Raw genomic sequence first — 119,389 nt, 5'->3', positions numbered from 1 at the left:
ACGCCCTCCCTTCAGATGTGAAGGAAATAAGCAGCTATCCTATCTTTAAAAGACATCTGAAGGCAGCCCTGTTTAGGGAAGTTTTTAATATTTAATGCTGTATTGTTTTTAACACTTGATTGGGAGCTGCCCAGAGTGGCTGGAGAAACTCAGCCAGATGGGCAGGGTATAAATAATATATTATTATTATTATTATTATTATTATTATTATTATTATTATTAGCACCCCCAGAGTCCTCAACTGTGCAGAGGAGCCAGTCTGTTTTCTAGGGCGGCCATGTCCTTCCTCTGAACTGCCTTGGGCAATGCAGATGGCTTTGCTGTTGTGAACCACAATGAAAGACTCCTGCAGCCGCTTTGAATGCCAGAAACCATCAACATTGCTTTTGTAATCTGTTTTTATTTACAATGATATTGACAACAGAGTGCTTTTCATCCAATTAATACTTATTGCAAGTCACGGAGAACTTGTGGATGTGTGCCACTCAAACTGAGCAAAGGAACTTATTTTGAAATCTAGGACTCTTGAAGTCAACCCTCGGTGTCTCAACCCCTCCCCACTCCCCCCCAGAGAGCGTTTTTTTTGCAATCACTTCCCCCCTCTCTGTAATCGTGATTCATCAAGGTCAATATCACAAACACTTTGAAAGTCATTACACAGATATAAGCCTTTCCCATAAAATGGTGTGGTTTGTTTCTTTCTTTAAAAAATAAAAAAATAAAAAATGCAAACAAAATGTGGTTCTGAAAAGCCCCAAACCCCAAAGAGAAATACATTTTTTTATCAAAAAAACCACCCCTCAATAAATGATTGACCAAGTACATGACAAAATTATACATAAAACAAAATTGTACTTACAATGTTTACATGAAAAATGTACTTTGACTGCATTCTGAGCATGAGAGGACCATATCTGCAAGAAGTCAGAGCTTACTTGGCAGTAGTGGGTTTGTCAGTAGAAATCTGCAGCCCAAGGATGTGTTGAGGAGAGGGAAAGTAGCTCAGGGAAAGACTATTGCATGGTAGAATGAGATGGCAGAATAGTAAACAGGCATGAAAGCACCAGGAAGATCTGCCCCATTGGGCATTCATGGTCTCTAGTGTGCCTTGTCTAGTGCAGTCAGTTTACAGCAGATGGCCCAGGAACTAGTTTTCCTGAAAGGCAGGTGGGGAGAAAGGAAGGAAAGAAGGGAAAATACAGATCTGCTGGAATCCAACCACAGAAGCCACTCTGAGTGCATTTATGCGGCAAGGCGATTCATGAAACCCAGGTCAGGAGTTAAGAAAAATCCAAAATCTTGCTCAAATAACCCACTTGTTGAAATGGTAAGTGAAATCTGACACAGAAGCAACTCTCCCCGTATTTACGTGCTAGCTTCAAGGGGAGATTTTGCAAGCCCAGATATAATGGGGGGTCGGGCAGGCATATTTGGTATCTCAAAGGGAACCTGCTAAGGAATTGGCAGTCTGGGTTCCTGGTCAAGAGTTTCTTTGCATTTGCTGCTGAAGGAAGAATCGGCAGGGGCGAAGGAACGAAGTGGACTACCCCCGCCGAAAAACCATCGCTAACCCCCTAAAGCAAAATTAAAACTGAAAGGTTGCCCAGGAGGAAACCTGCTATGCAAAGCATGTGATGGCCAGACTGGTCATGGGGTCCAATGCACATCGTACCCCGTACCTCAGTGTTGTTAAGCCGTCATAATTCAAACTTGGAACTCATCAAACTCCAACCACTAGGCAATGCTGTCACAGATGAGAGGCCTCCCCAAAGGCATTGAATCCTTAAAACCCTCAAAACAAGCACCCGAGAAAGGGATCCACACAGAGAGGGATCCATACAAAAGATTTGATCTGGTCACACGCGGGGGCACACTGTAGCTGGTCCAGTTCAGCGGAAAGGGTCAAGTGCCACAACTGGGGGAATCCGTATTTCTCCAGACACCCACCACATCTTACAACATGCAGTCCTTGCCAAGCAGAAGCCACAAAGGCCACCCCACCCCTCCCCAACAAACGAAAGCTATGGCTTGCGAGAAAATACAAAACAGCTGCGCTTCCGGCAAAGCGTGGAGGCTGCAAGCTCGGAAGCACAGGTGCGGCTAGCGCTGAAGAGCACACGACATCCCGCCCCCTGTCCTCTCGAAGCCCCCCGCACCATCTCAGAGTAGCAGGGAGAGGCAGGAACAGCCCAGAGGTCCATCGGTGTGGGGCAGGGGGCGGAGGGAGAGCCACAGGCCGCCTCCTCACTCCCCTTCCTCCTTGATGCGCTGTTGCTTGTTGCGGCGGGCATCCAGGTCGAAGTTGAAGTCGCTCCACTCGTCGCGGGGAGGGAAGGAGATGGTCTGGCGGAGGGTGAAGCGCACGGCGTCGATGACACGCTCCCCGCGGGTCTCGCTGGGGCCCACGCTGACTGCGGAGGCGGCCCCGGGGGTACGCAGGAGGTGGGGGGCAGAGGAGAAGTCGTGGATCTGCCGGTGGTCCATGATGCCTTTCCAAATGGCATGGCGGAACTGCTCTGGGATTTTGAGGCTCACCAGATCCTGGAAGGCGAGGAGAGGAGAGAGAGAGAATCAGCCACTCTTGCCAAAAGAAGCTACACAGGCTTCTACAGTTTTCAACGGGGGGTGAGTGGGGTTTTTGGTGACTATCTCAAGGGTTCTTCGGGTCTTGCTTGGCGGCGCTTAGCTTCAGAAGCGAAGATTCAGTAAGAAAATGGAGAGACCCTCAGCCCAACAGACCAAACCCCAAGCAAGCAACACCAAAATCCCAGCAAAGCAAGAAGGCTTCCGGCGGGAGGGAGGAGGCGCAGAAGGAACCCCAGGAGACTTCAGGACAACCATGTCTGTTTCAGACCTGTGGCTTGCAAACAGTACAAGGCTCTTCCAGCTGGGCCTACCCACCTCCCTTTCATGCAAAACCCCCCGCTTTTACTGCCACACCACTGTTTTGTACCCATTTATGTGGTCTGGAACAGCGAGAGGCCTAAAAGAAGATGGTTGAAAGGGAGAAAGTTCAGCAGGAAAAGAGTCAGCAGGGGAAAGGATTGGGTCCTCCGTTCTCTGACGCCACTTCGCCAACTGCAGTTCCCCTCTCTCCCGGGGGCACTATTGCAATGGCGAAGGGGCTGCCAAAGTTGGGTCACAGGCTGGCGAGCTGCAGTGTAACATGTAGCTCGCCCCTAAATCCGAAGCGTAGCTTTGCCCTCTCCCCTCCAGCGCAGAGTGCCGAGTTCAAGAAGAAAGGCCCCTTTCCCCCACCATGCAGCGAAAGGGCGAGGCAGTTACTTACATCCATGGAGTAGTGTTCAATCTGATAGATGGTGGTCAGCCCTTGCGCCGTGAAATAATCCACGCAGGAGGAACAGCCCAGCCTTGCTAAGAAACTGCAGGAGGAGGAGGAGGAAAGAGGAAAGGAGGAAAGAGGAAGAGAGAAAGAGAGAAAAAGAGAGAGGTTGAGATAAGAAGGTCACCCACACCAGGCGCTCTGCTACGCAAAAGCCTTGATTTGTGGGAGCAGGAAGGAACCCCCCTCGCCACCCACCCCAAACTCGGTCACCGGGAGGAAGAAGGTGATATCCCCTGAGTGGGACACAGAAGTCAGCTATCCCAAGCCTTGTGGAAGGAAGAGGCAACAGCTCCCTCTCCATGCAGCACGTAGTTAATCTGTGGAACTTGCTGCCGCAGGAGGCAGTGAAGGCTACCAACCTGGAGGGCTTTAAAAGATGATTGGACAAATTCGTAGAGATGAGGAGAGGGCTATCGATGGCCATGCTCTGCCTCCACTGCTGGAAGCAACCATGTGAGAAGAGGATTCTGGGCAAGATGGGCCACTGGCCTGATCTAGCGGACTCTTCCTATGTTATGCTTCTGATGCTGGAAACCACAGGAGCAGAGATGGGCCCTGTGCTCAAATCCTGCATGCTGGTTTCCCACAGCAAGTGTGGCTGGCAACTGTGAGACCCGGATGCTGAACTAGATGGGCAACTGCCCTGATCTTCTGACGTTCTTAGGCTATGCCATGGGGAGAGGGGCACCACATACTATGGCACCTTGGCCAACAGGGCACCTTGGGAGGGACCTGGAAGCGAAGAGGCAGCTAGCGCAGGTGCTGCTTGAGTGCTTAGTGTGGTCCTCCTGATGTTCACCAGGAGCTAAGCAGCAACATCCTGCAGTAGATGCAGCTTCTGATCCATCTTCAAAGGCAGCCGTGCATTTAGAGAGCCACAGCAGCCAGCCCTGGAGATAAAAATAGCAGGGTTCAATGCTGTGATGTATCTTGGACCCGCCTTCGTGGGAGGTTGTAAAGCCATGGTTGGGTGGCCATCTGCCAGGGATTCCCACGTTGCCCTTGGGATCCCTTCCAACTCTACAATTCTATGATTCTGCGACCTCAGAAGGTGGTGGACTCCCCTTCCTTGGATGTTTTTAAGCAGAGGTAGGACGGTTATCTGTCAGGGATTCTTCAGCTGTGATTCCTGAGTTGCAGGAAGGTGGAGGAGATGCCCTTGGCCTCCCTTCTATAATTCTATCATTCTATTATCTCCCTTCATGGGAGGTTTTTAGGTAGAGGTTGGTCCTCTTCCAGGGATTCTTCAGCTGTAATTTCTGCATTGACAGGGCGTTGGGCGAGATGACCTGTGGAGTCCCCTCTAATTCTACAACTCTAATTCTTTTCTCCTGAAACCAGGGCAACAAATGCAGTTGATGTGAGTTACCCTTGGCTACTATTCCAGGGTTCTCCAGATGGAGAGATCGCCACCCTATCCGATTCCATCACATGCAACAATGGGATTCTTCACCGGAATCCCCTCTGCCTCATTTCCTTCTTGTGTGCATGGTAGGAGAAGGTCTGGGGGCAACGGCAAGGGGAGGCAAAGGCAGCGCGGCAAGCCAGCTGAAGTAGCTCGGCAGGTCTAACATGACCTGCAAACTGCTTCTTGAACACAGCAGCCCCAGATGAAGGACCCCACAGAACAGAGAAGCATGCTGCTGTCACCCATGGGGGGTGGAAAGCCTGCACAGCTACAGCTCACTCACCTGACAATGCTGCAGTCTGTTGGGTAGGGAGGTGGTGGGGTGCAGTGGGATGTCGATGGCATGGAGAGGGTGGGGGGCAACGTCTGGGTCGGGCTGAGCCCGTTCATGTCGCCGGCCATTGCCATGTGGGCCCCCATCATTGGAACTGGAACAAGGAAAGAGAGACCAGAGTTACAAAAACGGAGGCACCAATAGCTGGAACCTGTCCTCCACACCCCTGAGCTAGCCCATCTCCTTTCTTATACAGCCCGATCTCACCTTGCTCTCATTTAAATGACTAAGGCGGTTTCAACCATATGCAGTTGAGGTCTGGCTGGTTGAAAGTGTGCAAGTTAAATCTGAGCAAGGTAGAGATTTTAAGCTCTCCATCTCGCTTGGTGGGAGGCCAAGGCCTGCTTGGTGCGCCAGCTCTGGGATGCTCTCGTGAGATTTTGTGGGGCCATCTGAGACCCCACACGAGCCTCCAGAGCCTATGTGCTGAGTGGGCCTTGCCCCCAAGAGCGAGGCAGAGGGGTTAAAAGCTCTTTAGGCACCAGCTCCGCTTTCGGAGAACTGGATTGCAAAATTCAAGTAAGTGCAGGTTTTGCAGGAGTGCTGTTTCGGTTTTTCTATCACTTTGGATGCCACAAATTAGGTAGGTTCACCTTCAAATGAGAAGCGACTTGAATTCCCCCCTCCCCAGCTAGTCACTCCTTCCCAAATTTCAGGTAGGGAGGCCTGGTCTGTCAACTCACAAGCTCCTCTTCCGGTGGTTCCAAAATTGATTAATTAAATTAAACAGTTCTAACTGGGTTTGGGTTTTGTTTTTGTTTTTTTGAGATATTCCAGATAAGGATTTCTGCAGGGTAGGGTAGCAGGCACTGGAGATGGCTTGTTTGAACCAAGGGGGCAGTGGCTCAAAAGAGTTTGGGAGGTTCTGCTCTGGCCACTATTCTGCCACCCCACTCATCCTAAGCTCCAGCTCCAGGAGGGTCATGGGGGGGGGGAGAAGCCTCTTACTGTTGGCTCCCATGCTGTCGGGCATCGAGGTGGGGGTCAGAGCGTTTCGCTGCTGTGGGTTGATGAGCTGGCTGACAGAGGGCAGCTTGTTCATGCTGTTCATCTTGCCGAGTGGAGGAGAGGTGGACCCATAGGAAGACTGGGACTGGATGGAGTTCCTGAGAGAGGGTTGGAAAACAAGGGCGGAGAAGTCAGGCCCACACGGAGAGGGAAAGGGCCAACCTTACAACCTTAGCGCTTTTAATTAAATTTACTAGTTGCCATTTTTTGGCCACAGTGACTCAAAGCGACAATATTCCAAGCAGAAAATTAGCATGTGCATCCATTAAAACGTAAGAAGAACATCAGAACGGAAGAAGAGGAGGAGTGCAGGATCAGATCAGTGGTCCTTCCAGTCCAGCCTCCTGTTCTTACAGTGGACAATCAGTATCCCATCATTTGAAAGGACTGCAGCACGAGAGCCCTCTTTCATCCTGGCATTCCCAGCATCTGATGTTCAGAAGCATTTACTGTCAATTCGCATTTCTTAGGGCAGAAAGTATTGATCTGATGCGTAGAGATCTTTCATGTCCTAATTAATTCAAGAGGGTTCTGGAAGCTTCTCTGCATAAAAGAAAGAAGCAGGAGGTTCATGATGTTTGGGTTATTCCTTCAGAGAAGCTGAGTACAGCTGGCTTAACCTGGTCCTGTTATCTCTTCTGTCAAGGTCATGATGACTATAATAGTGAGGCCAGAAGGAGTCGGGGTCTCTCTTTCTATCTCTCTCTTCTGATGTGGTGTTCTGCACATAGTGTTAAAGTTTTGTCTTATTATAAGTTATTGTAAGTTTACGTTAAGCCTGCTGCATCTGGATTTCTTATGGACAGGGCCAATCCTGAATGTTTTGGATTTGTGACCATTATGCTCATTTGCCTTCAGTAGCAGTAAAGCTCTGCTGGATGAAACACAATGGCCTCTGGTCTATTTTTGGGGAAATCCTGCAACGTGTTTTTTACTCTGCTAACTATATGTTGGAATAATAATAATAATAATAATAATAATAATAATTTATTTATATCCCACCCTCCCCAGCCGAAGCCGGGCTCAGAGCGGCTAACAACAGTAAAATAATACAGCATTCTAAAATCAATTCATTATAAAATCAGTTCAAATCAAATTGATGGCAACCATTGGGTTGGAGTTCTGTGAAGGATTACCAAAGAAGGGGGTCAGGCTGTGCCCTGGCCAAAGACCTGGTGGAACAGCTCTGTCTTGCAGGCCCTGCAGAAAGATATCAAGTCCCACAGGGCTCTAGTCTCTTGGGACAGAGCGTTCCACCAGATCGGAGCTGCAGCTGAAAAAGCCCTGGCTCTGGTTGAGGCCAGCCTAACCTCCCTGTGGCCCGGGACCTCCAAGATGTTTTTGTTTGAAGACCGTAAGGTCCTCCGTGGGATACAAGGAGAGGTAGTCCCGTAGGTACGAGGGTCCTAGGTCGTATAGGGCTTTAAAGGTTAAAACCAGCACATTGAACCTGATCCTGTACTCTGCCAGGAGCCAGAGCAGCTGATATAGCACCAGGTGAATGTGATCTCGCAGCGAGGACCCCATAAGGAGCCTCGCCGTGGCATTCTGCACCCGCTGGAGTTTCTGGGTCAATCTCAAGGGCAGCCCCACGTAGAGTGAGTTACAATAATCCAGTCTGGAGGTGACTGTCGCGTGGATCACAGTGGCTAAGTCAGGGCGAGAGAGATAAGGGGCCAACTGCTCAGCTTGGCGGAGATGAAAAAATGCCGCCTTTGTTATAGCTGCAATCTGCGCCTCCATGGAGAGGGAGGTGTCGAAGATTACGCCCAAACACTTAACGGACGGTGCTGGCACTAATTGCGCCCCCGCAAGAGATCGGAGTTGCCCCCCCCCCAATCCCATATCGTCCCAACCCAGCCAGAGGACCTCTGCTCTGGATCAACATCGAGTAGAATTTCAGTGACATTTACTGCCCCTGATTGTGGGGGCAGAGCATGGCCATTGCGGCCAGTAGCCATTGATACCTCTCTCCTCCTCCATGAATTTTACTGATCCTCTTTTATAGCCACCCAGGTTGGTGACCCTCACTGCCTCCTGTGGGACCGACTCTGTGCTGCTTGAAGAAGGACTTTGTTTTATCTGTCCAGACTCTTCCAACATCCTGCTCCATTGGATGTCCCGTGAAATGCACAGCAGAGGACAGGCCTGCTGCTCAGCCCATTTTCCTACTTGGTGGGAGGGCAACTATGTTCCCTTGTGACCCGTAGGCATTGTTGCTCTAGCCTCAGAGAGTGAATCACAGGTGATTTGCTTGCTTTGGGCTCAGAAGTGCATTGGCCCTTGTTGTGGGGATCCCTCCATGCCCATTACCTCCAGTGCACCCTGCATTCTCCTGCCACCCATCCCCCATGTGTGCATGTGCACATACAGACACATCAGCTGCACAGACCATCTGGCTGTAGATGCACAGAGACCCACAGAAAGGCTGAAGGCAAGACAGAGTCCTTGCTATGAAACGACCGCATAGGACTGGTCGAATGAGCAAGAGCTCTGCTAAAGGTAAAGGTAAAGGGACCCCTGACAATTAAGTCCAGTTGCGAACAACTCTGGGGTTGTGGCGCTCATCTCATTTTAGGGAGCCGGCGTTTGTCCGCTTCTGTAGACAGTTTTTGTGGGTCATGTGGCCAGCAGGACTAAGCCGCTTCTGGTGAACCAGAGCAGTGCATGGAAACGCCGTTTACCTTCCTGTCAGAGTGGTACCTATTTATCTACTTGCACTTGGACGTGCTTTTGAACTGCTAGCTTAGCAGGAGCTGGGGCCGAGCAACGGGAGCTCACTCCGTTGCGGGGATTCAAATCGCCAACCTTTTGATCGGCAAGTCCAAGTGGCACAGTGGTTTAACCCACAGCGCCACCCGTGTCCCTAAGAGCTCTGCTACCTGAGACCATTGGAGATGTCAGGAAGTGACTATGGTAACTTCTGAAAGCAAAGCATGTCTTTAAAGAAGCACAGGGCCACAAATCCTTCTCAGTTGTTCGACAGGGCAACTGTGGTTGGGATCTTTAGGACAGGTGAAAGAAAGGACAGAAAGAAGAGTCAAACTGTGGAACTCACTCCTGCACGAGTGATGGCCACCAACCTAGATGACTTTGAAAGAGGATTAGGCAAATTTGTGGAGGCATTGGATTTCTACTAGCCATCCTGGCTCTGCTCTGCTTCCCCAGTCAGGGACAGCAATGCTTCTGAATCCCAGTTGCTGGAAACTGCAGGAAGGGAGAGGACTTGTGTTCAAATCCTGCTTGCGGGTTTCCCTTTGGGACATCTGCTTGGCCCTGGTGAGAACATGATGCTAGACTAGACGGGACACTGGCCTCATCCAGCAGGCTCTTCTCATGCTCTTAATGCTGTATTCACAGAGACTCTGGAGGTGCTTTCCTCTGTGTATTTGCTTAAGAAGAACAGAGGAATCCAACATTCACAGCGGAGAGGAGCAGTCAGATTGCTCACAAGATTACATTCCTTGCTCCATCCCCACCCTGGAATCTACAGAAGGGCTTCCCAGAATCCTGTCCTCTAAGATCATTCAGAAGGCTGGACGACAGAACGGTCATCTGGCGTATTTTGCCCCATGCTCCTTTCTGCCATGGGGGTCCTCCATCTCCCCTAAGGGTGTGAGGAAGAAACTTGAAACATGTGAGCTATATAATAATAATTATTATTTATTATTTATACCGCGCCCTTCTGGCTGGGTTTCCCCAGCCACTCTGGGCAGCTTCCAACAGAATATTAAAATACAATAGTGCGTCAAACATTAAAAGCTTCCCTAAACAGGTCTGCCTTCAGATGTCTTCTAAAAGTCTGGTAGATGTTGTTCTATTTGACATCTTGTGGGAGGGTGTTCCACAGGGCAGGTGCCACTGCCGAGAAGGCCCTCTGCCTGGTTCCCTGTAACTTGGCTTCTCGCAGGGAGGGAACTGCCAGAAGGCCCTCGGTGCTGGACCTCAGTGTCCGGGCAGAACGACAGGGGTGAAGACGCTCTTTCAGATATACTGGACTGAGGCCGTTTAGGGCTTTAAAGGTCAACACCAGCACTTTGAATTGTGCTTTGAAACGTACTGGGAGCCAGTGTATCTGACACGACTCCCCCTTTTCCAAATTCCCAGAAGTTTGCCTCAGGGTATGGTAAGGAGGCAGAGTCAGTAGGCCCTCCCCAGCTCTCACTGGAGAACATTTTCCCTAACAGGAACTGGGACTAGAGAAGGAACCCAGAGTCATTAGTAAGAAACTGATTCTGCCTGTCTCCAAACCAGCGGAGTGTGAGAGTCCTTTGATACCCTCCATGGAAGACTCCTTGGAAATGATGGATGCAGTAAGCATTTCCCACCAGAGATTAAGGGTTTGGCAGTCCCTTTCCAAGAGAAGTTCCACTGGGGTCTAGGGTGCACCCATCACCTCCTCCCACTATTTGTCCAGGTAGGTTTCTGGGTCCTCAAGTCAAGGTGCGCACTGAACGCATGCAAAACCCTTGCTTGAGCCTGTTTGCAAAGGCTTGACCCCCTTCTGGGGTGAAGAGCGAGGCTGTGTTTGTGTGTTTGTGACTAGTGAGCACGTCCATTCCTGATTTTCTTTCTTTTTTTGCAATCTTAAATTCAGGTTCACATCATTTTGTGCATTATTGTTATTTTAAACGCTGTCATGAAAATTCGCCAGCCTTTTAACGCACTGCAAAATTCAGAGAAATGTACGTTTCAAAGGATAACTGTGCTTCGGTTTGCATATTGTTTCAGAAAATTCAAGCTAGGTAAAATCACCTGTAAATGGAAATTGAATTGCACCTCCCCAATCCCTATTAGCATTTCCTCCTGACTAAGTCCTTCTCTATCTTCACGCTACCCATAATGAGAGGGAAAACGAACCGATATGGAATTGTTTGCACAAACCTGGTCTAAAACTTGGCAAGACACAAAAGTTGCTTTTGGGAGCTGGTAAAGTCAAACGAGGGCATGTTTAAAGGAGAGGAGAGTGAGTGATGAGAGCAGGAAGGACAGCACATCCATTTGTTGTGAGAGGAGAAGGAAAAGAAAAAAAGAGAGACAGGAGGCCACTCCAGTTAAAATCAAGATGCAAAAGTTTATTGAAAACCAGCACCACAAATTAAGAAGAGTAAGATGGTAAGAGTGAAAGGAAGATTGCTCAGGGTGAAACCTTTTTCAGGGCTGACCAGAGGATGTGTGTGGTTTCCCAGTGAATGTAGCTCATAGAACTGTAGCTGGGAGGGACCCCCGGGGTCATCCAGTCCAACCCCCCACAATGCAGGAATCATGGCTAAAGCATCCAGGACAGATGACCACCCAACCTCTGCTTTCAAATCTCCAAGGAAGGAGAGTCCACCACCTCCCGAGGGAGCCTGTTCCACCGTCAAACAGCTCACACCGAGAGAAAGTTCTTCCCAGAGTTCCCTTCCCAAAACATCATTTGGAACGCAGAACCCAAGCCACATCAAATGATGCTTAATGAATCCCAAGGAAGATTACGCCTTGGAATCACTTTGAACCCCGAGCCAACTCATTGCACTTTCCCATTCCTAGGGCTTAATGAGGTCAATTAACCAACTGCAGATGTCTTGCCTCTTGGAACTGCTGGCTGGAAGAAGCAGGAGGGTCTGTGGAGTGGGCTGGGGGTGCCTGGGAGGTGGCTCCAGGATGAGGCGGGCATGCCAGGGGCACGAGGAGTGGTGGGCAGGAAGAGCCCTCAGAAGGAGGCTCTCCTCACCTCCACAGAACAGGCCGACTTCGCACAGCACAGAGCCATTTCTTGTAAACAGAGGCAGAAGCCAAGTGACCTACTTCTACTTTCTGGGTTCCATGCCAGGCTGTGCCCACATGGCACTTTCCCACACTCTGTTGTCACAAGATTTGGGTGCAAACCAGAAGGGCAGGAAGCACAAAGCAGAAAAAGGAGGAGGCCCCAAGATCTTCTGCAGCTTGCTCATCCAACCCCACCCAAAGCTTCTCACTAGGACGTGCCACCTGGCCCCCTTCCGCTTCAGTTTTACGAGAGTTTCCTGCTCTTCCTCACAAAGCAGACATGGCGCTCCTTTGGGTTTGCTAGTCACGTCCTTAGCTGCTTAGCTCCAGCTGGGCTACCTGACTGCACTCCCAATGCACCAACAGGGTCAGCATGGTGACCACCACAATCCCTGCAAGGCTTGTTGAGGTGGACCGCATTGAATCAGCATAACTGATAACACACACACACACACACCTGGAAGAAACCACAACACACTGAGGTTTGGACTGATTGATTATGGAGAAAACATGAGGTGTCGCTTGTGTTTCTACAAAAATCTAATGTATGCATTAAGCACATAGACAATTGCGCCCACCAGCATGACTCATGTACTTCACTGGCTATTTAAGCACATGGTCTGAATCGCAGGTGAACCTGTAGCTGGCCTTTGCCAACCTGGTGCCCACCAGATCTTTTGGACTATGCTGGCTGGGGCTGATGGAACATCTGGAACTCAAGTTCATGTTATGTATTTGTGTAACTGTGCAAAACTCAGAAATGACTCCCTTGATTATGATGATGATGATGATGATTATATCGCAAGTCAACATCCAGTTTGCACCAGGAGATATCCATGGGGCAAATTTTTGTTCTTTCCTCTGAAATCTAGTGGAGAAAATAACCACAATTTCTATTATGGGGTTCTGGTCCCTGAAGAGAATGGGTAGTATCTTAAGACTATTGGTTTCAGCAGGTCTACTCTGCGAATTAGTTGGATATCAACCAGTGAGTACTGATAGCCAGTCTCAATACTCAGTAATGTTTGCATCTCTGCCTGGATGCTGACAAAATTTTCGCCGTCCAGATTTCAGGATCCTAAAATACCTGAACTTGTTTGTTTCATGAGTGGCACCAATCTGCTAAGGGTTCGCTCCTCTGTTTTGCTCTGTTTTAACTCCAGACAGTTCAAATGGGCATTGATTAAATCACAGAGCAAAAGAAAAAAGAAAAAGGGGAAAAACAGAATCTCAATGAGGCTGCATAGTCTTTTTTTTAAAATATGGAAGAACAGCAGATCCCAAAGCGATGTCTCAATACCCAAATGCCCCTTCCCTCCACAAAAGGTTAACCAATGAAATGCATCTGCCCCTCTTGATTTCTGGGCTGGCCACCCACCAGCAGCATCATAAGGCTGCTGGATTTGCTGGACTGTGAATAACTGCAGGTAAGGCTGTGTTCCATCATTTGCTACAAACTTGAGGCAATTCCTTGCAGTGAAGACAAAATTGGAACAAAACAGGAACTTTGGAGCTGAGCGCCTGATTTACAGCAGCAAAAGCCAAGCAATTCCCCCACTCACTTAAGAGGTTCCTGTGTGATCTCTTTTGCAAACAAAGGTAGAAATGTTGTGAGTGGCGGCGTACAAATGCAACACCAACTCTGTAGGAAATAAACAGTTTCATCTGATCCACAATGTGCTCGTGTCGTCCGTCTGCCCAGCAGGGACAGGCCATCTCAAATCTATACACATTACTAGTCTCTGACCAGCATTAAAAGCACTTTACAAGATTTACAATCAAAAGTTCTCAAGGCTGTAAGTTGCGCTTCTGTCTTAGCAAGTAAACACACATCTTTAAGATATGCTTGTAGACTGAGACCTGCTCAAAAGAAATCATCCGAAGGCTGAGGGGTGAAAACAGAAGCACCACATTTTACAATGCAGCAAGAAGACAAGGTGGTGCCAGACCTGGAAATGGCTAAGTCTACAGCTAGGGTAGCTGCTGTTCCTGCAATAGCTTGATCCCTTTGCAGCGGTTTGCTGCCTGCTCAGTTTCAATCAAGCCATTTTGCTCAGTTAAAGCCCCCCCCCTTTTCCTCCCACTCCCCCCTTGCAACAAGGGAGCTGGACAAAACCTCTGCACACACACAAAAACAGCCTCCCCGCTTTGGTCTATGAGTAGACGGAAGAAGGGTTTGTGGGGCTGGAATGTCTGAGAATGGCGTCGCTTCTTTTGGGGGGCTCCCTCCTCGTTTCTGAAAGCTCGCTCCTGAAGCACGCTGAGAGGAGGCTGTGGGGAAGGAACCAGAGAGAGGAGAGGAGATAAAGGAACCATCACCAAGTCTGAGCAGCCACAAAGAGAAATACCTTCATGATCAGAACCCGGAGGAACAGGAGGAGGAAAGAAAAGACTGTGGCAGAACATGGGATCAGAGAGAAAGAGCAGATCTTAGGAGCATAGGAATCAGTCTTATTCCAAGTCAGATCACTGGTCCATCCAGGTCAGTATTGGTTACTCTGACCAGTGCCAGATTTACATATAAGCTAAACAAGCTATAGCTTAGGGCCCCACTAACTTAGGGGCCACCCAAAATTTAAAGGAAATAAAACCTGGATGTACATTTCCAAAATATAAGATAAAAAAACAAAATAAAACCTACATACAGCAACAGTGTTTTGTGTTGTGTAGGCTCCTATGATGTAAGTCATGGCCCCCGCATGCTAGCCTGCTCCCTAAAATATCCCTGCTTTGCTCCTTTCTATATATAGGGTGCCTACATTCTGCATGGAGTGGTTGCACGGCAACATGGGCAAATGGCTTTAGTCACCTATGAGGTCCATAAATCACCATCTAGAATATATTCAACACAAAAAAGTGACAATTTGTTGCTGACAAAGGACAGCTAGACATATGAAGGGCCCCATTACCTTCAGTAGCTTAGGGCCTCATCAAACCGAAATCTGGCCCTGACTCTGACTCTGACTGGGAGTGGCTCTCTGGGATTTCAGATTGGGGGGGGGGAGGACAATCACCAGACCCACCCGGAGGGGCCATTCTGGGACATTCTGCATGCAGTGTAGAAGCTCTATCACCTCAATCTGAAACCACAGGGGGATGTTTCCGAAAGGACTCCTGCAGAGCAAAGGCCAGGTTGCTGTGAGAGCCAGAAACCCCTTTTGTTCTGTGGCTATCAGGGGATATAGCTGATTAATTTATGCATAAATTCCTGTCCACATGCAACCCGCATGTGAAACATGGATCAAGTGTCGGATCAATCAAAACAGAACATTCTGAGACTTGAGGTGGGGAAATTCTAGAATAGAGGTGTTATCCCAGCTGTGGGAGATGCTGGCAGAAATCTGGTTTGTAAGTCCACCTCAATACAGCAAATCTATTTGTTTCAATTACCGTATTTTTTGCACCATAACACTCACTTTTTTCCTCCTAAAAAGTAAGGGGAAATGTCTGTGCGTGTTATGGAGGGAATGCCTACGGATTTTCCTCCTCTAAAAACTACGTGCGTGTTATGGTCGGGTGCGTGTTATAGAGTGAAAAATACGGTATGTCCAAAGTCACTACTGAGCAGGTCTGGCACAGCTTGGGAGTATTTATTTAGCGATGTCCCTCGTGCCTTGCAATATTTAACAAGGGATGCACAGTTCCTTGTTGATGGTGTGATTTTCCAAGGGGTGGGGTGGCTTTAAGACTTAAAGACTCTTGTAAAGATAGTGTCTACCAAGATACTAGCCCAGCCCAGTTTTGCTGCTTGCCTGGGACTTGCAAAATGGTGGGTGGGGTCATATTGGGGTCAAAGCACTTGGCAGACTGCAATGCCAAACTAAACGGTTTGGGGTGGCAGCGGGCTCTGAATGGCGAAGACCCAGTGGGACATTCTGGCCTATTCTGGCAGATCAGAAGGCTTTGAAAGCAGCTCAGTGGCACAAGCAGAGTGCAGACCTGGGACTCTTGCAGACATCTGGGTTTGCAATGTAAGCCTGCAAGGCCTTTGCAGTTCCTTCAAGGCTCTTTTTTTCTATTGCACCAGCTGAAACCATCCCTAATGGACTGAACGTGAGCAAAGTGGGGAGGGGGGAGAATTGGCTGCATATTAAAGGAAGCCCAGTGTTGTTGGTGGGCTGTTTTAAAAGGCCGTATAAGTCTCCCCTCGCTGAGCACCTGCAGGGCAATGGCAGAATTCCAGAGAGAATCCTCTGCAACTTCAGCTGGCTTCAAATGGCAGCGTCTGAAAAAGCTTTCAAGGTTTGATGGGAAGCCACCGATCTTTAACTAAAGGCATCGGGATGGTAGTAGCACCCGGGTTTGTCCTCCTTGCCCTCCCCTGAACATTTGTGTTGCAGGAGCTCAGTCCTGTGCATTCAGATGAGGAAAATAGTCCAGTTCAAAGAGTCACCAAGATCATGAAGGTATTTGAGGCAAAGAGAAGTCAGAAAACCATGCACAGAAGGAAAAGCAGGCAACAGAAAAGGCAGGCAAAATCCACTCTACTGGGCAAGACACAGGTGCAACACTCACTTCCCAAAATTTTGAAACCTGACATGCAGCGTTCGAAACTCCCATTGTTCTAGGCACATTTTGAGACAGAGAATTTAATTAGCGCGAGCAGTTTCTGAGCTTTGGGGGCAGTACGGCACCTAATATTTTAGATTAAAACTTCAGGAAAGGAGGACCTTTTTTCTGCCTCCCCACTTCCGGCTACTCTCTGAAGACTGTAGAAGAGACCCTCTTAAGAATATTAGGGGGGTGGGCAGGGGAAGGACCAGACCATGCGAAAAATGAACATAATATTTTAGTTACAGATAGGTAGCCGTGTTGGTCTGTCATAGTCAAAACAAAAAAAATTCCTTCCAGTAGCACCTTAAAGACCAACTAAGTTAGTTCTTGGTATGAGCTTTCGTGTGCATGCACACTTCTTCAGATACACTGAAACAGAAGTTTCCAGACCCTTGCTTTTTCCTGTAAGACTTATTGCAGTCGTTAAGAGTCGTCAACAGGCTCATCACAGCTATCTGCCAATCACCCATTCCCACCACCCTTCTGAGTAACACCCCTCCCCACCTTCTCACTATATAGAAGGGTCTGGAAACTTCTGTTTCAGTGTATCTGAAGAAGTGTGCATGCACACGAAAGCTCATACCAAGAACTAACTTAGTTGGTCTTTAAGGTGCTACTGGAAGGAATTTTTTTTGTTATAATATTTTAGCTGCAGTTCATTCCTTTTCAGCTTTGTATTCTTGTTATAAAAAAAAAAAAAGCATGCCTAGAAATTCCGTTGTTGCACCCATAACCTAGGCTTAATGTACCATTAAGCTCCTAGCTTTCATATCTTGGTTTCTAACCCTGCTGACAAGCAGTGACATTTGCACAGAGCAGGCAGCCTGTGATGGCCTGGGATTCGGATTCAGATGCTGAACCTGAGGGATCCCAGCCTGCACAGGATTCCCAGCCTCCAGAACCAGCTGAGCCGGGGCTGGGGCTTGAGCCTGAAGGGTCCTCACCTGTGCTGGATCCTCAGGTGCAGGCACCAGCTGAGTCTTCTCTGGCTCCGGAGGTGATGGAGGACCCATTGCCTGCAGGTGCTCCACTCTCAGCCCCATCAGAGGAAGCTGAGGTTGCCTCTGGGTCTGGTAACCCTCCAGCCTCTCCTGAGCTGCAGAGGCTCAGGGCAGAGAGGGGGAGGGAACTAAGTTCGCGCAGGAGGAGTGCTCACCTCCAGGCCAGGAAAGGCGAGTCACCTGAGGATCGGGGCCGCCCTATGCCTCGGGGCAGATAAAAGCCAGCCAGCCCCAGTCCCAAGTTGCGGGAGCAACGTTGCTGGTTGTCAGCTCCTGCCTGAACCCTGTCCTGCTTTCCTGACAGAGCTCCAGACCTCAACCGCCTCCCTGCCCTGGACCCAGTTTCAGCTTCTACAGACTGCCTCCATGCTGCACCTTCGACCTCGGACTGGACTCAGACCTCACCTCTCAGTTAGCCCATGGGACCAGCACACAGCCACACTGTCCTCCTGAGGCAACGTCCCCTGGGCAGGACTAAGGGCTCGGCCACACTCCCATTTGTCCCATGCCTAGGAAGCACGGGCCCAAGTGGTTTTGCCTTTGCCCCAGAAAACCCACTCTCTAGTGCTAAATTGGAACAGACATCCACAGAAAACCCAATTGCTGTTTGTTCCGATTCAGCACCGGAGATTAGGTTTCCCTGGAGGGAAGCAGTGGGGCAGCTGGAAGTGCGGATAAGCCATAACATTTCCTGTGCAATGTGAGTTGCAAAAATGAATACATATAATTCAAACTCCCTTAATGGGGATTGAAGGAAGGGAGAGCTGCTCTCGTGCTGATGTCCTGCTTGCAGGCCATCCCACAGGCAACAGGATGCTGGACTAGATGGGCCATTGGCCTGATCCAGTAGGCTCTTCTTATGTCCTGATAAGAGACCTTGGAAGAACCTTGAAGGCTTTAGCATCCAGAAAACACTAGTTTGTTTGTTGTTGTTGTTTTAAAAAGGGGAAATTAGGGGAAGTACTTGGAAAGAACTTCAGGAAAGTATAACTACTGAGTGCACAGGTGTGTGTTTGTGTTCACACACAGCTCTCCGTTGCATTCATTCCAGCTTTCTACAAGAGTCTTGGTCTCTGCGTTATTCAAAGAGAGAGGATTCACAGCTTCACATTTCTGAAATCCCGTAGAAGCCTAGCGGTGCCATCAATGGAGCCCCAAATATAGCAGGTACTTGCAAGCAAAGAAGCAACACACATTATCATCTGTAGAAGAGAACCCAGTGAGACCACTGAATCCAGAGCCTAGAATTACCTAACTGCACGACTAGTCTAGTTTTGCTATGTGCCTACTGCAATTGGATGCCTGCAAAGAGATTTTGGGGGAAAGGGGGAGGTTTGTTAACTAAGTGGATGGGTTGCTGGTGGTTGGTTTGTTTGTTTGCTTTTAAAGCAAACAGCCTTAAAAATGCTAGCTTTGCCTACCCGAAGAGCCAAAAACAATAATTATCACAAAGCAATTTTGTCAGCAGCAGCAAGTGGAAAAATGTTCATATATTTCAATGCATCTTCTTCCGAGGAGACTTCTCCCTCCCCTGTTGGAAAACCCCTGTGCTTCAAGGGGAATCTTCCAAACCACCTGAAAAGATGCATACGGAGGCCCTGAACAAACTTGCAGAACTCTTGTTCAGAAGGTACCAAGAGAGGGCTGGCTTCTGGAAAGTCTCTCGAGGGACTGAGAAAGATAAAACTCCCCGGGTGGTTCACAGTTTCCCAAATACAAATATCCTCTTAACGAATTCCAGCAGAAACAAGTGTGAGTGCCTGGAGGTGGTTGGAGGATGGATGGCGGCTAACAGATTGAGGTTGAATCCTGACAAGGCAGAAGTGCTATTCTTGAGGGACAGGGGGTGAGTGGGTGTCGGGAACTCCCTGGTCCTGAATGGGGTAACTGTGCCCCTGAAGGACCAGGTGCGCAGCCTGGGAGTCATTTTGGACTCACAGCTGTCCATGGATGCGCAGGTCAATTCTGTGTCCAGGGCAGCTGTTTACCAGCTCCATCTGGTACGCAGGATGAGACCCTCCCTGCCTGCAGACTGTCTGGCCAGAGTGGTGCATACTCTGGTTATCTCTCGCTTGGACTACTGCAATGCGCTCTACGTGGGGCTACCTTTGAAGGTGACCCGGAAACTGCAATTAATCCAGAATGCAGCAGCTAGACTGGTGAATGGGAGCGGCTGCCGAGACCACATAACACCGGTCTTGAAAGACCTACATTGGCTCCCAGTACATTTCTGAGCACAATTCAAAGTGTTGGTGCTGACCTATAAAGCCCTAAACGGCCTCGGTCTAGTATACCTGAAGGAGCATCTCCACCCCTGTCATTCTGCCTGGACACTGAAGTCCAGCGCCGAGGGCCTTCTGGCGGTTCCTTCCCTGCGAGAAGCCAAGTTACAGGGAACCAGGCAGAGGGCCTTCTTGGTGGTGGCACCCGCCCTGTGGAACGTCCTCCCATCAGATGTCAAGGAAATAAACAACTATCTGACTTTTAGAAGACATCTGAAGGCAGCCCTGTTTAGGGAAGTTTTTTATGTCTGGTGTTTTATAGCTTTATTATTATTATTATTAATAATAATAATAATAATAATAATCTGTTGGGATCCACCCAGAGTGTCTGGGGAAACCCAGTCAGATGAGTGGGGTATAAATATATTATTATTATTATTATTATTATTATTATTATTGGCATTATTATTATTATTATTATTATTATTAGCATTAGTATTATTATTATTAGTATTAGTATTAGTATTATTATTCCACCTCTCTCTGCTAGCCACAGTCAGAGATAGCAATGCTTCTGAAACCAGCTCCTGGGAATCACACAAAGAGAGAGGACTCTTGTGCTCAGCTATCTGGTTGGTCCCAGAATCCCGCCCACCCACCCAAAACACACTTCTACACAAAACAACAAGCAAATCCGAGCAGCCATGCTCATCAACCGACCATGTTAATAAAGCCAAAGGGATGCTGTCCTGGGTCAGGGATGCGTTAGCGGCAGGCAGCGGACCAAGAGCGACGCTCTTCATGCGCGTGGAGAGCCCCCTGGCCTCTCTCCCCCTCTCCATTGCTCTCAAGCCCCCCCGGCCCAGGTGCTTTTGGGGCAATCTGCAAATTGGCTTCTGAATACTCACTGTTTCTGCAGCAGGTGCTGGTGTTGCTGTTGTTGTTGCTGCTGCTGCCGGTACGTCTCAATGGTGTGCTGGGGGAGGTACTGCATCAGCTCCAGAGACTCCTTAATCTTCAGTAACATCTCATAAGTCTCCCGGCCTCGCACCTGAGCACAGACGAGAGGGAGGGAGAGACTTAACAGATGCTCAGGGCTGCTGGACCAGACCAGTCGCCCATCTTGTCCAATGCTTTACATATGCCTCTGTCCACCCTTCCGTCATGAAGAGTTTGTTATCTCTGCTGGCTTGCGTGCTCAGCTTCTGAAAAGCTTCTGAAGCTCTGAGTCTCAGTTTTGATGCAGAGCTGAGGACTGGAGTTCGACTGGCTGCTGGGTTGGAGCATTTTGTCCCCCTTCTCAGTGGTGACACCCAGGGTGACCCGCCCCCACCGCACTCCCCTTTCTCCTCCCCTTCTCCCGCCAGGAAATGGTTCGGCACAAATGAGGCAAATGGTTTCTGCAAGGACAGGGGGGCAGGCATGCCACACTTACTGGAAGGTATAGCAGCTCATCATCGGGGGTGCGCCGTTTTTTGACCGAAGTCATCTGAATGCCATGTGTACTCTGCCGGAAGGCTGCCAAAGGGAGGGGGGGAGAGAATGGCAGCTGTCAAGCTAAGTCCAACAACCTATCAGGTGGCTCACAGCCACAAGGAACACGTTTCCTCTCCATTCTGTTCTGCAGTGCGCATGCTGCACAGTGAGTCCGCCCCATGCTCCTATTTTTTGTAGTAAGGGTACAGTGCGAAAAGTCACATCACAAAATAATAATTAAAAATATGCCTCAAACTGTCTCAAGACCATTGGTCTATTTTGCCCAGTGCATTGGTACCTTGGAAGACGAACGGAACCCGTTCCATAAGTCCAAAACATTTGGAAACCAAGGCGCTGCTTCTGATTGGCTGAAAGAAGCTCCTGCAGCCAATCAGAAGCCTCGTTGGACGTTTGGGTTCCAAAGAATGTTTGCAAACTGGAACAGTCACTTCTGGGTTTGGGGCGTTCGGGAGCCAAAAGGTTCGACTCGCAAGGCGTTCAGGATCCAAGGTACTGGCTTCTCAGAGTGGTTACTTAAGAGTTTTCCAGTCCACTGGTTCTCAAAGGGTGTGGCAGGAGACAATGGCAAATGTGGCAGAGACACTCAAGAGCAATCTAAGACACATTTAAACATTTCAATGTACTATAGTACAGTAGAGCATCAAAGTATTATTATTATTATTATTGCAGAATATGGACAGATATGTTTTTGAAATAAGAGCAAGAGCACTAATCCGCCCTTAGATCTTGCGATCAAGGAGGTGGGGTATATAAATTTAATAAATGAATATATATATATATATTAAAAGAGCATTGAGTGATGCTGAAGGCAATATATTCGTGAACAAGGATTTTCAATTCTGAGGTTTCTTTGTGCTGTTGAGGAGAGGAGCGTTGGTTTGTCTCAAATGAGACCTCATCTAAATAAAATTATCCAACAAAAGCAAGCTCACGCCTCTCCTTGTCATTGTATACATACTTAAGATACATACATAAGAGTTTAGAATTATAATTTGGGAATGGTTCCTGCTCTTTTGTGGCTGCGTTGTTTTGCACTTTCTGGATGCCCCGTGATTTTTGCAGTTGTGTTCTATGTTATGAATCAAGCGCTGCTGGAATGTGTTTCCTTTTGTTTCCCAGTGTATTTCTTATCAAAAGAAAACTTGGTGTGGCACGAGCAAATTGTTATTCTGAAAATGTGGGCAGAGAAAAAACTTTGAGAACCGCTGGAGATTTCCCTGGAGATTAAACCTGGAGACTTTAGCCTGCTCCATGGCCAAGCTAAGCATACGCCCCGCTTTGAATCTGGGGTTCAGTGCTGACAGAGCAGGTGTCATGGAAGACCCAGTGCTTCCTTTAAAAGGTAAAGGGACCCCTGACCATTAGGTCCAGTCACGGACGACTCTGGGATTGCGGCGCTCATCTCGCTTTATTGGCCAAGGGAGCCGGCGTCCGGGTCATTTGGCCAGCATGAATAAGCCGCTTCTGGCAAATCAGAGCAGCGCACGGAAACGCCGTTTACCTTCCCACCGGAGCGGTACCTATTTATCTACTTGCACTTTGTCGTGCTTTTGAACTGCTAGGTGGACAGGAGCAGGGACCAAGCAACGGGAGCTCACCCCGTTGCGGGGATTCGAACCGCCGACCTTCTGATTGGCAAGTCCTAGACTCTGTGGTTTAACCCACAGTGCCACCCGTGTGCTTCCTTTACTTCCTTTACTTTTACACAAACCAGGGGCATCTGGTGGGCCACTGAGACAACAAGGTGATGGGCTGGATCAGGGGTCAGCAAACTTTTTCAGCTGGGGGCCAGCCACTGTCCCTCAGACCTTGTGGGGGGCCAGACTATATTTTGAAAAAATAATGAACGAATTGCTATGCCCCACAAGTAACCCAGAGATGCATTTTAAATAAAAGCACACGTTCTACTCATGTAAAAACACCAGGCAGGCCCCACAAATAACCCAGAGATGCATTTTAAATAAAAGGGCACATTCCACTCATGTAAAAACACGCTGATTCCTGGACCATCCGTGGGCTGGATTGAGAAGGCGATTGGGCCAGATCCAGCCCCCGGGCCTTAGGTTGCCTACTCATGGGGTGGTCCACTGGCCTGGTCTAGCAGGCTCTTCTTATGTTCAATCCGTGCCAAAGGGTTCTGTGTGAACCGCAAAGCTTGCACATTCCTAAAGCACTGCCTCCACAAAGCCCCCTCCCCTCTGATGGTTCTCTGAGCCCCCCAGCTGTGCCCCCCCAGCCACAGCCTTGAGCGCCCCCTTCTGGCCTACTTACGCCTCTTCGTACCATCACCATTCTTTGTGCTGTCGGAGACCTGCTGCTTCCGAATGCTGTCCTCGTCGGCCTTGCGGTCCCTGCCCGGGCAAGCACAGATCCGAGCCTCGAAGCACCGGCGCCCCAGGACTTGCCCGCTGGAGGATGGAGAAAACGGGGGGTCTGTTAGCTCACAGCCACGGGGAGGGCTGGCACTAAAATAAACACAGCGGGCAAGCATTTTATGCACGGAAACAGCAACCCGTGATGAACCCACATATCTGGGAGCCAAGCTCCGGGTTCGCAAACCACTGGACCCAACCGATGCCCTCCGTGAGCCTTAAACCTTGCCTACAGCTGGAGTCTGCCCCAAACACCAGCACATGAATGCATCTGTGTGCATGGCTCCTCTTTAAGATGCCAGCCTATGTGCTTGGACCAATCCAAGGGCCTAGTCCACATTCTGGAGTCTTACTAACCAAAACTGATTTATATATATTATCATAGAATCATGGAATTGTAGAGTTAGAAGGAATCACGGGGGCCATCCAGCCCAACCCCCCTGGAATGCAGGAAACTTTTGCCCAACACAGGACTCGAACCCACAACCTTAAGACTACCAATGGAGCAATCCCAGCCTTGGACCATCCCCCATAAGTTAGTAGCTTTGTATTCATGCAATCTTTTTATATGTAACTGTATTTTTGTAATATCTAGTTTAATATCTTTTTTGCAGACCACTTAGTGAAATGGCTAATATAGTAAGGGGTATAGAAATTAAATAATCAACCCTGCGCTGGTGGAACCTGCCATATTTTGCAGCAATTATGGGGCAGGACCTCCGGGCACGATTCTCTACTATCCTATGATTGTATGACTACACGTCCCTGTTTGTGAATTGGGAATTGCTGTGTTTGTGCGCAATGAAAACAAAAGCCCCTTCTGCTTCTAGATCAAGGTGTGTGGTTTTTTTTGCTTGGGACTCATTTTTTTGATCTCCCATCAAGTTGCAGTGGCGTCCAAGCCAGGGTCAGGCCATCGCTTGCCACTCCGAGCTCCTGCTAATGGTACTTACTCTCTGGTTTCAAGTGTCACGATGATAAGAATCGGACGCCTGTTCATGCCCCCGACGCAACTGCTGTTGCACATGAAATTGTACAAGACGGTGGTGAATTCTGTGCCGACCTGGACAGAAGAAAAAAGTGGGAGTTATACTGAGTCAGCTCTGAGTCAAGCAGGAAGTGATCGGTTTGCTGAAGGCTGATGCAAGACACACACGCAGCCTCCAAAAAGGATTCCTTCCCTTCCCCTCTCCAAAGTCTCCGAGAGAAACTCGTCTGCTTCAGATCTAACGTTAATTCTGACACAGGAACTTTTTTTGTACCAAGTTGGGCTGCAGATCTCCTGAAGCCCAGTCTTGTCTTTTTTGACTGGCAGCAGATTTCCAGGTCTTTTAAGTGCGGCAGGTGCCTCCTCTTATACCCTTTCAGCACTCAGATGCTTCAAAAGTTGCCACAAGTTTTAATCTGTTTTTAGTTTATTGATCACAGAATTGTACTGGTAAAGTAAAAGGTAGAGGACCCCTGGACGGTTAAGTCCAACCAAAGGCGACTATGGGGTTGCGGCGCTCATCTCGCTTTCAGGCCAAGGGAGCCAGCGTTTGTCCACAGACAGCTTTCCAGGTCATGTGGCCAGCAGGACTAAACTGCTTCTGGCGCAACAGGACACCGTGATGGAAACCAGAGTGCACAGAAACGCCGTTTACCTTCCCACCGCAGTGGTACTTATTTATTTACTCTCCCTGGCGTGCTTTCGAACTGCTAGGTTGGCAGGAGCAGGGACTGAGCAACGGGAGCTCACCCCGTGGCGGGGATTCGAACCGCCAACCATCCGATCGGCAAGCCCAAGAGGCTCAGTGGCTTAGACCACAGCACCACCCACATCCCTAGAATTGTATAGGGACCCCCAAGGCTCATCAGTCCAGCCCCCTACAATGCAGGAATCTCAGCTAAAGCATTTTAACTTTCCAAGGGTCTTAGATTATTATTTTTCTCATTGATTACTGCATTGTTTTCTCTTTTCTGTAGACCACTTTGAGGTTGGTTTACTTTGTTTCTTACAGTCAAGCAGTGAATAGATTTTATGAAACAGATAAATGCCACAGCACTTGGTAGCATGTACAGAGGTTGGTTGCTTCTGCTTGCTGAAAGGAAAGAGCAAGGGGCAGCAGTGAAACATTAACAATGGTTTAGTGTGACGTGTGAACGGGCTTATTCTGTTGCATCTGAAGGGACGAAATGACAGTCCTGCTTAGAAGACCCCAGCCTCCCAACTTGTGGGATGTGATACATAAGTAGCAGTCAAGTACAACATTCCTTGTTTTCCTAGAGTGGACATGCAGGTGGATGTTTGCTCCAGCAGGTCGGAACTTCCTGTTTCCTCCTGGACTGGGACATACCTCCTCTTGCATGTGACTAGAGGTGGGCATGGCCTTACCTATGCAGGTAACAAAAGAACAAGGCACACAGCCCTCCTCCCCTTCTTTTCCATCTTCCTTTCGTCATGTGAACTACAGTGACGGCCAGCCTGCAATCACTGGGATTAATGCCCCATATGGGGTAGATCCGTATGTACATATTTGTAACTAAGTCTGCCTTCTGGGATCCAGCTGTGAACAGAATGTGACTAAACTACTTTTATATGCTCTAAACAAGATTGTGGCATGTTTATTCGTTTAAGAGGGATATAAGGGGACTTACCAGGATGCAGGTGGCGCTGTGGGTTAAAGCCTCAGCGCCTAGGGCTTGCCGATCGAAAGGTCGGCGGTTCGAATCCCTGCGGTGGGGTGCGCTCCCGCTGCTCGGTCCCAGCGCCTGCCAACCTAGCAGTTCGAAAGCACCTCCGGGTGCAAGTAGATAAATAGGGACCGCTTACCAGCGGGAAGGTAAACGGCGTTTCCGTGTGCGGCTCTGGCTCGCCAGAGCAGCGATGTCACGCTGGCCACGTGACCCGGAAGTGTCTCCGGACAGCGCTGGCCCCTGGCCTCTTAAGTGAGATGGGCGCACAACCCCAGAGTCTGTCAAGACTGGCCCGTACGGGCAGGGGTACCTTTACCTTTACCTTTTTACCAGGAACCAAATAGTGAGAGGCTTAAACAAGCCTGCAACCAGCTACCTGTTGTGCGTTTTAAGGGGGAATGTAAAATTCTGCTAAGTTATAGAACTTGCTAGCGCAAGTTAGGAAGGATATCAATAAGCAATATGTCCTCTCCTGCCTCCCTGAACATTCCCACACAACTCACCTGTGGTGGTTCGTAAGGAACCAGGACACTCTGCCTGCCTGTGATGGGGTCTTCCACATACTGAGCATGGCTGTTTCCTTCCACTCTGATCAGGTGGCTGGGAGGAGCTATTTGACCTGCAGAAGCGTACGGGAAAGGAACAAGGTCAGCAAAAGAAGCAGCGTTTCGGAGAGAGTTAACCCGAGGAAAGCAAGCGAATTTCCACGGTCCAGGGCTCACGTCTTGCTGTAAAATCCCTGCACAAATTGGCGTGCCTCAACTCCCCCTTGAAGAGCTTCCCTAGTGACAGTGACTGAAACGGACCTGTGTTGTGCTCGCTGCTGTCAACTGGCCACTCTATAGCTATGCTTCATATTGTTACATAAGTGGGGTGCCTGCCCCTCTCTCTGCCAAGTGATGACGAGAGTACACCAGGTCTGTGGTTCCTCTGGAAAATGGAGGCACGGTGGAGACTGTCGTAGCTTTAGGAAATATGGTTCATTAGACTATTTACACCTTCAGTCTTCATGGAGGGAGTCCAGCATGGCCATTTCAAGAGGGGCTTGTCCCTTACAGCAGTGGTGTCAGGGAGTCCAAAGGCATCTCTCCCAGCCAGCCTTCAGCCAGCCTGCCCAAGATGGATCCCAGTCTTTCCTCTCCTCTTCTTCTTCTTCTTCTTCCCAGAACACCCTGCTGAAAACTCTTTTCCTGTCACTTCAAACCCACAGCCCATCACCATGGCAACCTCTGTCTGCCTAGACTCTCAGATGTGCCATCAATCCATTTTGTCTTATTCATGCCTCTATTCCAGGTGAGGCCCTGGCTTGGAAAGGAATCTTAGCCTGTACTTTTCCACTGACCCCCCCCCCCAATCTTCTCTTCAATACTCCAAATAATTAAAATTTGTTCTTTGTTCTTTCTTTCTTTTGTTTCATTTTCTCTCTAGGTATATAAAATTTGTATATAATTTTTGTATACACGTTGGAAATTATATTATAGTAAGTCCTGTAATGTAATATAACAACGTTTACCGATGTAATATAAGAATGTTAACAAATAAATAAAATGCAAATTAAAAAACAATTACATAAAATCTTACCATTTATTAATTTCTAGGGTTTGGGAGGGGGTTGCCCCCAAATCTATACAATATGATAAGGATATTGACAAGCTGGGAGGTGTGCAGAGGAGGGTGACCGAGACATGGAAACCAAGACCTATGAGGTTCGGTGCATGGATGTTTAGCTTGGTTGGACAGTGTTCTCAAAGCTACAAATATGATGGTGGGACAGTGTTCTCAAAGCTACAAACATGAGTCTGACCAAACTGCGGGATGCAGTGGAAGACAGAAGTGCCTGGCATGCTCTGGTCCATGGGGTCACGAAGAGTCAGACACGACTAAACGACTAAACAACAACAACAGCTTGGAGGAGATGAGACTGAGAGGAGATACGAGAGCCGTCTTCCAAGATCTGGAGGTGCCGAACTCACCTTCGTTGAATTCCCGGCTGAGCTCGTGGTTGGGGCAGCGCTTCACCACCTCGGTGACGTGCTCTGCTTTCTTATAGACGGGCATTGCACGGATGACGGCGCCCTGGGGAGGGGGGGTCATCACCTTGATCTGAATGGGACATGTCTTGGCGATCTGGCAGTACAGCTTCTTCAGTTCGGTGGAGTACTGGTGGGAGGACAAAGGGGAAGGGAGGCAAAGTCAGGAGAGCAGACGAGGAAGACCCGTTTTGCATGGGTAAGAATACTATCTTTTGGCAGCAACAAAACTCTGGAACTCCCTGCCTATTGACAAGAGGCAGGCGCCTTCCCTGCAGTCCTTCGGCAGCTGCTAAAAGTGTTGTGTTATGTGTAGCTGACTTTGTAATATTTCATTTTAAAATCTTTAAGATATTATTTTAGATTCCTGTTAATTAAGTTGCTTTGAACAGATGCTTTATATTTTACTTTCTTCAGCAATGTTTTATTTAATGTCTTAACTGCTCTGAGAGTTTTTTCCTTAAAAAATATAGAGTGGTATGGTAATGAAAAACAACAACAAAACATAGGCAAGCATGCCCAGATGCTTAGAAAGTTAACATGAGTTAACTCTTGTTCTTTTAACTTTTCAAAAGTTTTAAATTATTGCTGTTATTGATACTGTTGTTTTAAAATCTTTTTTGGCAAACCACTTTGAGGCTTGAGTTTGTTTGGGGGTTTTTTGACAGTCAAGAAATGTATACATTTTATGAAATTAAATAAAAGTGAAGTCACGAGCCACAGCCCCTTATCCTTCCCTCTGGGCTGCACCAATCCTGCTGAGGTCTCTTCGCAATACATGGGCACCAGGGCAGTCAACACACACTTAATATAAAATATGGAGAAGAGAAGACTGAGAGGGGATGTGAGAGCCATCACAGACATCTCAAGGTCTGTCACATGGAAGAGGGAACAAACTAGTTTTCTCCTGCTCCGGAGGGCAGGACCAGAACCAAGGGATTCAAGTCACAAGACAGGAGATTCCAACTAAACTTCAGGAAGGACTTTCTGACAGTGAGAGCTGTTTGGCAGTTGAAGGGTCTCCTTTTGAAGGTGGTGGACTCTCCTTACTTGGAGGTTCTTAAGCAGAGGCTGGAGGGCCATCTGCCACGGACTCTTCAGTTGTGATTCCTGCATTGCAGGGGTTGAACTGGATGACTCTTGGGGTCCCTTCCAGCGCCGTGATTCTGTGACTCCACCCCAGTGTGCAAAAGATGTCAAGTCTTTTAGTCCCAAGTAGGACTAATTTGAAGGGACGCAGGTGGCGCTGTGGGTTAAACCAAAGAGCCTAGGACTTGCCGATCAGAAGGTCGGCGGTTCGAATCCCCGCGACGGGGTGAGCTCCCGTTGCTCGGTCCCTGCTCCTGCCAACCTAGCAGTTTGAAAGGACGTCAAAGTGCAAGTAGATAAATAGGTACCGCTCCGGCAGGAAGGTAAATGGTGTTTCCGTGCGCTGCTCTGGTTCGCCAGAAGCGGCTTAGTCATGCTGGCCACATGACCTGGAAGCTGTATGCCGGCTCCCTCGGCCAATAAAGCGAGATGAGCGCCACAACCCCAGAGTCATCCACGACTGGACCTAATGGTCAGGGGTCCCTTTGCCTTTACCTTTAGGACTAATTCAGCCAGCTAGCCCTGGTGATCTAATATTTATTAGATGGATTTCCCCTAAATTGATTTCTGAACTTTGAATTTTATTGTTATTCATGTTTTCATACTGTATTTTATGCTGCTTTTACAATTAAGTGTTTTAAATTCGTTGTTAGCCACCTTGAGCCCGGTTTTTGAACCGGGAAGGGCGGGGTATAAATACAAATTTATTATTATCTATTGTAAGTGCCTGGAAGGCTGCAGGAGCTTGTCTGTTGCTTCCACGCGGCATGGAAACCCCCTGGCTGCGGCAACCACAGAAAACTGCTGGCATTTCCTCCCTTCCCAGTTCTTGATGCCTTTGCACGGGGCTGGCGGGAAGAGTGCGCAGCAAGCTGTTTGCTTTCAGAGCGTCCCTTGAAAGGCTGCGTGCTCCCCGGCACGGTCCCAAATGCGCAAACAAAAGGGCCCGACAGGAACGCACACGTTAAACTGCAGCAAAACTCGCCCTTTGCATCCTGTCCGGATAATAGGCTCCTGGCAAGGGTGGCTGGTTAGGCAGGTGGGTGGCAGTGTGGCAATGGAGGGGATTAGCGATGGATATTCAAGGAGGCGGGTGGGAGGGATTTTATTCTGTTACAGGTTGCTCAGGTGAGAAAACATGAATCTGGGGGGAAATTCGAAGAACTGGCCAATTATTTTCAAGCATGAACTGCGGCTCTCCTCTCTGCTACACCCCACCCCTTCTCACATCGCTGCCCAAAGGGTTTAGGTCATCGCAGCGAAAGGCACTGCTGCGAATACCTCGCGGTTTAAAGCCCTCTCTCGAACGCGACAATGTCGGGTTGTGCAATCGCTTCTCTTTCTCGTGCCCGCAGGCTAAGGATTACGCACACAAAGGATTTACACAGCCTGCGGAAACGGGAGCGTGCCAAGCGAGGCAATATATTGTTTGAGAAAGAAGAAGAAGAAGAAGAAGAAAAAGGAGAGGAAAGAAAACCAGATTATTGCAACACTCAAAGCAAATTGTTGGAGGCGCGCGGGGGGGTTGTCTTTAAAATAAAATAAAAAGTATTCCCAGAAATCTCTCATTGGAAAGTTCTCTTAATTAAAATGAACGCTGTTAATAAGGGCACAAGACTGAAGTTTTAAGGAACTGGGCAGAGCGAAAGGAGACGGTTTTTGTTTTGTTTTGTTTTTTTTGTTTCTCTGCTAAGCACATCATGCCAGCCTGGTCTCGAGACAAGAGATTCAAGATTAGGATCTTTGGCGACTTTAAGAAAGGAGAAATTGGAAGGGGAGGAGAGGAGAGGGACTGCACTGGGACCACAGTATCAGGCCAAGGGGTTTAAAGTTTTTCCTCCTGGCCATTTTCAGAAATGGCCCCACTTTCAGTTGTCTGTGTGATCCCTTTCCGTTTTCCCCTGCATGGACCTTAGAAGCTGGAGAGTGAGGAATTTAACATCAAGAAAAAAGTGGTGTCGAGATACAGGACTAACCCCCTTCCCATACTGCTCCCCTCGCAATCCTATCTGTTTCCCTATCGATTATATATATATATCATGGGAGATAGTAAGCACAGATTCCCCCACATCGCTGCTAGTTGCACCCATGAGAACGAAGCCAAATAGGAGGAGATCAAGGGGCTCCATTGCCCTGTCCATTGTTGTGGCCAGGTGTGTGCTTTGAACTGGGCCAGAGCGTTTCTCCATTTATCCTTGTTCTGCTTACTCTGACTGGCAGCTGCGCTCCAGGGTCTGAGCTCCGAGGTATCTCCCAGCCAGACCCAGCTATCTCGAGATCCTTTTAAATGGAGATGTCGCAGGAGCAGAGGATGTCAACCAGAGACAGGCAAACCGATCAGGATAACGAAGAAGTTGATCCTTGTTCTGTGCAACAGGCCAAGATCTTATTTTATTTTATTGCAATTCATTCTCCCAAGCCACTGGGCTAGCTTGCAGAATCTTACCATAACCGGCAGGTGAAGACTTTCTTATTCCAACAAGAATTGACCGCCTTTAGTAAAAGGGCTGGCGCTCTGCTGCTTTTATTTTAATCATCGGTATGTTTTAAACGGATTTTGCATATGTATATAGTTTTAACTCTATCAAGGTTTAATTGGTTTTTTAATGGTTGATTTCTGTATGTTTTTAGCAACAGAGAGCAGGAAGGAGCTGTACTCCAGGGCAGCTAGTCCTCCCCCTGGAGACAGTTTCTCTCCCTTGAGATTACAGCTTGGCTCGCTTACTTGAGCGGCCTGCCATTTTACTCCACAAGCGACATTTTACGGGGCTTCTGTCCACCATCTGTGGCCTCCCACGGTGGTATGGATCGTCTTCAGGAAGGGCCAAAAAAAGCTTGGCATGCGAAGGATTTGGGGGTTTCTAACAACTTCAGTGCCTTACAGGGACGAAGTCTCATCAAAATGGGCAGGGAGGAGGCTGCAAAGAGATGTTGCCACAAGGAACAAACGGCATCAAGAAGACCCAGCATGGGCTAAACATCCTTGGATGCTTCAAAATGAAATAGAGGGGATTTCTGAGGATATCAGCACACTGGCCCGTTTTTACCTAAAAATACGACTTGCAAGGAACACGGGCGGGGGGGGGGGAGCATTCCAATGCCTGCCCCCCTGCCCTCGCCACCTGCCCATGGCAGCAGGCTCTGTTACATACTGCTGGCACCCCGGCGGGTAATCCAGTCTCTCTCTGCGCACGCCCCACGCGCACGCCCCACCATCCGCCAACACCTGCCTGGTTTCTCAGCACGACGCTCCCCCCCCCCTTCCTTCCACCCACCCTTCTCCTGAAGGAGTGTTGACAAAGGTTTTCAAAGACCCACACGTACAGCCATTGTTTGGGAGTGTCTATTTCACTCTTAACAAAGGAGAAGTCTGCCAGCGGAACACTTTCCTGCGCTCAAAGCGCAAGGAGTGAAAAAGGGGCACCGGGAAGGAAAGGGGTCTTGGTTTTTGCAACGGGAATCACCCGAGCTCACCTCGCAGGGGGAGTTTTCGTCGGCCGTGCACAAATGTGGAGCACGGGAAGAACCACACACAGAGACACACAAATGCACAAACACGCCGCCTCCTTGAATCTTGCAGATTCCTGTGCCAGCGAAGAAACTTAAGGACCATTTATTCTCCTTCCTTGGAGATCATTAAGCAGAGCTTAGATGGCCCTCTGTCATGGAGGCATTAGTTGAGATTCCTGAATCGCAGGGGGTTGGACTAGATGACCCCAGGGGTCCCTTCCAACTCTACCATTCTAGGATTTTAGGATTCATTTTGGATATTTCACAGCAGCGTCTTCAGTTCTCATTGGCCGGAATCATGGAGGGGTTTGTAGAGCTTCTAGTCCGACCCCACTTTCCCACTTCGGGCAATCCAGAGGTCTAGAGTGGGGGTTGGGGGCCTGGAATTCCCCAGGGGGGCACTAAGAGGCAAGAGGGGTGCAAGTGACTATCAGACTTTGAAAAGTGGGATCCCTAGATTAAGTTCCTCAGTGGTGCGCTCAAAAATAGAACCATACATAATAAAGCAGGCTTAACTTAGAACTATTTAAACCAATTCATGAGCCAAGAACTTATACATTCACCACTAATAATGAATCATATTTTGTGGATTTTACTCCACATTTATTATGCTATTTTTGTGATATACAAACATGAGAAAACACGGTACACTTATTTGTAGAACATTATTCTTGTTTATAAAACCCAATAAAAAGTTATTTTTTAAAAAAAGAATAGTGGGAACATTGGTGAACGAGGTGAGAGAGCCCTTATCACAGAAAGGGGCCCCCGGTCTGGTGAACCCCGAGTAACTGAGCTGCAGTTAAAAGCCCCCTTGCTGTGAAAAGTCCATCGGGCCATTTCCAAGTCGAAGACTCTTCCAGGTCAGACCGAACATTCAAGGTTTCCCATGCAAAGACACAACAGATGCTTTTGGATTATGGAAGTGTGCTTAGGAAGCCCTCCCACAGCATAATGTAAGATCAGGCCAGGGGGCCATCTAGTCCAGCATCCTGTTCTCACGGGGGCAACCAGGGGCCCCAACAGGAAACCAGGAAGCAGGACCCAAGTTTGAGAGCCCTCTCCCCTCCTGCAGCTTCCAGCAACTGGACTGCAGAAGCATTGCTGCAGAGGCAGAGCAATAGCCACCCTGGCTAGTGGCCACCCAATACCCTTTTATAGCCACCTAGGTTGGTGGCACATCATTGCCTCCTTTGGGATTAAGTTCCACTGATCTGTGCAGGGACTCCTCTGTGGTGGCTCCCTGTTTACAGAGACCCTTCACTAGTGAACTGCACTTAATCCTCAAGTTATCTTAGTTATTTTATTTATCTGTTCCATCGCTCAGCTTTGTGCTGCTTGAGGAAGTACTTTATTTCACCTGCCTGAAATCTCCTAGCATTCTGCTTCATTCATCCCTCCTAGTGTTAGGAGAAAGATGTGAGGGGAGGGGACTTTCCATTATCGAGTTTCACCCTGCCATGAATAATTTTATAAACCTCTATCATGTCACTTTGCCTTTTTTTTCTAAAGCAAAATTCCCAAATGTTTCAACCTTTCCTCACAGGAGATTCACTTCATCCCTTGGATCATGCTGGCTGCCCTTTTCTGAACATTTTCAAAATCTGCCATGTCCTTTTTTGGGGCGAGGCGACCAATAGCTAGACCAGATGTCTAGAACCCATCGATAGCCGCACCCTCCATGATCCTAATCCCCGTTTATAGTTAAAGCTCTGGTTTTCCCAGTATGTATGGAAGTGAGAGCTGGACCATAAAGAAGGCTGATTGCCAAAGAACTGATGCTTTTGAATTCTGGTGCTGGAGGAGACTCTTGAGAGTCCTGTGGACTGCAAGAAGATCAAACCTCTCCATTCTGAAGGAAATCAGCCCTGAGTGCTCACTGGAAGGACAGATCCTGAAGCTGAGGCTCCAAGACTTTGGCCACCTTATGAAAAGAGAAGACTCCCTGGAAAAGACCCTGATGTTGGGAAAGATGATGTTGGGCACAAGGAGAAGGGGACGACAGAGGACGAGATGGTTGGACAGTGTTCTCGAAGCTACCAGCATGAGTTTGACCAAACTGTGGGAGGCAGTGGAAGACAGGAGGGCCTGGTGTGCTCTGGTCCAGGGGGTCACGAAGAGGCGGACACGACTAAACGACTAAACAACAAAGGATGTTGGCCATAGCTGCCTCCTACAGAGGCGAGTCCCGCAGTTTCACAATGCGCTGCGTAATCCGCATCCGGCTTCCTCTCGCCCCCTTCTCCCTTTCCAGAGGGCTCCTCGTTCCAAGGAACCCCCGGAGACCACAAGCTCCGAGCACCCTTTCTTGCGGGCGAGACGGAGCACCCCAGCCAAGGGCCGCCTGTTGCCACCTGTCAGTTGCGGGGATTAATTGCCGGAGCAAGAGCTGGGAGCGGCGCATTCCTCCCCCTGCCGCGCCCACAGGAGATGTTGACACCAGGCATGTCGCCACCCCCTCCCCGTGTACCTGAGCCGGTGTGAACCGCAGAAAGGGGAGGCGCAGAGGGGAGAGAAAGATCTCCGCGGTGGAAGTTTGGGAAGGGAGAGCGTTGACGCTGCAAAAACCACAAGGGGCAGAGGCAAGGAATTGTCACACTGGTTCCCTTTGTTCCCTCTGGGTAAGGGGGGGGCGGGCTATGCACAATGCCGGGCCGGACTCAGGAGGCAGCTGGCTGTGCCCTTCCGGGAGGGGGGGGGCACTCCCCGAACATGAAAAGCTGGGTTGCTTTGGTAAACTGGCCAGGGAGGGGTGGCGATGGAGGCAGCCAGGCAGGAATTTGGGAGAAGAGAGCAGGCTGGATTCTTCTGCACCACCTCCTCCAACTTCCACCCTCACCTGAGCATAGTTGGCAGCACATTCATAGGCTCTTCTTCTTCTTTTTGGCGATCCCTCCTAGCCGAGTAAGATTGTCTTCCATGAACACAGTTTTAAAAGTGAGTCCATAAGTGACTGTGGAGGCCAATTCTGGATCCACAGTGGGGACACAGGTTTCCGGGCAGGAGTTGATCACGGTGTGATTTGCCAACCCTGGTTTCCAGGATCCAAGTGTGACATTCAAACCACTTCTTCTTTGGTGATCCCTCGTAGCCAAGTAAGATTGTCTTCCATAAACACGGTTTTTAAAGTGAGTCCATAAGTGACTGTGGAGGCCAATTCTGGATCCACAGTGGGGACACAGGTTTCCGGGCGGGAGTTGATCACGGTGTGATTTGCCAACCCTGGTTTCCAGGATCCAAGTGTGACATTCAAACCACTTCTTCTTTGGTGATCCCTCGTAGCCAAGTAAGATTGTCTTCCATAAACACGGTTTTTAAAGTGAGTCCATAAGTGACTGTGGAGGCCAATTCTGGACCCACACGTCCTTCCAGATGTGGGGACATAGGTTTCTGGGCGGGAATTGATCATGGTGTGGATTTGCCAAGTGTGCCTTCCTCTTAGCACGTTTCTCCTTTGCGTCCTGAGTTCGAGTGTCTTCAAAGCCCATGACACCTTTGCTAAAAGCTGTTCTTCAAGTGGAGTGCTCGCAGGCCAGTGTTTCCCAGTTGTCAGTGTTTATACTACAGTGGTACCTCAGGTTAAGTACTTGATTCATTCTGGAGGTCCGTCTTAACCTTAAACTGTTCTTAACCTGAAGCACCACTTTAGCTAATGGGGCCTCCTGCTGCCACCGTGCCGCCGGAGCACGATTTCTGTTCTCATCCTGAAGCAAAGTTCTTCACCTTGAAGCACTATTTCTAGGTTAGCGGAGTCTGTAACCTGAAGAGTATGTAACCTGAAGCGTATGTAACCCAAGGTACCACTGTACATTAATTTTAAGATTTGCCTTGAGACAGCCTTTAAACCTCTTTTGTTGTCCACCAGCATTACGCTTTCCATTTTTAAGTTTGGAATGGAGTAGTTGCTTTGGAAGATGATAATCAACATGACCAGTCCAATGAAGTCGATACTGAAGAATCATTGCTTCAACACGGGTGATCTTTGCTTCTGCCATTCTTAGGTTACAGCTAGGGTTGCCATATTTCAAAAAAGTGAACATTCGGATGCAAAAGGTGTTGAGCTTTTTTTTTGGGGGGGGGGCAAAGTTGTTGAGCTTCCCAGATGCGTCTGGGAAATTCCAGCTGTATGGCAGCTCTATTACTGGAATAATTTTCATTTTTTATATATATATACAAAAAATGGATTATGCTAACCACCTATGATTTCAGCAGCCATCACCTGGAAAAGCAAAGAGCTGGGGGGAGCAGGGTAGAAGCATAAGAACGTAAGGAGAGCCTGCTGGATTGGGCCCATGGCCCATCTAGTCCAGCATCCTGTTCTCTCATTGTCCAACCAGATGTCCCAATGGGAAACCTGCAAGCAGGATTCGAACACAAGCCCACTCTCCCCTCCCATAGTTTCCAGCACCTGGGAGTCAGAAGCTTTGCTTCCTCCAGCTCAGGAGGCAGAGCACAGCTATTCGGCCCCCTTTCTTTCTTTCTTTCTTTCTTTCTTTCTTTCTTTTCTCTCTCTCTCTCTCTCTCTCTCTCTCTCTCTCTCTCTCTCTCTGACAAAACAAAAATTGGTGAGAATCAGACTTGGAGAGCTGGGATACATTGGCCCTAACACGTCAGAAATTACACTCAGTAGCAGAGATTGGGAACGGCAAGGGGAGGAATTTTATGTAAACCGATCTCATTTGCACATCCTGGAAAGAAAATGTGGTCTGAAGTGGAGCTATCCTTCGAAATCCACACCTCTCCAGATTCTGAGATGCCAAATAACATGACCAAAAATGAGTATATTTATTGGTGGCAGCATTCAAAAATGGATTATGGTAGTGAAAACCCCTTGCAAAGGTGTGCAAATCAGGAGGGGTGGGCACTCAAAGGCTGGCAAATTTTCGCAGGTTGGTGTGGAAATGTTGTGTGGTGAAAATCAAAAACCCAACACACAGACACACACACACACACACACACACACACACGGATGTATAAAAATATAGGGTGGGAGAAAACACAGTACAAGTTCTTTTTGGGGTACTAGCCTCACCACTGTGAATACCATGGGAATCTGAACCCATTCTCCCCAGTTTTTAAGCAAGCTCTGAGAATTATTATTATTATTATTATTATTATTATTATTATTATTTCACAGGGCTTTTATGGATGATTTTCCTGTCTGTTTTTGTGTTTTTATGCTGATGTGCTTTTAACCTGCAATCTTATTTCTTTTCTTTTTTAATTGCCCTGGAAACAAAAACAGAAACTTTTTAAACGAAAAACAAACAAGGTGGGTCTCGGTGTTTTTAAAACACTGTAGAACGATCAACCTCTTTAAGGAGAGAATTGACACAGTATGGGTGGTATCTGTCTGCTGATGAATCTGGAGGTAGATTGGAGGAGGGTATGTGTGCAATTTTTGGCAAAAACAAACCAGCCAACCCTGCAGGCCCCCTCCAATCCATCCCAACTCTTTGAAGATTTCAGGGAGGCAAAGAAGGCATTGGGGAAATAGACAAAAAATGCCCCCCTCCAACATTTTCCTGGCAAATTCCTTCCATTAGCACATACTAAGACCCCTGTTTTCTCGCCAAAGTGGTGCATGCTCTGGTTATCTCCTGCTTGGACTACTGCAATGAGCTCTGTGTGGGGATACCTTTGAAGGTGACCCAGAAACTACAACTAGTCCGGCAGCCAGGACCACATAACACCGGTCCTGAGAGATCTGCATTGGCTCCCAGTATGTTTCCGAGCACAATTCAAAGCGTTGGTGCTGATCTTTAAAGCCCTAAACAGCCTTGGTCCAGTATACCTGAAGGAGCATCTCCACCTCCATTGTTCAGCCTGGACACTGAGGTCCAGCTCCGAGAGCCTTCTGGCGGTTCCCTCCCTGTGAGAAGTGAAGTTACAGGGAACCAGGCAGAGGGCCTTCTCGGTGGTGGCACCTGCCCTGTGGAATGCCCTCTCAGCAGATGTCAAGGCAATAAACAACTATCTCAATTTTAGAAGATCTGAAGGCAGCCCTGTTTAGGGAAGTTTTTTAATGTCTGATGTTTTAATGTATTTTTAATATTTTGTTGGAAGCCGCCTAGAGTGGCCGGGGAAACCCAGCCAGATGGGAGGGGTATAAATAATATATTATTATTATTATTATTATTATTATTATTATTATTATTATTATTATTGGATCAGGCCACTGTTCAATCTAGTCCAGCATCCTGTTCTCACAGTGGCCAACCAGATGACTGTGGGAAACCAGCAAGCAGAATTCGAACACAAGAGCAACTCTTGCTTCCTGTGGTTTCTGAAGCACTTTGACTGTGAAGGCAGAGCAGAGCCACCCTAACTAGTAGTCATCAGTGCCATCTCTTCCATGCAGTTGTCTAATCCTCTTTTAAAGCCATCCAAGTTGGTCGACATCATTGCTTCCTGTGGCAGGGAGTTCCCTTGGTTTATTCATCAGCAAGGACTTCTCTGTGGTGGCTCCCTGTTTGTGGAGACCCTTTGCTGGTGAACTGCACCCAACCCATAGGTAAAGGTAAAGGGACCCCTGACCATTAGGTGCAGTCGTGGCCGACTCTGGGGTTGCAGTGCTCATCTCACTTTATTGGCTGAGGGAGCCGGCGTGCAGCTTCCGGATCATGTGGCCAGCATGACTAAGCTGCTTCTGGTGAACCAGAGCAGCGCACGGAAACGCCGTTTACCTTCCCGCTGGAGCGGTACCTATTTATCTACTTGCACTTTGACGTGCTTTTGAACTGCTAGGTTGGCAGGAACAGGGACCAAGCAATGGGAGCTCACCCCGTCACAGGGATTCAAACCGCCGACCTTCTGATCGGCAAGTCCTAGGCTCTGTGGTTTAACCCACAGCGCCACCCGTGTCCCTGCACCCAACCCATAAGTTGTCATAATTATTTTATTCATCTGCTTCACGAAACCGGCCTCCTGCTTCATTGCAGAAGAAAACCTCAAAGCGGTTTGCAAGAAAGATAAATAAAAAAAAATCACTGGATTTTTTCTTTTCTTTTACAGCTGTGATTTAAAACATATGAGAATTCAGACGCAATGTGAAGACGTCTGTGTTCACTCCGGCATTTAGCACTGGAAACGGCAGCCCAGAAAGGTGTTTTATCTGTTTTGAGGTTTTTAATTAAGATGTTTTATGGATGCTGATGATGTATGGCTGCCCTGGGCTCCCGTGGGAGGAAGGGTGGGATAAAACCTGAATGAATAATCTGCAGCAGCAGACAGATGCAACCCACTGGACGCACACACATTTATATAAACCAAACCGCGATCGTCAGAGCAAAAACTGCAGAGCTGGAATGGGTGAGTTTTGCCTTTCTGTACCAAGTGCAAGAGCAAAGCTGTTCTCTGCACACAGCAGTAACAAGGGAGATTCCTCCTTCATGTCACACAGCCTTCTTTAAGGCAGCAGAACAAAGTATTATTATTATTATTTTCAAATCCTCCTTTTTGCAAAATTAAATTAAAAATCTTCTTCACATGTAATAAACTAGCACATCACATTTAAGCAGAGGTGGCCATCTGTCTGGGATTCTTTAGTTGTGTTCCCCGCATTCCAACTCTACGATTCTATGATACTATAACGGACGTGGTTTCATACAACCCTCTTTAATATCACATTTTCTAGCTACCAACCCAGTTGCAAAATGGTTGTTATTTGCATGAAAACTGCAAGACATAGAAATGGCTATCCTTTCATAATATGCTTGCCTCCTGACATTGTCTGACGGGTAGTTGGCGAGGGCAGGCAACATGTTGTTTTGCTGTCCTTGGGCTGAGGAACTCCCTGCCACAGGAGCAGCAGTGCACACTGCCAAGTATCTAAAAACACTTTGGGGCTCCGTTCTAACGAACAGCAGGGGAAGTGGTACATCCGTCTTCCCCACTGCACCCCTTCAGACAAGTCTCACCTGAGAAAACACTCCACCCCCCAAAAAAGCTTCCTGGCACACAGAAAGGTCAGGGGAAAGATTAAGTGTGAAGGACCTTTCTCCCTGACATGCTTGCTTTCCGTCCGAGTGCAGGGTTTCTATTTCATTTGGTATTGAGGAAACTTCAATATTGAGAGCCTGAAACGTGGTAGGGCAGAGCAGGAGCGAAGGAAGGTGTTGTGACACCCAGGGCGGGAGTCGCTACGTAGGGCGCATGTGTGGCATCGCTACGTACAACGCATGCGCCGTATGTAGTGACGCCGCACATGCGCTGTACATAGCGGTTTGCTGGCGGCGCTGCTCCAGCGCCATATGGACGGTGCTGGGATCCTCTGCTCATGGCTGTAGCTCTGGAGCGCCAGTGGCAGCAAACCTCTATGCAGCGCATGTGTGGCGTCGCTACAGTGCATGCGTGTGACGCCACACATGCGCTGTACTTAGCTGCAGCCGCAAACGGAGGATCCTCTACATGTGGCTGCGCCGCCACGAGCCCCATGGGGTGACTTCTTGTCACCCCCCCAGACATGGAACCCGGGGCGAACTGCCACCCTGCACCCCCCATTGTGATGCCACTGGGGCAGAGGAACTCATAGACCACATCTGTGTCTTGAGAACTAGGCCCTAAGGCAGCTTCCCCACATCTGGTTCTTTCCAGATGTTTTGGGATGCCAAGCTCCAAAGCGACTCTCCAAAGGTGATAGGATAGCTGTTTTCAAATATCAGAAGGGCTGTCAATCGTAAAATGGAGCAAGCTCACTTCCTGCTGCTCCAGAGGGCAAGACCCAAACCAACAGATCCAAATAACGAGAAAAGGGGATTCTGAAGAGCTTTTATGATGATACTACTTCTACTGCCTATGCTGCTACTAATTTTATTAATTCTATACCACCCATCTGACTGGGTTGCCTCAGCCACTCTGGGAAGCTCCCAACAAAATATTGAAAACACCATAAAACCTCAAACATTAAGAACTTTCCTGTACAGGGCTGCCTTCCAAAATAATAGTAATAGTAGTAGTAGTAATAATAATAATAATAATAATAATAATAATAATAATACTTAATAATACTTTCTGACAGTAAGAGCTGCTTGACAGTGGGACAGACTCCCTCGGAAGGTGGAGGACTCTCCTTCCTTGGAGATTTTTAAGCAGAGGCTGGATGCTTCTGTTGAGATTCCTGCATTGCAGGGGGCTGGACTAGATGGCCTTTGGGTTCCCTCCCAGCTCTAAAATTCTGTGATGCTACTATTCTCATCAGCCTTGGTGAGTAGGACAGTTTGGGCAAGGTTGCTTTGATGCACATCTCAAAGAAGCGCAATGCGTGCAAAGGCCACTTGGAGCAATAAGGTACCGTATTTTTTGCTCTATAAGACTCACTTTTTCCCTCCTAAAAAGTAAGGGGAAATGTGTGTGTGCGTCTTATGGAGCGAGTGCAGGCTGCGCAGCTCTCCCAGAAGCCAGAACAGCAAGAGGGATTGCTGCTTTCACTGCGCAGCGATCCCTCTTGCTGTTCTGGCTTCTGAGATTCAGAATAATTTTTTTCTTGTTTTCCTCCTCCAAAAATTAGCTGCGTCTTGTGGTCTGGTGCATCTTATAGAGCGAAAAATACGGTAACTCCAAAAGAAACTGGAAAAGCTGAGCTGTCCAGGAGTCCTTCTGCTCCTGCCTGCAGACCCCTCGGCCTGGAATGGATGTCTGCAAATTGCACCACTCAGCCAGTAAATTTCCTGTCGACTTCAAACGCATTAACCCTTCCTTCCCCCTCTCCTTCTCTCTCTCTCTCCCCCCTCTTTGCATCTCCGCTTTCCACCCCCAACTAAGACGCAGGGCAGGTCCTGTCAGGTTTGGGTTTGGAGCGAGCAGCAGCAGCAAGCCACCTCCCCTCCCCCCCCCCATTTCCTCAGAAGCCCTGCAGGCTACAGTGCAGAGGCAAGTCCCAACCCAGCACACACCAGCTTTCAAGCACTCGGCGCCTCTGGTCTTGTCTCCGCGCATAGTTTGCAAGTAGCATCACGCCTCTCTTCCTCCGGCCCATTTCATGCGCTGTGCATGCACGCCAGACGCCTTGAAATTCTGCTTTGATTTCACAAAAATAAACCCAAGCTGGGGCGGAGGGGAAGGCAGAGGCCTACGAGCTGCAGAGGCAAGAGTGCTGCTCCCCCCTTTGTTCTTGGTTCAGGGTCCGAAGCCTTCTTAATTCACATCTGGGATCGTGGACCATAGCCAGGGACCAGTGGCCAAGGTTCTCAGCATGCCATAACCAGACCCAGAGACAGGCCACAGCAAGCCATCTCCTCGATAAGGCAGGCACTCTCTAGTTCAGTCATGCCCTGTTTCCCGAATTTGCTCTAAAAAAAAATCCACTCCCCTCACAGCTGCTCCAGATGTTCCTTTTCCACTTAGCCAGATGTTGGTGTGATGGCCTGGGACTCGGGCTCGGACTCAGAACCAGAGGAGACTCAGTCTGCACTGGATCCTTTGCCTCAGGCATCATCTGAACCAAGTCTGGGGCCTGATCCTGCAGGTTCCCCTGCAGCAAACACCAGTTGGTCCGAGTCAGGGGCCTGAGCCTACCCTGGCTCCAGATGCGGGGATGACATTGTTGCCTTCAGCTGGGCCATCACTTACAGCTGCTCCACTACCATTTTGGTGGTCTAGTAACCCAACGACGTCTCCCGCGTTGCAGAAACTGAGGTCTGAGAGAAGGAGAGATCTGAGTACTCGCAGGAGGAGTGCTCGCCTTCGGGCGAGACAGGGAGGTGAGTCACTGGGGGATCAGGACCGGCCGCTACCCCAACAAAGATAAAAGGCTGTCGGACCCCGTCCCAGGTTGCGGGAGCAACATTGCTGTATGCTAGATCCTGCCCCTGTCCTTGCCTGGTTTCCTGCCTTGGCCCTGTTGGACTGACTCCCAGTAGAACCTTCGGATCCTGGACTGGTCCTGGACTGTGTTTCACGGGTTACCCCCCAGGCCCAACAGAGTTGGTAAAACAAGAGCTCCGTTGGAAGGCGGCAGGCAGGGACAGATGCAAGGGGTCTGGTCCTTTGACCTCATGGAGAAGATCTGCACTTTGGGTCTACGAGCCAGTGGCATGCTGTGAAGTTTTTCATAGGAGAACAGTTAGGGCTAGAGGCACACGCTTGCGAGGGCACTGGGGATGCTGTGACAACTCGCACACGAGAATCATGCCTCCCCCCCCCCCTAAGCTGGGCAGAAGCTTCCCAGGGTTTGGGAAGGAGGTGCCGTGGGAACATTTGTTGACCAGGCTAGTCTTTTTAGTCCACTGACCAAACATCGCTGCCATGAACCCAATTGAGTTCAACGCCAAGGTGGCTGGCTCTAGGTTCAGATCCAAGTTTTGAGGTGGGCTCCAAGTGAGTTCGGACAAAAAGCCGCCTAGTGGTAGGAACTCAATTCCACACCTCAGTTACCTCTGCACTTTCCAGGCACGGTCCGCACTTTAAAGCTCTGTGCCAGAGCGCTTGTGGTTGCTGTTTGTCTTTGCGCATTCCCACGAAAATTCACTCTTTATTGCTGAATCGGAGCAAACAGCAATCCATGGAAGACCCCAGTTGCCATTTGATGCATTTCAGCTGTGAAGAGTGGGCTTTTCTTTGGGGGGGGGGTTAAGCTCCGGGGCAAATGAAAGGGTGCCCCTGTGTCTAGAAAAAGCAGTGCGGATAAACACTCAGGCACAGCTTCGCAATGTGTGTAGCACAATAGATAGGAAGTCTTCAGACTTCTTAACTATTGTGCTATAAGCTATAGGTCTGTGGGTGAATTGTAGAATTACAGAGTTGGAAAATACCCTGAGGATCCTCTAGTCCAATACATAGCTGCCCCACACAGGGATCGAACATGCAACCTTGGAATTATCTAACCAACTGAGCTAGCCAACTGAATAAAAGTTCTCAGAGTGCATAGGAAACTCTCCCACAGTTTGTGGGAAGCTCAGAAAAGAAAATTCTCAAGGTCAGATATTTATTCCCTTGCTTTTTTATTCAACTTTCTTCTGTTTCTATCCTGCCTTTCTTTCCTCGTGGAACCCAAAACGGCATGAGCGTGAGTCCCAGACAGCCACCTCTTTGACCAGGTGCAGACCTGCTTAGATTCAGCCAGGTGATGGTCTTATGTGCCTTCAACCCATCTACAGAGGAGCTACAGTTCTTCCCAGAAGTCTACAGCTCCAAGCTTGACTCATACATCCTCTGCAGCAACGCGGTTGCTGTTCCAACTCTGTTTTGCATGGTTGGGAGCTGGGACGTCACGTGGTCATGGGAACTTCTGAATCAGCTTCTCCATGAGGTTGGTCAGATCACATCAAAGAGTAGCCTAGCAGCTTCCAGGAGAAGCTGGCACTTGGCCTGAACCTTGCAATCCTTCTGAAGCTTTAGGGAAGCGGATTCAGGATGTTCCTGCATGTTCCATGTTGAGAATTACACTTTCCAGTACAGGCCAAGAAGAAACCAATGTTAAGTCTGCCATGGGCATATCCCATGGGTAGACAAACTAAGGTCCAGGGGCCGGATCCAGCCCAATCACTTTCTAAATCCAGCCCACAGACGGTCCAGGAATCAACGTGTTTTTACATGAGTAGAATGTGCCGTTTTATTTAAAATGCATCTCTGGGTTATTTGTGGGGCACAGGAATTTGTTCATTTCCTCCCCAAAAAATATAGTCCGGTCCCCCACAAGGTCTGAGGGACAGTGGACCAGCCCCCTGCTGAAAAAGTTTGCTGACCCTTGGCATCCCATCCCCTCAAAACGGCATCCATGCTCCAACATCTCAAGGATGTACAATGCAATGTCTGCATGGAAAGAGTTGGGAAAGTCTTGGGTCCCCAGACTGTTTTTGCTCTGTGATTTGCTGGTTCACACACCCATGACTGTGAAATAATTAAGTTTTCAGATGAGGACAAAGACAAAGGCCTGTAAATCTTTACAAACAAACCAACATGGCCACACCTCTCTACGGGATTAGGAAACAAAACAAAAACAATCTCTCTCTCTCTCTCTCTAGTGAAGGAAAAGGATCAGGCAAAACAAGCACCTCTCTTGGCAGTCCCAATGCTAGCAGCACATCTGGTGCAAAGGGCTTGGTAGATTGGTTACCCAGTTTGCAACATCTTAAAGACTCTGGCTGTTGATGCGAAGGAGGAAGGGCCTCCAGAAGACCGAGAAAAGAAGACTTTGGTGAATGGCTTGTTTTGCTATTTAGGCCATCAGTGTCACCACAGGTCAGCTGGGTATAGAATCATAGAGGTGTAGAGTTGGAGAATAAGGCAAGAGTTATTTAGTCCACCTCCCCCCACCCTGCAATGCAGGTAATTTTTTCCAGGCGAGTAACTGGGTGTACAGTGGTACCTTGGTTCTCAAACGCCTTGGTTCTCAAACAACTTGGAACCCAAACACTACAAACCCGGAAGTAAGTGTTCTGGTTTGCAAACTTTTTTGGAAGCCGAATGTGCTCCATTTCGAGTGTCACGCTTACGATTTGAGTGTTACGCTGAGGTCTGTCTGTTTTTGCTATTTATTTTGCTGTTTTGTGGCTCTCTCTTTTTGTTTTTGTGACTGTGTGGAACCCAGTTCAGCTACTGATGGATTGATTGTGTGACTGCAGTACATTGTTTGTTGCTTTCATTTTATGGATCAGTGGCCTCGTTAGATGGTAAAATTCATGTTCAATTGCTGTTTTAGGGGTTGTTTTTAAAAGTATGGAACGGATTAACCTGTTTTGCATGACTCTCTATGGGAAAGAGCACCTTGGTTTTGGAATGCTTTGGTTTTGGAACAGACTTCCGGAACGGATTAAGTTTGAGAACCAAGGTACCACTGTATATGAAATTCCTCATTGACGCCTTCCCCCTTAGCTTTGAGCTCTGCCCCAAACTCATTTCTTTCCTGAAAAATTGACCCAACTGTAGGCTCGGCATGCCATTCCTTTCTCACATTGTTGTCTCCAGGTCCTCAACCCCCTTTTCTTCTCGGTCTTCAGTCCTCCCTTACCTCCTAGACTTCCATCCCCTCCAACATTTCCCCGATGAAAATAGGGACATCCTATCCATATTTGCTATTAAGTTTCCAAAGTTTAACATAGACATTTCAATGCACAGTAATTGTTTCTTTGGTTTTCTCGACTTCCCACGCCATTTCCCACAGTGTTTTTATTCCTCTCCCTTTGCCGTACGCTGTCTTCTATCTTTCATATCACAACAACATTGCTATACTCTCTAATTTATTCTCTGGCTCGTAGTTCAAATCCTGCTCATCATGTTAGAACGCTTTTTAAAGTGATACAGAAAAAGGCTTCCCTTCTTCCAATCTTATCTTGAAGCCATCCAAGTTGGTGGCCACCTCTGCCTCTTGTGGAGCCTGCTTTGCAGGTAGCCAGGCAAGTCGCAGACTACAGGCACCTGAAGGAACTTTTCATGGCAGTGGGTTGGACTAGAGCAGGGGTCAGCAAACTTACCGCGCCTTGGGCCGGTGTCTCCAGCACCAATTACGTGGTGGGCCGGAGGGCGGGGGGAGCGCGTGCCCATACAAGTGCGCACATGCTATTTCTGGCACACTTCCGGGTCAGAGGAGCACTGGAAATAATGTTTGCACATGCGCACAAGCTACCGTATTTTTTGCTCTATAAGACTCACTTTTTCCCTCCTAAAAAGTAAGAGCGAATGTGTGTATGTCTTATGGAGCGAATGCAGGCTGCGCAGCTATCCCAGAAGCTGGAACAGTGATCCCTCTTGCTGTTCTGGCTTCTGAGATTCAGAATATTTTTTTCTTGTTTTCCTCCTCCAAAAACTAGATGCGTCTTGTGGTCTGGTGCGTCTTATAGAGCGAAAAATACGGTATTTCCGGTGCTCCTCCGACCTGGAAGTTGGAGCTCTGTGGGCTGGATAAATGAGTCCCTCAGGCCTTATCTGGCCCACAGGCCTTAGTTTGGGGACCCCTGGACTAGAGGGACCCCCTTTGGGTCCCTTCTGACTCTCCAATTCTATGACTGACGTCAGCTTTGCATCTCCTAACTGTTTGTCCTCCAGACTCTCTGCCACATTTCCCTGTGCAAACTGGATACGCCCTCTTTGAACCAGGGACATTCTTCCCAAGGCTTGGTGGTTAGGAATACAAGACACAATCTGAAAATCAATGATGTTCCAAGTTTTTTCCCCTCCCCCAAACCCAAACCCTTCCACTGAACAACAACTGTGAGGGCAGGCCAGCCACTCCCTCAGGAATACACAATCTGATCTGATCTTCCAATTAGGCACCTCCCAAATTATGTGCCATCATTAGGGATGGTTATCACAGCCCTCTGGCTCTTCAATCTCCGTTGATGTTGGTTCTTCCTCCCTCCCTCTCTCTCTCTCCCAACCCACAGGAGAGTTAACATCTTTTTGACTGGAAGGTACGGGGAATCTGACAAGGCGCACCTGCAGAAACCAAGATGCAAAAACACTGCCATGTCGTAGGCGACTCCTCTGCCCACGCTGCCTTGCGCACAACGCAGGGGACGTCTTGCGCCCGGGGCACTTGTGGGAAGACTCGTGCCAACACAAACACTCTTGCAAAGCTTGAACCCAAGACCCTAAAGCCACCTCGTACAGGACCAGATTTAGGTTTGATGAGGCCCTCAGCTCCTGAAGGTCATGGGGCCCTTTATATGTCCAGCTGTCCTTTGTCAACAACAAATTGTCGCTGTTTTTTGTGCTGAATATATGCTATATGGTTATTTATTGGCCTCATAGTTATCTAAAGCCATTCGCACATAACAAAATATCTATTTTATCAAAGTGATTGTTGAACTGAAATACAATTAAGAAGTATATTAATAGTGATAGTGATATTTTAGGGAGCAGGCTAGCAGGCGGGGCCCATGACTTACATCATAGGAGCCTACACAACACAAAACACTGTTGCTGCATGTAGGGTTTATTGTGTTTGTTTTTTATCTTATATTTTGGAAATGTACACCCGGTGTTTGTTTTTTCCCTTTAATTTTTTTGGGGGGCCCCCAAGAGAGTGGGGCCCTAAGCTAGAGCTTGTTTAGCTTATACATAAATCTGGCACTGATCTCGTACACATGGTAGGGAGTCGGGAAGGAGGAGAGCATGATGTTCAAGGGAGAAGAACTAGGGATTCATTAGGTCTCCTATACATCCAGATTTTCCCCCGAACATCACTGGGCTTTCAAAGGCAGAATTGATCTTAGGCAAGTCAATTGAAAAACTTTGGGGTTTTCCTGAAAAAAGCTCAACAACTTTTTGGGGGTGTCCCTTGTTGTTTTAATATGGCAACCCTACATCATTCATGGCAGGCCTGTGGCTGCTGCTGAAAATGGTGCCCCAATTTCTAGTCCTCCCCCCCCCAAAAAAAACCCCAACTTCCTGCAGTTTTTGGCATGAGGTTCCTACACTGTCCCAGTCTGCTCCACGCTTATGTATTTGCTTATTGCATTTCTACACCCCCAATATGGTGGTTCTCTTCTCCTCATTTTATCCTTCCAACAGCCCTGTGAGGTAGGTTCGGTTGGGAGAGAGTGGAAATGCAGAAAATGATTGAGAAAACGAGAACCTGAGAGAAAACATTTTTTAATTGTTGCAAGCTGGCCTGGGAACCACTGGTGAAGGGATAATAATAATAATGTTTATTTAACAAAATTTATATGCAATTTGATTGTAGCATAACCTCCAAGTGGTTTAGAGGGGAAATTAAAATGAAAGAAAGAAAGAAAGAAAGAAAGAAAACAACATATCAACATCTACACGTCTAGATAGAGTTGCCTAAACAAAAAAGTTTTAAACGTGTGCCAAAAAGAGAATGCCAAAGGCTGTTTGCCTGATTTCAATAAAATAGCCGATTAAACTCGTGCTGCAGAAGCAGGCGGGTTGCCTGATCTCTGCACCTTGAGCTTCTTGGAGGGAGGGTAAAAACCAAGTCTAGAACATTCCTAATTTCTGGTTATGTTCAGCACTGAGCATCTCTTTGCCCGAGTCCACAAATTTGCAGAGAATGGAAGTGGGGTCCGGATGGTTAATTCTAAGGCTCTTGTGGTTTTGAAAATATTCTTCTTAATTTTATTTTTCGGTTTCCAAAAATACATGTAACAAGCAACCCCCAGATACCTCCGCTCCCTGCAAGAAACATTCCATGCATATACAATGTAGATGACACAGTCAACATTAAGCTGCTCTCCATCCTAACAGGTTATACCAGAGTGAGTCCTGGGTAGCTGATTTTGAGGGTGCAACGCTGTCTTTCGCAGAGTAAGAATGAGCAACACACTTTTCAAAATTGCCTTTGGTCATTTGGCATTGCAGGGGTCTCTTGGGGTCCCTCCCACCTCTGCAGTTCTATGATTCTATTATTGCCTTCCTGAGCATCCAAGATGTTTCATGAAGTTTCTCCACAAGGGCAATATTCCATTGTCTATCCCATTGTCTATCTCGGTGGTGGCACCCACCCTGTAAAACGTCCTCCCACCAGATGTCAAAGAGAAAAATAACTACCAGACTTTTAGAAGACATCTGAAGGCAGCCCTGTTTAGGGAAGCTTTTAATGTTTAATAGACTACTGTACTTTAATATTCTGTTGGAAACTGCCCAGAGTGGCTGAGGAAACCCAGCCAGATGGGCAGGGTATAAATAAATTGTTGTTGTTGTTGTTGTTGTTGTTGTTTTGTTGTTGTTTTGTTGTTATCATGCCTTGAGTTAGCAGCTGTTTTCCAACACTGTGCTATTATGTATTTGTAGTTGCAGAAATGAAAAGGGCTAGTGGGTTCTTAGACAATCCAGTCTGGATAGTTAGCCTTGGGGAAGACTTGATGTTTTTATCCCCAAAAAAGTTTTTGATTCCACTGAAACAAGGCTGCATTTTAATGTTTAATGTTGTATTTTAATTTTGTTTTTTAAGCTGTATTCTAATCAATTGTTTTTATATTTGGTGTTAGCCGCCCTGAGCCTGGTCTTGGCTGGGGAGGGCGGGGTATAAATAAAATTTATTATTATTATTCTTACGGTCATCTAAAAGCAGATTTAATAAAGCGAGGTTCTTTTCTAAGACTCTTGTCTGTAAGGGAAGCCGGATCTCTTATGGAACGGGGAGGTTTGGTGAGCAAATTCCAAGAGGGTGGAGACATCAGGGATGGGCACTTGGAGAAGAAGAAGAAGAAAGCATAAAGGGGATTTTTAATTTTTTTTTTAAGAGAGAAAAAATAAACCCTATAATTTTAGCAAACTCAGCAGAGGCTTTCTTGCTCAAGACATCCATCACCACTTAAAAATAAATAAAATAATAATAATAAAGAAAAAGGATTCTCCCAACAAGGAAGAGAAAGAAAATCCTGTAGATTTTTAGAACCCCAGCTGACGAAAGATTTCTTGTGAGATAGGAAGCGAGATTGCTCAAGGCAGCAGCATCAAAACACAGTCCTAGATGAGGTAGGGCCATATCTCCCACCCCCTTCCCCAAAAGAGGGGGTGGAGAAGAATTGTGTAACCATTTTATATATTTTTTAAGGCAAAGAAAACTCCTCATCATTTAAGCAGAAGCTTATGAAGCATCAATTTGCTCTGGGATGGCATTTCCCACCATGGTGCCCTCGAGATGTTTTGGACTACAATTCCCATCAGCTCATCATAGAGTAGATGAGAGTGGCTGTCCAAAATAACCTCGAAGCTGCCAGGCTGGGGAAAACTGGTGCAGAAGCTGAGAATGTCAACCTGTCAACCGCAGAGGCGGCTCCGCTAAACTTGCCCCAAGGTCCCCTGGGCTTGACTTAAATCTCCTGTGTCAACGAGAGCAAAGTCTGCAGGTATTGTGCAGGCTGCTCATGCAAATGTCTCTGTTCTCTGCAGTCCACAGCATCGTAAGAACCTAAGAATGGGAAACCCGCAAGCAGGATTCGAACACAAGAGCGACACTCTCCCCTCCTGTGGTTTCCAGGAAGCATTGCTGCCTCCCAGTTTTGGAGGCAGAGCTGAGCTATCCTGGCTAGTCGCCACTCATATCAGTAAAATGGTCCTGAGTTCTGAAAGGCAGGAGAACACAAGAACAGCTCTATAGGGTAAGACCCAAGTGAAGCACAACAAAAGTCTCTGGGAAGGATACTGCATCTGGTCTTCAGAGATAGACTGCCCCTGAACATGGAAGTTCTACGGAGCCATCAACTGTTAAAGCAAAGGAAACACCCTCCTCCTCTTCCTCCCCTTCCTCTTCCATTTTCTGATTTCCTTTCAAAGGCACCATAGCCAATGGCCACCACCAGGTAAACTGCGCAGTAACTGAACACCCCTTGCTCTTTGGGGGGAATGCAATGGAAAGTTGACCCTGGACCTAGCTCTAAACCTAGCCGGACATTGTCGGTTGTGTTCTGGGAGAATCGCTCCAGCCGCTAACACACACACAGATCAAACTGGGAGGCAAGAGAGCCAAAATTACCCAACGTTTCATGCGTTACACAACCTGCCAGATAAATAAAACAGGGAGCTCATAATGAGAAAGCAGGCAAAACGGTTGTTATCAGGACAAGACGGCTGAACTATTTAGAAAGGGAGCCTTTGGGCTTGGAGGGGCAGCCAACATGGGGTCCCAAACACCTGGGGGGCGCCCCTTCCCATCAGCCCCACTCGGCAAGGTCAATGCTCAGGGATGCTGAATGTTGCAACCCAAAGCATTTAGTGGGCACCATTTTGGACACCCTTGCTGCATTATTCTTAATTCTGAGGGGTGGGGAAGGAGGGACATGAGAGCGACCCAAGGGCCAGCAGGTATGGTGCGCTGGCTCAAGGGATGTGGGAACAGTGTGATGCTGAAAACCACACAGGAGACAATCCAAAGGTTCAGAGCTGCACCGGGATAACTTCTGACCACTCCCCAGCTACACCGCCTGCGGCTATCTTGGGCAGGGCTCCTCCACATACAAGAGAACAGAGTGTGCCAAGGCTGAGCCACAGAATCCAAGGAACAACAACAACCCTTTCCATAAGATGATGCCAATCTGGGTACAGTTTCTCACCATTGCTGAGAGAATATGGGTAGTGCTATGGGGCATCAGGCCCACCCGAAAAAGGAGGTCCCTTCCTCTTGCCCACTCATCCGTTGACACAACCCCACTGTTCTCCCCTTTTCCCTCCACTTATTTTTATGGCAAAACCACCTGTGTGGGTCTGTGCGCATGCACAAAACAAGCAGCCATGCAAAACATTGGGGATCCTTTCGCTTCCGCGCCCCATATTCCAAGCTCTTTTGCAAAAGGAGTAAAAGCACAGGATCCCTTCCCCGGAATTTTGGAAGGAAAAAAGTCTCTGCTCTCCAGCCAACTCTCTTTCTCGTCTGTGTTTCTCTCCCCCCCCCCCCCTTCCACTGCCGCTGCTGCACCGCACAACAAGTTTGAGCAAGCCGCAGGACACAAACACGTCCCATACAGAACGGATTGGTTGCAGATGTTCCCCAGCAAGCTCTGTCTTGTCTTCTGCAAGAACATTCATCTCCAAAACACACCGTTTCACCTACATCGCCCGCAGCCCAAACTCACAGGATTAGGAAAAAATAAAAATAAATCACTTCTTCTTTTTCTTTAACTCTTGATGAACCCACAAAGTGCGTGAGCAAGAGGGGGAAGAAAATGCACCTGCTTACTCAAGGCGCGGCGGCAAGAGCAACGCTAACTCGGGGGGCGGGCGAGAGGGCAGAGAGTGTGCCAGAGACCACAGTTCATGGCCTGGGGCAAACCACGCTCTCCTTCAGCCTAGCCTGCCTCGCAAGGCTGTTGGGGAGAAGACAAATTAGCACAAGTTGGGTAGGGAGAAACTACATGCACCAATCTGAACTTCTTAAAGGAATCCGCTTTTAAAACTACCTACATTAATGGTTACAGGTACCTCCCGTGGATAATGATCAAGTGTTTGGGTTTGTTTTTTCAAAGTTGTTCATCTCTTTTCCACTGCTGAATGAACAAGCCCTTAACAAGCAAACACGGCAACCCACCGCTAGATGGGGAAGCCATCTTTAATAGTTTTGCCTCTTCTTTCCCTGTTATAAAAATGTGCTATAAGTCTCGTTAATGATCAAAGCCTACAGAAGCATTACGGCCAGAAGAACGTAAAAAGAACCAGCCTGATCAGGCCAGTGGCCCATATCTACTGATGCTCAGATGGGAAATCCGCCATCAGAATTTGAGTGCAAGAGCAACTCTCCCCTCTTGTGGTTTCCAGGTAAAGACACACATGTCATGGAATCATAGAATTGTAGAGTTGGAAGGGACCCCGAGGGCCATCTAGTCCAACCCCCTTCAAGGCAGGAATCTCAGCTAAAGCACCCATGACAGATGTCCATCCAACCTTTGCTTAAACGGAAGGAGAGTCCACAACCTCCTGAGGGAGACAGTTCCACTGTTGAACAGCTCTTACTACCAGAAAGTTCTTCCTGGTGTTTAGTTGGAATCTCCTTTCTTGCAATTTGAATCGGTTGGTTCAGGTCCTAGCCTCCAGAGCAGGAGAAAACAAGTGTGCTCCATCTTCCAGGTCCACAATTTCCAAACTGTAATCAGCTCAAACTGGCCCCACCAATTAATCAGTATCTACAGATTTTCCTGCTCCCCTTCCTTTTGAACTTTGCTCTTGGAGATTTCTCTGGTGCTCCTGGTGGTGCCTGCCACCCCACTCTCAATCATGGCCATTTTCCATCATAAGGAAATATAATCTGGGTGACGTCCCCAGCAACTGCCAGGTGGACCAGCTTCTCGAATAGTGATGGCTCCCAGGGCCAGGGATGGAGGAGAAATTCTGCTTGGTCTGTCACTGTAATGCAAACATGCCTTATCCACACTTCTCAAAACAACACACCAACCAAAGCACGGGTCTTCCATGAAATTTGCACTCCCCTGAATTTTGCGATTGAATTTTTCATCCCAAAAGATTAGTAAAGGTAAAGGACCCCTGACATTTAAGTCCAGTCGCAAACGACTCAGGGGTTGCGGCGCTCATCTCGCTTTACTGGCCAAGGGAGCTGACATTTGTCCACAGACATTTTTTCCGGGTCATGTGGCCAGCATGACTAAGCCGCTTCTGGCAAAACCAGAGCAGCGCACGGAAACGCCGTTTACCTTCCCACCAGAGCGGTACCTATTTATCTACTTGCACTTTGATGTGCTTTTGAACTGCTAGGTTGGCAGGAGCAGGGACCAAGCAACGGGAGCTCACCCCGTCGCAGGGATTTGAACTGCCAACCTTCTGATTGGCAAGCCCCGGGCTCTGTGGTTTAGACCACAGCGCCACCCGCGTCCCAAAGATAAGTACTAAGACACACATATTACCAGAAATGTATGTTAGCAGAAGTGCCATTTGTTTGCAGATAATGTCGCAAACTGATGTGAGCAATCTGGAAAACTGAGGGGTAAAAGAGAAATACATTGGTACCTCGGGACAAGAACTTAATCCGTTTTGGAGGTCTGCTCTTAACCTGAAACTGTTCTTAACCTGAGATAGCACTTTAGCTAATGGGGCCTCCCGCTGCCGCCGCCATGTGATTTCTGTTCTCATCCTGAAGCAAAGTTCTTAACCCAAGGTACTTTTTCTGGGTTAGCGGAGTCTGTAACCTGAAGCGTCTGTAACCCGAGCTACCACTGTAGAGAGAACCTGAAATTGACCGATTTGATAATCCCTGTCAATAGCACACATCAGAGAGTGGAAGAAGATCTGCTCTGTGGTGTAGAATATGCAGGCATACATTCTGCATGGTTTAAGGGGAGAGCTTTCCCAATCGCCTTTTTTTTTACTCATTCCAGGTAGGACGCAGTAGACAGACATTAGCTCATATAAGGGACAGGTGAGTCAGTAGCCAGGTGGAAGAGAGTCCTCTTTCAGATCACTTCCAGGGAAAACAATACCAAGGTATCATAGCCATGTTCCCAAGCCTACGAGAAATGACACTGCTATGCTGTTGTCACCCATCTGTGAAGATTACTTCAGCACTTTACGATGAACCATGGGGGGAAATCATCTTGGTTTTTGTTTTGTTTTCGCCATGGAGGTTTTTTAAAAAGCAAATGGAGGTGATAAACAGATCCTATACCACACAACACTGAAATGTTTAAATGTTTATTTGATTGTCCTTGAATCTTCCCACAACACTTGCCTTCCTCTTCTGCCACACCAGTGTGGAGCACCACACCCTTTGAGAACCGCTGTGATAGAAGCTTATAAAATTTTGCATAGCACAGAGAAATTGGAACGAGAAAAGATTTTCTCCCTCCAAACACTAGAACTCAGTGAAGCTGAATGCTGGAAGGTTCAGGACAGAGAAAAGTAAGGACTTGTTCACGTGATGCAGATTTGAACTATGGAACTCCCTGCCACAGGGGCCAGTGATGAACTCCAACCTAGATGGCTTTAAAAGAGGACTGGACAATTTCATGTAGGGGGATAGGGTGCCCTGCCAGTCTTGGCACCTGGGAGTGTCTGTAGGGAAGGAGAAGGCCTTTCAGCTATTTGGGGCTTGAGCTGTTTAGGGCTTCAAACACCAATACCGTATTCACCTGAATGTAAGCTGCACTCCCCCCCCCCCAATTCCGATCATGAAAAGTTAAAGTGTGGCTTATATTCATGAACTTATGCCGCCGTCAAAGTGGTGTGGCTCCCCCCGCCCAGAAGCAACCCAGGAGCATGGGGCAACAGTGCCCAGTCCGCCAGCCACTCCTCCACAACGGTGCCCAGCCTCCCCCAAGCCGCCAAATTTTAAAAGTGTGGCTTATTTGCGGGTGCGACTTATATTCGGTCCAATATGGTATGTTGATGCCTTTTGGACCAGCTGAAGTTATCGAGTCCCCTATGGAGTGTGTTGCAATAACCTGGATGGTACCACAGCAAATGCACAGCTCTTCAAATACGCCTGAATCCCCCTTTCCCCATCCTCCCTCCTTCTCCTCCTCTTAAGCGGAAACAAGATGCAAAGCAGGTTGCTCCATCACGTTGCAACCAGCTCTTTGCATCACCTCTGGAGGAAAGCTCCCACAGGATGGTCAGTGGAGGAGAAGAGTCACAGCGCTGGAGCCTAGGGCAAGGAACCTTACGCCGCAGCAGCTAGGCTCAACAGAAGCACTGATGTTTCCCCTGGGTTGGTGACGGCAGACAAAGAGGCAATCGCTACCCCATCTCCCGGTCTTGTTTTGAGTACATTTCACCCTGCAATTAACAGCACCCAAACTGTGACTCACCGGAGGAGCAGCGTGTGAACATGGAACGGTTACAAAACGCCGCTACGGGACTCCTGAGGTCAGCCTCCTCCAACCTGGAGCCCTCAATATGTCCTGGACTTCAGCCTGTGCATGCGCGCGCGCACACACACACATGGCCCCAAGCAGCGCAGCCTAACACAGCCATTTTATTGCGCCGCAAGCCACCTGAGTTGCTAGATCTCAAACATGCGGTGAGATTTTGGCTGCAGCTAACCTTCACGACTGCTCCCCTGGAATATAGACAGGGCTGTCTTACCCATAGGTGCTAGGGGTGTGGGGCACCCGGGTGCCAGGCTCCCAGGGGCGCTAGGCCGAGAGTCTGGGGCCCAAGAGTTGAGCCCGGGGAAGAGCCTGCCAGTCGGGTGGCTCTTCTGCTACGGGTAGCTCTGCGCCGCGAGTTCGGGGGTGACTGAGCCAGCGAGACGCTGAGACGGCCAGCCTGCTCCACCCTCCTGCACACCTAGGACTGGGCAACCTGAGATAGGGGGCACCAGGCGGATCTTGCACCATGGTGTCGCCTATGCTTAAGACAGCCCTGAATACAGATCAAAGCACCATCTGTTCTGTTGGGTTCTCTTGGGACTGCTGCTTTTGGGGCGACTCCGAGGTGTCAGGAAAATATTTCCGCAGGCTGGGATCAGCACTGAGAAGGCTGCTGCCACCACCAGCCCACCTCCAGAAAGACTTCATCTAATCGGGTTTAAAAACAACAACTGCTTTAATCGCTATGCTTTCAAACTGGCTTGTTTTAATGTATAAACCTGGCAGAGTGAAATTCCCCCATGTTAAAAGTCTGTGCGTTTATATCGTTTATATACTGTTTACATGTCAAAATGACTTCTAAGAGGTTTCCCAGGTATCAAGTGAAACACAAAGTCCATGCAGATCACTTTATTGATTTATTCCATTAAATTTATACACTGATTGTAGAAAGTACCTCCAAGTGGTTTTACGCAATAAAAAACCACCATAAAATAATCGATTCAAAGCAACAAAATATCCAGAATTAAAATATCCATTAAAACAAACCACGGTGATGCTTATTGCGAACATGGGGTGATGGTTTTGTTTGTTTGTATTCCCTTTTCATATGTGCTCTTTCGCCTTTTTCTCCCCTTTCTCTGATAAAGTTGCAGGAAAGAATCAACTAAATGTACTGTAGAAAATCAAAATGTGTGTGTGTGTGTGTGTGTGTGTGTGTGTGTGTGTAGGGGGACGGACCCATTGAATTGGACTCAGCACACCCACAACCCAGTCATCAGTCCGGAGAAGGAAGAAACCGCTACACAATTTAGGTGGAAGATTTGGAAACTTCCCAAGAACTGCTCTCCACTGCGTCAAGGTGTCTTGGAATTTTGCACTTCTGGACACACACAAAACCCTACTGAGGACCTTAGGAAATGCAGTTCCTTTACCCAGGCCACATCCGGCCATCTGAACAAAGCTGGAGAGCTCCAGGGCACCATTTTCTAGGAGCAAATGAGGGGTGGGGATGTCCAGAACGATGGCCCTCCACCATCAGAGGAAGGCGCCACAAAGCCAGCAGAATCTCCCTGCCTCTTGGGCAACTCATTACGCTGTAAATTTTATGGCTGGTATATTTGGGTGGCCAGTTGCAGACACCTCTAGCTCAAAAGGAAATCTTCCCTTCCTTCCTCAAGAGGAGAACCCAGCTCTGAAACAGCACCCGCCATCTCAAAAACGGGAGGGAGAAGAGAACGCAGCTTACGGGTGACTATCAGGCTGCCCGAAGTGTTGCGAGGATTAGTTGACAAATGTTTGTACAGGACTTCACAAAGTACAAACACACGCAGACACACACCCCTGCACTGCATCAGATCCTTTCTGCCAAGATAAGCCAAGCTTTTACTTAAGAGGAAATGGCAGGAGAGAAAGAGAAGGAGATGGAGCCAAGCTTTGAATTGTTTTCTTTTGCTTGTCTCAAATCTTCCAATGTTCAACTTTATTGGATGCCCAAAAATTCACATGCCTGTTTGGAGGCAATCAGACCAGCTTGGGGTTTTTTTGGCATTAACTCGTGACCCTGATTTGCGATGTCAACTACTTAGGTTTTTTTTGGGGGGGGGGCAGCGCAAAACGCGGGGTTTGCAGTGCAAAACTAGCACTAAACTTTGGCATTAGTTTGGCAGGGGTGGGAGGAGGGAATCCAGAATTTCAGGGTCACGCATTAATGTTACAAGAGAGGGAGATAAACATTTATCTCCTGAATTGGAAAGGAAAAGAATGAACTATGCAATTTGGTGGGGCATCCTGTTTTCACAGGGGACAACCAGTCGCCCCAAAAGGGAAACCCGGTATCAGGTGTCCACAAGTTGTCTTGTTAGGAGAGAGGGGGGGTAACTTTTCCCTATCCACGTTGTCAATGCCATGCCTAATTTTACAAACTTCTATCCTCTCACCTCTTCCTCTTCTTTCCTTTAAACTAAAAAGTCCCAAACTCTGCACCTTTTCTCTCCACCTCCTTGATAATTTTGGTTGCCCTTTGCTGAACCTTTTTCCAACTCCCTTCTGAGGTGAGGCAACCAGAACGGCACACAGTATATTCCAAAGGTGGCTGCACCACAGATTTCTATAACGGCATTATGATACTGGCAGTTGTACTTTCGATTCCTTTCCTAGCAGGGAAATTCCCCTTTCCACGGCCGCTCTACATGGGGTCAAATTGCCAGAGGAATAAACTAGGGGCCCTTCGGGGGGGGGGGGGAGAGGGGAATTTGTGCTGATTTTTGTTTTGACGGAAGGTTATGTGGCATCACCGGACATTGCTGCCATCCCGCCCTCTCCACTGCAAAATGTGTTGCTGGATGCGGTGGGGTTCAGATTCGTGATGCAGAGCCACCAAGGGCTCGTCCAAACTCTTGCTTGCGGTTTCCCACTTGTCTCTTGCTTTCTAGACAGAGATCCAAGTGGTTTTGCCTATGCCTTGCTGCTTTCTTCCAGAAAATCCACTCTCTATTGCTAAATCGGAGCAAACAACAACCCGCCGAAAACTCAATTGCTGTTTGTTCCAATTCAGCACTAAAGATTGGGTTTCTCCAGGGGAAAGTGGCTGGGCAAACAGAGGTGCAGATAAGCCCTACATTTGCTTTAATCGCACAACCTAAATTTGGCCGGTATATCATTGAAGCATTCCTGCAAAATAGTGAGAGTCTTGGAACAACCTAAGTGGTGGGCCAAACTGCCAGGGGATAAGAAACCTTCCACAATGGGCTATATATCACCTGCCCCACTTTTGATGGATTATCAAGCAAATGGTAATTTTGCATCTTGAAGGGGCAAGAGAGGTGCCTCTGACCCCAAATACGTCAGCCCACTAATAATAATAATAATAATAATAATAATAATAATAATAATTATTATTTATTTAGACCCCACCTATCTGGCTGGGTTTCCCCAGCCACTCCTGAGCACCAGAAAAGTTGAGAAACGGCAACAATCCCAGGAGGTCTTGCCAAAGGATTTGGGTTGCCATAATTGCGGTTGAGTTTGAGCGATTGCGGGTCTTTTTGTGTGTGTGTTAAGGGAGGAAAACATGAGTGTGTGTGTGCGCGTGCACTTGCACTATTGAACCCAATGCTTCACGAACTGCCACCCGTTCCCGAATTTGGATCCTTCCAGGAGGTTATGGCGCCCTGAATGAGTCAGTTTTGACAGCCGGGTGCCAAGTTTTGCTTGATCTTCCCCTTTGACGAAAAGAGTCGCTTTGACCTTTTCCCATCAACACCCCCTTCCTCGCTCTTCCTTGTCAAAACTGGTTCGTCCTACGGATCGGCAGCCCCGCCTGCCACCTCTGGCTCATGACTCTCTGGTTGGGTCTCTGCAGGCCGCGCTCCAACAGGTACAGACTCCGCCTCAAGCCCAGAGGAGGCCCACCCCACGTTCAGCAGGGGCGAGGAGGATTCTCTTCATTGTTCCTGTGGGGTTGTGGGCTGGTTTGCACCCGGTAGGTACCTGGTTTCTTCCAAACTCCACAACAAGGCAGTTAGGCAACAGGTGAAGGTTTTCTGAGCCATGAAGCTAGCACAGGAGCCCTGCTTGGAGCCCCCCACACCTGCCTTTCCCCTCTTTCAGGATCACCTCCTTCCCAGACACTGTTCAATGACTTCCCCAATATGTGTGGCTGTGTCTACAGAGCAGCAGATGGAGATCGCTTTGTCCTAGGGCCCAGCCAGCCTCAGGAAAGGGCAGAATTGGCTCCATCGCCTGCTCCCCCAGATTCCCCGGGCTGTGAGGGTGAACACCTTCCAGGGGGCACAGGAGGGACGGGTGCTGCTCCTTGGAAATCCAGAACGTAAGGACTCAGGGAGGATGAAAGAAAGTCCTTCTCCAGGCAGACATAAACTGTGGAACTCCCTAAGGCAGGAGGCAGAGGTGGTCACCAAGTCTGATGGATTTAAAAGAGGACTGGATCCTGCTTGTGGACATGTGGTTGGCCTCTGTGAGAACAGGATGCTGGACTAGGTGGGCCATTGGCCTGATCCTGCAGGCTCTTCTTCATATGCTCTTAGGGGCCCAAACATGCTGATTGGCTCAGATGTTCCCAATTTGCCCTCTTCCCCAGGGGCTTCCCCTGGATTCGCACCAGGGACTCCCTTGCCTGTAGAGCTTGAGCTGTTCCACCAGACCAGGGATCTTCCGCAGGACCTCAGGGATGTGGGTAGAGAAGACAAATTTGCTCTCTTTCTCTCTCTCTTTATATATATACTCTTGCTCAGACGTCTGACAATTTAACATAACCTAAAGAACCGAAACAAAATATAACTGGACCCCTCCTGAACTGGTTCTCACCAGACTCGCCTGACCTAAATTTAAGAGTTTCATCAAAGAGGGAGAGAGAAAGAACTTCTTTTCATATGTTTTTTTAAAAAAAACCAACCAGACCATAAGTCAGATTTCTGGTCTTTCCAGGTAGTCATCATATTTCAGAGCAACAGGGGACAAAGACCTCAAAGCTGCCTGCAAACCTCATGCATGTCTACATTTACCAAAAGTCTTGGGTGCAATTCTGGTGCAAAGAGGCTTTGAGTAGGGCAAGGCATTTTTACTGCACTGAACCCCCAGTTCCCACAGCTTAGAAGGTCCTCGCCTGTTGCCCAGATTCACCTCCATGACCTTTTGCCATGTCCTTCACCTACTTTGGTAATTATATTTTTTTAAAAAAATTAAAAAAATCAGATTTTTTAAATTTAAATCGGATTTTTTAAATTTAAATCAGTTTTTTTTTAATTAAAATCAGATTTTTAAAATAAAATGCTTTTGGAGGGAAAATCTTTCTAAAGATAGTTTTCTATTTAAGTTACCTTATAGTTTTAAGTTTTTCATGTGTGCTAAAATCTAAGTTTATGTGTGTGTGTGTGTGTGTGTGTGTGTGTATATATATATATATATATATATATATATATATATATAATGTTTATCCACATCAGTTAACAAACATGGATACATATGCTATAATGTTATTGCTTTCGTTAAATAAATTGTTTAAATTGCTATTAAGGAAATGATTATTTTTCTCCTTCCAATAAAGTACAGCAGAAGAGTTGTCCAAATTGATAACTTCTTAAACCTCACAATAATTTCATAATTATCTGTCTATGTATTTCTAATAGCATAACCAAATCATTAATTTTTGATATAACAGTAGAAACTACTCTGAAAGTTTATTATTCCAAAAATTAAACCTTCATCTGGTTGTAAATATTAAGATTATACCAGCAATAATGAGTCTTTCTGTAAAAAAGAAAAAAGAAAAAAATAAACCAAGTCTTACTGACTAGTGACTTAAATTAAGTCTTACTGACTGTGATTTAAATCGATTTGAGTCTTGGTAGCCACTGATAAGAGTCCACCTTCTGCTTTCACCCACACCCCCATATTTAATTGACTTTTGCTCAGGCTTCGCAGGCTGGATCCTCTCCTGCAAATAACATTCAAAGTGTCAGAAAAACCTTAATTCCTATTGTCTGACATTTTAATCACAGGCTGTTGTTGTTTTATAAAAGCAGTCCAACCAGATGCAAACACGCACCTCGCCTGGCAACGGGAACACAAAGGAAAACAGCGGCAGAGCAAAGAACATGGGTTTAGTCATCTTCAGGTACGATTCTTATCAGTCTGTGGGGATCAGGCTCAGAATATCACATTTTCACATGCTCACTCGAAGGATGGGTGGGGAGAATGGATATGGCACCCCACAAAAGGGAAAGGGAGAGATGGGGTTAAAGCCAAAGGATCACTTCCTGCCTCTGAAGAAAGAAATATTTGGATCTAAGGGACCAGCCCATCTGAATTCGAATCCTGCAATGGGTTCTGCCTGCGAGAAGCAATTGACTTTCCCTTTTGGAATGGGTGGAGGTGATGGGAGAAGAAAAAAGTCTCTCCTCTTTTGGGAAAAACAACAACAGCCACCATAGGCGCAGGGCTTTCGAAATGCCTTGTTTTCTTCCACATGGGGGAGGGGGGGAAAGCACCAGGAAGAAGCAGAAAGGAGGAGGAGGAAGAGGAAGGCACTCCTGATATATGGGAATCCAGCAAGTTCTCAGATCCCACAATAAAATGCCGACACACCATTTAAAGCTGATTACAGCTTTGCTTCCAGTTGCAAGAGACCTCACGCAAAAGCTTCGCAGTAAACACACCTTTATCTGCTCATGACTCAAAGAGCACAGCTGAATCGCTCTCACCTGGATTTTCAGACCATTTTCATCTCATGTGAGAAGAGTGGTCTTCAGCCGTCAGGTGCCCTCACCTCTGTCCTTTCCCGTTTTGCTGCAATCTTCCCAACATTTCTTTTCCCTTCTTTGTGCGGAGGCATGCAGCTTTGATTCACAGGCCAAACAAACCCGACTTGGGCATTTTACACGAATGAACCTCAGACTCAAGCACATCCTTCTCCCCACTCAAATGATCCATTTTGATCCATTACACCCACTTGGGAAGAAAGTGCAGTTTGCCGTTATGTCTGAAACAGCAAAGCACCGTCACGTGAGCTTGCGAAAAACTAGACAAGCATACCCATATATTTAGAGAGCTGCCACTTGTTTTAACCTGTTTTTAGTTTTTAGTCTCAAATCGTTGTCATTAATTCTTGGTACTGATAATGTTATTGTTTTACATATATCATTGTAAACCACTTTGAGGATTATTATTTTTCAATTCAGCAGTGTATTAATGTTGTGAATTAAAAATAATAATAAAGTCCTCCAGATCCAGGAAGGCCAGCTTGGATCAGGACCTGGTTTGAAGGGATATTTTTTTGCTGGTTCAGATGTAATTCCAAACTGTGCTTTTCCACGAAACCAGATGTAACAGACAGAGAGAGAGAGAGAGAGAGAGAGAGAGAGAGAGAGAGGAGAAGAGAGGAGGGAGGGAGGAGTAAAAGGGAGAGCAGAAGGTTTGTTCACACATGTTCTAAGTCATGATGTGATGTCCATTCGGCCCTCTCTTTTGTGATGACAGAACATAAATTGGTGAGAATCAGACCTGGAAAGAGTTGGGATAAATTGGCCGCAACAGATCAGAAGTCACACTCAATAGTAGAGATGTCAAGAGCATTCTGACAACCACTGAAACAGGCGCAAAAATTGCTGGTGTTCAACAGGAAATCAACCCAGTTGAATACAATCAGTATCTGCCATTGCTTTCAGTCTGCAAATTGTGCATAACTGATTACCTTTCCCTCCCACTTGCATTGTGTTTCCTTTGCGTTGTCATGAATGGGGTGGAATAACGTAACGGCAATGCAAATTACAAAATCAATGATGTAAGTTATGTGATTTTATCATTTTGCCACAGTTGAACAGGAAAACGAATAGCACAGCTTTGGGTGGAAGCGAACTGCAGCAGAACAGAAAGAGCACTGCGGGGGCCCAATACAGGATTGAATGAAAAAGATGGCAGCTTGAGAGCCAGTGTGGTGTGAGAGCCAGTGTGGTGCAGTGGTTCAGAGCAGTGGACTCATAATCTGGGGAACCGGGTTCGCGTCTCCGCTCCTCCACATGCAGCTGCTGGGTGACCTTGGGCCAGTCACACTTCTCTGAAGTCTCTCAGCCCCACTCACCTCACAGAGTGTTTGTTGTGGAGGAGGAAGGGAAAGGAGAATGTGAGCCGCTTTGAGACTCCTTCGGGTAGTGATAAAGCGGGATATCAAATCCAAACTCTCTTCTATGATCTTATAAGATATTAGGGTGGTGTACAACTTAATGTACACAATATCATAGAATCATAGAATTGCAGAGTTGGAAGAGTCATCTAGTCCAATTCCCTGCAGTGCAGGAATCACAGCTAAAGCATCTCTAACAGGTGTCCCCCCCCCCAACCTCTGCTTAAAAACCTCCATGGAAGGAGATTCCACCACCTTCCAAGGGAGTCTGTTCCACGGTCAAATGTTTCTCACTGACAGAAAGTTTTCCCTAATGGATGCATATTGCTGCTTAATGATGAAACTTAAAATAGTGGAATTGCTTCTAGTATTGTTTAGTTCTGAGTACAGATTCTGCTTTGCATTTTCATATTGTTATTTTATGTTGTTGTTATACAGTGGTACCTTGGTTCTCAAACGCCTCGATTCCAGAAGTAAGCATTCAGGTTTTCGAACATTTTTCAGAAGCCGAACATCCGATGTGGCTGTTGGCTGTTGTTTCCGGGGCGCCTGCACCAATCAGAAGCTGCGCCTTGGTTTTCAAACATTTTGGAAGTAAATGGACTTTTGGAATGGATTAAGTTTGGCACTTTTGTTTTTGCTATTTATTTTGCTGTTTTGTGGCTCTCATTTTTTGTTTTTGTGACTGTGTGGAACCCATTTCAGCTACTGATCGATTGATTGTGTGACTGCAAAAATTGATCAAAGCCTCCCATCCAAACAATGACTATCATCAGTGCAGGTAAGAATTTTATTTTTATTTTTAATTTTTATCATCTACAATACTGTCTTATTTTATAGTACAGTACATTAATTATTGCTTTCATTTTATGGATAAGTGGCCTCATTAGATAGTAAAATTCACGTTAAATTGCTATTTTAGGGGTTGTTTTTAAAAGTCTGGAAGGGATTAATCCATTTTACATTACTTTCTATGGGAAAGCACGCCTTGGTTTTGGAACGTTTTGGTTTTGGAATGGACTTCCGTAACGGATTAAGTTTGAGAACCAAGGTACCAACGTATGGCATTTTATATCACTGCTGTTGTGATATGTAAACTGCTGAGATATTTTGTTCAAACATGAAGCGGTATAAAAAGTTAACTAAACAAAGTCACTTGGTAGTAAATCTGCAGCCACACCCTTTTAAATTTTGGGACTATGCACCAGAACAGCAAAATCTAAATGCAGTTGAAGTTTGCAACCTCTCTTGGTCTCTCTCTCTCTCTTGGAAAGACAGCAATTCTTGGCCCTTCCATTATAGCCTTGGGAACTAATCGCATCTTGGCTGAGTGGTTTCCTGAGACGGCTCTGCTATGGCCGTATGGTGCTTTCCGAGAATAAGATGATCTACCAGTCAAGGGCCTCTCCAGTTCTCAGCAAGGCCAAACAGTCCTCAAGGGAATAGTTACCAGGGGGTAAAAGGCGGAGATTCTGCAAGGTGAATGCCTTATTCCCTCTGCCAACGCCCTTTGGTAACAGCCAGTGAAAGCTGAAAGAACACTTTCAAATTGTGTTACTCTTTGCAAGGGTGGGGCATGATGCAAATCACAATTTTAATAGGTCACTGTAACCGAAGAAATCCTTCCAGTTGGGTTGGTTCCTAAATTGTCATCAGGGAGACAGGAAGGTGACAGGTATTCATCAGAGAGCCCTGGAGTCACATCAAGAAGCGAAGGCAAAAGAAAGAGCAGTCTCCTGATGAGATCTTAATTCCTTCTGATTGAGGTGCTGGAGGAGACTCTTGAGAGTCCCATGGACTGCAAGAAGATCCAGCCTCTCCATTCTGAAGGGAATCAGCCCTGAGTGCTCACTGGAAGGACAGATCCTGAAGCTGAGGCTCCAAGACTTTGGCCACCTCATGAGAAGAGAAGACTCCCTGGAAAAGACCCTGGTGTTGGGAAAGATGGAGGGCACAAGGAGAAGGGGACGACAGAGGACGAGATGGTGGGACAGTGTTCTCGAAGCTACCAGCATGAGTTTGACCAAACTGCGCGAGGCAGCGGAAGACAGGAGGGCCTGGCATGCTGTGGTCCATGGGGTCACGAAGAGTCGGACATGACTAAACGACTAAACAACAACAACAAGGCAACCTCAAGAAGATCTGGGGGGGGGGCTAAGATGGCCCCCAGCAATACAGGAGCCCCTGATAGAGCCGAAGATACCAAGAGGAGGTAGACGCTCCATCTCTGGTTCTCAGCAGGTCAAAGGATGCAGACCCAACGAGAACTTGGCCAGCATTGGCTCACACTCGGGAATTGTTTTATTTATTTATTTATTTCATTGAAAGATTTTCATGAATAGCAAAGGTACATATAAACACTTCTGTTTTCAATTCACAGAGTCCTTTCGACACATCAGCTACATTCGGTGTGAGACATTGTTGTCACAGGCATTGTGAGGATGTGGGGGGAGAGAGGAGAGGGGAGACAATGATCTTGCTTTCTTTTGCATATGTAGGTGCGGAGTTGGTACCCACAAGATACCAGAGACTACTCCCAGACCCTACAAACCTCATCACAAGCAATGGGAGCATGACACAGGTTGCAAAACGAACCCTACCAAATGATTTCATTTGTGTCTAAACTTTGGGAAGTGTTTACAAGTGACCAGGCCACATGAATTGGGACTTAGGAAAATATGAAGCTTTAACCCTTGAACTGTGCCCAACGGAACTGCATTTTGCACTGGGCATTTAAATTAACTCCAGCTACCAGTGGACTTTGGAAAACTACTATGCCTCTTGAGCAACTGTGAATTACTGCAATCTAGTGACTCACCACCCTCATTCTACCGCTCACATTCCCAACTTCCTCCAACGGAGGAGTTGTTCCATCCAGTCGATGGGACAACATGACCAGGAACGACCCATGCCCTACCTTTGGAACTCAGTTCCTTCCTAACAGGGAAAACATTTGGATACAGCTTCCCAACTGCCACCATATTTTATGCAACAGCCTTCCAGTGCCGCCCCCCCCCCCCCAGCCAGACCCGAGACTTACCGTCCACGTGGCTGACTTGGCAGTGCTGGATTGTTGAAATGAGACGTCAAAGCTGTGAGGTCCTGGGTAGTCTGTGTTGGAGGGGATGGCGGGCGAGGGCGAGAGGGCGTCAAAGGTCGAGCTGGGCTGGGCGTAAGGGGAGGGCGCCGTCACGCTGTTCTGAGCGTGGTCCGTGTTGTACGGGCTTGTGGATGAGGAGCCATTTTGTATCTGCTGGTCCATGCTGTTGAGCAGCCCCAGGTTTGTATACTGTGGCTGAAAAGGAGAGAAAGAGAATACATAGATATGTTACAGTAAGGGAAAGAACCCAGCCTCTGTTCCTCTGGAAATAATTCCAGCTCAGCTATCAGTGCTTGGCTATCTATCTATCTATCATCTATCTATCTATCTATCTATCTATCTACACACACACACATTTAGCATCTTTAACCACCTTTAAGTTTGACACAATTTTGAGAATCACAGAATCATATAATTGTAGAGTTGGCAGGTGTCCCCAAGGGTAATCCACTAGGAATCACTGCTAAAGGATCCCTGGCCGATGTCCATCCAACCTTTGATTAAAGACCTCCAAGGAAGGAGAGTCCATCACCTTCCAAGCTCATAGAATCACTGAATTGTAGAGTTGGAATAGACCCCAAGGCCCCTGTAGTCCAACCCCCTCTGATGCAGGAGTCACAGCTAAAGGATTCCTAAAAGACGTCCATCCAACCTTTGATTAAAGACCTCTGAGGAAGGAGAGATTGCCACCTTCTGAGGCTGTCTGTTCCAAGAAGGTTATTTCCTGGGTTTCCTCTGCTCCATGGAAATAGCCAAGGAGTTATGGTGCCACCTTCAGCCATACATTTCGTTCAAGCTCAAAGATCCTTCCGATTGCTCTTCTTCTCCTGCTCCCGCCTCACCAGTGACATCTTAATCCTTCACCTCACACTATTTTACAACAGGGAGGGATAAGTCATACTTTTTTATTTTCCTTGGCTGAAATATTTAATTGTATTCCACTCATAAAGCACATCCATCAGATTATATTTTTTTGAAGACTACCAGATGTAAGAAGAATCTCAGCCTTGACCCAGTTTGGACAATCACATCTCGGATTGATAAACCAAGACACGTGAGTCTTTTGAACATGCATATAGAACTTCACAACCAAACCAGGAAGACTGTAATTGACCGTAGCTTCTCATTGCATCTGAACTGGAGAAACTCTGGTTAGCAGCATGAGAATGAGGTAAGATCCTAAACCTACTTCAAACGACGGTTTAGGATCCTGGCTCGTTCAGTGCTAGGGACCAAGGTTTCCTGGTTTGGATGAAACAGGAAGCTATGAGACTTCAAGATCTGCTTGCCAAGTTACACAATGAAGATGAAAAGATCTCGGCCATAGGTGTCCATTTAGCATTGCTTCTAAGCTGCTCTTGGGTTATTTCTGTAGCTGTTTTGATTCTAGTTCACCCATCGCCCGGGGACATCTGTGGAAGGCGATTAATAAATAGCAACAAGTGAGCAGAGCTTTAGTGGGTGAGCAGGTGCAAGCAGCTTGCTCACATTTTGGTTTATTAAGCTGAGATACGATTGCCTGAACTTGGCCACCGAAACGTGTTTACGTTGGTAAAGAGAGAGGACGGTAGAGGAACCAATTCACTCAGAGTAGAAACCAGCAAGTTTGGCAATGTCGCTCAGCACGCACCCCTGGCACCGATGCCAAGAGAAGCAGCCAGCCCTTTTGCCTGCCAGCTAGAGCACCTTAATCCCTAAAAAAAGCCACCCCCGCCTTGAGGGGCACCCTGGCTCAAGCAACACAGCCCTTTCCCCAGCAGGCAGGCAGCTCAGCCCTGAGAAAAGCAGGCCGTTCTCTTGGCCACCTAGATTTGCTCCATTGCCACAGCACCCTTCCAAGCCTGTCTTGCTTGCTCCTGCAAGGGATGGGCCACCCAGTCAATTTCAGGTTCTCATTTTCCCAGCCTCGATTTAGCCACATTTCCACATCAGTTTGTGATTCATTTTTGTCTAAAACTCCTCCTGAAAGCTGGCTAGCGTCCTGGTGTTCGTTTCTCCTAGTATTTGTGTTTTCGCAAGCCATTTCCCCACATGCAGTGCATTTTCGTCGCTTGTTTCAACGAACATATGCATTCCAAAGCACACCTTCCCCTTCAAGAACCCCAGATTTGTATTTTATTTTTTTATTTTTTTTTAAATCGTGCCAAGAAGTCCCACCAACATCCCACTTACTGCAAAATCCCAAATGCAATCTCTGGGAGTTCCTTCAGGCAAAACCATCTGAGGAAGCACCAAAATTTGCAAACCTGGCAAACTTTCTCAAGGGGGTTTGGCACGTCTTTGATTTGGTTGTCAGGAATGTGGCAGACCAGTCTGTTTTAGCCGTGTTTATTTTTTTTAAGTGTTTAATAGGTATCTTGCCTCTTAAAATGGCTGTTGCACAAGCAGTCACCCTCCAGCAGGCATTGGGCAGCAGATCAGATTAGAAATCTTAATCGTAATAAAGAGGAAAGCAAATTGTAAATACGGCAGCCTTGTCATTCCAAGCAAGCCAGGAGCCATCTGTCTGAATGGCGAAGAGGGGAAGAGCCATTCCTCGGCCTTGATCCGGCCACATTCCACAGCCCAGCACCCCCTCCCAGCTTGCTATTTAAATAGCGATTAATCCTCGCCTTGACATGAGCAGCTGGGACGCTGCTTTGCTCTCCCTGTTCCTCCTGTGATCCTCTAACCCTTTGGCCCCCTCCACCCCTGCCCCAGACAGGTGCATCAAAATGTCCAGGTGAGAGGAGGAAAGTTTAGACACCCAGGGCCAACGCTGGGTCTGGGCAGCCGAGCCCCAGGCCAGAGAGGCTCGGAGGAGCGGTTTGCACCCAGAGGTCAGCGTCTGAGTCGCTCGCGAGCCCTGGGGCAGCCATCAGATAACTCTCTCGGAGGCGTACGCCTCCTGACAAGGGAACAATTAGAAGGGGGCAGCCGAGCCAGGGGGACAAAGGCGCCACGGAATTTGACTCGGAATTTGGCTTCCGATGAAAACACCCCTTGCCCGCGCTCTCGCTCTCCTTCCTTCCAAAGGCCACAGAGTCACTTCTGAAAACAAAAACAAAAAAAAGGCTTCAGGTTCTTGCTTGACTGGCCACCACACCATCAAAAGATTTGGAGGAGAAAACGGGGAAAGTTGTTTGCTTGTTTGCAAATTTCAGGTGGTCTGTGTTGGTGATGCAACAGAGGCTTGCGCTGCTCCGCGCCTCCCCCGAATCCTACCCTAGGCGCTCCACTGGGGCACCCAAGATGGGGCAAATTCACACGTGTGTGTGTGTGTGTGTGTGTGTGTGTGTGTGTGTGTAACCGGGACAAATGGCACTTGCTCAGTTCCCCCTCCGAATATGACCATCTGAACACAGTGCTCTACCATGATTCACAGCCACCGTGTTTCAGCCAGACTTTTGCAAAACTCCACCTCTCTGCTTCCGCACGAAACGACAGGAGACCGTTTTTTCCTCTTCGCACTTAACTGAGGTGTCTTTATAAAACTGTACTTGATGAAAAGTACAGATAAAAGAAAGGACTTCTTAATGCAGTGTATAATTACACTATGGAACTTGCTCTACCAGGAGAAAGTGATGGCCTTTGAAAGAGGGTTGGGCAAGTTCATGCCAAAGGGGTGACATTCTGGATATTGCCAGCTTACTATTCATGAACACAAACCACGTGTGCAGAAGACCTGTTAACAGGGAATTGGGAGGAAGGAATTATGGGATGGTGGCAATCATGCCACCTAAGTCAAGATTAGCATCAGGAGAGGCCTGGGTAAAGAAGAGATTGTGCAAAACAGTGCACCAGGGCTTGTGAACCAACAGTAGGTTTGGGAAGCTGGTTTCTTGGCCATTCCAAGACTGCCAATGGACTCTCTTCTCTGATTACAGTCAAATAACACCAAATATTCCATGAAACAAAGATTTTCTGTTAGGAGTACCAAGAATTCTAAGCAGATCTATGGCAGGGGCATGGCACGGGGGGCTGCTGGAACGATGGCCCCCGGAACATTTTTCTGGGGGCGGTGTGCATGCCACCGTGCCACCCCGAGCTGCTTTGTGAGCCTTGCAAAGCAGCTCAGGGCTGGCATCAGGCTGGTGACATCGATGGCACATGCTGGGCTGGCGTGGCAAGTTCCATTCAACCTCTGCGTCCTGGTGCCCCAGCGCCCGCCCACCTGGGCACCAGCAAACCACGCTATGCCACTGATCTACGGCCTCATTCAGGCTTCTTCTTGTCCTGCTACTTTCCCCTGGGAAAACCCACTGAATCTTTACCACTGAATTGGAGCAATTGTCAATGGGGTTTTCCATGGATTGAGGTTTCCTCCGATTCAGTGCTAAAGAGCAGCTTTTCCAGGGGAAAGTCATGGGGCAAGCAGAAAACAACTCGGACCCATGCTCTCTAAGCACAAGACAAGCGGAAGTATGAACAAGCCCATAAATAGGTAGGGGTTTTGTCTTGTTTTTATTGTGTCTTTTTTGCTTTTATATTGTATTTCACATTGTGAACCGCCCTGAGATCTACGGATAACAGGCAGAATACAAATTCAATAAATAATGATAATGACAGTTGCTGATCCAGAGATTTGGAGTTTCTTTTAGGTATGTTTCATAAAGCTGCAGCAAGCTAGATTCCTTCACCCACCCCTGCCTGACTGCAGATATCTTCAGGAAGGTACACCGCCCATCGCAGAAGGGTTAAAGGCAAAAACACATTGCAGGGGTGTTTGTGTGTGGTTTTAGCATAGCTCGCTCCACTCATCTGTTACCTGTAGATTTATCGCATGATGACAATTGCACACAGTTTGATAAATGAAGAGAGATATTTTTTGCTTGCACTCCAGAGCTAAGTACAGCAATATCCACCCTATTAGGAAGCAATCTGGTAACCTTAGAAGATTTCTCTCACTGAAGCAGCAAGAAGAGATATCCATCTGTCTCTTGTACAAACACAGGCAGCAGCGGCAGAAGGAATGAACTTTGCCTTTCCAAGGTACTCAGTAATGTTGAGGGACCTGCGAGCTTCATTTGGCTAAAATGCTGGTTGCGTGTCGAGGTCCCCAGGTCCACCCCAATAACTCACACATCACACAGAAATTTTTGTTTAAGATTTTTGGCATAATTTTGGCCACAACTTTATTAAAATACAAATTTGTGAGTGGTTGCATAGGCATTGGTTGCGACTATCTGCCCCCACCATGGGGGACAGACTGACATTCCGCACGATGCGAAAGTCAGAATGGGGGAATACACTTGGGGGTTATGCGGAGCAGGGAACCTGCCCTCACCCCAAATGCAACCAGGAGCTCATTGCTATGGCCCGAGCCCCCTTGACAGAGTGGACAAGCAATAGTTAGCTCCCAATTCCTTTAATGGAATCCCTTGCAGCAGCAGCAGCATTAGAGGGGCAGGCACAGCCAATCCATGCCCCTCAACCAACCAAACCATAAACCAATGCCTAACCGCGAACCTTACAAGTTGTGACGATTTGCTACGCAGTAGGCAAAAACCAAATGGCCCCAGCCAATCAGCCAGATGGACAAAATTCCTACCAGGCCCCCGCTCCAAAGCAGACGACCCCATGACAGGCATAGCAAGGTCAAAGCGAAAAACCCTATTCTAGGGAGGGAGGGACGGGCAATCCAATGCACGGGCGAAAAGAGGAAGCCCTAGCCTCGTGCAAGGAGTTTTACTATTTCTGGCTGTCAATCAATAAATGGCAACATTAACTTCTTCCCAACAACAAGGGAAGCCCCAATCGCATCAGTGGCCAACGGTCAATTAGCCCGCCCCCCCAACTTTGGAGTGTCCTGACGGCCCCCACCGCAACACGTGCTCTCCATGAAGGAGAACACGCTATGTAGCAATATGCCCAAGGAAGGGCCAATCGGAATAATCACGTGATACATTATTCTCTGGGACTGTTTCACTTCAGACTGGGGGTAGGGGTTGCACGTCTGAATGTGTGCCTTCATTTTAAAAGCATGGCATCCCCGCATGCAGAAAGCTAGTACAGCATAGGGAGAAATGTTTTAGCTTAGTGCTTTCAACTAGTCTTCTGCATTTAAAAAGTCATAGGTGAACTTTAGCAAAAATACAAGCACCTCCACCTGCAGTCTGGGATAGTAAAACCTTGACCAAAGTACTTCAGGTTGTATCAACAACTGAAGCTCTGTAATTGGCTCATCCAGGTCAGTATTGAAGGAGCGTCTCCACCTGCCCAGACACTGAGGTCCAGCTCCGAGGGCCTTCTGGCGGTTCCCTCCCTGTGAGAAGCCAAGTTACAGGGAACCAGGCAGAGGGCCTTCTCGGTAGTGGCACCCACCCTGTGGAATGCCCTCCCACCAGATGTCAAAGAGAAAAACAACTACCAAACTTTTAGAAGTCATCTGAAGGCAGCCCTGTTTAGGGAAGCTTTTAATGTTTAATAGGTTATTGTATTTTAGTGTTTTGTTGGAAGCTGCCCAGAGTGGCTGAGGGGACCCAGCCAGATGGGCAGGGTATAAATAATAAATTATTACAGTGGTGCCCCGCAAGACAAATGCCTCGCAAGATGAAAAACTCGCAAGATGAAAGGGTTTTCCGTTTTTCGAGGTGCTTTGCAAGACAGATTTCCCTATGGGCTTGCTTCGCAAGATGAAAACGTCTTGCGGGTTTGCTTCCTTTTTCTTAAAGCCATTAATACCTGGGGAATCCGCGCTCCGCAAGACGAAAAAATTGCATGACGAAGCAACTCGCAGAACGAATTAATTTCGTCTTGCGAGGCACCACTGTATTATTATTATTATTATTATTATTATTATTATTACTGACTGTTCTGAGTGGTAGCAGCTCTCTGGAGTTCCAGCCTCAGGGGTTTCTCCCAGTTGAACCTGGCATTGCCAGAGACTGAAACTGGGCCTTTCTTCTCTGGCACACACACCTCCAGAAACTGAAAGCTCAGCACAGCCCTTTGCCAAGTAAATCCTGGATTTGCACAGATACCTGTCTCAATACCATTGATGCACGGAGCTACAAAGAAGGGGGGGGGTCAAGGATGAGCAGGCGATTTCCCATTCCATTTTGTGATTGTTCAATGGGTTGGGCTGCTCTCCTTCACTTTCTGTCCCGTCAGACTTTGAAGAATCTCTGAAATTTATTGTGAAACGGACACATCAGCAATTTGCCAGCTTCCATGCCTTGTTTTGCCATGCAGTTCGCGATGCCCATAAGCAGGTGAGCACACGGGATTGCAACACCAGACAGCAATAATCCCTCGAAGCACCCTGGGGGATGTGTACACAGATTAAATCACAGATCGGGAATGGATTCCAGTGCATTTGTATTGCTGCATCACGATTCCTCTGCTATAAGTAAGATCTCCCTTCGGACAAAGGCTACATCAAATCCCAAATTTAACTGTTATATACAGTGCTTTTTTCTTAAAAAAAATGTTTGGGGTACTCTCATTTTGACTCAAGAAAATCACTATTTTATATTTCAAATCAGGAAGAATAAATACAGTAAATGGACAAAAGTAGAAAGATTCACAAAATGTTTAGGGGTATGCGTCCCCCTGTGTCCCCCCAGAAAAATAGCACTTGTTATATATCTCTATTCCAACAAGAAATGCAAAAGACCACTCAGATTCCCTTCAATAACAGTTAATTACTTCGTACCTGTGCACATGCAAAACTGTATCACAGCTTTGGCTAGTCCAATTTATTTCCTCGATACTTCATTTAATCTGCTGTTGTAAATTGCATCCCACATAGCTGTGATGTTTAATTAAAAATGGTGCTGCAATCCATGTGCTTTGGCAGCTTGGCAAAGGGGAGGAGGCACATCGGTCTGATAAATAATAAATAAATAAAATGTGCAAGTGAAACGAAAACCCCCAGCAAACCGTACATGTACAGAGGTTCAAACAAACAGCCAAGTGGAAAAAGGACGGCTTCGCAAAATTGCTGGTACAAGATCAGGTGGGGGGAATGGGAAGCAGAACTGTCAGAGCACCACAGAAATGCGAGGTTTTAAACCTGTGTAAAATGGATAAGGGTGCCCTCCAGATATTTTGAAACAGCCACAGCCAGCACAGCCCCATGGTGTTTTGGGTGATTGGAGCTGTGATCCAACAGTTTCAGAGGGCACTGGCTTGGCAAAGGGTGGAATAAGCTGTCTAACAGAATGGATACCCATGTTTCAATGGCTGAAATTCACTGGTAAAGGTCTGAAAGACTTTACTACTTTAGGGAAAGCGGTGTGGCAAAGAGCAGGAAGAGGAAAGGGTCACAGAGATCACACAGACAAGTACATATTCCAGATCCACAGCTGAGCACTAACAAATCCTCGGACTGCAATTCAAAACTGGGCACAGTCGATTATTGGTTTTTTTAAAAGTTTGTTTTAGGACTAGCGTATAAGTTTGTTAGGGAAAGGCAGAATGTGTGCAGCATGGCAAAGAGAAGTTTAACCAAGAAGCATGGGTAGGTAAGTTTTTGAACATTTAAGAAGAGGAGCAGAGGAGAGAGAGAAAGAGGAACTCCTAATCGTAACTACATAAGCCAGGATAAGTAGCTGCTATTTAGGACTGTGCACAATGTACATTATATGAGCTGCCTGCGCCTTCCTTGCCAAGATCAAGCTTAGACAAACTAGTTCTGCCTGTATGCAGCAGAATCTGTCTGTGCACAGCACTGATTGGCTAGCACCCGAGTTGTCACAAACTCCTTCCCACTTCTCCCTCCCTCTAGAGCGCTTTTGCAAGTTCCCTAAGTTGGCAATCAAGCAAAACGCGGGGATATAAAGTAGTCATCCCACGTGAAATGTGGAAAGGAGAGTGAGGCTGATGGCTGAATTACCCTTTGAATTGTGGAGAAGTCTGTCCAATGCATTGGTAACCGGTTGGTTGGGAGGGTGGGGGAAAAGATGCAGCAAATCACCTTTTTCATGCACCAAATCAACGCCCAGTCTTGCCTGAACGAGAAGAAGGAAGTCAACTTGAGATGGCTCCCATCATCACAGACCAACAGAGTCCAACAAGATGCGAAGGGCCACACACATACCCCAGCCATGGCTTAGGGGGCCAATTCAGAGAACCATCTGAATGCCTGGCTGCCATAGGATGGATGCCAAGCTGATTTCCTCCTGCTTCAGCCAACACTGATTTAGTGTGCGTAAAATGTTGTTTCCCAGATGCTATCCGCTTGCTGCTTTGTCAAATGTCTGCTATCTAAAGCATGAAAATCATGCAGACAGTTAACAGTCATTTGCAAAAGAAAAAAATGGCACAAATGATCTCTCACACACATCCTTCTGATGCAACTAACATTTCTGACCTTTCAAACATGCGGTTGGTACTCAGTACACCAATACACATCAGTGGTTGTTCTAGGAGAAGGCTGCAGGCTTCAAGTTGAGGGTTTGGGTATTTGGTCAAAAGAGTTTTGGTCCGTTGACCCATCAAATATTGGTTAATACTGATGTGGAATTTTGAAATCACCCTTTTCATTAGAACAGTGTGTGGGAGGAGCTGAATCATCAACAGGTACGATGCTTTTGCTAATTACGAAAACAAATCAGTTACGCCAAATGGTGAAAGTTATTTTCTTTTTAACAGTAAATAACTCTCAAAATATGTAACTGATTCTAACTTTAGGTTTGGTTTCTGTTGCATGGTTCACAGAAGAATTCTCTGACTTCTACCCTGGAATAACAAGGTCAGTTTACCTTTCTGTGTGTGCTTTTAAAAAAATTAACAAATAAAACAAATAAAAAGCAAAACGTGGCCACAACTATTAAAAAACACAGAGGCAGTTTTTAAAAGGAGGACAAAGCAGGCGAATTCTTCAGATGTTATGAAATACCTGGCTCAGCTAAGCAGTGTGGCAACTTCATCACATGCAAACTTACTTGGAAGTAAGCCCCATTGAACTGAGTGGGATTGACTACAAAGTAAACTTGCCTAGGAATGCGATGTTACTCAGATGCAAGGTTAATACAAGAAGGTAGAGGTTCAGCTTGCATATGGAGACAGAATTTAGCTGCAATTTTCTGCACCCCATTGAGCTCAACGCACGTTTCTTCTGGGATGTTAAGACTTTGTAGACATCTTACAGTATTTCCTCCCCTCCTTAAAACCTCAAGGCTACTGCTATTTTAACCACCTCCTTCCCAATATCCCCCACAATATTCTGACATTCCAGTGCTATATTACTTTCTGTTTTTAAGGCTGGCTGCCCGTTCCTGAAATTGGGGATGTGGGAAGTTAGAAGTGCCAATCAATGCCAATCTCTCTGCTTTCACCCTTTGGCAAGAGGAATATATGGAATATTTTTGGTCAAGTCATTAGTGTCCAATCTGAGTACGGGGGATAAGGTGAAGGATAAAATATTTATTTCTTTAAAAAAATCGGGCACAGAAGGCAACAACGGCATTGCCGGGGTCTTTAAAATTACGAAGCCTTCTCTGAAAAACTCCAGACAGGTTTTCCAAAATGATCTAAGCCTCTGCCCGACACTGTCTGAGACATGAATTACCTACAGTACTCTTAACCCAACCCAGGTTCTGCAACATAAGATCAATTGAACTTTTTCTCCCTTCCTCGCAGGAGACCCTGTCAGCAGCATGAGAGCACCATCCAAATAAGCAGCGCCCCAGGGCAAAATACTTGCCATTTTTTTGGTCTCTCTCCTACCACCTGCCTCTGGTTCACAATAATAAAAAGGTACAATTTGTTTCAGGCCAGGATGATCAGAGAACAGAACACACACACACTCCCCAGTGGGGAATCATCAAGGACAAACGACTTTAGCCGAAAATCTGTGGGGTTTTCCCTCTCGCACTTTACTCCTTTTTCAGTTGTAACAGGAAACATTTATTTATTTCTAAAGCAAAACAGCCAGCCCGTGACAGCAGGTCAGTGGAAAACAAGACGAGCTCTTGCCCCACACAGCAAAATGTTTTGTTTTGTTTTAATATGAGGACTCTGCATCAGTGTACGGCAAGGAAACATTTAGGGAAGATATCAAACTTCACTTTTGAAACCCAGGACCTCAACACTCCCTGAGTTTTTGGAACTGCAGGCATAGTATGGATTCCCCCCCTTTGCCCTGCAATGAACCCACTCTTTTATGATATATTTTATGATATATTTCCCTGTTTAGGTAAGCTTTTAATGTTTGATGTATTACAGTATTTTAATATTTTTTTGGAAGCCGCCCAGAGTGGCTGGGGAGGCCCAGCCAGATGGGCGGGGTATAAATAAATTATTATTATTATTATTATTATTATTATTATTATTATTATTATTAACACACTTATTTGGCTCTCTTTCCCTACAGATAAAAATACATACACCACTCCTGACTGACTATGCTCTGTGCGTAGGCTCATTTTCCCTGTTACACAAGTCCTTTTCACCCCAATCTGCAAGTCAGCTCTCCCCACATAGCAGTGATTTCTGCGATCTTAAAAATAACTGTTTATAAAACGGTTTCTAGGATGTGTGTATGTTATCCCTACCAAAGTTTGTTGCAAGCATTCATTCCCATTGCACAGAGCAGGACTCAAAACACAAATAATTTCATTTTAATGCGGACCCGTTCACAAGCAACTGGTATGTCAGGATTCGAAAATTCCAAGATCCCTTTATGTTTGGAGCTTACAAACGACCAAACACACACAAAGACACAAATTAGAAAAGAAAGTGCAACCCCTTTAAAAAAATAATCTGTCCAGTTTATCAATATGATTGTTTATCAACCGTAAGTAAATATATATTTTACAGAGCCTCGCTTCATTGTGAAGTATGGCATGTTTATCCTTTTACAGATCAGAAAACGTGTCCAAAACCTTACAAGGAATTCACGACAGAGATGTGCAGCCCTAGCTTCAGAAACACACAGTCCTCAAATTACCTGCCATTTCTACATTTCCAGGTATAAATAAACATGGGGGGGGGGGAGGATCCTGCCTACAACATGTAGGTTCCATGGAGATTACAGCAATGACAGCAGATGGGATTCTGCTTCCCCACCCTCCCATTTTTAATTTTATTTAAATTTCTGCCCAGATGAGTAACCGGGCAGAGTTTAAGAAATCCTTCTTATCATCATCAATTATCAGTGCAAAAGGATAATGAGGTATAAATGATGGGAGGGCTGGAGAAGAGCTTTCTGAACCTAAAGCAATGCCTGGCACACAAATATGTATGTTTGGATGCAGAAAAGCAGCTGTCTGCCCAAATCAGCCCTGGCAAAGCTGCCACAATCTCAGCGAAGCTTCAACAAGTTTGGGTGGCAATCTCCGAGACAAGAGCAAAATTACCTTCGGGATGACCGAAGGCAACTCTTTTTTTATAAAGAGAAGGGAGAGCTGTATCAGGAGATCAGAGCTGAAGGAAAGTTGGAAAGGGTTCGTGGGAAGGGCGAACAAGGAAAGCTCCAGTGCCAGGGGTTTATTCACCATTCTCCTTTCATTCCATCTTTTGTCAACTGTAACGGTTATCAGCAGCCATCTCCCATTTTATTGCAATGGGCAAAAGCACATCATCACTCAGGGCTGACAGGAGGACGGCCTGCATCAACCACAGAGGAAAGGGGAGCAGATGATGTGACCTCAGGTGAAGCCTGGCCGGAGGGCGACAGGATGGGAAGACTCGAGCCCAGGACAAGCGTAGGGGCACACATCTCAGGAACAACACATCTCTCCAGATATTTATAGCTGCCAGGAGACAGTGTGTTTGAGCATGTCATCTCACCAAGCCCAGAGGAAGAGCAGATGCATTAGCAGGCCTCAGTTCCAGCCCTTACCATCTGCAACTAAAGGAAGCCAAGAAGCTGCCCTATCCTATCTCACACCATTGGTGCATCTAGCTCAATATGGCCTACACTGGCTGCCAGCAATGGCCCACCATGATTTCAGGCAGGAGCCTCTCCCAGTCCAACCCAGATATTTCAGTGGGGATTGAGCCTGGGAGCTTCAGATTTTCTTCCTGTGGCCCATCTCCAAAGGAAACCAAAGATTTCTGCCAGAGTGCGCAAAAAGCAGGGTAGCAGTTGATGCTCAGAGCAGGTGGACCAGAACCTCCACTGCCCTGGATCAAGTACCGTATTTTTCACTCCATAAGACGCACTTTTTTCTTCCTAAAAAATAATGGGAAATGTCTGTGCGTCTTATGGAGCGAATGCGTGGTCCCTGGAGCCGAATTGCCCAGGGACAAAAAGCAGGTCATGCTTCTTCTTTTTTGAAAGAGGGAAGTGGGTGTTGAAACAAAGCCTCTGATCATTTGCTGATCAGGGAGAGAGATAAGGAAGCTAGAGGTAAAGGAGGCTGCCTGGGTGGGGGGAGGTAAAGACAGCAAACTTGCAAAGGGGGGGAACAGGAAGACTAAAGCAATAAGGAGAGAAATTAGAAGAAAAGGAGGAGCGAAAAACTGCTCCAGCTAAGGAAAAGACACTAAGGCAAACAAGAGGGAAGGGAGTGTTGAAAGGAAGCAGCTGATCGGTGGGATCGGGAGAGAGATAAGGGGCGCTAGCGATAAAGGAGGCTGCCTGGGAGGGGGGAGGTAAAAGCCCATGGATCCTCAGCATTCTTACATTGAGTCACCCCAAATTCACCATCAGATCACATGTCTGTGGCCACAGCATGAATCACAAAAATCATACATCCACTGTTTCTTTCAGAATATTTTTTTTCTTGTTTTCCTCCTCTAAAAACTAGGTGCGTCTTATGGTCAGGTGCACTTATGGAGCAAAAAATATGGTATTTAGGGCTATACCAACTCATTGCCATTGTCCCCTTCAAAATGGCACAGGACAAGGGGCCAAATGGGTCACTTCTTAGCTCAGGACATCTACCTCGCTAGCCCCAGATGCATCGCCGCGGGAGAGCCCTTTAAAACAAATCATTGCTGCTGGTTGTTTTGTCTGCCCAGCTCCCCGAGAAGGTTTCTTGGGTTCTAAAATTCTCTCGCCTCCATCGGCAGCTTTAACGTCAATGTGTTGTCATTTAACTGCCAGGGAGCCCTCCAGAAGCAGATAGAGTTTCATGCAGAGATGCTACAGATCTGCTGACAGGGCGAGATGTCAACTTGCAAAGGACAGGCACACATTCCTCACGGAAAAGTCCATCTCTTTCAAAGAAGAAGTTGCCAAGGGAGGCAAAACCTCCTTAATTCCCATCAACTCCTCTTGCGCATTCACACAACCATTTCAAAAATGCCTGGGCCCTCGGGTCAGAATCCTCACCCTCTTGCCTTTTCCATTGCAAAGATTCTCAGAACTTTTTCCATTCTTTTTTTAGGTATGCATGAAAAATTTGAAGGGTCTGCAATGCACCAGAATGCATGGCACAATTTAAACTGCTAGTACTTTGCACTTCCTAAATACATAACTCCAAAACATGAGTCTCTTTCATCATTCCTGGCCATAGTGGTACAGAGGGAATCATCTCCTGACATCTTAAGAACTGCTACATTATTATTATACAATAATACAAATTGAGAACACAAAATAAATGATAAAACAAGAACAAAAAACAAACCACCCAACCCAAACACAGACTTTTTAGCTCCTGTGAAGGCTCTGGGAGCTACCTGTGGGGTTTTCACACACACACACACACACACACACACACACACATGCCCATGCCACACATTCTTCCTACACAAATTCCTTACTCCCATCTCTTTTCAACACCAACTATGGTGTAGCACTGCACATTGCCAGTTAGTGAACGAGTCTGAAATCAGGGTTCGAAGCTGGTTGGCAAGCCCTGGTTAAAAATTAACCACATTTAGCATTATCCCGGTGCAGACTGTTATATATTCAATGGTCTGTGTTTGCCTGAGCTTGAGTCTGGACCATAGCTGTCAACTTGTGCCTTTTCTTGCAAGGAATCCTATTCAGAATAAGGGAATTTCCCTTTAAAAAAGGGAAATGTTGACAGCTATGGTCTGGACTAAGGATTCTGAGCTCCTGTGTTCTGATTCGATACATGATGTCCAATCACAGAACATTTCAGGATTTGGGCCTCTGCCATTGGCTCTTCAACTCTGAGTCGTGATTCACAGCTTGGAAGTTAAGACAGCCAATCATGTTGGGAGTGGGAGTGGCCCAGGCTTCCAGGAAAGTATATAAGCAGTTGCTTTGCCCCTGTTTCCCAGTTATGTAGTTCAGTGAAGATTTTGTTGTTATCGCTGTGTCTTGCCTCATGGGAACTGACCTACACTTCACAGACACAACACTATACCGTGACTAAGTGGAGGAAGGAGAGGGAGGGAACCCACACCAGATAGTTAAGGGATCAGGAAATGACAGGTGCACACTAGACCAAGAGACCAGCTCCCTCCTGGATGCTTCACTTGAGATTCTTGCATTGCACAGGCAGTTGGACTAGATGACCCTCAGAGTTTCTTCCAACTCTACAATTCTATGATCCTGTGACCCGAGAGCATTAAAGCAGATGGGGGAGAGAAACATGAATGGAGGATATATCTTTATTGGAAGTCAGGGATGCAGCAGATGAAGCTAGGATGCCAACGCACAACTTTGAGACGGCACCTCAATGACGCTGCAAGGGGATCTGCTGCAAATCCTTGTGGATTGTCTGCTACTGGAGAATGTTCTGGGGTCAGCCCTGAGAGACAGAGTGAAAAGGTATTTAGGGTGTGCAAAAAAAAGAGAGATTTTTTTTTTATTTAGCCTTATCAGAACAGAAGAGCCTGTTGGAACAGGCCAATGGCTCAGCTGGTCCAGTCTCCTGTTCCCACAGGGGCCAACCAAATGTCCCGATGGGAAACCCACAAGCAATATTGAAGCTCTCTCCCCTTGTACGATTTCTAGCAGCTGGGATTCAGAGGGCGTTTCTGCATCCAGTTGCAAAGGCAGAGCAAAGCCATGACGGCCAGCAGACATCAATAGCCTTCTCTTCCTCCAAGAATCGGTCCAATCCTCTTTTAAAGCCATCCAAGATGGTGGCCATCACTGCTTCTGGTGGGAGGGAGTTCCACGGTTTAACTAGGTGCTATATAAAGAAATATGTCCCAAATCTTCCAGCATTCAGCTTCTTTGGATCTCCACGAGTTCTCGTGTTTTGAGAGAGGGAGAAAAACTTTCCTCTACCTACTTCGTCCTTTATAAGCTTCTATCTTTTCGCCTCTTACTCTCCTTTTCTCTAAATTAAAAAGTCCCCAACGCTGCGACCTTTCTTCCTAAGTTGCTCCATGCCCACGATCACTTTGGTGGTCCTTTTGTGAACCCCTTCCAACTCTGCAGTCTTCTTTTTTAAGTGAGGCCACCAGAACTGTACACGGCATTCAAAATGTGGTCGCACCATAGACTTGTAGAACGGGGTTCTGATGTCTGCAGCAGCTTGATTCCTATCCTAATGATGCCTAGCACAGAATTCGGCCTTTCCCACAGTGACTCACCCTGGATCTCTAAGGGCTTTAGGGGCCTCCCTGGAAGTTCTCCAGATGTTCTGCAGCTCAACACCCACCAACGGTGGCTGGTGAGAGATAGCCTCCCAAACATCTGGAGGGGGCAGGTTGGGGGAAACTGCTCTGATGATTCATCCCAAAAACTATTGCTACACCTTTGCCTTGCAACCTGCCATAGACTATCCTGATTTGCAATTTGAACTGAGAGCCAAGGCGAATGGGGCAGCTGTACTGGCCTCGCCGAACCTGCATTCGTGACTCAGTAGATAAAAAAAACCACCACCCTCCACCCGGAAGTGCCCCAAACCTATTGTTTTGTGAGGTTCCCATGAAGTGCTCGTCCCTTTTCTGAAGCCAGCCCCATAATCCCTGCCGTCGATCACTTGCTTAGTGCTCAAAGGTGCATTAATATCGATGTACACAAGCCCAGGGCGTCACAACAAGGCGTGAACATTTCTCAGAAATCCCTTCGTGGCAAGGAAGACACAACTAGGGGAGACCTAAAGCAATAGCAGGAAGGGATTTTTTTTGGGGGGTGTGGAAGTTTGTAAAAAGAGGGAGAGGAACATATATTTTTTTCATCAGTGAGACAAAACCCACCCATGTAATTAATTGAAGCAGAAGCTGCAGGTTGACTTCAAAACAGGGTGGGGTTGGAGATCCCTGGGGATTTTGAAGACAGGTAATTTTAAAGACACAACATAAGTAACAGTCTAGTTTGGTGAAGATTCCTCTAAAGCAGAGGTAAGCAATCTAAGGCCCAGGGCCGAATGCGGCCCAATCGCCTTCTCAATCCAGCCCACGGACGGTCCGGGAATCAGTGTGTTTTTACAATGAGCAGAATGTGTGCTTTTATTTAAAATGCATCTCTGGGCTATTTGTGGGGCATAGGAATTCGTTCATTTCCCCACCCCAAAAAATATAGTCTGGCTCTCCACATGGTCTGAGGGACGGTGCACCGGCCCACAGCTGAAAAAGGTTGCTGACCCCTGCTCTAAAGTGATGTTTCAAAGGTGAATCTGGTGAGAGATTTGCTGACGAAATTACATTTCGAGCGAAGCAGAAGGATAGCTTTGATGAGACAGAGAAATGTCGGCGTTGAGGGAGGTTTCCATATATCCCAAGGTTTTGAGTTTAGATATGGGGATAAATTCAATTCCACTTGCGCTTAAACGCAACTCTGCCTCATCTGCAGTTTCCAAAGTGATGCGTGAACCAAAATGCAACCATCCCTCAAAATTCACACTTATCCAAATTTTGCAGTGCAATTCTCCGTTCAAGTAATTCATGCACAAGCACAAGGGTAAGAGAGGTGTGTGGGTGAATGCATATACTTGTGGGAAGAAAGTCTAGAACAATCCATAATATTAGGGGAAACAACTTTGGAAAAATGAGCCCATTAGGTAAAATTGCATGTGAACATCTGCACATATTTGGGAAAAATTGGCACTAAAAGGCTGATCTTTTTGTGTGTGTGAGTGAGGACTTTTCTTTAAAAAAGTAACGGATGTGGAACTGTGGAGAACTGGACATGAAGTTTGGGAAAATGAGAAGCAAAGAGAGGCTGCAACTGTCAGATTCTCCCATCCCAATGCTTGTTTTTGAACTGCACTGTTGCAGTTGAGCAACTGATGCCATCTGCAGAACATGGCGCAGTTCTACCTTTGGCATATGACGGTGTGCAGAATGCAAAGTACAAAATGCACCACAACACCCAGATCCACAATAGGTCCTGCGGTGTGCGCTTGGCCAGTAAAGACTGCTTCTGCCAGATTTTGACTGCCTGGTGAGAATCAGCCTCCATTTGTACAGCTTAACCAACATGGCAACCCTCTTTCAAAAGGAGCTGGGACTATTGCACTTGCGACTAGGAAGGATTCTGAGTGCAATGCTTCTCTGAAGGCAGCACAAAGGCACAAAGTCCAGATGAGCCAAAGACAAGCGGAATAGAGTTCAAAATGTGTTTTAGTGGCAACTGGCTTCCTTCCCCCCCACCCCCCCAAAAAATCAGCTAAGCAACTAAAAAATGCTATGGAATGGGTGAGAGTATCCAGAGCAAAAATTAAACCACAGGGCAGTTAATGCAGCTCCAGATCATAAAAGGAAACGGTACCCAATTTAAGGTCAGAGTGGGTCCTTCCCAGATTTTGAACACTCAACTTCCTTTGTCCGTTTCAAACAGACGTGGGGGGGGGGGAGGGAGAGGGGATGAGAGGAGGGAAGGAGGAGTGAAGGAGCATCAGTGTTTGTATAGCCGCAATAATTTCCTTGTCAGCACCTTCATGGTGGTGGAACTCATTCCACTGAATGATTGGTTAAGTCTCTTCCTTTGAAGACAGAACTGTCTTCCCCCTTGGAAAGGGGCCAGGGAACATGGGCTGTGGGGGGCGGAGGGGGAGAAGAGGAGGGGAGGGAGGGGCGGCGAGAGCTGTCTGCAACCTGGCTACAGGTAGATTTCCTTGCCATATTTCTTTCTCTCTCTCTCTCCCAAATATAGCCGTTTGAAAGCAGCCCTTGAGTTTAAAGCTAAAATACTTTTAAGTATTGCAATTGCATTGTATTATTGCATTTTAACCCCCACTTTTTCCCTCCAGGGAGCTCAACGTGGCACACATGGTACCCCCCCCCCCCATTTCATCCACACAACAACCTTGTGAGGTAGGTACAGATGAGAGGCAGTGACAGTGGTCAGGAATGATGGGAGTTGCAGTCCAACAACATCTAGGGACCTGAGTTTGAGAAAGGCCCTGTTCTAACCACTACACCACACTGCCTCTCAAGATGGCTGTCCGAGAATGAACACCATTAAGCCCAGAGTCACATGAAGGAGTCTGGCTAGGCGATGGATTTTTGCTGGGGAAAGTTAGCTGCACTAGAAAACAAATGGCTACCAGTTTGCAGGTTAAGGCCAGGTTTGGCCTGTGCAGGAACATCGCCCAACACTCAGCCAAATGTCTCTCTGTGTGTTTTGTCTGTTGTGGAAGGAGACCATGAGGATCCATCTATAGTCTGGACATCGGCTTCCCACGCTGGGCAGTCAGAGACCCCCACTCCAGAAAGTCAATGAGTAGGACCTGGAGACAGAAGGCATTGTGTGTCCCCTGGCACTCAGAAGTCTTCACTGCCCCTGACCATGGAGGTTCTCCTTGAGCTCCTTGTGCCTGGATTATTATTATTATTAAGGTTTATGAGAGAAGATTCTGATAGGTGCCTTGCCTTTCGAGTCTAGCACAAGCAACTCTTTTGATACGGGGATTTAAGGAGCAGCATTCCCAGGACCGCAGTGGTGCACTCCATGCTTGGCTGTCAACGTTTCCCCTTTCTTAAGGGAAATTCCCTTATTCCAAATAGGATTCCTCACAAGAAAAGGGAAAAGTTGACAGCTGTGGCTCCATGTTGCAAGCTACCCAAGGAACTGGGGCGTACAAACGTTCTTGGAAACTGCTGTACACAACAGCCCTGGGAAAATGGCGCTGCAGAGGATTGTGTGTCAGGTGTCCCGGGTTCAACAACCTCCTGAAGACACAGGGAGAGGAGGGCGGAGCCTTCCCTTCACACCGTGTGCAGCCTGTAGATCTCCTCCCTCGCTCTCCCCCCTTCCAGCATTAAAAAAAACCTAAGTGGCAGATGTCTTGCTTGTTGCCTAACCACGCCAAATGCTCAGCAGGGTGAGGGAGTTCAATGCCTCACACCCAGTGGCTTTCAAGCGCATTTCCCCCTCTTTCCACTTGGCCAAGGGCTGCAACGAGGTCGCCGGCACCCTGCTCTGGGTGAGTCAGGGCCAAGGAGGAGTCGGGTGTCTGTCTGGCACAGGAGAGACCCGCCTGCATCTTGCCTCACTTCTTCCTCTATGACATCAGCAGCCCCTGAGCTCTGGCACATGAAAGGAGGCACACTTTTGAGCAATGGACTCCATGAACTTCACAGAAGAACATGAGGAGCCCACTGCATCTAGTCCAGAATCCTGTTTCCACAGGGGCCAAATGCCCCGAGCAACATTGGAATATCGATAGAATGCCCCTGGGGCTGGAGGTTCCATCTGAGCATCAGAATAGCCCCGACGCAGGCCAATGGCCCACATGGTTCTCGCAAAGGCCAACCAGATGGGAAACTTGCAAGCCATGATTTCCTCAATGGGAAACCTAAAATCAGGGTTTTTCCAACTACTGGTATTGAGAAGAGGCAGAGCACAGCCATTGTGGCTTGTAGCCATTCATAGCTTTCTCCTCCATGAGGGGGCTGCTGTGGTCTGAGCTCTTTGGGTGCAACACAGCAGGGGTGGCGTGTTCTATGGGCACCCCCAGCCCGGCTGATCGCTGAGGATTTGGACTTCAGCGGCGAAGGGAGCGTGGCCAAGGAGCACAAGGGAGTGCAAAGGCCTCTCCTCTGCAGAGGTACCTGGGAGGGCTCTGTTCTCTGCAGGCCCTTCATTAGGACTTGCACAACAGTTCTGCCTCCCAGGCTCTCGATTGGAACTCACTCACAGGAAACCCCTGGCTGGAGAGGAATGAGTCACAAGGAAGAAGAGGCAGTGGGAGCCAGAAGGGTAGGAGTTGCAAAAACTGAATCATGGAATCAGAAAATTGTGGAGCTGGAAAGGATCCCCTAAGGGTCATCTAGCCCAACCCCAGCCATAACTAAGAAGCCGACACCCATTCTCCCAACTTTCTGTAGGCCTTATGACTTTATAAAGAGCCACAGCCACTGATCCTCAGTAGGCCAGATGGCCAAGCTTTCCTTCAAACCTATTCCTTGACCTCTTATAAGAGCATAAAAACAGTGTAAGAAGGGGCTCCAGTCACAGTGGCCAACCAGGTGCCCACAGGAAGCCAGAAAGCAGGATCTGGGCCCCAGAGCGCTCTCGCCTCCTGTGGTCTCCAGCAACTGGGTTTCAGAAGTGTTTGCTGCCTTCAGCTGTGCAGGCAGAGCTCAGCCATCCTAGCTAGCTGCCATTGAGAGCTTTGTTCATCTGGGCAGAGCTTCTCTCCACTGTCTCCCACCTCCAAAAGTTCTCCAGCTCCCCTCACTCCAGCCCTTCCACTCCACCCTTCCTGACCCATCTCCTCTTCTTGCTCCTCCAAATCTAAAAGATGGCAAAATCCCTCTTAGGCCAGGTGTAGGCTGCTTCCGAAAGGTGGTCCAGCAATTGGTGACACTCAACATGCAGAAGCAGAAGACATCTTTGAAAGGAAGTCCTCAGGCCCAAACAAGAGATGGGTTGTGCAACCCTGGCCCCCCGAGTCTGGATATTTTCACAGCCGGGCGGTGGTGGTAATGGGTGGTTGAGGCAGCATTCCTAAAACTTTGTTAAAAATCAGCATTTTCGCTTCGGTTTCTGTCACCCGCTTCGAGGACTCCGGAACAATGTCAACCATTTGGAATTACACGATTTTCACGTCCCACCGGAATTGCAAAGAAAATGGTGCCGGAGCCAAACTGTTGCAAAAAATAGCGCAAAGCGCTGTGATTTCCCCCGCCGTGTAATTTTCTCAAACTGCAAAGTGGCTCCCCCCCCCCAGTCTTAATTATGGATCTGGTGGTTCAGAAGCAGAAATGAACACCGTTTGCTTCGATCCAGCCCCCTCCTCCTCACTCTCCTCTTTCCACACCAGGAGAGCAGCATCAAAAGACCAAAAGTATTTTGCGAGGCCTGCACGTTCTCAACGCTTAAAAGAAAGAAAGAAAGCAGCCCTGTCCAATTGGATACAGAGCTAAAGCTTCCCCTTTTCAACAAAGGGACTCCGCTAACTCTGCAATGCATGAAACATTTGAACCCAGTGACTGAAGGGTCATTGGGAACCGTCAGGAGGACAAGGGGAAGAAAGCCTGGAAGAATCACATGTGATGGAGTCCCCTTCTCTTCTGAAAAGAGGTAACGGACGTGGATCAGACCTGGCCAGTGTGGAGAGATACAAGAACAATGGGGAGCAAGAAACAGTGACAGATAGATTCACTCCACACAGGCAGAAGAGATGCAGAATTATTCCAAAAAGACAACGCAAGAGGCCATCAACATAGAGCGTCCATGCTGTGCTTGGTTCTTGGGTAAATTTTGCCAAGACCAGTCCAGGATGGAGTTAGATGTACCTCCAGCCCTAGCCCCAGAGAATCAGGGTCAGAAGACGTGTTCTCACTTGGGTGGTCTTTCCATTTTACAGATGGGCAACTGAGGCATGGAGCAACATAACCAGAAAAAAAAAATCACAGCTGAACAAAGAGGCATCTCTGCCTGGCCACACCTGGAGAGAAAGCAAGACATTAGCTGGATGGGGAAGGGGGTAAGCCAGCAGGGGCCCCCTTGTGATAGTCTTCCTATTTAAGCCTCTCCCAAGCTTCTCCAGTCCAGCCGTGCCCAGCGAATGCTCGCCCAACTGTTTGGAGCCATTTGCACAAAAAGAAATTTGCCAAGACAGAACTGCTTTCTTGAACCATTTCTTCTTTCCATCGGCACACTCTAGGACAACTGCTATCCCGGCTACCGGAGGAAGGGAAGGATATAAATTTAAGAAATAAATTAAATTCAGTTCTCAAATGGGCCCACTGATTATTATTATTATTATTAAACTATCTGGGCAAGCTGCAGGGAGATTTTCCTCCTCCGGGAGGCTTTCTCAAATCACAGGGTTCCGCTGCCTCCTCTTTTCAGATGGCGTGTCAACACAGCTGCCCTCTCCTCTGGAATGTAAGCTAATATTGTTGTCAACCTGGAACATAAGGGCTAACTTCCTCCGTGTGTAGCTTCCCCCATAAACACACACACACACACACACACACACACACACACACAAGCGAACAAGTGTCCCGAGTCTCAGATCAGCCCAACATTTCGTGTGCACGCTCTGCGCACACAGACTCCCTCTTGCACTCAGACAGAAATAATGGCTCTGCAAACAAGGAATCCAGGTGATGCTCGGCACACACATTTCAGCCGCATTATATGCATGGCTTGTTGACAGAGATTCAAAAAGGGCTTTTCTCCGCCTGGACGGGATAATTAGCCACCTTACAGAACACTAGCTCCATTAACTCGCTATCTGCAAGCAATCTGGGCTCCAAAAGAACCTCTCTTTGCATTGCTTTTCAAACCTAGTCAAGTCCTCCGCAATGTGCTTCTTCGCACCCAATCATCTATTGTGGCAACAGAAAGACAGTTACAATGGTTTACAGTCAACAACAGAGACCAAAGCACCCAATTTCTACAAACTTGGGTATTTATTTATTATCATTATTGCAATTCTCAAAATGCTGCAGCACTGTCCAAACCCCAAATATTAACCACCCCTGCCCCCCAGTTAATGAAATGGGAGGGAGGGGAGGTGAAAAGAAAGCTTTCTAAAGTCTCCCAGACTTTCTCCCTGGAAGGAAGGGAGAGAGAGAAATGTTAGCAAAGACCTGCAATGTCTCCTTACCTCACTATACTGGGACTGGGCATTATTCTCAAGGTACAACATGTTAGCAGTGAGGTTAAGCAGCGCTGCTGTCCTCTCCTCGGGCTCCAGGGTGCTGTTCCTTTCCACCAGTCACCCCCCACCCCCAATAAGACCCTCTGGGGTAATGTGGGCGATCCCGCTTGCAAGCTGTCAGGACAAGAGTGTATGCTCCTCTACATAATTTAAGGTTGCCTTATATACCTCTCCGGGCAAGGAGGGGGGTGTGGGTGTGGGGCGGGCCTGCTTGGCTGTACCTGTCAAAATGTTGCACACCTGGGCTGCTCCACTCCAATGGAGGGAGGCCTCTCCCAGCTCATTAAGTGGCAAAGGAATCCTTATCACCAATCTCTAAAAAGGAAAGGAGGAGAAGAAGAGGGGACAGAGGGAGAGGGGCGGAGGGAGGGAGGGAGACAGAGAAAGAGGGAGCACGCCAGACAGAGGGCGGGACGCAAAAAGAGCTTGGAAGGGACGGGGAGGGTTTTCCTGGTCACTTCTTGCAATGTCTGGAGGGAAAAAAGCAGGCAGAAGAGCAACAGCATCCTGACAACTTTCTTAAACTTCATACGAAACAAATTGCGCCTAATGTTCAGTATTTATTTTTGCAAAATGCTCCAACCAAGCCGCACAACTCGTTTAAGGCAAGAGTGGGTCGCAAATCTAGCATCTGCTGTTCCCCTTTTCCTGGTAAGACCATAAGAACATAAAAAGAGCCTGCAGGATCAGGCCAATGGCCTGTCTAGTCCAGCATCCTGTTCTCCCAGGGACCAACCGGATGCCCATTATGGGAAAGCAGCAAAGCAGAATTCAAGCATAAGAGCAACATTCTCCCCTCCTGGGGTCTCCAACAATGAAGACTTCTGCTTGCCCCATGTTTTAGTAAAAGTGGGTTGCAGTGGCTTTGCCCTCACCCTGCTTTCCCCAAGAAAACTGCTCTTTAGTGGTAAATCGGGACAAATGGCAATCTTCAGTACATCCCGAATGCTGCTTGCTCCGATTCAGCGGTTTCCCTGGGAAAATGGAAATGGGGAGAAGAACCAAGAGCCAGAGAAAAAGCCTTGTTCAAAAGTTATTTACCCATAGTTATTTGTCGCGGCAGCTAAAAGAACCTCCAGTGTCAAGAGCAGTATACCTTTGGCACCAGTACCTGGGAGGTGGGGTGCACAAGTACAGAGGGGCAGGTGTTGCTTTCTCTGTGATCTCTGGCCGCTGTGGCCTTCAGCTGGGGGTCCAGTCAAATCCAGCGTCCTGTTGGAAACAGCGGAGGCCAAGCAAGGATCTCTATGTTATGCCAGACAGCAGAGGAAAGGCTGATTTCAACCCTGATTTCTCTGACCGAAGTATAACTCATAATGGGTCCTCAGGGTTTGGAAGGTGGGTGACAAGTGAGGGAGGGTTTATTTACTCCTGGGAGGGGAAACTGGGTGCTGCACAGCACAGTTCAGTTTGGAACAGAGAAATCCAGAAGGACTGGGATGGGCACCACACACAAGCTTTCGGATGACACACGGTTCCTCACCAAGCAAAACAGAATAGCTGGCTCTTTGGGGTAGTGCTCTACAACCCTTACAGCTCATAAGAATAAGAATAACGGCCATTTAAATATATATTGGAATTTCCCCACACTTCCTTTCCTCCCGGTGAAGAGATCTGTGTTAATACGAAACTGACTCCCATTATTACAAGTCTGCAAGGAGACCAACGTCCCTGACAAGAGACATCTCTCGTATCCCTAGATTATTACACTGACGCATCAGACGTAATAATAATATGCGCAGATACACATTTCATTAAATGCATTTCATCAACTATGAGCCTTAGTAAGAGTTGGTGCAGCCAGCTCATTAAGACGATGAGCAACAGGCCAGGAATTCCCCCAGATCTCACCTCTGACGTGAACTCTGCACTTGGCCTGAGGAAACTCACCTCTCAGCCTCAGCTGCAACATGGAGGAAAATACTGGCAGACTTTATCGGGCTGTTGTATAGATTACAGCAATAAATAAATAAAATTCTGTCTGGAATATCACTCAGAGACTGCTGTAACAAACATGCTTTGAGAGCCCATGTGGTGCAATGGTTAGAGTGTTGGACTAGGGCCTGGGAGACTAGGGTTCGAATCCTCATTCAGCCAAGACGCTCACAGGGTAACCCTGGGCCTGTCAGGTCCTCTTGGCCTAATCTACCCCACAGGGTTGTTGTGAAGGTTAAATGATGAGGGCAGAGCCAGATTTAGGTTTGATGAGGCCCTCAGCTCCTGAATGTAATGGGGCCCTTTATATGTCCAACTGTCCTTTGTCAACAACAAGCCGTCGCTGTTTTTTATGTTGAATATATGCTAGATGGTCATTTATGGACCTAACAGGTATCTAAAGCCATTTGCACGTAACAAAATATGTATTTTATCAAAGTAATTGTTGAACTGAAATACAATTAAGAAAAAGTATATCAATAGTGAAATACAATTAAGAAGAAGTATATTAATAGTGAAATAATTATTAAGCGCTAACTTAAAATGATTTTTTATTCATAACAAACTTAATAAGTTTGGAGTAATACCCCTCCCCACCTTCTCACTATATAGAAGGGTCTGGTGACTTCTGTTTCAGTGTATCTGAAGAAGTGTGCATGCACACGAAAGCTCATACCAAGAACTAACTTAGTTGGTCTTTAAGGTGCTACTGGAAGGAATTTTTTTATTTTGTTTTCACTATGGCAGACCAACACGGCTACCTATCTGTAACTGAAACTTAATAATGCAAACACATTGGCATTTGGCAATAGCAAAAGTTTAGAAACACAATTTGGGGGGTGCGCAGTTGAATAACCCCTCTTTCTCTCTGTCAGAAGTTGGGGAATCCAGAAACAGAGAGGAGGAGGGAAACACCCTTGTCTACGTAAACTTTAGATTTGCAAGTCATATACAGTGATACCTTGGGTTACAGATGTTTCAGGTTGCGGGGTTTTTTGGGTTATAGACTGCCGAAACGCGGAAGTACCAGAACAGGTTACTTCTGGGTTTCGGCAGTCGCACATGCGCAGAAGCATTAAATTGTGCTTTGTGCATGAGCAGAATCGCATAATCGCAACCCGCACATGCACAGATGCGCTAATGCAGGTTGCGAATGCTGCAGGTTGTGAACGTGCCTCCCACATGGATCACATTCGCAACCCTAGTGACCACTGTATAGCCTTTCTTTTTAAGAAAGAGAAGAGAAGAAAAGAGAAGAAAAGAGAAGAGAAGGAAAGAAAAGAGAAGAAAAGAGAAGAGAAGAAAAGAGAAAAAAAGAAAAGAAAAGATTTTTCTCTCACACGGCCCATGCACACCAAATGTCTGCAAACCATCAAGGTATCTCTATATTTAAAACAAGAAGTTCCACCCATAATAGCTTTCAGCACCCCTGACTTCAGGATCACAAGCAATGCTGAAATTCACCCCAGGGCTGAAGCATACCCAGAGGAATACATTTCCAAGACCAAAAAAACGCAGCAGCAAACTCTCTCTCTCTAATCTCAAATAGACGGGCAATGCTGGCTTTCCAGTGCAGGAAAGGCACTCTGCACGCGCTCTAAGACACACCATAAGATCCCTGCTGCTGGGGCCGCCCAGTATAGCTTCCTGTTCTGGCGGTGGCCAGCCAGAGGGAAGAATGCAAGCAAAAGATCCGCAGCACCTGGTGGTCCTTGTCTGAGCAGCCGAAGGTTTAGCCCCAGAACTGAATAGCAAGCTTTGGCTGCAAGGACTAATAACCCCCCCCCCCGGGGCAAGAAGATCTGCCTTCCTTTCATGTCTACAGAGAAGTCACTCAACCTGAGCCCTTGGGGTAGGTCAGGATACCATAAAGCCAAACCACACATTGTAGGAAGGTTACAGGAAGGAGCTTCTGCTAGGGATTGATTTTTCAAAACAACAAAGAAAATATTTTTTTTCCATCAGGAAGAGCAGCTTTGGGCAGCATCCATTCTCCTTGTGGCCGCACAATTGGATAACGCCTCTCTCTCTCTTTCAGAAGTTGGAGGAACCAGAAACAGTCACAGGGAGGGAACATAACCCACAGGAACATAAAGCAGTGGGGGCCTTTCATTTTCTTTTCTTTTTTTTTCATTTTTATGCAGTGATTTCATGTTGTCCACGTCTGGGACTGCACGCTCCGAAATATAATTACAGCATTAATAATTGCAGCATTAGCAATTTAGGGATCGGCAGGTTTCCTTGCCTCTCTGAGCACACGCTGAACCCAGGAGTCCAGAGCAGGAACAGAAAGGCAAGTCTAAAACCTGTGCCTTCCTCTAGCAGGAGACTGCAAAACGTTTACAAGAGGGAGGCAAGGAAAAATACCCCTTGGCATTGCATACACCTGAAAATGATGCAATTCATTGGTACAGGATGTGGCTCTGTCGGCTTTCAAGGGGGACTGGACAAAAATTAGCACTGAGTGGGTTTACCAGTGGCTATTTAGGTGGACATGGGGACTCCATATTCACAAGCAGTCTACCTGTGAATACTGGAGAGTCACAGCGGACAAGCACCACTGCCTTCACATCCTACTTGACGCTTCCCAGGGATCTGCCTGATCACTATCAGGGTGTGCAGTTAAAGGGATTAAATCTCTTTCTGATCTAGGATCCCAAGGGGCACCCATCTGCCAGATGACTCCCTCCATTTTAAACTGAAGGCAGTTTTGCAGAACTTTCGACGGTGCCTTTTTGGCTCTGCAATGTTTTCTGGTAATGTAATTGTCCTTACACTCACTTCTAATTTTGCAAGCCACCTTCTGAGAGTTTGACCCTAAAAAAGGGGGCAGTGAATAATAAAAACCTACGAGGACAGCCACTGGGCCCATCACCTCCTGGCAAATAGAAGGGGAAGAAATGGAGGCAGTGAGAGATTTTACTTTCTTGGGCTCCATGATCACTGCAGATGGTGACAGCAGCCACGAAATTAAAAGACGCCTGCTTCTTGGGAGAAAAGCAATGACAAATCTAGACAGCATCTTAAAAAGCAGAGACATCACCTTGCCAATAAAGGTCCGTATAGTTAAAGCTATGGTTTTCCCAGTAGTGATGTATGGAAGTGAGAGCTGGACCATAAAGAAGGCTGATTGCCGAAGAATGGATGCTTTTGAATTCTGGTGCTGGAGGAGACTCTTGAGAGTTCCATGGACTGCAAGAAGATCCAACCTCTCCATTCTGAAGGAAATCAGCCCTGAGTGCTCACTGGAAGGACAGATCCTGAAGCTGAGGCTCCAAGACTTTGGCCACCTCATGAGAAGACAAGACTCCCTGGAAAAGACCCTGATGTTGGGAAAGATGGAGGGCACAAGGAGAAGGGGACGACAGAAGACGAGATGGTTGGACAGTGTTCTCGAAACTACCAGCATGAGTTTGACCAAACTGCGGGAGGCAGTGGAAGACAGGAGGGCCTGGCGTGCCCTGGTCCAGGGGGTCACGAAGAGTCAGACACAACTAAATGACTAAACAACAACAATGAGGACAGCAGGGGTCAAGTGAGGGGGGGAGAGGAAGCTGAAAATGGCAACGCCAGCAGTACAGAGCCTGCCTCCCCCCCACAAAATAGACAATACCCAATCAAAGAAACACTGAACCATAGAACTGTGAAGTTGGAAGGGAACCGATGGGTCATCTAGTCCGGGCCCCCACAGTGCAGGACTCACAGCTAAAGATTCACTAGGAAGATGGCCATCAAACCTCTGCTTAAACACTGCCAAGGAAGGAGAGTCCACTACTTTCCACAGAGTCCCTTCCACTGCTGAACAGCTCTTAAACTCAGGAAGTTCTTCCTGATGAGATTTAGTTGGAATCTCATTTTCCTATAATTGAAATCCATTGTTTCAGGTCCTGCCCTTCGGAGCAGGAGAAAGCAAGCTTGCTCCAGCCGCCATGTGACAGGACTTCAGATATGGCTGTCTTATCGCCTCTCAGTCTCTTCTTATCCAGGATCAACATGCCCAACTCCATGGCCATCTGTCATGGGTGATTTCGCTGAGATTCCTGCACTGCAGGGGGTTGGTCCCTATGGCTCCATGATTCTATGACCTGTTCCTCACAAGGCTTGGTTCCCAAACCCCCTTTTTTTTTTAAATATTATTCAATATTAAAACAAAACATATTATCCAGAAACATATCATCCTTATTCCCCCCCCCCCCATTTTTCCTCACTCCCCCCTCCCACACAAACCCACCCCCCACCAGTTCCAGTGTTTGGTTTCTCTAAGAATGCTGTTTTCTGCATGTTACAAAGTTGTATAGGTCCTCGAACTATTTAGCTGATTATTATCAATAAAAAGTTTGTGAATGTTTATTTAAAACGTGCCAAGGAGTCCAGTTCACTTTGTTGCATCTTCAGATACTTTGTAAAGGGTTCCCATTCATGCTTAAAGTCACAGTTATCCTTGTCCCGTAGCTTATATGTCAGTTTTGCCAGTTCTGCATAGTCCATCAATTTTTCTTGCCATGATTCTTTAGTTGGGGTTTCTTCAGTCTTCCATCCTTGTGCTATGAGAACTTTCGCAGCCGTTGTCGCATACATGAAGATGTTTTCCAGCTTTTTGGGCAGATCTTTCCCTAAACCCTATTTTGATGATTTTTTTAACCCCCCCCCCTTTTTTTTAATTCGTCTTTAAGAACACTAGGAAAGCAACAGATGACAGTCCGAAATGGAACTTACATAACCAAGCAGAGGTGCAAAACCTGCCTTTTTTTCCCCCTTGCCAAATTTCCCTTATCTTGCATGCATTACAGATTACAGACAGGAAGTGCACGGCTGATAGATCAGAGGAGTTATTAGCAACTTTAACTTTAACTTGGCCCGATATCCGCAGACAACGGCTACTGGAAGAAGCCGCTCCACCTCTCATCTCTTCCCAGCCAACATCTTCTGCTCTTTGATTCCTTTATGCTTGTATCGTGCGTCTCATGCTAAGAGCTGCAACGTCCAAGAAACCCATTTTGAAAAGCAACAGCATTTAGGCCAGGCCAGTGGCGTAGCGTGGGTTGTCAGCACCCGGGGCAAGGCAAGTAATTTGCGCCCCCTAACCCTGGATTTGCGCCCCCTAACCCTACCCCTAACCCTAACCCCCAGATGTTGTGCCCGGTGCGGCCGGCCCCCCCTGCACCCCCCACACTATGCCACTGAGCCAGGCTCCTAGGAGGGGTGTGGATTTGTAGGTGACATACCACATGAGCACCCCCAAAGTTTGCGCTGCTTTCTAGAGGTAGAGGAGAACTTTAATCCAATTCCTATTTTAAGGCAGGCCTACCTAATTTTCACTTTCTGAAACAATAATACAAAGCAAAGCACAGCTACCCTTCGAAGTCTTCACTCCTCAGAATCTTGCAATACAGTTCTCCAGTCAAGCAACGTGTTCAAAAATGTACAGTGGTACCTCGGGTTACATACGCTTCAGGTTACATACGCTTCAGATTACAGACACTGCTAACCCAGAAATAGTGCTTCAGGATAAGAACAGAAATCGGGCTCCGGTGGCGCAGCGGCAGCAGGCGGCCCCATTAGCTAAAGTGATGCTTCAGGTTAAGAACAGTTTCAGGTTAAGAACGGACCTCCGGAACGAATTAAGTACTTAACCCAAGGTACCACTGTATATTAAAAGTATATATTCTTGAAAATAACACAAACAAAAATATGACGGAAATCGCTTTGTGACAATGTGCATGTTAGGTAGGATTACATATGGAAATATGCATATTAGGAGAAATTCGCCTTAAAAGGCTGGATTTTCACGAGGCCTTCAAAAACGAAATATAAGTTTGGGGAAAGGTGGGGAGCTGAACTTCAGACTGTAAAAATGGGAAATGAAAAGAAACAAAAATGTCCAGGCCTGCCAGTTATTCTTTGTATGCAGTACTAGCCGTAAAGAAAAAAATAAATGTGTATTTCTCTTTCTCGGCTCAATGCAGAGTTGGTCTGCCAATGGGCCTGGTCTCCATAGATCACGTCCCTGGGGTTCCTGCCACCTTCCATGCTGTGGACATGATCTGCCCCAGCTGCAACAAAACATGTCTCTCCCCTCTCGGTCTCTACGGCCACAGCAGGTGCTGCAACTCTCCAATGGTTTGACTTCACCCCTGAAGGTGGCCTCTTCCATTGCCTCCTGTGACAGATGGGTACCAACCAAAGAACAAATAAAAATGGATGCCCTCTCGCAGTGCCTACCCCAGGGAGAGCCAACTTGTGGCCTTCAGAGGTTGCTGGGCATCATCTTCCATCATCCCTGACCACTGGTCATGGGGCCTGGGGTTGTGGGTATCTAGCACCATCTGAAGGGCCTCAGCTTTCCCATCCCTAGTCTTCAATTTACAGCGCTGGGACTCATGACTGGGCCACAGTTGAGTCTTAACCGGGCCCAAAAAGCAACACCGCAAATCATAAAAACGAGTGGTAAAATGTGACAGAGTGGGCTCCCAAATTGATTTTTATTTTACTTAAAGGTAAAGGTAAAGGTACCCCTGCCCGTACGGGCCATCTCACTTAAGAGGCCAGGGGCCAGCGCTGTCCGGAGACACTTCCGGGTCACGTGGCCAGCGTGACATCGCTGCTCTGGCCAGAGCCAGAGCCGCACACGGAAACGCCGTTTACCTTCCCGCTGGTAAGCGGTGCCTATTTATCTACTTGCACCCGGAGGTGCTTTCGGATTGCTAGGTTGGCAGGCGCTGGGACCGAGCAGCGGGAGCGCACCCCGCCGCAGGGATTCGAACCGCCGACCTTTCGATCGGCAAGCCCTAGGCGCTGAGGCTTTAACCCACAGCGCCACCCGCGTCCCTTTATTTTACTTAGATTCATGTTTTTCAAACATTCATCTTTTCATCTTTTTCAAGCAAAAAAAAGATACAGTGGAACCTTGGTTCCCAAACTTAATCTGTTCAGGGGGCCTGTTCGATTCCTGAAACAGTTTGGGAACCAGGGCGAGGCTTCTGATTGGCTGAAGTAGCTTCCTGCAGCCAATCAGAAGCTGTGGAAGCCGTGCTGGGTGTTCAGCTTCCAAAGAACATTTGAAAAATGGAACAATTACTTCCGGTTTTTGTTCGTTCGGGAGCCAGAACGCTCGCCCCCCAAGGCATTCAGGAGCTGAGGTTCCACTGTATTTGATAATAGTATTTCTATAAGATATAATAAATTTTATTGGGGGGGGGGCGGGGAATAGAAAGGAGATTCCATCACCTTTCAAAGTATTCCATTCCACAGCCAAGCAGCTCTTATGGCCACAAAGTTCTCCCCAACGTTTAAATAAAGACATTCAGTTTCTACATCCGGTCCCTCATCCTTCTTGGTCGGTATATATTGAGGAAAAGAGGAAGCTGCCTATTGGATGTCAGACTATAGGCTCATCTAGCTCCATATGCGGCAGCTAGACTGGGGACTGGGAGCAGCTGCCGAGACCACAGAACACCAGTCTTGAAAGACCTACATTGGCTCCCAGTACATTTCTGAGCACAATTCAAAGTGCTGGTGTTGATCTTTAAAGCTCTAAACGGCCTCGGTCCAGTATACCTGAAGGAGCGTCTCCACCCCCATCATTCAGCCCGGACACCTGGGTCCATCTCCAAGGGTCTTCTGGCGGTTCCCTCACTGCAAGAAGCAAAGCTACAGGGAACCAGGCAGAGGGCCTTCTCAGTGGTGGCACCCACCCTGTGGAACGCCCTCCCGTCAGATGTCAAGGAAATAAACAACTACCTGACATTCAGAAGACATCTGAAGGCAGCCCTGTGCAGGGAAGTTTTTAATGTATGACATATTAGTGTATTTTTGGTATTTGTGGAAGCAGCCCAGAGTTGCTGGGGAAACCCAGCCAGATGGGCGGGGTACAAATAAATTATTATTATTATTATTATTATTATTATTATTATTATTATTATCATAATGCTTACACTGACTGGCAGCAGCTCTCCAAGGTTTAAGGCAGGGAGTGATCGGCAGCTTACTCAGGTGCACATGGCCAGAAAGGGTAGAGTTGGCCATGGTAGCGGGCATGGAGAGAGAGACCCAGCCAACCTTTCACCCTTGGCAGCTGTGTGGTGTAGTGGTTAGAGTGCTGGTCTAGGACCTGGCCAGCCCAGGGTTCACATCCACACTCGGCCAAGAAGTTCCCTGAGTGTGACCTTGGGGGCCAGTCACTACCTCCTCTCAGCCTTTACCTACCTCGCAGGGTTGTTGTAGTGGGGAATCATTGAGGAGGGGGACCGCCTTGAGTTCAGAAATGCAACAAATAAATAAATAAATAAACACTTTTGGCAGACGAGTGACTTCCCTGCGGAGGGGGCGAGGGATTTGGTGCTTCCCATCCCCCCAAAAAAAATCCCCCAAGAAACCTGAAGTTACTACCGTAAGCAAACAGTTTTAATTAAGAGCTCATCTCACCGATTTTCCCCTGCTTTTCTGAAAACAAAAAAGTGAATTAAGCTTCCCACCCCTAATTAGGTTAATTTAACAAATTCTGGTCCCCCACCCACGGCTGGGATACTTTAATCTCCTTTGGCTTGGGAGCTGAATTTTCTACCCACTTCATCACACGCATCAAAGGTCTGGCCGTGGGAGCCCCCTGTCTTGTGCCCTCCCCGAACCCGGGGCTTTCCCAGCGGGAGCAAATGGAGGCAAACCCTGTTAGCGGAAATGGCAGTGCTTATTGGGGTGAGCCCAGGAAGCTCTAAGATGGAGCCTGGTGCTTTTGCCAACCAAGTGCAAGTCATTCTGTGGGCTCTGCCAGGGGGCGGAGCCAATGGAGCTGATGGTGGGCTTGTCAGGAGCTCATCCTACACTTGAGTAGGACCCTGGCAGACACACATGCCCGACTGGCATGTTCTGTCCCTCTTGGTCGATCGTTCGGAAGCTTCAAAAGCTTTCTTCAGCCTGAACATCGCAGTGACCGATGCCAACCGACACTGGCACACTTAGGGATCCGCAGAGCCTTCGCAGCTTGCGTAAGAGACCTCAGCAACTCAGCGTTAGGTTCAGTCGTGACTGACTCTGGGGTTGTGGTGCTCATCTTGCTTTATTGGCCGAGGGAGCCAGCGTACAGCTTCCGGGTCACGTGGCCAGCATGACTAAGCTGCTTCTGGCGAACCAGAGCAGCGCACGGAAATGCCGTTTACCTTCCTGCTGGAGCGGTACCTATTTATCTACTTGCACTTTGACATGCTTTTGAACTGCTAGGTTGGCAGGAGCAGGGACCGAGCAACAGGAGCTCACCCTGTCGCGGGGATTCAAACTGTTGGCCTTCTGATCAGCAAGTCCTAGGCTCTGTGGTTTAACCCACAGCACCACCCACGTCTCCCTACCTTGTGTTAAAGACACTTCAGGTTGTGTTTTTTCGGGTTATGGACCCGCCGAAATCCGGAAGTACCGGAACGGGTTACTTCCAGGTTTTGGCGGTTGTGCATGTACAGAAGTGCTAAATCACGCTTTGTGCATGCACAGAAGCACAGAAGCACAACCCATGTGTGCACAGATGCAGCGCTGCAGGTTGCAAACACTGTGGGTTGTGAATGTGCCTCCCACACGGATCATGTTCGCAACCCAAGTGTCACTGTATTCAATAAAGTTGTGGCCTGTTTTTACCCCCAAACCCAGTCTTCTTGGACTCTTATTTATACAGTGGTACCTTGCTTCTCAAACGCCTTGGTACTCAAACAGCTTGGAACCCAAACACTGCAACCCTGGAAGTCAGTGTTCCAGTTTGTGATCCTTTTTCAGAAGCTGAATATGCTCCGTTTTGAGTGTTACACTTCCAATTTGAGTGTTACACTGAGATCTGTCTGTTTTAGTTATTTATTTTGCATTGTTGTTTTTGCAGCTTTTTTGTTTCGTTTTTGTGACTGTGTGGAACCCGGTTCAGCTACTGACTGATTGATTGTGTGACTGCAGTATATTGCTTATTGCTTTCATTTTATGGATCAGTGATCTCATTAGATAGTAAAACTCATGTTAAATTGCTGTTTTAGGGGTTGTTTTCAAAAGTCTGGAAAGGATTAATCCATTTTGCATTACTTTCTGTTTGAAAGCGTGCCTTGGTTTTGGAACGCTTTGATTTTGGAACGGACTTCCAGGAACGGATTAAGTTTGAGAACCAAGGTGCCACTGTAAGGGTTGGGGTATGGGAAGCCTGATGCCTTGTCCTACAAGAGGTGAATTTCATCCCAGGCCACAGCTATGCTGGAATAAGTGTTGCGCAATGCTCTTAAGCGCAGTGAGACATCACTGGGTGTCAATAGCAGGCAAATTTGGAAGCAATAAACATGAGCTTCCTCAAGTCTATGGCCTTTCCCTGGCACCGTTAAGCATGGGGCACTCCTGCTAGCAGATTTTGTAGGTGCCAAAACAAAAACACAGCTTGATGTGTCACTAAACCAGACCCTGGAAATAACAGGCACCCAATGCCTGCCAACCAACCACAAACAGGACAGGCCTCTCCGCTCAGGGGTAGGGCATCTGCTGGGCATGCAGAATGTCCCAAGAGACTGCGACTGGCCTAGGGTCACAGCCAGTGAGCTTCATAGCTGAGTGGAGATTCGAACCCAGGTTCCCCAGGCCATAGTACAACACTGGAACCACTATGCCATACTGCCTATCAGTTCAGACCACAGGTCAGGGGAGGATTTCCAGGCCAAATTGCTGGTGTGTTCCCAATAATTCCTTTGCAGCGAGACTTGGATTCAGGGCTGTTCTGATTTGGTGTTGAAAGCAAGCGTCTCTGCTGCAATCAGGCTTGCTTTTGGCACTGTTCCTCTGCATCTGGTCTGGGTAGGGCTTGTGGGTGTCTGTAGTGCAAAACATATGGAGGGCACCAGGTTGGCAAGGGACTGGAGTAGTGCAACATCTGAGATCATGGAGCTGCTGCAAAGTGACCCCTTCTGCCTCGGGCTGCAAACATCTGCCCCTCAAATAATTTGGGGAGATATTAAATTTTGCCCTTCCTTTTCTCAACAGCTCCCAGTCACTTGCTTTTTAGAAGTCTTGCTTTCCTGCAAATTGCCAGGCTGCTGGTGGTTTATGTCAGCTTTTTTCTTTTCTTTTCCATTTCTCAAAATCCCTCAGCACTTTCCTTTTTGCTCCCCCTACCGCCAAACTCCCAAGACCACCCACATCAAAAATTTTGTTCGCTTCCAGAAAATACTTGAATTCCACACCTGTATGGCATGCGAGAATCACCACATAATATCGCCGTGTTTGCTATGGAAGAGCCGACTGACGGAGAGGTGAGCAATTTCTCATTCCTGCAAGATCTTACGGGGCATTGATTGAATGAGGCTGAAATAGAGAAATTTCAAGGAAGGACTGCAACCTTCCACAGCAAAGAACTGCAACATAAATGAACCAGAGATGGCAACTTGTTGGCTATAACACAGAGAAACATCAACACACTAGCAGCCTCAAACCTGAGGTCTTCCTCGAGAATCCTAATTCCATCCTGCCCCGCAAAAAATATCAATATAGCACTGAAATTAGTGGAGAAATTAGCATGGTATCCAAACAGAGACAAAAAAAACCTGTGGCTTGATCTGAGGAACCATTATGCACAATTTGGTTATGGTTCCCCCCTTTTTTCTTTACGAAAGCTTAAAAGAACAAAGACAATATACAGAAATAAACATCAAACATCAAGCATGTTTTTAGCATAAAAATTAAAGAAGAGAAGAAAAAAGAAAAGGAGAAAAACTTCTGATTCTCTGTCTATCCATGTGTAAAATTCTTACTTCATAATAATATTCAACTTTTCAGCTTTCCACAAACCAACCTTCCCCCCCCCCCAGTCTTCAAACCCACATGCCACAATTTCATTTTCCTTATTGTGCAGAAATTCCAAAAGCGGTTTCCAATCATTAACAAATGCCAACAGTGATTTTTCTCTAATTAAGCACGTCAACTTTGCCATCTCAGCCAAATATCAATAGCCATTCTTCCATAGTAGGCAATAATAACTCATCACAATTTGCTTATGATTTCTTAAGATGTGTCAAAATGTAAGCAAACAAACTTCCTTCCAGCTTGTATAGTAGATTCGTGACGGGTGCCCAGCGCTGCCCTGGAATTTTTAGAAACTAAAAAATATTGTCATTGTTTAAAATGGATAGAGTAATTCTTGAGTTGGGACCCAACACCCCAAAATTGGTCGAAGCAACGCCAAAGTGCTCCACCACCAACCTGTGACCTCAACCTGGATGGGCTATCTTCTCCCATTGTATTCTTCTGCTTACATTTAAACACCACTATAGCTCAGTCGGTAGAGCATGAGACTCTTAATCTCAAGGTACTGGGTTCGAGTCCCATGTTGGGCGAAAGATTCCTGCACTGCAGAGGGTTGGACTAGATGTCTCTTGTGGTCCCATCCAACTCTATTTGTTCTATGATTTCATCCAACATAAAACCCAGGGCATAAAACCACAAATATGTATGTGGTTGCCAGACAGTCTCTCATCCAGAAATTGACCCGACCTGAACCTGCTTAGCTCCAGGAAGGTGGAGGTCTTCTGCACCTTCAGACCACACCCTGGAAACCTAGCTGTGGTCTTCTCGTGCTTATATGGAAAACTGGACTGGTCATGTTGTGCGGATGCCTGATGGTCATCTTCCAAAGCAAGTACAGCGGTACCTCAGGTTACAGATGCTTCAGGTTACAGACTCCGCTAACCCAGAAATATTACCTCGGGTTAAGAACTTTGCTTCCGGATGAGAACAGAAATCGTGCTCCAGTGGTGCAGTAGCAGCAGGAGGCCCCATTAGCTAAAGTGGTACCTCAGGTTCAGAACAGTTTCAGGTTAAGAATGGACCTCCAGGACTTCCGGGTTGGCGCCATCGCCGAATGGCGGACTCCCTCCGAGCTCCGGAGGGAGCCTGCTCGGCAGGGGCTGGGTTCTACCGTGCCGGCGACGCGGGGACCCTTAAAAACCATGGGCGCTGAAACCCATGGGCATGGTGACTCGGCGGGCACCGTTTGCGCCCCCCCGACCCGCGAAGGAGCCTTTTTAAAGGCTGCGGAGCGGGTGACGGGGGGTGGTGCTGTGAGTCCTCCGCTTCCCCTGCCGAGCGAAGCCGCATGCCATTCGACGGAGAGCGCTGACTTCTTCCATTGAAAATTTGGACTTTAAAAGAATAACCCGTGAGTAATTGGAACTTGGATTAAAAAAGGGGAAAATTTCTTTTTAAATTCGGAGCGAGCGGGGGAGGTGCAAAAAGGAAGTCAGCCTCCCCCCTGTTGTAGAGGAGCTAAAACAAAGGATTTGACAACTAAGATCGAGCGCAACCTTTTTTTTTGATAAAGTTATTAACTTCGCGATGGAAAATTATAAGACTGGGCTGGAGGAGAAAAGTGGAATGTGAACTAAAATGCAACCCCCCCCCCCCCGGAAACCCCGGGAGCGATCTGTAAGAGCGCCGGGAGAGGAGAAATAGAGGTTTTGACAGCTGTCAAAGGAGCTGTCAAAGCGGAAGAACAAAAAGAGAACTTTGCTACGAGGACTTTGCTGGTCAAATTTGTTACAAATTGGATATAAATTGTTTAAAACAAGGAATAATAAGTTACTTTGACTGTTGGGTCTGATCGGGAAGGAAACTGAGTTATTATAATCCCTCTAGAGGAGCTGTGGGACACTACAAGTATTGTTGGCATTGAATTTGAATAGGACTTTTTATCACCTGGGAAACTGCAGAAATGGAACACTATTTTGTCTACAGAGGTTTACACACTAAAGGAGACAATAGATTTATCTATTGAAGAATGGAAGGGACTTGACGTAATGTTTTGTTCCTGAATAACAAAGCCTCTGCAGAGGAATTAGAAACTTTTTGGAATTACAACATTTCTGCAGGAGAGCAGGGGGAAAAAAAAAAAAGAGGAGGAGAGAGAACAACAAGAATAACAAGAACTGGATAAAGTTGGAAGATAAACTCCTTCCAAGATCGGACATGTGAAATCAAAGATGACCAAAAGACGGCAAAGACTAATAAAAAGACGGCAAAGCGGATTGGTGAAGGACTGTGGTTTAGATGTGGGAGCTCCAGGATGACAGTAGACATTGACGAACATTGGGAACGCAACCGGGAAGGGGGGGAGGGAAATTTGGAATCCAAAGGGTGTTAAATTACATTTTATTCTTTTTTCTATTTTTCTGTTTATCTTAATCTGTATTGCATATTAAAGAGGGGAATTCGCGGAAGGGAACAGGTCGATTTTAGGGAATGGGAAAATATTTTTTAAATTGGGCCAATGATAATAATTTTAAAATTTGGGGTAAGAATTTGTTGAATCTATTTGAAAGAATTGGAATACAAGAGGGGGAGGGGAGGGGAAGTCCTGGAAAGAAGCCAATGAAAATAAGGTTTTAAATTTGGATGTTTTTCTTTTTTTGTTATATTTAAAAATCTTTAATAAATATTATTTAAAAATAAAAAATAAAAAAAGAAAAAAGAATGGACCTCCAGAACAAATTAAGTTCTTAACCTGAGGTACCACTGTAATCTATTCCCAACTTAAAAATGGAAAGCATAATGCTGGTGGTCAACAAAAGAGGTTTAAATACTCTCTCAAGGCAAATCTAAGAAAATGTAGTATAAACACCGACAACTGGGAAACACTGGCCTGAGAGCGCTCCAGTTGGAGAACAGCCTTGACCAAAGGTGTCATGGGCTTAGAAGACACTCGAACTCAGGACGCAAGGGAGAAACGTGCTAAGAGGAAGGCACACTTGGCAAACCCTCTCCGTGATCAACTCCCACCCGGAAACCAATGTCCCCACTGTAGAAGGACGTGTGGATCCAGAATTGGCCTCCACAGTCACTTACGGACTCATTGTTAAAACTGTGTTTATCTTACTCGTCTACGAGGAATTGCCAAAGAAGAAGAAGATATGGCAAATTGCATTGAACGCAGCAGGATCAATCCTGCAAACTGAGTTCAGCGGATGTGATGGATCTGGCATGCTGACAACTCTCTCCGGTTTTGCCCCTGGGGCCACCTAACACACATGCTGTCTTTGTGTAGCCTTGATTGGTGGGCTCCCCTTCACTGGAGATTTCGGCCCAGTATACCTGAAGGAGCGTCTCCACCTCCATCGTTCTGCCCGGACGCTGAGGTCCAGTGCTGAGGGTCTTCTGGCGGTTCCCTCATTGCGAGAAGCAAAGCTACAGGGAACCAGGCAGAGGGCCTTCTCGGTAGTGGCGCCCGCCCTGTGGAACGCCCTCCCATCAGATGTCAAAGCAATAAATAACTACCTGACATTCAGAAGACATCTTAAGGCAGCCCTGTTCAGGGAAGTTTTTAATCTGTGATATTTTAGTGTATTTTTGGTTTTTATGGAAGCCGCCCAGAGTGGCTGGGGAAACCCAGCCAGATGGGCGGGGTACAAATAATAAATTATTATTATTATTATTATTATTATTATTATTATTATTCTAAGCAGAGTTTGGGTGGCCATCTGTCAGGGATACTTCAGCATTGCAGGGGGTTGAGCTAGATGGCCCTTGGGGGTCCCCATCCAGTTCTACAACTCCACAGTTCCATGACTGCAGCATTTGAGAGGCAGTCGTTCCTTCTGGGCTCCTACACCTAGGAGCTCTCCAGAGGCAGCCACACAGAGCTGGAGGCGTTTCCTCGCCAAGGCTCAGCCTCAGAGAGCTCTCAGAGGAAATTAAGCAGGGGAAGAGAAACTGTTTCGAGCACTCGGGACTCTGCGGGGGTGCAGCAGAGGCTTCCTGCGCGGCCGTTGCGCACCTCCGACTTTGCTCTCCTTCCAACCACCAGAGGCCAAAAGTGCCCGGAGCGCGTTGCTTGAAGATCAAGATCATTTTTAATTAAATGTTTATGCAGCACTTTGAAGATGCGGAGCCAAGTGCTAAGTAGCATCGCGGTGAAGGTTGCTTCATATCCCAAGCCGTGAGCTGCGGGATCGGACAGAGAAAGGGGGAGAAAGCAGCTCTATTTAGACGCCCCTGTTTCATTCTGCAGGGGTGGGTTTCTGCGCTGTGGGAAAGCTGGTCGGAAAGAGACAAGGACTCAGTGGTAGAATGCTAGAGGAGGTCTCCAGGAAGGGCTGGGAGAGACAGCTTGCTTGAAACCCTGGAGAGCCTCTGCCAGTCAGTGTGGACAATATTGTGCTGTTGTTGTTGTTGTTTAGTTGCTTAGTCGTGTCCACCTTTTCCTGACCCCCTGGACCAGAGCATTCCAGGCACTCCTGTCTTCCACTGCCTCCCGCAGTTTGGTCAAACTCATGCTGGTAGCTTTGAGAACACTGTCCCACCATCTCGTCCTCTGTTGGTCCCTTCTCCTTGTGCCCTCCATCTTTCCCAATATCAGGGTCTTTTCCAGGGAGTCTTCTCTTCTCATGAGGTGGCCAAAGTACTGGAGCCTCAGCTTCAGGATCTGTCCTTCCAGTGAGCACTCAGGGCTGATTTCCTTCAGAATGGAGAGGTTGGATCTTCTTGCAGTCCATGGAACTCTCAAGAGTCTCCTCCAGCACCAGAATTCAAAAGCATCCATTCTTCGGCGATCAGCCTTCTTGATGGTCCAGCTCACTTCCATACATCCCTACTGGGAAAACCATGGCTTTAACTATACGGACCTTTGTTGGCAAGGTGATATCTCTGCTTTTTAAGATGCTGTCTAGGTTTGTCATTGCTTTTCTCCCAAGAAGCAGGCATCTTTTAATTTCGTGGCTGCTGTCACCATCTGCAGTGATCATGGAGCCCAAGAAAGTAAAATCTCTCACTGCCTCAATTTCTTCCCCTTCTATTTGCCAGGAGGTGATGGGCCCAGTGGCCATGATCTTCGTTTTTTTGATGTTGAGCTTCAAACCATATTTTGCACTCTCCTCTTTCACCCTCATTAAAAGGTTCTTTAATTCCTCCTCACTTTCTGCCATCAAGGTTGTGTCATCTGAGCTACATCATATTGAGCTACATGGTCCAATTCTGCACAAGGCAGCTCCCTTGCTGGCAAGAGTGACAACACAGGACACAGTTACAACTCAGAACCAATTTGCAAAAGGAGTGGCTATCAGGTTGGGAGGCCTTCCTCCTCAACAGGAAAAAACCTCTGAATATCAGAATACCCTGCTGGATCAGGCCAGTGGTCCATCTAATCCTGCTCCTGATCCCACAGGGGCCAAACAGATGTCCCAGTGGGAAAAACCTGCAGGCAGGATCCAAGCACAAGATCCGTCTCCTCTCCTGCAGTTTCCAGCAACTGGGATTCAGGAGCATTGCTGCCTTCAACTGTGGATGCAGAGTAGAGCCATCGTGGCTAAGAGCTGTCCCTAGCCATCTCCTCTATGAAAACCCTGATGTTCTATGATGGTCGCAGTTCCTTTTCATGGGAACTGCACTGCATGGGTTTGAAGATCAGAGCAATGAGGCCCACTCTCCTCGACTGGAGGTTATTAAGCTGCGGTTGGAAGGCTATCTGTCAAGGTTGTCTTGCTGTGATTCCAGGTGGCTGAACTAAATGGCCCTTGCCATCTCCTCCAGATCTACAGTTCTATGATTTTATATTGCAGACTGCCTTCTGATCTTCAGAAGAAGGGCAGAATATCCCTCCTTTATTTCCCCCTCTTACACAGTTTCTATTTCGCTTTCTCTCTCTTTTATTTACGTCTCACCATGTTTAGTGCACATATAATTATGTACTTTTTGAACTTACAATAAAGGTTTTTTTTTAAGTTAAAGAAGAAGAAGAAGAAGGGCTGTATAGAAATTAATTAATTAAGTAATTAACTAAAGATGATATGATTTTTATATAATTAAAAATTATATTATATAAAGATTACATCATATAGAACTGTAGAGCTGGAAGGGACAATCTAGTCCAACAACTTGCAATGCGGGAATCTCAACTAAAAGCATCCCTGACAGCTGGCCTCCAAAGAAGGAGAGTCCACAAAACATCTTCTCTACCACCCACCAACAGATCCTCTTTTAGGGACATAGATCAGCTGCACAGAGATCATTTTGTTGCTGTTGTTTAGTCGTTTAGTCGTGTCCGCCTCTTTGTGACCCCCTGGACCAGAGCACGCCAGGCACTTCTGTCTTCCACTGCCTCCCACAGTTTCGTCAAACTCATGCTGGTACCTTCGAGAACACTGTCCCACCATCTCGTCCTCTGTCGTCCCCTTCTCCTTCTGCCCTCCATCTATCCCAACATCATGGTCTTTTCCAGAGAGTCTTCTCTTCTCATGAGGTGGCCAAAGTCTTGGAGCCTCAGCTTCAAGATCTGTCCTTCCAGTGAGCACTCAGGGCTGATTTCCTCCAGAATCATAGGTTGGATCTTTTTGCAGTCCATGGGACTCTCAAGAGTCTCCTCCAACACCAGAATTAAAAAGCATCCATTCTCCGGTGGTCAGCTTCTCCTTTACCCAATGACTTCCCATCCAGTTGCCTTGGAGGGAAGAAGTTGGCCTCAAAGCCAGCATTTGCTACCAGACATTTTCTCCCATACGTTCTGGGCACTCCAGTTTAAGAAAGAGATGGGAATGTGTGCAGAGGAGGGTGACCGTGAAGATTAAGGATCATGGAAACCCAGAAGCCTTATGGGGAACAGTTGAGGGAATTGGGTATATTTCACCTGGAAAAGAGGAGAGTGAAGAGAGATGGGATGCCCACTTTCATCTTCCATGGGACAGCCATTCCTATAACTGGAGCAAGATAGTTTTCCGCTGCTCCGGAGGGTGAGATCCAAACCAATGGATTCAAATGGCGAGGAAGGACATCCCAGCTAAACACCAGGAAGAGCTTTCTGACAGTAAGAGCTGTTCCTCTGTGAAAAGGTGGTGGACCTCCTTCCTTGGAAGTTTTCAAGCAGAGTCTGGTTGGCCATCTGCCAGGGACGCTTTAGGTGGGAACTGCAGCTGGACTGGACCAGATGACCCTCAAGGTCCCTTCCAACTCTATGGTTCTATGGTTCTATGCAGGTGGCGCTGTGGGTTAAACCACAGAGCCTAGGACTTGCCGATCGGAAGGTCAGCGGTTCGAATCCCCGCAATGATGGGGTGAGCTCCCATTGCTCCGTCCCAGCTCCTGCCAACCTAGCAGTTCGAAAGCACGTCAAAGTGCAAGTAGATAAATACTTCCAGTGGGAAGGTAAACAGCGCTTCCATGCGGTGCTGTGGTTCACCAGAAGTGGCTTAGTCATGCTGGCCACATGACCCGGAAGCTGTACGCCGGCTCCCTCGGCCAATAAAGCGAGATGAGCAGCGCAACCCCAGAGTCGGTCACGACCGGACCTAATGGTCAGGGGTCCCTTTACCTTTATGACATCTGGGGACCCCAGGTTCAAGAAAGCTCAGCTTGGTGGACCAAATTCCAGCCTTTCTGTAACCCCACCTTCTACGCTTCTTGTTGAAGGCTGGTCCACATGTGTCATGGGAAACTGCCTGTTGACTTTCAGCTTAATGGCTTGCACGTGTGAATGAGTCACTGCAGGTTAACTGCCAGGGAGAGGTGGGACTCTGTACCTCCTGACATCAGCTCCAAGGGAGTTTTTTTCTTTTTCTTTTTTTTTACCGTGGGAATAGTGAACAAAGTCAACTGGAAAGTGATCAAGCGGAGAGTGATCCAGCAGTGTGCGTGAATCATTTCCCAGGTTTTTCTGTTTCGGGACCCGTCGTACCAGGCAACCCAGTCAGATGGGTGGGGTACAAATTCAAAATATATTATTGATTATTGTTAATAATAATAATAATAATAATAATAATAATAATAATAATAAATTTTATTTATATCCCGCCCTCCCCAGCCGAAGCTGGTCTCAGGACGGCTAACAACAATCAAAATAATCCAGCATTCTAAAAACATTCATTATAAAATTAATTAAAATCAAATTGATGGCAACCATTAAGCAAAATTCTGCGCAGATTGCCAGAGGAGGGGGTCAGGCTGCGCCCATCTAGTCCAACTTCCTGTCCTCACACTGGCAAAACAGATGCCCAAACGGGAAACCAGGAAGCAGGATCCAAGCCCAAGAGCAAGAGGGGTATAATTATTATTATTATTATTATTATTATTATTATTATTATTATCATTATCAACTCCCTTTGGGAAGTTTCCAGCAACTGGGATTCAGAAGCATGGCTGCAATAGCCACCCTGGCTAGCAGCTGTCAATAGCTTTCTCTCCTCAAATGAATTTGTCCAATCTTCTTTAGAAGCCATCCAGGTGGCTTTACAGAAGCCATCCATAGTTTACTTTTTGAAGAACGACGTCTTGCATGCAAAACATGCAACTCAAACGTCATTTGAGTCTGCGTTTCCTTTCCTTCGGACCTGTTTCACCCACCCAATCATGCGTTTGTGCATAGATATGTATCTCCACGGAGGTTGCGCCATAGTTACAAGTCTTTTTTCCTGCTTCAATAATAATAATAATAATAATAATAATAATAATAATAATAATGTATTATTTATACCCGCCCACCTGGCTGGGTTTTTCCAGCCACTTTGCGCAGCTTCCAGCAAAATATCAAAATACAATAATTCATCAAATATTAGAAGCTTCCCTAAACAGGGCTGCCTTCAGATGTCTTCTAAATGTCAGGTACTTGTTTATCTCTTTGACATCTGCTGGGAGGGCATTCCACAGGGCGGGTGCCACCACCGAGAAGGCCCTCTGCCTGGTTCCCTGTAACCTCGCTTCTCGCAGTGAGGGAACCACCAGAAGGCCCTTGGCGCTGGACCTCAGCGTCCGGGCAGAACGATGGGGGTGGAGATGTTCCTTCAGGTCTACTGGGCTGAGGCCGTTTAGGGCTTTCAAGGTCAGCACCAACACTTTGAATTGTGCTTGGAAACGTACTACCAAGCACCATGCTCCCAGATGTGGAAAACTGCACGAGGAATCCCAGTTCCCCCCAGAGGACATCAGTACCAAAGCTGAAACTACAGCAGCACCTCGGACTTGGATTGTATTGCAAACATTAATGCTGAACTATTGGATTCTATTGCGAACGTTAATGCATGTTCAACGCCCTTCAGACACTGCTCTGCATGCAATTGTGAGGAGGAGGAAAGTCAAAAGATGATGAGTGACTGTGTCGCAGGGGGCTGGATTAGATGACACGGGTTGCTTTCTAACTCTTCAATTCCATGGCTCTCTCTGAAAATGAAGCTGTTTATCACAGACCCCAGAAACAAGCTATTGAGTGGCTTTACACTATCTTTTGCTCAGGTGCCCTATCCATTCACTTCAATGGATCCCTCCTCCTCTTTCTCCTTATGAATTCCACCCTAGGAGTCTTTGCAGAGGAGTGGGGGGGGGGAATGGAGTTAAGCAAAAGTGAGAATAATAATAATAATAATAATAATAATAATAATAATAATAATAAATTATTTATACCCAGCTCTCCCCAGCCAGAGCCGGGCTCAGGGCAGCTAACATCAATAAAAATCCAGTAAAAGCATAATAAGATAAAGGAAAAGAAAAATTAAAATACAGGTTAAAATGCAATTTAAAATGGCAGAAAGCCCCCCCCCCTTCGCTCAGGATCCAGCCTTCCTCCCCATGACAAGACAAAGAGCTTTTAACAAATGAGGGGAAAGAAGTAGGGGGGGAAAACCCATCTCCTTTTAAGGAGAAAAGCTTTCAAAATGCATATACTTGATTAAAACAGCAAAGCTACATCAGAAGGGATCTGGAGGAGGAGGAGGCAGATTTTTGTTTTCTTTTTTTTTCCACCACAGGAAGGCATTTTGTCAAACTGGTTCGACCAGGCTAGACGCCCCGGGGCAGGAGGGAAGATGAGCAGGTAGGGAGATGAAGGCCTCCCCCAACCTCCCCCCCAAAAATCCCTAGTGAAAGGATGGCTGGGGGAGAGACAGAATTGAGTTTCGTTCCCTCTTGCTCCCAACTCAGAGACCTGAGTGCTTGGCTAACCCCTTCCTGGGAGCTCAGGGTTCAAGGGTAGCTAAGCAAGGGCTGCTCAAAGGCAGGCAGCCACGAAGCCCTCACTTTGGGGCGTGCAGATTTTTTTTCTTCCTCTCTCCTAACGTGAAAACTCCGGGGAATATGAACGTAGGAAGATCCAGGGGAGGTGAAAGGAAGGGCTTGTTCATATGCTGCAGAGTTAAAGGGCAAAGCAGAGCTTCCACTCCCTAAAAAAGCAGAATCATAAGAGTTGGGAGGGACCCTCAAAGGTCATCCAGTCCAACCCCCCTGCAAGGCAGGAATCTCAGCAAAAGCATCCATGACAGATGGCCACCCAACCTCTGCTTGGAAGCCTCTAACACAGCCTTTCTCAACCTGTGGGTCCCCAGATGTTGTTGGACTATGAAATATACTCGGAGTTGAGAGTGGATTTCATGCTCTTTATTCAGCTCATAGTGGTGAGGAGGAATGGAAGTTCCCCCAGAATGTCTGCTTTATATCCATTATTTACACAATGGGCCCCACGTGATTGGATTCTCCTGTAGGCCAATCAGGTTGTGGATTCACTTCCACCTGGAGCTGGATTGGGTGGCTCCTGTGGACCAAACAGACTGCTTCATTCTGGATCCTATTCTTCTAGGACCAATCAGACGGCTGCATTTTGGATCCTATTCAACTCAGTACATAACAGACTACAACTCCCATCACCCCTAGCTAGCCAGGCCAGAGCTCAGGGATGATGGGAGTTGTGTCCAACAACATCTGGGGACCCACAGGTTGAGAACCGCTGCTCTAATGGACGTGAGTCCACCATCTCCTGAGGGGATCTGTTCCACTATCATAAAAAGCTCTTCCCGTCAGAAAGGTTTTCCTAACGTTCCATCGGAATCTCCTTTCTTGTCCTTTGAGTTCATTGGGTCCTTCCCTTCGGAGCAGCAGGAAGCCAGCTTGCTCCATCTTCCATGGGACAGGCCTTCAGATCTTAGAAGATGGCCTTCATTTCACTTCTCAGTGTAATCCGAAACTTCAGAGGGCGCCGGGTTGGGGGAGAGTGCCTTGAAGGAATAAACTATTTTGCCAGACTTTGTAGCTGCAGTGCACATTTAAGCTTAGGATGCAATTTGGCAAGTCAAAAGACATTTCCTCTGCTGCAACACACTAAAGTGTTTGTTTTTATTATTCCGTGTCATTGTCCATATTTGTTTATGTCTCATAATATTTAAATACCACTTGATTGAACAACAACAAAAAAGCACTTTATCCTTGCATTTCGGAGGGGAGTGAAGCTGGGCGTGCATGGATTCCCTCAAGCCACTTTGTGGACGAAGCGAGATTCGAATGCAGAACCCCCCAGTTTATAGCTGGAGGAGGGCAAGGTGAAAGCCACCAGCCAGCGGCAACACAGCATCTGCTTGGCATTCAGAAGGCTCAACTCCCCAGCACCCTCAAGCAGGGCTGGGAAGGAACTGCCAGTCAGTTCAGACACTACTGGATCAGATGCACCAACTGTTCTGTATTGGTATGAAGCATCTGGCAATGTTCCTTTTTTGTTGTTTAGCTGTTTAGTCATGTCCGACTCTTCGTGACCCCCTGGACCAGAGCACGCCAGGCACTCCTGTCTTCCACTGTCTCCCGCAGTTTAGTCAAACTGGTAGCTTCGAGAACACTGTCCCACCATCTCGTCCTCTGCTGTGCCCTCCATCTTTCCCAGGATCAGGGTCTTTTCCAGAGAGTCTTCTCTTCTCATGAGGTGGCCAAAGTCTTGGAGCCTCAGCTTCAGGAACTGTCCTTCCAGTGAGCACTCAAGGCTGATTTCCTTCAGAATGGAGAGGTTTGATCTTCTTGCAGTCCATGGGACTCTCAAGAGTCTCCTCCAGCACCAGAATTCAAAAGCATCCATTCTTCAGCGATCAGCCTTCTTTATGGTCCAGCTCTCACTTCCATACATCACTACTGGGAAAACCATAGCTTTAACTATACGGACCTTTTCCCTTTTTACCTGGAAGGTAAAACTCTGCACATGCTCAGAGGCGCTCTGTTCGAAGCCACAACCTTGAGATTAGGAGTCCGATGCTCTTAGCCCTTGTTGCAAAGCTGGCATTGGGCAGGATGATGGGAGCTTCCTGTGTCCCAGGGAGAGCTGAAGCTCAGCCTCCAGGGAAATGATCTCAGGTCACAGGACTGGGAGAGGCTTCAGACACCCACTGCTGTCAGGCAACAACAGGGAAGACGGAAGCAAGGGGAAAACACCTGCTTTGCATGCAGAGAGCTCCAGGTTCAATTCCCGGAACCTTCAGCTAGGGCTGGGAAGGTATCCTACCAGGAACACCGTGGGCAGCAATATGCAGGCAATATGGAACTGGGCAAACCAATGGTCTCGGTCAGCAGAAGGCAGCTTCCGATGTCTCAATCACCACCGCCAACATGGTGGGCCACCAGAGAGAAAAGAAAAATGAAATGGGCAGGGGGAGAAATCCCCAAAAAGGATGTTACTTTTTTTCTGTATGCCACAACAGCTGTGAGAATATTATTAGCAAAGAATTGGAAGAAACAAGATTTACCAACTATAGAAGAATGGCAGATGACGATGATGGACTACAGTGCTACCTCGGGTTAAGTACTTAATTTGTTCTGGAGGTCTGTTCTTAACCTGAAACTGTTCTTAACCTGAAGGACCACTTTAGCTAATGGGACTTCCTGCTGCCGCTGTGCCACCGGAGCACGATTTCTGTTCTCATCCTGAAGCAAAGTTCTTAACCTGAAGCAGTATTTCTGGGTTAGCGGAGTCTGTAACCTGAAGCGTATGTAACCTGAGGTACCACTGTATACGGAACTTGCCGAACTGAGTGGGAGACTCCGAGACCAGAGAGAAGAGATGGTGGAAGAAGACTGGAAGAAATTTAAGGAATATCTGAAAAAAATATGTTAATATTTAAACCTTAGAATAAGCTTTGGAAGTGGGTAATAGGCTGTAGGGTTAGAAGTAGAAGATAGGGTATTTTAAAACAGTATTATTCGTAAGTGATAAAACGTGAAGTTATTTTAAGTGTGATTAAAAAAAGAAAAGATGGTTAGAAATTATGATATATGAAATCTTCTAAAGAGGAAGTAAAATGAAAATCAGAAAGGTGGGACTTGGGGAAGCCCACTTAACAAATAAGGATATGACAAGAATTTGTTCGTATTGTTTGTCTTTTCTGTTTGTGTTTTTTATTTGTGTTATAAAATGAATAAAAAAATTTTTTTTTGGGGGGGGGGGACACAACAACAACATGGTGGGCCGCCTGGGACATCTAAGAACATCAGAAGAGCCTAATGGATCCAGCCAACATCCAAGTTGCCCAGCCAGATGCCCCAATGGGAAGAACTTCCTGACAGTAAGAGCTGTTCAACAGTGGAATTTGCTGCCAAGGAGTGTGGTGGAGTCTCCTTCTTTGGAGGTCTTTAAGCAGAGGCTTGACAACCATATGTCAGGAGTGCTCTGATGGTGTTTCCTG

General features: G+C 47.3%; 1 protein-coding gene and 1 long non-coding RNA gene across 7 annotated transcripts; both read right to left on the bottom strand.

Moving 5' to 3' along the window:
- Nucleotides 1–380: 380 nt before the first annotated feature.
- TP63 (tumor protein p63) lies at nt 381–92,180 on the bottom strand (the record flags this gene model as incomplete). 6 transcript variants are annotated; one of them, XM_079977963.1, is made up of 12 exons in its annotated part: nt 92,001–92,180; nt 68,134–68,388; nt 28,143–28,329; nt 26,673–26,788; nt 24,447–24,556; nt 23,393–23,586; nt 21,060–21,142; nt 20,533–20,675; nt 6,037–6,194; nt 5,038–5,182; nt 3,290–3,383; nt 381–2,541 (listed from the first exon to the last, which is right to left on the bottom strand). In XM_079977963.1, exons 1-12 carry the CDS (start codon nt 92,040–92,042, stop codon nt 2,245–2,247), a joined length of 1,824 nt encoding a protein of 607 aa, XP_079834089.1. In that variant the 5' UTR covers nt 92,043–92,180. The 6 variants fall into 6 exon arrangements, with proteins under 6 accessions (XP_079834089.1, XP_079834090.1, XP_079834091.1 ...); XM_079977964.1 differs by having other exon boundaries at nt 23,405–23,586; XM_079977965.1 differs by having other exon boundaries at nt 23,393–23,529.
- LOC307217285 lies at nt 61,859–62,134 on the bottom strand. The gene is made up of 2 exons (XR_013839526.1): nt 62,038–62,134; nt 61,859–61,967 (listed from the first exon to the last, which is right to left on the bottom strand). It is a non-coding gene; the product is annotated as an uncharacterized lncRNA (long non-coding RNA).
- Nucleotides 92,181–119,389: the final 27,209 nt, after the last annotated feature.

This window comes from Podarcis cretensis (assembly GCF_951804945.1).
Source record: "Podarcis cretensis genome assembly, chromosome: 5".
Classification (NCBI taxonomy): Eukaryota; Metazoa; Chordata; class Lepidosauria; order Squamata; family Lacertidae; genus Podarcis; species Podarcis cretensis.
Note: the sequence above shows the minus strand (reverse complement) of the source record. Positions and strands in the feature narration are given on the sequence as shown.